This window comes from Oncorhynchus kisutch, linkage group LG26, assembly GCF_002021735.2.
Source record: "Oncorhynchus kisutch isolate 150728-3 linkage group LG26, Okis_V2, whole genome shotgun sequence".
Classification (NCBI taxonomy): Eukaryota; Metazoa; Chordata; class Actinopteri; order Salmoniformes; family Salmonidae; genus Oncorhynchus; species Oncorhynchus kisutch.
This window is the reverse complement of record NC_034199.2, coordinates 35,771,847-35,916,025: the sequence shown is the minus strand read 5'-3', so window position 1 is coordinate 35,916,025 and position 144,179 is coordinate 35,771,847. Positions and strand designations below refer to the sequence as shown.

Sequence of the window (144,179 nt, the reverse complement as noted above, 5' to 3'; positions counted from 1 at the left end):
GAATATAATAACTTTATTGTTCCAAGGATGCAAGTCCTATATACGTACTGTTGTTATTACCATGCATGAGATGCCCACATTGTAGCCTGTACATTAAATATATTCACTGTGCGGTTCAGGTATGAATCTCTTGACATTATTTTTCAGTCATATCAAACTCCATTATTTGAATGATGCCGTGTCTGCATGTATGTATTACAATTATACACTTCAACAGTGTTTACCACTCCTGCTCTTGGAACATCAATGATTACACATTGTAACTATGCAATATACTAGAAACATGATTGATTTGTAATTCATATTTACAGAAAAGAAACTATGCATATCTGACTCCCTTCATCTGCATTAATCTGAGGACACAGGATGGTATTTCAATGAGATACTTAATTTCAACCAGTGGAGAATGTGAAACGCTTTATTGAAAGAAGTTAATTATCCAGGTTTTATAAATGCAGTATAATTATGATAATTGTAATATTATAAATACAAGTTCAATATGTACTTCAATGCACGTATGGTGGGCATTATAAAACGAGGAAGAAAGACGAGGTGGGGAAGACAGAAAGGGAAAGAGGTAAGTACAGTGGCAGACAGCATATGATTCATGAAATACATTGCTACCCTAATTCTCTCAGTTCATCACAAGTGCTGTCTCCTTACTAGCCCTGGGCCCCAGTTGGTACTTTCAATGTATACAAATGCAGACAAAACATAGAAAAAATAACATTGATTTTAACTCATGCTGAAATCTCAGGACCATCATTGCAAACCATTGCTATACTCCTCACTCTCCCTTCAGGTTTTGAGATATTTGCCCCAAGAAAGTGCCATAATATTCCATATGACAGATTCTCCAGACAGCACTTCCACCTGCTAGTTTAACTCCCATATAAACCTGCACTGTATCTTCTATTTACCTCAGGTTTTGGTCACTGGTCACGATTACAACACCCACCCGTAGCACGCGCTCCAGCAGGTATATCTCACTGGTCATGATAACAACACCCACCCGTAGCACGCGCTCCAGCAGGTATATCTCACTGGTCACGATAACAACACCCACCCGTAGCACGCGCTCCAGCAGGTATATCTCACTGGTCACGATAACAACACCCACCCGTAGCACTCGCTCCAGCAGGTATATCTCACTGGTCATGATAACAACACCCACCCGTAGCACGCGTTCCAGCAGGTATATCTCACTGGTCACGATGACAACACCCACCCGTAGCACGCGTTCCAGCAGGTATATCTCACTGGTCACGATGACGACACCCACCCGTAGCACACGTTCCAGCAGGTATATCTCACTGGTCACGATGACGACACCCACCCGTAGCACGCGTTCCAGCAGGTATATCTCACTGGTCACCAAAACAACACCCACCCGTAGCACGCGTTCCAGCAGGTATATCTCACTGGTCACCATAACAACACCCACCCGTAGCACGCGTTCCAGCAGGTATATCTCACTGGTCATGATAACAACACCCACCCGTAGCACGCGTTCCAGCAGGTATATCTCACTGGTCACGATGACGACACCCACCCGTAGCACGCGTTCCAGCAGGTATATCTCACTGGTCACGATGACAACACCCACCCGTAGCACGCGTTCCAGCAGGTATATCTCACTGGTCACCAAAACAACACCCACCCGTAGCACGCGTTCCAGCAGGTATATCTCACTGGTCACCATAACAACACCCACCCGTAGCACGCGTTCCAGCAGGTATATCTCACTGGTCATCCCCAAAGCCAACACCCCTTTTGGCCACCTTTCCTTCCAGTTCTCTGCTGCCAATGACTGGAACGAATTGCAAAAATCACTGAAGCTGGAGACTTATATCTCCCTCACTAACTTTAAACATCAGCTATCTGAGCAGCTAACCGATCGCTGCAGCTGTACATAGTCCATCTGTAAATAGCCCACCCAATCTACCTACCTCATCCCCATATCGTTTTATTTACTTTTCTGCTCTTTTGCACAACAGTATTTCTACTTGCACATCATCATCTGCTCATCTATCACTCCAGTGTTAATTTGCTAAATTCTAATTACTTGCTACTGTGGCCTATTTATTGCCTTACCTCCTCACGCCATTTGCACACTGTATATAGATTTTATTTTTTCTATTGCGTTATTGATGCTTGTACGCTTGTTTATTCCATGTGTAACTCTGTGTTGTTGTTTGTGTCGCACTGCTTTGCTTTATCTTGGCCAGGTCACAGTTGTAAATGAGAATTTGTTCTCAACTAGCCTACCTGGTTAAATAAAGGTCATAAATGTGCAATGGCCTTTCTGCATTTTATAGTAAATATTTAGTATTTATACAAAACATACAAAATATGGCAGTGACTATAATCGAAGATCCAGTTTATCATGGTGATATGAACATTTATTTTATATTTCACAGTATCCAACATTGTACAACAAGTAACATATCACAAGTAACCAACTTCTTATCTACACAAATAAAAGATACTTGTCAGTGCACTCTGTCATTACTGAACCTCGATATGTCGAGAACAGAATTCTACTAAGAGCACATCTCCCAAATATGGACAAGATATAGTTGGAGACTGAGAGGATGGTAAGACTTTTGATGGGAGCCTGTGACTCAAAGGTGTGTTGACCTGATGATTAGCAGTGATTTATAGTCCGTCCATTACAGTGGCAGATGAAGGAGAGGTTCATGGGAGGTGGCATGTCCCTGTGCATGCTGGGACATTAGACTGGAGCAGACAGTTGAGGACCACAGGGTCACTGCACAGATTTACTAACCGTTTGCACCAATAGGGGATAAAACAAGGCTATCATTCACACCTACATTTTAATGTCTTATTCTTTCTCTTAACCTTTAGTTTATTATTCTGTCCTTAATGTTTAATTCCGTTTTGAAAAACAGGTGTACATTTTGCACGTGGTGCATACACCCTCCTTTCAGTCCCTGACAGACAGGCGTGTGGTTGGTCCTCCTGGGAACCCTCTCACATGAAGGTCTCCCTGGTCATGGAGGTCTGCAGACATGCATCTTACAATATCTGCCACTGATAAAGTACCTATCACAGCAACTCCAAAGCATTCCAAAGATTCTCCAGCTCCTCTTGCACCAACATAACTCACACAACATCTTAATCTGACACGGTTTAGGCTGAGCTATGCATCTTGCACCAACATAACTCACAGAACATCTTAATCTGACACGGTTTAGGCTGAGCTATGCATCTTGCACCAACATAACTCACAGAACATCTTCATCTGACACGGTTTAGACTGAGCTATGCATCTTGCACCAACATAACTCACAGAACATCTTCATCTGACACGGTTTAGGCTGAGCTATGCATCTGGTGAGGCCTGGTAAATCTCAGTACTTAGCATGAATGCCCTAGCACTTTAGTTACCCAGAGTTCATGTTCTAGGTTTCAGAGGACCAGGGTGAGACACCAAGCTGAATGGAATCCGCATCAGGTCATGGGCAGGGGGTCATGAGGTCAGAGGTGGGGGGGTCAGAGGTTAAAGGTGAATCTACTGGAGTTGGGTGGAGAATGGGATGTGAGGGATAGATGGCATGGTGCCGCTCAATGTTTGGGATGGAGCCATTGTTGGGTGCCAAGGTTGAAAAGAGACCCAATCAATGCTTTCTATGCTCCCATGTGATTAATTTAACAACATTTCGACCACTCAGGTCTTCATCAGGTCCAAGGGTCACATAACTCCATGTAGGGCCATAGAGTGGGACATTATGCCCCCTGTCCAGTACATCTTTCTGTCAGCTACTGTGGGCTTGGAGATGGGGGCCGGAGGAATGTGAGAATAGTATGTGCAGAGAGTAATTTCATATCTTATAGCTTCACATGCTTATCCTTTGTTTGATTGGATGTTCCGTATGGTATGTTTAGAGATACTTGTTGTCTATATCTGTTCTTTGGAACTCATGGGTTGTAAGCTGTAAGCTGCTTGAACAAAAACCCATTCTGCTTTGTCCTCCAGTTCCACTTAGAAAGGCACCATTCTACTCCTTCACCACTAGAGGGCATGCCAGAGCTTCTCTATGGTGAAGTACCCTGGCTGTCTAGTTGGCACACAAACGAGCGCTCAAATTGGCCTAAGTTGTTGTTGAGTGAAAGAAAACTATTTTCCCCTCTTCACTCTCTTTCTCAGCCTTTGTTTGTTTTTGTGCTAAAAGTTTGAAAAGGTGCGTGTGTTCTCTCAAGGGCCAAGCCATGAAAATGACCTAGAATGTTTTACACCATTTCCACCATAAACTGCAGTTGTCCGCTCAGTGTTAAGACATCTCTGAAAGGCTGCCTGGCTGAAGGACTGAATATTTATGTTGTAAAGTTCGTTTGTAATATGTAGGGGAGAGTGGAGAGTATTTTAAGGCATTTTTTTAAATTCAGAATCACTACGTCAAAGGAAATATAGTATTCTTTCTAACAAAGACCAATATATATTTTGGGATGTTGTTTATCCCTGGAAATAATCAGAATTCATGTGAGCATTACAGTTTTGAAAACAATGCTTGTACAAGAAAAGTGGTCTCTTGGCACAACTTACCCTGGGCAGTGGCAATTTTAGAATAAAATCTTAGTAGGGACAAAAAATTCAAAAGGGGAATGCATGCCAGTAAAGCAACTGCACAACACTAAACAATACATTAATTGCATAATATAACGGTGACAAACGGTGCCCACAAACTATTAGGGCCTACATAAAGCTGTCCCAACAGCAGTCCCAACATCTTACCACTGCTACACCTGGCTATCAGCGGAGCCCTGTCTGGCAGCGAAACAGTTAATTCAGCCTCATTTACTGCCTTTTAAAAAAACATAGCTGATATTGGCGCTGGACAAGCTGGCTGGGGGCGTAGAAGCCCGATGATCCCGCTGAGACGTGGGAGCCTGATGAACCGGCTGATGCGTGAGAGCCTGATGGCCCAGCTGAAGCATGACGTGGGGTAGGCTCCTGCCGAGCCCACCTGGGCAAGAAAAACCTCTCGAGCCAGCTAGGACGTGGAAGCCCGTCGAGCTAGGTTAGGCACCCCTGGGTTCCATCAACAATGGCACCCGGACCCGACGTCACCAACAAAAACCCAGGCCTCCCTGATGCTTCCAATTTTGGTGTCAGCATTCTGTAAGGATCAACGCTGGAGACAGGAAGCAGGTACAGGGAGAACATTTCATGAATAACGGACTTAAAACAAGACAGGACAGGGGACAAATAAATGTCATCAATGCTGACACGGGGATGAAACAGAGGAAACAGACAGATAAAGGGGAGGCAATCAAATAATAATGGAGTTCACGTGGGTCCAATGAGGCGCATCGATGACGTCATCCCCAGTGACCATACGTACATATCCCAAACAGAAGCCATGGATTACAAGCAACATCCTCAATGAGCTAAAGGCTAGAGCTGCCACTTTGAAGGTGCGGGACACTAATCCGGCCGCTTATATGAAATTTAGCTATGCCCTCAGACGAACCATCAAACAGGCAAAGCGTCAATACAGGAATAAGATTGAATTCTACTACTATGCTCGTCGGATGTGGCAGGGCTTGAAAACTATTACGGACTACAAAGGGAAACCCAGCCATGAACTGCCCAGTGACGCAAGCTTTCCAGACGAGCTAAATGTCTTTTATGCTCGCTTCGAAGCAAGCAACACTGAAGCCTGCATGAGAGCACAAGCTGTTCCGGACAACTGTGTGATCACGCTCTCCGTAGCCGATGTGAGCAAGACCTTTCAACAGGTCAACAGTCACAAAGCCGCAGGGCCAGATGGATTACCAGGACGTTTACTCAAAGCATGCGCGGACCAACTGGCAAGTGGCTTCACTGACATTTTCAACCTCTCCCTGACTGAGTCACCTACACGTTTCAAGCAGACCACCATAGTCCCTGTGCCCAAGGAAGCGAAGGTAACCTGCCTAAATGATTACCGCCCCTTACCACTCATGTTGGTAGCCATGAAGTGCTTTGAAAGTCCTGGTCATGACTCACATCAACAGCCTCCCGGACACCCTAGACCCACTCCAATTCACATACCGCCCCAACAGATCCACAGATGATACAATCTCAATCACACACCACATTTCCCTTTCCCACCTGTACAAAAGGAACACCTATGTGAGAATGGTGTTCATTGACTACTGCTCAGCGATCAACACCATAGTACCCACAAAGCTCATCACTAAGCTATGGACCCTGCGACTAAACATCTTCCTTACAGGTGTTAAGGGTAGGCAACAACACATTTTCCACTCTGATACTCAACGGGGCCCCTCGAGAGCATCCTAACTGGATGCATCACTGCCTGGTATGGCAACTGCTGGGCATCTGACCGTAAATCGCTACAGAGGGTAGTGTGTACAACTCAGGATATCACTGGGGCCAAGCTTCTTTACATCCAGGACCTATACACCAGGCGGTTTCAGAGCCCAACATTTTTTCAAAGACTCCCGTCACCCAAGTCATAGACTGTTCTCTCTGCTACCGCACAGCAAGCGGTACCGGAGTGCCAAGTCTAGGACCAAAAGGCTCCTTAACAGCTTCTACCCCCAAGTCACAAGACTTTTGAAAAATTAATCAAATGGCCACCCGGACTATTTACATTGACACCCCCCCTTCCTTCACAGACTCCATAAAATGATGACCTCTTCCTAAATATTTGGTAACTTTGTGTATGGTTACCTAGAAACAAGGGGTGGCTCAACTAACCATTTGGCACGAATTACCCGACTCCCCCATAGCATTTGTATAGTAATTACTCACATTGCATTTTCCAAATCATGCTGTTTCCACCATTACCAAGTCCAATGTTCTCTCAGTTGTAAATCCCAATAAAGTCCAAGCCAGTTTCCCACAACCCTTCAGTCAGCCAGCACCACAACGCTCCTAAAATACATTACCTCATTGACCCTTCCCTCTCACCCTCCAATCCACTGTCCCCTCTTTGAATTATAACCTCTGGGTTACACATGGTGCTAGGTTCCCTGACCCTGGCCGTAGCACAATGTGAGGCTTGTGATATAATTCTAATGGTAAACTAAAAGATGGCTTCTTCTGAGAGAGAGGGGAGCTGAGCTGGGTGGATTTATGGGCCTTGTCCTGGCCGCCGGCCTCACTCTGATCTGCTTTTACTCCAACAACCCTTGACCCCCAGGGTCATTAGAATGCTCTCTGAATGGTCCCATTGGCCCACAGCCCATCCCACACTCACTACTTGTTTGTCAAATTAAATTACTATATTTAACAGGGACACGAGCCGCCTGGCCGGGCCAAGTCCAACCAAACACACATCTGTTTGAAATTGTGACTTGCAATTAATTCATGTCATGAGCAAGTTGGTCCCCCGCTCTCTTTTGTTTGTTGTTGTTTATTTTTCAGTAAATGTCTCGCTGTCTCTGGATCGCTAATGGCTTAAACAAGTGGGGACTCTGGCTCCTGGAACTGTGCTTTCAAAAAGGCTTGTGGTGTGGCTAGACGGAGAAAAATGGAATACCACAGTGGGGTGTTTAATTCTGATACACAAAGCAGGCTTTTTTTATATTCTATTCAGACAGAGAGCAGTTTTTTCAGACAGTCAGTAAGTCAACAAAGCCTCTAAGAGCAGGAGTGCTGATCTAGGATCAGTTTGGCCTTTTATATCATAACGGATAAGTGTCTCGGCCGTCGTCGGAAGGAGACCAAGGTGCAGCGTGGTGAACCTTTATTAGAATGTCGCCAAGAAAACAAAGACACGACCGTGAAACTTAACAGAGCATTAGTGCCACTAACAAAGATAACTACCCACACTGAAATGAGGGAAAAAGGGCTACCTAAGTATGATTCCCAATCAGAGACAACGATAGACAGCTGTCCCTGATTGAGAACCATACCCGGCCAAAACATAGAAATAAAGAAACATAGAATGCCCAACATTACACCCTGACCTAACCAAATAGAGAAATAAAACGGCTCTCTAAGGTCAGGGCGTGACAATAAGTTTATATGGAAAGATTCTAGATCAGCATTCTTACTCTGAGACTGTGGATACGGGCTCTTGTATGTATCGCTGCCAGATCACATAATCACTTCATCTTGTATCTCATATTTGTTGGCTGATTCAAACTATAGCATTAAGCCATAAGTGTGCATGTTTGTGCTGTGTACAGTACATGCTCTCTCTCTCTCTAACAGAACATTCCTCACATTCTTTCTGCCACACAGTTGGATCACGTCTGTAGGACAATCCTCCCTGTTAAGAAGCTTGGCTTGATTCTGGGGAAGATTCAATAAATGTTTCCTAATCTATGGGTGTCAAGAATAGAATATAGACTCCCAGCAAGCTGAACCACATTTCTACATTAGTGCTTGTGTCTAACATACTTGGACGCTTCATCTACCAGTCATGTGCACATATCATATGTCTTAGTCTTATTACATGTCTCCACCCACCACACTCCTCTGCCCTATCCACCATTGGCTAAAGAGATCTGCGGAAGACATCTTTATCACTGGATATCCAGAGGATCTTGGGAGAGAGTTGGGCTGGCTTGATCTGTTTCCTAAGTACACTGTTTGAACAAGGTCTCAGAGGACGCAACGGTTTCTGTCCTAGAGCCAGCTGTCAGCAGAATAAATGGGGGTAGGACTTAACCCTTTAAACTGGGACTGGCCTACTCTCCGGCCCTTGGAATCACGTTCCCTCTGCAACAACTGGCCTGACCATCAAACTGGCCTATGATTAGCGGCTGAAATGCGTACTATTAACAATCATGGGGGATTTATAAAAAATAAAAAAGATTGGTTGGTTGAAAATGTTCAGTTCATGTGTTTGATAACAAACTTATTCATATGCACAACATGATAAACATGATTAACAAGAAACGTCCCTTTTTCAGGACCCTGTCTTTCAAAGAGAATTCGTAAAAATCCAAATAACTTCACAGATCTTCATTGTAAAGGGTTTAAACACTGTTTCCCATGCTTGTTCAATGAACCATAAACAATTTGAAAAGCACAACAAAAAGATGCCACTGGTCCCTGTTCATCTGCGTGAACGTACCTTAGGCATGCTGCAAGGAGGCATGAGGACTGCAGTTGTGGCCAGGGCAATAAATTGCAATGTCCGTACTGTGAGACACCTACGACAGCGCTACAGGGAGACAGGATGGACAGCTGATCACCCTCGCAGTGGCAGACCACGTGTAAGAACACCTGCACAGGATCGGCACATCCGAAACATCACACCTGCGGGACAGGTACATGATGGAAACAACAACTGCCCGAGTTACACCAGGAACGCACAATCCCTCCAGCAGTGCTCAGACTGTCCGCAATAGGCTGAGAGAGGCTGGACTGAGGGCTTGTAGGCCTCTTGTAAGGCAGGTACTCACCAGACAAAACCGGCAACAACGTCGCCTATGGGCACAAACCCACCGTCGCTGGACCAGACAGGACTGGCAAAAAGTGCTCTTCGCTGCCGAGTCGCGGTTTTGTCTCACCAGGGGTGATGGTCGGATTCACGTTTATCGTCGAAGGAATGAGCATTACACCGAGGCCTGTACTCTGGTGTGGGATCGATTTGGAGGTGGAGGGTCCGACATGGTCTGGTGCGGTGTGTCACAGCATCATCAGACTGAGGTGGTTGTCATTGCAGACAATCTCAATGCTGGGCGTTACAGTGAAGACATCCTCCTCCCTCATGTGATACCCTTCCTGTAGGCTCATCATGACATGACCCTCCAGCATGACAATGCCACCAGCCATACTGCTCGTTCTCTGCATGATTTCCTGCAAGACAGGAATGTCAGTGTTCTGCCATGGCCAGCGAAGAGTCCGTATCTCAATCCCATTGAGCACGGCTGGGACATGTTGGATCGGACAGGTCAAGGCCAGGGCCATTCCCCCAGAAATGTCCGGGAACTTGCAGGTGCCTGGGTGGAAGAGTGGGGTAACATCTCACAGCAAGAACTGACAAATCTGGTGCAGTCCACGAGGAGGAGATGCATTGCAGTACTTAAAGCAGCTCGTAGCCACACCAGATATTGACTGTTACTTTATATTTTGACCCCCCTCTCCTTTGTTCAGGGACACATTATTCCATTTCTGTTAGTCACATGTCTGTGGAACTTGTTCAGTTTATGTCTCAGTTGTTGAATCTTGTTATGTTCATACAAATATTTACACATGTTAAGTTTGCTGAGAATAAACGCAGTTGACAGTAAGAGGACATTTCTTTTTTTGCTGAGTTGATGTTTTTTAAGAGGAGAATCAGTGTGAATAGCTACACTGTTAGCCGCTTTGTAATTGTATTGGTAACTTACTGTATTAATGAACAGTATAATACTGTATACAGTTGATTACCGTAGAGTGCACAGTAAAATTCTGTACATTTGTTATACATCACACTGTAGAATGCAAAGTAAAACACCGTAACTGTGTTTTACAGTATTAATAATGGTGCATTGTGGGAAAATGTTGTGGGCAGTGAAAGAGTCTCTGGTTCATTTACATATTTTAAGGTGTGCCTTGTAAGAGGCTATATTTGTTGCACCCCTGAGTGAGAATGATGTACGCACACAGAATAGGGTAATATACTGTAATTTAAGGATTTTGCCAATTGCTGCCAGTAATCTATTGTAATTCAGAATACAGGACTATACTGAGTTTTTGGAGCGCCAAAAACAATTTGAGGACTACTGTAGTGTGTGTATGGTGGTGTTCTCACTCATTAACATATTTAGAGGCATGTTTTGCAAGAGGCCTAATTTGTAAGAACCTCTATTTGTTGCACAAGTTATATGTGGTAGTAATTCCCTAACCATTAAATGTATATAGGGAACAGATCACGGTGGTAGGGGGTCTTAAACCTTTTAATGGTTGAATATTTACCCATGTCCATTTGATCTGTTTTTCCCTGTAATCACGGCCAGTTGGGAAGCCTTTGTTTAGGCCTCTAGTAATGCAGATGACATAACATACCTAGTACTCATTAATATGCTGTAATATGGAAATGCCTACAGCCAACCAGCTTGCTCAAATCACTTGGAATTGCAGTAAAATACTGTAGAAATTATTTTCTTACAATTAACTTTTTTATTTTTAGGCCAGGATTCAACAAATCAAGTGTTACCCAGTGATATTCGACACTGCTGGTGTTTTGGTGGTGTCAGAGGTTAATAACTGTCAAATCGGTGAGCGGCTGCTCATGTGGTTGTCACGAAGCTACACCCCTCCCACTAATGTTAGAAGTTCAGAATGAGAAAGTGTGAGTAGGCTGAATAGTCTATTGAAATAATGACACTCAAGTTTAAAATCATTAAACTAAATCATTCGGATTTCTGTCAGCCTAATTGAGGTGTAGAAACTGTATGGGATTATTACTAATGTGACTCGGTCCATCCAATAGCCTACCGTACAGGGCTGCTTGTGCATTTGACAGTTCTAATGCAGTTCCACCTCCGACAGACATCGCCAAAACAACTGCTTTGCAGATGTGGGCTAAAGCTGATCTGATTGAATTGGGCGCTTACTCTATGTTACTGTGTTTCATTGTTCTGTCATCAATTTACATGATCTCAGTATTGTATTGGCACTAGTCAGAGAGTCAGAGATACACTACACCCCAAATTAGTGGATTCGGCTACTTAAGCCACACTGTTGCTGACAGGTGTATAATATCGAGCACACATCCATGCAATCTCAATAGACAAACATTGGCAGTATAATGTCCTTACTGAGGAGCTCAGTGACTTCAACGTGGCACTGTTATAAGATGCCACCTTTCAAACAAGTCAGTTCGTCAAATTTATGCCCTGCTAGAGCTTTTTTATTTTCATCACTCTTTGTTGCTGAGAATCTTCCTGCACAACAGGAAATTCAAACGTGTAGTGCGTACAAGGTGTAAGTTTTAATGTCACGAGCACAAGTACAGTGAAATGTGTTTCAAAAGGCTTACGGCTTCTAAAGTTTGTGATTTCCACTTTAAAATGTCAGACATGATTTGCCCTAATGAAAAATGAATCAACCCCCTACAAAGAAATGTCCCGTAATTCACATTTTCTGTTAGTGCAGGATTATTTTCATGCTGTAGCAAACTGGCTCAAATGAAGATCTTACATCTGTACAGCACTTTCAGTAACAGTTACAGAAACGTTTTACTTGCTTATGCAGTTTTTTTAACAACCTTGGTTGAAGGTGCTGAATGCTAAGGACAAGCTAAAATTCTAAATGACCAAAAATGTCAAAATGAAAACTTGCAAAGAACACTGGGTAATATGTCGCTGCATGGGCAATTCCAGTAATGCACTGTAAATTTGATTTCAGTAACATTTATGTTACCTTAAAATGGATAACTGTAAAATGTATTACCTTAGTTGTACTGTAAAATAAATTACAGTAACTTACTGGCCAACTGCTACCAATAAGTTACTGTACATTTTACAGGAAATATTTGACATTGTACTGTATAACAGCTCACCTATCCAGGGGAATGAGCAGCCCCAACCACAGTGACGGACAGAACTTCTACTAGTGATAATGCAAGTGTCAGTCCAGCTGTTTCTGCCTTGCACCCCCACCCAGGTTGATGTGATGTGTGAGAATGCTTTCCCACCTAAAATGGAGGGTTTTGACACACTGCTGGTGCTAAAAGCACAGATATTGGTAGGGGTTTAGCACTGTTCTTAAATTACTCTAAAAGGGTCTAGTAAATGTCTCCTCTTTCCATCCCTATGGGGAGAATGACTGAGGGGATTGTACATGTTTGTAATTTTGGGTTGGGGGGGGGGGTCATTGGTCAGACACACAGTCTTTTCTAACCTTCTCTACAGCTCACTGAGCTCAAACTGATGGGTCCTCTCTGCTTTCACATGGAGCCTGCATGAGCAGCAATAGACATAACCCATTAAGCAGCACAAGTCTCCATGTAGATGCAACACTTATACTGTAGAAGGAAAATACCTTGCTAATGCAGATTTAATTCATTACTGAATTAGTTATTACAGTGTTATTTCAGTGTATTGGACATATGCTATATAATATATTAAATAGTGATCAGTTTCAGTAATGTGTATTCATCAAAGCTTGCTTTATGGCATGTCTTAATAAACTCCAAGTGGAGTAGAGTCACTTAGACAGAGGGAGGGTTATTGAACAACAGATGCTGATTTGCATAGGAGCATATTGTGAATAATTACAGGTGGATTATACTGTGACACCTATGGTCCGGGTGCCATGGGGGCAGACCTCTTTAGCTTCAGTGAAAATGTGTGTGAGTAAAGAAATTGACTAATTTAAAAAAGATTTATTTACATCATACAGCTTTTGAATATGTTCCTCCTTGCTCCCGAGTGGCACAGCAGTCTAAGGCACTGCATCTCAGTGCAAGAGGCGTCACTACAGTCCCTGGTTCAAATCTAGGCTGTATCACATCCGGCCGTGATTGGGAGTCCCATATGGCGGTGCACAATTGGCCCAGCGTTGTCCGGGTTTGGCCGGTGTAGGCTGTCATTGTAAATAAAAATGTGTTCTTACTGACTTGTCTAGTTAAATAAAGGTTAAATAAAAATAATAAATCTCCAGTCACATCATTTAATAACCCTCTAGAGTCAATTGATGCACCGGTGCATCAATCTAAGTTACATAACTAACAAAAAATCCTCATCCAAATCCGTCAGTTTAAGACATATCAGATTATTTTTGCATTGGATGCCACCGCATCCGCCGGTGAGACATCCAGAACATCGGTCTTCTAACAAAAACGTCTTTAGTGTCCGAACGGATCGACCTACACAATGGTGTTCTGTGACAATTATTCTCTGCCTGGTATGGCAACTACTCAGCCTTGACCGCAAGGCACTACAGAGGGTAGTGCAAATGGCCCTGTATCTCACTGGGGCCAAGCTTCCTGCCATCCAGGACCTCTATACCAGGCATTGTCAGAGGAAGGCCCAAAATATTGTCAAAGACTCCAGCCACCCTAATCATAGACTGTTATCTCTGCTACCGCATGGCAAGTGGTACCGGAGCGCCAAGTCTAGGTCCAAGAGGCTTCTAAACAGCTTCTACCCCCAAGCCATAACACTCCTGAACATCTAATCAAATGGCTACCCACACTATTTGCATTGCCCCCCCCGCCCCCTCTTTACACCGCTGCTACTCTCTGTTGTTGTCATCTATGCATAGTCACTTCAATAACTCTACCTACATGTACATACTACCTTAACTAACTTGACGTGGACTCTGTACCGGTACCCCCTGTATATAGTCTCCACATTGACTCTGTACCGGTACCCCCTGTATATAGTCTCCACTTTGACTCTGTACCGGTACCCCCTGTATATAGTCTCCACATTGACTCTGTACCGGTACCCCCTGTATATAGTTTCCACATTGACTCTGTACCGGTACCCCCTGTATATAGTCTCCACATTGACTCTGTAACGGTACCCCCTGTATATAGTCTCCACATTGACTCTGTAACGGTACCCCCTGTATATAGTCTCCACATTGACTCTGTACCGGTACCCCCTGTATATAGCCTCCACATTGACTCTGTACCGGTACCCCCTGTATATAGCCTCCACATTGACTCTGTACCGGTACCCCCTGTATATAGTCTCCACATTGACTCTGTACCGGTACCCCCTGTATATAGTCTCCACATTGACTCTGTACCGGTACCCCCTGTATATAGTCTCCACATTGACTCTGTACCGGTACCCCCTGTATATAGTCTCCACATTGACTCTGTACCGGTACCCCCTGTATATAGCCTCCACATTGACTCTGTACCGGTACCCCCTGTATATAGTCTCCACATTGACTCTGTACCGGTACCCCCTGTATATAGTCTCCACATTGACTCTGTACCGGTACCCCCTGTATATAGTCTCCACATTGACTCTGTACCGGTACCCCCTGTATATAGTCTCCACATTGACTCTGTACTGGTACCCCCTGTATATAGCCTCCACATTGACTCTGTACTGGTACCCCCTGTATATAGTCTCCACATTGACTCTGTACTGGTACCCCCTGTATATAGCCTCCACATTGACTCTGTACTGGTACCCCCTGTATATAGTCTCCACATTGACTCTGTACTGGTACCCCCTGTATATAGTCTCCACATTGACTCTGTACCGGTACCCCTGTATATAGTCTCCACATTGACTCTGTACCGGTACCCCCCTGTATATAGCCTCCACATTGACTCTGTACCGGTAGCCCCTGTATATAGTCTCCACATTGACTCTGTACCGGTACCCCCTGTATATAGCCTCCACATTGACGCTGTACCGGTACCCCTCCTAATAGTCTCCACATTGACTCTGTACTGGTAACCCCTGTATATAGTCTCCACATTGACTCTGTACCGGTACCCCCTGTATATAGCCTCCACATTGACTCTGTACCGGTACCCCCTGTATATAGCCTCCACACTGACTCTGTACCGGTACCCCCTGTATATAGTCTCCACATTGACTCTGTACCGGTACCCCCTGTATATAGTCTCCACATTGACTCTGTACCAGTACCCCCTGTATATAGTCTCCACATTGACTCTGTACCGGTACCCCCTGTATATAGTCTCCACATTGACTCTGTACCGGTACCCCCTGTATATAGTCTCCACATTGACTCTGTACCGGTACCCCCTGTATATAGCCTCCACATTGACTCTGTACCGGTACCCCCTGTATATAGTCTCCACATTGACTCTGTACCGGTACCCCCCTGTATATAGTCTCCACATTGACTCTGTACCGGTACCCCCTGTATATAGTCTCCACATTGACTCTGTACCGGTACCCCCTGTATATAGTCTCCACATTGACTCTGTACCGGTACCCCCTGTATATAGCCTCCACATTGACTCTGTACCGGTACCCCCTGTATATAGTCTCCACATTGACTCTGTACCGGTACCCCCCTGTATATAGTCTCCACATTGACTCTGTACCGGTACCCCCTGTATATAGTCTCCACATTGACTCTGTACCGGTACCCCCTGTATATAGTCTCCACATTGACTCTGTACCAGTACCCCCTGTATATAGTCTCCACATTGACTCTGTACCGGTACCCCCTGTATATAGTCTCCACATTGACTCTGTACCGGTACCCCCTGTATATAGCCTCCACATTGACTCTGTACCGGTACCCCCTGTATATAGCCTCCACATTGACTCTGTACCGGTACCCCCTGTATATAGTCTCCACATTGACTCTGTACCGGTACCCCCTGTATATAGCCTCCACATTGACTCTGTACCGGTACCCCCTGTATATAGTCTCCACATTGACTCTGTACCGGTACCCCCTGTATATAGTCTCCACATTGACTCTGTACCGGTACCCCCTGTATATAGTCTCCACATTGACTCTGTACTGGTACCCCCCTGTATATAGCCTCCATATTGACTCTGTACCGGTACCCCCTGTATATAGTCTCCACATTGACTCTGTACCGGTACCCCCTGTATATAGTCTCCACATTGACTCTGTACCGGTACCCCCTGTATATAGTCTCCACATTGACTCTGTACCGGTACCCCCTGTATATAGTCTCCACATTGACTCTGTACCGGTACCCCCTGTATATAGTCTCCACATTGACTCTGTACCGGTACCCCCTGTATATAGTCTCCACATTGACTCTGTACAGGTACCCCCTGTATATAGTCTCCACATTGACTCTGTACCGGTACCCCCTGTATATAGTCTCCACATTGACTCTGTACCGGTACCCCCTGTATATAGTCTCCACATTGACTCTGTACCGGTACCCCCTGTATATAGTCTCCACATTGACTCTGTACCGGTACCCCTCTATATAGTCTCGCTATTGTTGTTTTACTCCTGCTCTTTAATTACTTGTTACTTTTATTTATTATTCTTGTCTGTAATTTTGAAACTGCATTATTGGTTGAGGGCTCGTAAGTAAGTGTTTCACTGTAAGGTGATGTATGATGTATGATGGATGTGAATAATAACATTTGATTTCATTTGTTCTCCGTTTTGCTCGACGATCCCCACAAGTGTCAAGGGACTCGTCTGAAGGTAACCGGTACCAGAATAAGATAGAATGGAAGTACGAAGGTAGTGGATTAAATATGTGTCCAAATCAAAAATATTTCCTGATTTTCTTTTTATATCTCCTAGATTGGGGCGGCAGGGTAGCCTAGTGGTTAGAGCGTTGGAATAGTAACCAGAAGGTTGTGAGTTCAAACCCCCGAGCTGACAAGGTACAAAATCTGTCGTTCTGCCCCTGAACAGGCAGTTAACCCACTGTTCCCAGGCCATCATTGAAAATAAGAATGTGTTCTTAACTGACTTGCCTGGTTAAATAAAGGTACAATTATTTTAGATTTTTTGACTGCACTTTTTGCAATGCGTTTCTATGGGCTTTAGTAGTAAAGGCCAAAATCAATATTTTACCAAATCATTTTTTAAATATATTTTTGCGATACCTAAATTCTAAATAAAATGGCTAAATGATCCATAGTGTGACCCCCCCCCCCCAATGTTTTGGACTAAAGAAATATAATGAAAAGAAAAACATGAAACAGCAGTGGAATCTTTTGCCTAAGCTACAGAAGGTACTAGGCATCTCATCAGACAAATAATGAAAACGTGCCTTCCTTGAGTTCCCTGTAAAATGATTGGTTGTGAGATGTTAGCATGGCTTACTCAGGAGGTGCTAAATGGTCCTGCTGGGGCTGGTTGTTGTTGGTACAGAGGCAGGTTTCCTGTGTGAGAAGGGGCAAGCAAAGCGAGCGGGCAGGCGGGTGCTTTGTTGGGCGGTTAAGCCTGTCAGCACTGCCAGGGTGCATCACACCAGTTCTGGGTTCACGTACTATTTCAAATCATTTCAAAGACATTAGCAGTGCTTGGTTGAGCTTGCCTGGTGCAATGGAACCCATAGATTAGTCACAAAGTTACAAAACTCTATGTAGGCTCAAGCAAATGCTCAAAGTACTATGAAAGATTTCAAATGGTATTTGAACCCAGGTCTGCACTGTATTACAGTTGGGAAACTATGATGCTCTACTCTGCTCTACAGTTTGAGTCCAATTCAGATAAATCTGAACCCCTGGCCACAGCACAGGCTTTGATTTAGCATTCCTTGTAAAGTCACGCTGGTGGAGAAGGGCACACGGATGCGGAGACGCACGCACACACAGTCACATGCACACAGTACACACAAGATTTAAAGGCACATTGTTTTATAACTTCACAATTACCTGTGTGTGTGTGTGTGTGTGTGTGTGTGTGTGTGTGTGTGTGTGTGTGTGTGTGTGTGTGTGTGTGACTCCTTGCTGTCCCCAGTCCACCTGGCCATGCTGCTGCTCCAGTTTCAACTTCCACCTGACTGTGCTGCTGCTCCAGTTTCAACTGTTCTGCCTTATTATTATTCGACCATGCTGGTCATTTATGAACATTTGAACATCTTGGCCATGTTCTGTTATAATCTCCACCCGGCACAGCCAGAAGAGGACTGGCCACCCCACATAGCCTGGTTCCTCTCTAGGTTTCTTCCTAGGTATTGGCCTTTCTAGGGAGTTTTTCCTAGCCACCGTGCTTCTACACCTGCATTGCTTGCTGTTTGGGGTTTTAGGCTGGGTTTCTGTACAGCACTTTGAGATATCAGCTGATGTACGAAGGGCTATATAAATAAATTTGATTTGATTTGATTTGTGCGTGTGCGTGTGGTTTGGTTTTAAAAAACAAGGTGGGGGCCATTTCGCTGGACCCCACAAGGAACAAGGCTATTTCAGGCTTAGGGGTTACGGTTACGGTTGCAATCAGGGTTAGGGTTAGAATTAGAATTAGGCTTAGGGGTTAGGTTTTAGGGTTAGGGTTAGGGTTAGGGTTACGGTTGCAATCAGGGTTTGGTTTAGAATTAAGGTTAGGAATTACGGTTAAATGTAGTCTTAGGGTTTGGGGTTAGGGTTAGGTTTGGGTTTAGGGGTTAAGGAAAATAGGACTTTAATGGGACATTTTTTGGAGGTCCCCACAAGGATAGTACAACAAACTTGTGTGTGTGTGTGTTAGAGCGAGTGCATGTGGTTTGAAAGAAGAACCCTCCAAGTGGTTTGAAAGAAGGACCCTCCTAACTTTCACAAAAATAATACTCATCTATAAATCTGAAGAAAAAAAACACAAGGCCATGTAAAAATGGGTTTATGTTTGAGCTGTTTTGGCTAGCAGTTCGCAAGATCCTCAGCTTTTCTTTTCTGTGGTGTCTTAGTTGTCAGCACATTTAGCTTGTTAAAGGGAATATCAATAGAAACATCTTCAAGGCACCTCCGGCTATCGCAATCTAAAATGCCCTCTGAACAAACCCCCAGGCATCAAAGCCTCAGCTAGCCCAGCTATCTCTCTGACACGAAGTACAATTTTAATTACATATAAGATTTCCACTCTGTTCTACTAGGGCCTCTCCTAGAGGGGGGGGGGGGGGTGTGTTCAGTTTACAGATGTAGGATCTTACTGTGATCACCCTATATTGCAGCAGAACTTTAAAAATATTATTTCCACTTATCCCTTAAGAAACATTTATTAACCCCTACAAAAATGTCCATGGATCATAATCATCATAATAATTCACATTTCTTGTTGTCTTGTTGTCTGTCATACTGTATATAACAAGTAACCACCTTTATTTCTCCAAGTACTTAAATGATATGATATACACTATGTGCAGACTTTTTTAAATGGTCTGAATAGTTAGACACCACAAAAGCAAACTGGTCACACCAGATCTTGAGGTAGAAATCTAAAAAGAAAAGGATTCACAATGAAAGACAAGAATATCTCCAAATATACCCTACAGCCTTCATGTAATGGAGCTGTTTCCAGGATATATACATTGGTTCATTCACAACAATGTCACTGTGGTTCCAGACCACTTCCCCCAGTCAGCCTCTGTGTTAAAGGAGACACATTAATGATTTGCCAGGTGGACTATTGTGCCATTGTATAGACTATAGAGGGCTGTGTTTTGTTTAGGCTGGTTTATGCTGCATCATGACCTCTTCCTGTTTCCTGTACCATGTGAGAGACAGGGAAATTCTGTGGCAATATATGATACCTGTGAGATGCTGGGGACCCTTACTCAAATCAAATCAAATTTGATTTATCACATGTGCCAAATACAACCTTACAGTGAAATGCTTACTTACAAGCCCTTAACCAATATTGCAGTTTTAAGAAAAAATAAGTGTTAAGAAAGTATTTACTAAATAAACTGAAGTAAATAAATACATTTTTTTTAAATGTATAAAAAAAGAACAATTGAAAAAAATTTTTTATTTAAAGAGCAAAAATAAAATGACAAATGAGGCTATATACAGGGGTACCGGTATAGAGTCAATGTGTGGGGGCACAGGTTAGTTGAGGTAACATGTACATGTAGGTAGAGGTAAAGTGACTATGCATTGATAATAAACAGAGAGTAGCAGCAGTGTAAAAATGGGGGAGGGGTGGGGCGTGAGGATCAGCGTGGCAGATGTGTTGTAACCTACCCTCACCACCTGGGGGCGGCCCGTCAGAAAGTCCAGGACCCAGTTGCAGAGGGAGGTGTTTAGTCCCAGGGTTCTTAGCTTATTGATGAGCTTTGAGGGCACTATGGTGTTGAACGCTGAGCTGTAGTCAATGAACAGCATTCTCACATAAGTGTTCTTTTTGTCCAGGTGGGAAAGGGCAGTGTGGAGTGCAATAGAGATTGCATCCTCTGTGGATCTGTTGGGGCTGTATGCAAATTGGAGTGTGTCTAGGGTTTCTGTGATATTGGGTTTGTGTTGAACCATGACATACCTTTCAAAGCACTCCATGGCTACAGACGTGAGTGCTACGGGTAGTTAGTCATTTAGGCAGGTTACCTTGGTGTTCTTAGGCACAGGGACTATGGTGGTCTGCTTGAAACATGTCTGTATTACAGACTCGGTCAGGGACAGGATTTTTGCCATTCGTTCCAGTCATTGGCAACAGAGAACTGTAAGGAAAGGTGGCCAAAGGAAGTATAGTAGGTTCACAATAAATGTGGCACAATCCAGCTGTTTCAGAGTTCCCGGCAATAAGAGCTACAATGCTAATGTTCTCTGGGTGTCACTGAGTAGTCTGATGTCATTGATCCACAATCCATAGGTAAGGCTGTACAGTGAAAGAAGTATGCCCCCAATGCAAATCTAAAGTCTAATACAGTGTGATTTCAACAGATTTTTGTAAAAATAATAAATTATTGTCTTTTGTTGATTTTATATAACAACATTCCAACCTCGTTTATTATGACCTATTCAATTATGGGATAATTCTACTATTTGTATTCATTTGCATCAATGTCAATTACATACTCTTATTTTGAAGGCTAACCGCAAAGTCCCTAATCTTCTACATTTGCACACACAGTACATAGATTTTTCTATTGTGTTATTGACTGTACGTTTGTTTATGTGTAACTCTGTGTCGTTGTTTTTGTCGTACTGCTTTGCTTTATCTTGGTCACGTCGCAGTTGTAAATGAGAACTTGTTCTCAACTGGCCTACCTGGTTAAACAAAGGTTAAAAAATATATAAAAAAACAATAATGTGTGGATATTGAAAAAACAATACTGTGTGGATGTTTTGGAGTCTGATAACCCTGAGGAGGGCATTGGGAAAAGAGATATTGGGTATTGAGTAGACTGATGCCCCATTTCATTGATCCCCAATCCTGAAGGCAAACCGCAAATTCCTCTATTGTGCCTGATCCTTATTGTGGCTAGCTTCACAACACATAATCTGATTGAGCCTCATTAGCCAGATGAAGCTAGCTGCCTGCTTATAACGTTAGCTTTGGGCAACAGGGTTAAGTAGTTGGCTAGCTATTTATTTTCATGAACTGAAGTTCAATTTCAATAGGTGAACAACTTGTGGCTACCTAGCTAATATTCACTCACAAGGATTCCTAAATCCTTGCTAAGAATAATGAAAATGACTGCAGTTTTTACTGGTCATTGTTTTCAGGCTGGTTGTATTGGTACTAGCTAGGTACCAAGCTAAAGCTAGGTAGCTACCCCAGAAGTAGAGGTTGAACAAATATCTTATTACCAACGCGGTATTGTAAACACATCGCTCGTGGCCGGTGTGTGCTTGTTTGCAGACTTTTTTGTACAGCTTTGACTGTGCTACTGATAGTGGTGGAGCTTGGCAAGCACGTGCAAATTCTACACACACAACATTCTATAATTTAATTGTGTTCCTTGGCGTGTAAAATCTAAAGCTTATTTAACATGTCAAATTGTGTTCTTTGATGTGTCAAATTGTGTTCTTTGACGTGTCAAATTTTGTTCTTTGACGTGTATCTTTTTTGACACACAAAGACCCAAACAGCGTTCCTTAGGATTCAATCTCAGTCCTGTATTGACGCTTTGCCTGTTTGATGGTTTGTCGGAGGGCATAGCGGGATTTCCTATAAGCGTCCGGGTTAGAGTCCCACTCATTGAAATCGGCAGCTCTACCCTTTAGCTCAGTGCGGATGTTGCCTGTAATCCATGGCTTCTGGTTGGGGTATGTATGTACGGTCACTATGGAGTCAACATCGATGCACTTATTGATAAAGCCAGTGACTGATGTGGTGTACTCCTCAATGCCATCGGAAGAATCCCGGAACATATTCCAGTCTGTGATCCTGTACCTTAGCATCTGTGTCATCTGACCACTTTCGTATAGAGCGAGTCACTGGTACTTCCTGCTTTAGTTTTTTAGCTTGTAAGCAGGAATCAGGAGGATAGAGTTATGGTCAGATTTACTAAATGGAGGACGAGGGAGAGCATTGTACGCGTCTCTGTGTGTGGAGTAAAGGTGGTCTCGAGTTGTTTTTCCTCTGGATGCACATGTAACATGCTGGTAGAAATGAGGTCAAACGGATTTAAGCTTCCCTGCATTAAAGTCCCCGGGCCGCTACAAGCACCGCCTCTGGATGAGCATTTTCTGGTTTGCGTATGGCCTTATACAGCTCGTTGAGTACAGTCTTAGTGCCAGCATCGGTTTGTGGTTAATAGACAGCTTCGAAAAATAAAGATATATAGTGTGGTCTATAGATTATCATGAGATACTTACTCTACCTCAGGCGAGCAAAATCTTGAGAATTCATTAATATCAAATTTCGTGCACCAGCTGTTATTGGCAAATAGACACAGACCGTCACCACTAGTCTTACCGGAGGCAGCTGCATCATGCCGATGCACGGAAAGCCCAGCCAGCTGTATGTTATCCATGTCATCTTTCAGCCACATAAGATATTACAGTTTCTAATATCCCGTTGGTAGGATAGTCTTGATCGGAGTTTATCCAGTTGATTATTTAATGATTGCACATCGGCTAATAGGACTGGTATCGTCACGACTTCCGCCGAGGTCGGTCCCTCTCCTTGTTCGGGCGGCGTTCGGTAGTCGACGTCATTGGTCTTCTAGCCATCGCCTATCCACCTTTCATTTTCCATTTGTTTTGTCTTGTCTTCCCAAACATACATACATGTTGTGTATTTAACCCTCTGTTCCCCCCATGTCCTTGTCCGGTATTGTTTATTTGTAGTGCTTGTGCACATTATGCTGGTGTGTACCGGGTTTTGTTTACCCATTGATTTATTGTTCTGTTTACGGTGGTTTTGTTTACCCATTGATTTATTGTTCTGTTTACGGTGGTTTTGTTTATTAAACTGCGCCGTTGTAAATCAGTTTTTGCTCTCCTGCGCCTGACTTCTCTGCAGCCAGTACGCACCCCCTACAGGTATAGGCGGGTTACCCACTTGACATCTGATTCTTACAAGGCACCCCAACCTACAACCCCTATATCTTCCTCTCCTATCACGCGAATGACAGGGATTTGGGCCTTGTCCGTTGTCTGAAGTAAATCCTTTGCGTCAGACTCGTTAAATAAATAACTTTTGTCCAGTACGAGGTGAGTAATCGCTGTTCTGATATCCAGAAGCTTTTTTAGGTCATAAGAGATGGTGGCAGAAACAATATGTACAAAATAGTTACAAATAATGTGAGAAAATACACACAACAGCACAATTGGTTAGGAGCCCATAAAACGGCAGCCATCTCCTCCGGCCCTATTTGTAAGCCTGTGTTCAGCTGTTCAAACTGTAGTTTCAGTCTGTATTTGTAGGGCATAATTACAATGGTGAAGTTGTGAATATAGGCGCACAGCACAGCAGGAGTTTCCATCCCCAAGAGAGGCCCAGTCCATAAATTGCTTTATTACGATGATCTGCCCACTTGGGTCAAATGTCAAGATGTGACACTGTTGTTTATTAAAATAGCATAATATTATTTCACCCATTCACTCTCTCTCACAATGATTGAACAGCATCTTTGATCTCCTGTCTTTTTCTGCGTACCATATAATTGTAATGTTAATGGCTGTGTGAAATTGCATGATTAGTGGTCTTGTGTAGATAGACAGATATATAGTCAACAGATCAGTAATTCATCATCTTTCTCTTTCAACAACATGCAGTTTTTCTTCTGGTGGATTTATTTATATTATGTGGAGGTTATTGTTTGATGCCTTCACACAAACAATGATTCATTGTTTACAGCCGACTGGGTTTAGTTTAGCTGCTTGATTCCCCAATACCATTAGATAGTGGAAGGATTTTGAGCGGATAAAAATGACTTACTACTAAATCAGTGGATGTTGTCATTGGATGAGGATAGGAAGAGGTGCTTATTTAGTGGCCTTTTGTCAGCAACATAAGTCACTATAAGGACACTTGGAAAGAAGAATCCTTTTGGATCAAATTTGTAAGGTCTCTGAGCCTAGTGTGAGTTGTGTCTGGTGGCATTGTTTTATCATGCTACCTTCCCTTCTCTAACAGCTGCCCTGCCCTGCCCACCCTCCTCTCTCTTGCTCCATCTCTCTCTCTCCAGCGGCCCAGTGTCAGCCATCTAGGCAGCAGCTAAGTGGAGAGGGGGATGGATAGAGAGAGAGCAGGAGGGAGGACGAGTGAAACAGAGAGAGAGAGGGACAGAGAGAGTGAATGCCCTGCTCTCTCCCCTGAGACCTATTTTTATAAAACTGCATCTCAGTCTGGAACGACTGGAACCATGGGACCAAGCAGCATGGAGAACACACTGTGTAGATTCTAGAACGTGATGTCTTGAACCTCGCTCTTTCTCCGTTCATTCTCTCTTTCTCTGAGCTTTGAGATGGGGCATGCAAAGCTAAGCCCAGCCCAGACTATCTCTGTGGACTCTCTCTATGGTAGAGTTTTGAGTCTTACATCTCACCTCGTTTGTGTTCTTGTCTAATTAGCTAGTGCCTTGCCCGTTAGTGTTCATCTTGCCTCCCGTCCTAACCTCTTGTTCTCTTAGCTCCCTTATTACCCCAGGCTATTTTTCTTCCATCCTCTCTCTGAGAGAATAAGGAATTCAAGTGGCAAATGAAATCAGTGGCAAACACATCAAAAGGATCCTCAGCAGAGTTCCGTTGCCTGTCAGAGTAAAATCATTTGTTCCCCCTCTTTATACACTTTCTCCACGCAGTCATCCTTTTTACAACCCCCATTCTTCCGCTCTCCTTATCTCTGTCTTCCTCTCTGCCCCTATCGCTCTCTTCCTTTCTTTCTGTTTCTCTTTGTCTTTCTCTCTCCACTGGTGTGTTTAATGTCTTTCCTGAAAACCATTTCCTCAGAGCCTGCCTGCCACTGTTAATTTTGGACAAAATGCCTAACTTTAGAAACTGCTATGTATGCATTTTGTTTTTCTGGAAGAATCCTTTTTAGCCTGGGTTTTCAGGTTGAATTTTATGCCTTTACTGACACTGTTTAAAAAAACTGAAAGAGCAACACAACTGAGAAGATTCACATTTAAAGATGTCTTCATTTGTTGAAGTAAATATGTATTGTGAAGTAATGGATGAAAGAGAAAAAGAAGGGATAAAAGAGAAAACAAAGTTTTCCCCATAGAGATCCTATAACACGTTCTAATTCCTAATTCTATAGTTTTCCCTAGATTATTTACTACAGATATAGGATCTTAATTTGAGCCAGTTTGCTGCAGCAGGAAAATAATCCTGCAGCAACAGGAAATGTGAATTATTATGTAGGTTATAATAAATGGACATCTTTGTAAGGGTTGAGACATTTTTCATAAGGGAAAATCAAGTATGAAATTTCAAAGTGGAAATTACAAACTTCAGAAGCCTTTTTGAACTTTAAGAAGTGGAAAGTTGTCCTGCAACAGGGTGATCAAATTAAGATCCTACATCAGTAGTAACCTGTTATGTTCTTTTCTTCTATTCCTATTTTCTAACCACCTCAACTTAATCTATGATAAAATCACCCCCCAAAACAAAAGGCATCCTTTGCAGCTAAACATCAAATATACTGTAGGTAGATGTTATTTTGCTAGCTGCAATTATGTATTTACAGTACCAGTCAAATGTTTGGACACATCTACTCATTCAAGGGTTTTTCTTTATTTGTACTATTTTCGACATTGTAGAATAATAGTGAGGACATCAAAACAATTAAATAACACATATGGAATCATGTAGTAACCAATGAAAGTGTTAAATAAATCAAGATATATTTTAGATCCTTCAAGGTAGCCACCCTTTGCCTTGATGACAACTTTGCACTCTTGGCATACTCTCAACCAGATTCACCTGGAATGTTTTTCCAACAGTTTTGAAGGAGTTCCCACATATGCTGAGCACTTGTTGGCTGCTTTTCCTTCACTCTGCGGTTGAACTCATCCCAAACCATCTCAATTGGGTTGAGGTCGGGTGATTGTGGAGGCCAGGTCATCTGATGCAGCACTCCATCATTCTCCTTGGTCAAATATCCCTTACACAGCCTGGAGGTGTGTTGGGTCATTGTCCTGTTGAAAAACAAACCGCAAACCAGATGGGATGGCGTATCGCTGCAGAATGCTGTGGTAGCCATGCTGGTTAAGTGTGCCTTGAATTCTGAATAAATCAGACAGTGTCACCAGCAAAGCATCCCCAAAACATCGTACCTCCTCCTCCATGGTTCACCACACATGCAGAGATCATCCTTTCACTTACCCTGCGTCTCACAAAGACACGCCAGTGTCATCAGACCAAAGAATGTATTTCCACTGGTCTAATGTCCATTGCTCGTGTTTCTTGGCTCAAGCAAATCTCTTCTTCTTATTGGTGTTCTTTAGTAGTGGTTTCTTTGCAGCAATTCGACCATGAAGGAGTGAGTCACGGAGTCTCCTCTGAACAGTTGATGTTGGGATGTGTCTGTTACTTAAACTCTGTGAAGCATTTATTTGGGCTAATGAACTTATCATCTGCAGCAGAGGTAACTCTGGGTCTTCCTTTCCTGTGGCCGTCCTCATGAGAGCCAGTTTCATCATAGCCCTTGATGGTTTTTGCAACTGCACTTGAAGAAACCTTCAAAGTTCTTGAAAAAATAAAGAAAAAACATTGAATGAGTAGGTGTATCCAAACTTTTGACTGGTACAGTATATCAATCTGTATTGCTGAAGTACCGCGTAAGATCTGCAATAAAATGTCACGCTAATTTCGAGTTGAGGCGGGAACATTGCCTCGCTCTATAGTTATTTGACATGAGGATGGTTTTCATGGTGTGTAGAATTCATTAGGGTGGGTGCTGAAGAGTTTAGATAACGACACTTTGCTTTCATGTGTCCCAGAGGGACGAGACCATGTGATTTCAAAGGAGACACAAAACAAGACTTTGGTTAAAAAAGAAAAAACGTGGATACTGTATTTGAAATGTACAAAAGCTATATAACACACACACACACACACACACACACACACACACACACACACACACACACACACACACACACACACACACACACACACACACACACACACACACACACACACACACACACACACACACACACACACACACACACTGAGCATAGCCAAATGAATGAGCAGTATACCTATACATACTATAAGGCTACTTTAACTCCAGGAAACAAACTAAATAAAAACTTAGGAGTTGCGGTATCTCATTGTCTTTGATATGATTCGTAATCAAAGTAATACATTCCTTATTTGAATCTCCATATAGTACATGTCTAGCTCAGAACTCAGGGAAGAGGGAGGGGTAATGAATCCACTAATTAGTGTGTGATCATGTCCACAGAGAACACATGGAGTACTTGCATATTCCTTTAGAGATCTGATTTCTCCAAGACGTTGCGAGGCATGGGGATCCGTGTGTATCTTCACAGACTGATTGACACTGAGGCAGATCTCTGTCCTTTTCAATCATACAGTCAGTCTGACAAGGAGGAGGGTCCATAGAGGGTTAGACATTTTATACAGTATGACTGAAAGGGGCCATCTCCTGCTGTACGCCAGGGTGTGGTTTCCCAGATACAGATTAAACCTAGTCCTGGACAAAAAATAATTTTCAATGGATAATCTCCACTAAGCATGGGTTGTAGTCCAGCACTAGGCTTAATCTTTGTTCGGGAAACCGGCCCTAAGAGCTTGACAAGGGAACCTGTTCCACTGCAAGCTCCTCTATACACGGATAGATGAAAGCATCGCAATGTTAAATAGTGGCATCATACTGTAAACGGCTTGCAATAATTACGTCTCTTCAACATAATTTAAACCACGTACCTTACAGTATATTTATAAACATGATGGAAGGTTGTAATAAGAAATGATATTCTAATATTTTCATACGCATTTTTTCTTGGCAACATTGTTACATGTATGTACGTTTTATGAGTTCACATATTACTCAAACTTGATCTTTTTATCAAGGCACTTGGTGAACTGCTTTCAGTGCACTGCTTTTTAAAAGGTAACAAACATCAACAAATACTGAGCTGGACACATTTGCCAATGTATTTTTATACCATTGTCTATTTTTATTCGTAGATACAAAGTATGGCTTTTTAAAACAGTGATACAAATACCCCTTATGTCTTTACTACACTTACTTTATCAACATAAACATTACTTAAAATGTACTTGAGCAAATATTACATATAACTGGATAAGCAAAGTCTCTTTTCAGGCCGGTGGAGATCGACATTCTCCTGATAAGTAACTATTTCCATAAGGTATTGTTACATATAATCAGAGCTTTTATAGTACAATTTTCCTGATGCTTTCTTGAAATGGTCTGAATATACAAGGGGGGCGTCCCAATAATCTCTCCTTCCTCCTGAAGTGTGCACTACTCCCCACAAATGTAAAAACATTGGATTGGTGTAGGCATGGGCCAGGGGAAGTTTCCATTCACCAATCATTTCCTTTGAAATTCATGAAGGGAAGTGAACACGTGAACACTTTGGGAGAAAAACTATTGCGATGCAGCCAAGGCGTTAGCTCATCATGTTGAGGAACTTACTCTCCTCAGCCAGGGCGGTCAACATGGAGTTCATATCGCCGATGGCCATGTTACCGATCCCTGCTGGCACAGAGGCCAGGGTCACAGAGCTACGGGGGGTGGTGAGCCTGGAGGAGTTCTGGGACAGACTTGTGAGGAGCCCGGGGCTGAGGGTCCCCGACATCAGGCTGGAGTGGTCACCATCATCCAACATGGCATCAAAGTCAATCTGGGCGTGCTCCACACCAGAGGAGTCCACGGTGCTGGTGACCTGGTTGATCCCTGGGGATGCCATGGTAATAGCAGTGCCTACCAGTGCCTGGGGTGTGCAGGGGGACATGGGGGAGTGGAAACTCAGGTTGTTGTTGGACTCGAACATGTGTATCTGGCCAGTGTATAACATTGGAGCGTTAGAGTTGCAGTTTCCCTTTTGTCCGCCGTTATGTACTGCGGTGCGGCCTGGCTTCTTTGGACTGGCCTCAGAGGTGTTGTGATTGAAGTCAGACTGAAGGAAACGGTTCTGCATCGTACTGCTGGATCTTACATGTTGTCTGGACATAGACTTGGTCTCCATGGGAAGCCTGGGCTGCATCCCATCTCTGGTCCCAGTATGGACGGCTTGCTGCTGAGGCGTACTACTGTAGTTCAGCTGCTCAACCTGATTCATGTGAGGGGGATAGCTTTCAACCTGAGTCCTTGATCTGTAGTTTTGAATATCTGGATTATGTGTTGCCATTACTCTGCCATTGGGCAGTGCCATGCCGTTGTAGTTGGGTCGTAGGCTGCCATTCCCAGATCCAGAGTTAGGGATGGGGACAATGTCTTGGCCGTATCCCTGCTGGGGACTCATCTGATCAGTATAATTCATGCTGCATGGCTGCCTCTGTTGCTGTTGGACAGAGTTGTTGCTTCTCTGAGTGTAGCCTTGTAGCTCCATGTTCTGGCTCATAGGCATCACCTGCTGGTTACTGTTACTACCCATACTACCCTGGAAAGGCCCACAGTTCTGTCTCTGCTGAACCACTGCCAGGTTGTTGTTTCTGAGGAGGTTCTGCTTGGTGAGTCTAGAGGTGCCTGTGGTGTCCACAGTCCCTGAGCTGACCTCATTCCACTGCACTGGCATGTTGTTTTTGTTGTTCATACGGGGTGAGGTTGGGTACGGCTGTTGCTGTGATCCAGAACCAGGGCTCATCTTGTAGAGCGTTAGGGGGGCCTGGCTTGACTCAGACAGGGGCATGTTGGTATCCACCATGGCCATCCTCCTTTGCCCATAGAACTGCTGCTGGGGCTGCTGGGAGGAGGTCATATTCCCTTGGACCTGGAAGCCGAGTGATTGGCTGTTGGTGTAGTCGACGGGGCCTGCTGATTGGCCGGCGCCAGTGTTCTGAGACCTGAGATACTGTACGACATCATCAGGCAGCACCATGTCCTCGTCCCCTGCATGGTCCAGCCCGTCCACAGCCATGGTCTCCATCACCACATTCTCTGAGATGCTGGGGGGCCGCGGGGCGAAAGGGTGGCGGTGCAGACTTCCGTCGGATCGTGTGTAGCCCTGCATGGCCAGGCCCCGGCGATCAGTAGAGGGAGGCGGCATCATGGAGTTGGGGTTCATACTGTTCATGCTGTTGTAGCGCTGGACCCTGGGAAGGGACAGTGGGTCCAAGGTAGGTCTGCGGACGGGATCGCTGGCTCGCCGTGGCAGGTTACCAGGGACCTCGTGGGGCATCATACTATGGTTACTGTAGCCAATGTCGCTGCAGCGTCTGGGCACTGCTCCAGCAGGGGGCTGGAACAGGTTGGAATTGGAGGAGCTCTCCCTCTCCTGGGAGTGGTCCCCGTACAGGGCCATCCTGGTCCTGAGGCTCATGCGCTCCATGTTGGGCAGAGGTGTGGGTGGAGCTCCCCCGGTTGCGGCAGCATACTTGGCCTTAAGATGGTAGTGCTGAGCCGGGGTGAGGCTGAGCAAACTAGGGCCGTTTCCACCACCCCCTCCACACTGGCTGGCCTCGCTGGATCTCCGGGACAGGTCTGTGGAGATGGGGTCGTAGGAGTCGGCTGAACTGATGTTGTTGTGGCGGTTGCTGAACTGCGAAGCTTCGGAAGAGCGGCGGCTGGAGTAGCAGGGGGAGATGCCCGAGGAGCGGCGGCTGGTGTAGGCTGAACTGGCAGTGCTGGTGTTGCTGTACCGGCGGCCCTGCTCATTCAGCTGGTTTAGCATGGTCACCTCGCATGATGACAGGTCACCAAGACGCTGACCAGGGTAGGGCCCGGGTGAAGCGATCATATTGGAGTTCTCCAGAAGGGAACCTGAGGAACCAACAAGAGGAACCACATTAGAACATATAGGGCAAAACACCTTTCCTGGTATCTAAGGCTGCTTCACAAATTCCTCCCAACTCCATCTCTCTGATTGTGGATGAACGCAAAAAAAAATAAAGTTTGTTATTTGGTCATTTGTACCCCTTTTTCTTCCCAATTTTGTGATATCCAATTGGTAGTTACGGTCTTGTCCCATTGCTGCAATTCCCACGCGGACTTGGGAGAGGCGAAAATCGAGAGCCATGCATCCTCTGAAACATACACTGCTTCTTGACACACTGTTCACTTAACCCGGAAGCCAGCCGCACCAATGTGTCGGAGGAAACGCCGTACAACTGGCGACCATGTCAGAGTGCATGCGCCCGGCCCGCAACAGGAGTCACTAGAGCGCGATGGGACAAGGACATCCCGGCCGGCCTAACCCCGACGGCCCTGTGCCAATTGTGTCGCCTCATGGCTCTCCCAGTCATGGCCGGCTGCGACACAGCCCAGGATTCTGGATCTGTAGTGATGCCTCAAGCACGGTGATGCAGTGCTTTAGACCGCTGTGCCACTCGGGAGGCCCTAGCGAGAATTTTTTTATAAGATAATATTTTTCTTCCTTCCTGTCATCGTTTATTAAACTTTCAGCATTATGACAGTTCTTAACAACAGTTATCAAAAACTCCATATAAAACTCTTACCAACAGCAGGAATAGGAGGCAGCTTGGTGTTGGTGTTCCGGATCTGTGGACCAGAGTTGGCCCAGGGACACGAATCCCTCACATTCTTCAGCCTCTCCTTCTTGATGTTCTCCAGCTTGATGGTGACTCCTCCCCCTTTACGGAGCCCAAGCCCCACCCCTGCTGAGTTGCCATGGGAGAGGGTGGAGGAGTCCACCATGGGAGCGTCATCCAGTGCACTCAGCTCCCCAAAGCTTCCCCCGCTGTGCAGGGCCATCTCTACTCCACTGTCATTGTTGTGGGCACTGCCAAGTGGCGATGGCTCACTGCTACATGACGAGTGACCGCCAGGGCTGGATTGATACGTCTGGAGAGGAGGACAGGATATATGGTTTATGTTAGACACGGGCTTCTCATATTACTAAGTTGAACTGAGCTGAGCCAAACCAAGCTCTACTGAGTGGTTTTGTTCAGGTTGGCTTGTTAGTGTGAAAAGGGTACCATAGTCAGACCAATTCAGGGCACGGTCATTGTAAAAATATGCTTAAAGTATGTACAAGCTGGATGTAGAAGCCTAAGTGTTGTTGTTTCTTAGTTTACTCCAATTAGGGGAGGGCTGGTAGGGTTTGCGGGAAATAATAAAGGAAAATATCATTTTAAAAGATATGTATGTATATATATACACACACACACATTTATGTATATATATATTTGGGTGTGTATGTATGTATATATATATTTACAAAACAAATATGGGGGATTGGAAATTATGTAGACAATTACATTGATGGAAGCTACAATCTATCTGCAATATCTAAATATAATATAAAATAATAATATATATGCTAATGGAATTGTTCTGTGTTTTCTATATATTTTCACACTATGAGGTTAGAATAATACTGTGAAATTGTGAAAAATATGTTAATGCCTTTTTAGTGTAAGGCCTGAAATTTCAGCCTGTTTTGGTGGGATGGAGTTTTGGCTTGCCTTGTGACATCACTAGGTAGTACATTTGTTATTAGACCAATAAGAAAGAGTTCCAAACCTCTCTGCCAATAACAGCTAGTGTTCAGTTTCCCCTCTCCACACAGACCACTCCCAGACAGTCCTAGCAAAATTCTTGCTTGAGAAATTGCTATTTGCTAAGAACCTATGTTTGTTTCTTTTTTTACCATTTTAATTGAAAAGGATCACAGTAAGGAACTTAATTGTTACCCAGAAATGATTTGATATTGAGAAAAAAACATCTGTATTGGTTAAAATATAAAATACTGGAATACAGTTGCACAATTCTGATTAATCAAGTATTTCAACTCTTTAAATAAACGATGTAGCCTAGCTATAGTTTCATAATCTTATTTATCATAGATGTGTTGGATTCATTTACAAAGGAAACAAGTATATTGTGGAGCGATGGAGGGATACTGTGAGTCTAATCACAGTCAAGTGTTGATAGTGATGAATTCTGACACAGACTGAACTAGAAAGAGTCTTGATCACAGCTTGATTGCTGACACTATTTGTTCCACACACATGCTGAACAGTCCCGTTCTTTGAATATTAATTTGACAATGACTTTTATCATGGCCCGACAGACATTACCGTCAGATCACGTAGGCCACAGAGGAATATAACTGAATAAACTCATGCAAAAACATCAAACTGTAGACAGTACAGTATAGGCTTTTAAAACCAGAAGCGCTTGGAAAGTGCTTGGTGTAATCCTCTATTCATACATAAAGGAACAGAGTAGTGCAATTTCAAATGTACAGATGCAAAATTGACATGCAGAGTTAGAAAGCATTGAAATGAAAGAGAAAAAGTGGTGGTGCTTACCTCAGAGATGCCTGTCCGTTAGGGAAAGTGTTAAAGAAAGAGAAGCACATTCAAGTAGTGACCAGAGAGGTGAGTTGGATTAGGAGAAGGGTAGACCATCAGCAGGTCAATTGTCCATCACAGTTAGTGTGAAAGGTGATGGGATAGATGGTGAAATGTCACAAGACTCAAATAACATAGAATATGTATGAATGGTACTGATAGGATTTGCATTGATAGTTTAAGTAGTTAGTAGTTGAGAGGATTTTGACAATAGTCAAAGTCAATGCTTTGTTAAATAATTAGTGGTGATGACACATTGGAATGTCACACCCAGTCTTACCACCGAGTTCTCGGTCTTGATTGACTTGACCTGCAGGCAGTCCTCCACTCCTCTAGTAATGCTGTTGGCCTCCATCTTTCCATCCATCCCTCTATCACTCTGTTTGGCATTTGCCTCGTTCTCTCCATTTCCCTTGGGAGGACCCCTGGGAGGCACATCGCCACGTTGTTTCTTGGTGACGTGGGCCTCTGGTCCGTGAACAGTCTTCACATGCTTCCTGAGAGAGCTGGGGTCTGTGTAGCGTTTAGTGCACCCAGGGATCTTACAGATGTAGGGTTTCTGGGAAAAATAATTTAAAATGATGTCTTATTACCTTATCATGCTTATGTTGATTACTGATTTCTTTCATTGTCTTCTGAAAATGCAATATATAAAAACAAAATGAATTTAAACGCACATGAGTTGATTTAAATAATGGCAGTGGGTATATACTGATGTAGCTCAAAGTATGTCTTTGAGGTGATTGTCTATAAGAGCCTTACCTCATTGGAGTGTGTGCGGTTCTGGTGCTTGGCTCTGTCTGAGGCGTTTGAGAAGGCTTTGTTGCAGCCCTCATGTTCACAGACGTACGGCTTCTCCCCTGTGTGCGACCTCAGGTGGGTCTTCAGGTTCTCCAGGCGAGAGTAGGCCTTACAGCAACCTTCAAACTAAAGAGAGGGAGGGAGGGAGACAAAGGTAAGTTAGACGTAGCCTCAGAGACTCTTACACTTATCACACAAAAGTATTTGCTCTTAGAGAAAAATGACTACTACACGTATTTAAGCTAAGTAAGAGACCATGGACAGCTTTGTTGAAACAAAGCATCAAAGCTGGTCTGTGTTTAGCTTTGGTATGCTACAATAGGCTATGCATTGATTTGGTATTCCTTCAGCGCGGCATACTGTGCTGGGCACTGTGGGTAATTGACAGTTTGTGTGAGATGGGATCAAACTATATTCGCTCAAAAGTGGACATAAAAGACCTAAGATCCTCCCTTCAAAAACACAAGACTTGCTAGAGAGGGAGATAACTGGGGGTGAATGAGATGCATGTGGGATTTAAAACTAAACTCTTTACACTTTAATAACTAATATCCTCCCCTCCTGTCAATCAGCCTTGTGAAGTCTCTAGTCAGAAGTATTTTAATGGACTGGACTCACAAGGCCTCATCAATGAGCTTTGAAGCTGAGGAAACTACACTCTGAATGTGATCATCATGAGTGGACTGCATGCTACAGATGAAGCCCTTAGGAATTCCCGGAAAACTCATCTAGATGAAGAGGAAGGATCACTACTGGTGAGAAATAGGCTTGGAGTGAAGAAATACAGTAAAGTTACGGTCAATAGTTATTATAGGGTGCAAAGCATAACCCTATCTAGAGGTAGGACTTGTGCAGAAATGTGTTTAATACAAGGAGAGAGAGTTATGTGAGTGGCTTATCCATGACCTATAATAGAAGGCTCTGGGCTTATTGAAATAATGTGTACATGCCCAGGTGCCAGTTGGGAGTTGGAGTTCTTACTGTGCATTTGTGTGGCTTCTCCCCAGTGTGTCTCCTCATGTGGACCACCAGCATGTACTGAGCTTTGAAGGGCTTCTGTTCTCTCGAGCACTCATCCCAACGGCACACAAACTCTTTCTTCTCCCCATGGATGTGGTCGTTGTTGATGTGCTGAAGAGAGAACAGGGGAACATGGGGTTACATGGGAGGAAAACACAGCCGACACATCCATGTATCTCAACTTGTTTCAGGATAGGATCTTCTCAATCAACTGTCAGACTGTCTTTAAAGCTGTCCCTTTCCTGCTCATTCGAGGTGTGTGTGTGTGTGGAGAAGTGAGACGTTTAGTCAGCAAAGAGCTTGTGAGAGCAGGCCTCCCAAACATCCCTCTCTGAGATCCCTTCCCTTCCCCAAGCCAGACCACGAGTGACAACGCCATCCATCATGGCTAACAGTTTGTCTACAACTCACATTGTAGACAAAGGGTTGTGACTGATTTGTCAGGTCCTGTGTCTCACACACACACAATGTTTTCTCAGGCCCTATATGTGTCAGAGGGAGGGGACTTCCTTAACTAACCGGAAGAGGAATTAGTTATGGGACAGTCACACCTGAGATTTACACACATCTCCTCCTCTCTCTCCCTCAGATGCACATGCTTCAACAGCTGATTATATTCTTCGAGGAACACGGTGCACCCTCCCAAAGAACACGTTGCACACCCCCACCCTCATTTTGCCCTCAGAATAACCTCAATACGTTGGGTCATGGACTCTACAAAGTGTTGAAAGTGTTCTACAGGGACACTGGCTCATATTGACTCCAATGCCTCCCACAGTTGTCAACTTCGTTGGATGTCCTTTAGGTGGTGGACCATTCTTGATTCACATGAAAACGGCTAAGTGTGAAAAACCCAGCAGTGTTGCAGTTCTCGACACAAACCGCTGCGCCTGGCACCTGGTACCCCCCGTTCAAAGGTACTTCAATCTTTTGTCTTGCCCATTCACCCTCTGAATGGCACACATACACAATCCATGTCTCAATTATCTCAAGGCTTAAAAATCCTTGTTTAACCTGTCTCCTCCCCTTCATCTACACCAGGCCTGGGCAAAGGCCGACCCGGGGGCCGGGAACCTGATTCAATATGGCCCGCGAACCTGATTCAATATGGCCCGCGAACCTGATTCAATATGGCCCGCGAACCTGATTCAATATGGCCCGCAAACCTGATTCAACATGGCCCGCGGACCTGATTTGACGAGGTAAAGGATTTCACCTATTTCTCCTTGTACCTGGATGAGAGCAGTGATGCACGTGACACGGAGCAGTTGTTGATGTTCTGACGAGGCAAAACCCCAGACTTTGAAATGACAGAGGAGCTTCAGTGCAGTTAATGAAGAGCACAACCACAGGGAAATATTTATTGGAGGAGGTTAATAAGTGTGTAGCAAAGTTTTGAAAAGTTATCCAGTGTGACTGCCCAAACTTGACAGGAAAAAACGTTGACCTTTTGAAAAGGACACAAGATCAAGTAGCTTAGCTGAACCCAGATCAGAAATTATTTTCCTGCATTGCATTATTCATCAGGAGGTCCTCTGTAAATGTTTTCTGAAAAGAGCCATGTTGTGGATACAGTCATTTATGTGGTAAACTTCATAAGAGCAAAATCTAAACCACAGGCAGTTTGTCTCACTGTTGGAAGAGACAGAGTTGGGTCATGCAGATCTCCCCTACCACACAAACGTGAGATGGCTGAGTTTGGGGAAGGTGCTTAAAAGGATCTGGGACCTGAAGTCGGAGATTGCTGAGTTTTTGCAAATGAAAGGAAAATGATGATTTCTCTCAACTGCAAGATAAAGAATGGTTGGATGATTTTGCCTTCACTGTGGACATCATGGCCCTCATGAATGAACTGAATTACAAACTACGAGGAAGGGCCTTTTTGCACATCAGATGTACAGCCTTGTCAAAGCCTTCAAGGGAAAATGACTCCTCCTGACCCGCCAAGTAGAAGCCAAAAATCTTCTCCACCTTTCGACACTACAAGTCTGTTCCCTATCAGATGACCAGCGGGAGAAGTATACATCACTACTAGTCTGTTCCCTATCAGATGACCAGTTGGAGAAGTATACATCACTACTAGTCTGTTCCCTATCAGATGACCAGTTGGAGAAGTATACATCACTACTAGTCTGTTCCCTATCAGATGACCAGCGGGAGAAGTATACATCACTACTAGTCTGTTCCCTATCAGATGACCAGCGGGAGAAGTATACATCACTATTAGTCTGTTCCCTATCAGATGACCAGCGGGAGAAGTATACATCACTACTAGTCTGTTCCCTATCAGATGACCAGATGGAGAAGTATACATCACTACTAGTCTGTTCCCTATCAGATGACCAGCGGGAGAAGTATACATCACTACTAGTCTGTTCCCTATCAGATGACCAGCGGGAGAAGTATACATCACTACTAGTCTGTTCCCTATCAGATGACCAGCGGGAGAAGTATACATCACTACTAGTCTGTTCCCTATCAGATGACCAGCGGGAGAAGTATACATCACTACTAGTCTGTTCCCTATCAGATGACCAGATGGAGAAGTATACATCACTACTAGTCTGTTCCCTATCAGATGACCAGATGGAGAAGTATACATCACTACTAGTCTGTTCCCTATCAGATGACCAGATGGAGAAGTATACATCACTACTAGTCTGTTCCCTATCAGATGACCAGATGGAGAAGTATACATCACTACTAGTCTGTTCCCTATCAGATGACCAGATGGAGAAGTATACATCACTACTAGTCTGTTCCCTATCAGATGACCAGCGGGAGAAGTATACATCACTACTAGTCTGTTCCCTATCAGATGACCAGCGGGAGAAGTATACATCACTACTAGTCTGTTCCCTATCAGATGACCAGCGGGAGAAGTATACATCACTACTAGTCTGTTCCCTATCAGATGACCAGCGGGAGAAGTATACATCACTACTAGTCTGTTCCCTATCAGATGACCAGCGGGAGAAGTATACATCACTACTAGTCTGTTCCCTATCAGATGACCAGATGGAGAAGTATACATCACTACTAGTCTGTTCCCTATCAGATGACCAGCGGGAGAAGTATACATCACTACTAGTCTGTTCCCTATCAGATGACCAGCGGGAGAAGTATACATCACTACTAGTCTGTTCCCTATCAGATGACCAGCGGGAGAAGTATACATCACTACTAGTCTGTTCCCTATCAGATGACCAGCGGGAGAAGTATACATCACTACTAGTCTGTTCCCTATCAGATGACCAGCGGGAGAAGTATACATCACTACTAGTCTGTTCCCTATCAGATGACCAGCGGGAGAAGTATACATCACTACTAGTCTGTTCCCTATCAGATGACCAGATGGAGAAGTATACATCACTACTAGTCTGTTCCCTATCAGATGACCAGCGGGAGAAGTATACATCACTACTAGTCTGTTCCCTATCAGATGACCAGATGGAGAAGTATACATCACTACTAGTCTGTTCCCTATCAGATGACCAGCGGGAGAAGTATACATCACTACTAGTCTGTTCCCTATCAGATGACCAGATGGAGAAGTATACATCACTACTAGTCTGTTCCCTATCAGATGACCAGATGGAGAAGTATACATCACTACTAGTCTGTTCCCTATCAGATGACCAGATGGAGAAGTATACATCACTACTAGTCTGTTCCCTATCAGATGACCAGCGGGAGAAGTATACATCACTACTAGTCTGTTCCCTATCAGATGACCAGCGGGAGAAGTATACATCACTACTAGTCTGTTCCCTATCAGATGACCAGCGGGAGAAGTATACATCACTACTAGTCTGTTCCCTATCAGATGACCAGCGGGAGAAGTATACATCACTACTAGTCTGTTCCCTATCAGATGACCAGCGGGAGAAGTATACATCACTACTAGTCTGTTCCCTATCAGATGACCAGCGGGAGAAGTATACATCACTACTAGTCTGTTCCCTATCAGATGACCAGATGGAGAAGTATACATCACTACTAGTCTGTTCCCTATCAGATGACCAGATGGAGAAGTATACATCACTACTAGTCTGTTCCCTATCAGATGACCAGCGGGAGAAGTATACATCACTACTAGTCTGTTCCCTATCAGATGACCAGATGGAGAAGTATACATCACTACTAGTCTGTTCCCTATCAGATGACCAGATGGAGAAGTATACATCACTACTAGTCTGTTCCCTATCAGATGACCAGAGGGAGAAGTATACATCACTACTAGTCTGTTCCCTATCAGATGACCAGATGGAGAAGTATACATCACTACTAGTCTGTTCCCTATCAGATGACCAGTTGGAGAAGTATACATCACTACTAGTCTGTTCCCTATCAGATGACCAGCGGGAGAAGTATACATCACTACTAGTCTGTTCCCTATCAGATGACCAGCGGGAGAAGTATACATCACTACTAGTCTGTTCCCTATCAGATGACCAGCGGGAGAAGTATACATCACTACTAGTCTGTTCCCTATCAGATGACCAGAGGGAGAAGTATACATCACTACTAGTCTGTTCCCTATCAGATGACCAGAGGGAGAAGTATACATCACTACTAGTCTGTTCCCTATCAGATGACCAGATGGAGAAGTATACATCACTACTAGTCTGTTCCCTATCAGATGACCAGATGGAGAAGTATACATCACTACTAGTCTGTTCCCTATCAGATGACCAGCGGGAGAAGTATACATCACTACTAGTCTGTTCCCTATCAGATGACCAGCGGGAGAAGTATACATCACTACTAGTCTGTTCCCTATCAGATGACCAGCGGGAGAAGTATACATCACTACTAGTCTGTTCCCTATCAGATGACCAGCGGGAGAAGTATACATCACTACTAGTCTGTTCCCTATCAGATGACCAGATGGAGAAGTATACATCACTACTAGTCTGTTCCCTATCAGATGACCAGTTGGAGAAGTATACATCACTACTAGTCTGTTCCCTATCAGATGACCAGATGGAGAAGTATACATCACTACTAGTCTGTTCCCTATCAGATGACCAGCGGGAGAAGTATACATCACTACTAGTCTGTTCCCTATCAGATGACCAGCGGGAGAAGTATACATCACTACTAGTCTGTTCCCTATCAGATGACCAGAGGGAGAAGTATACATCACTACTAGTCTGTTCCCTATCAGATGACCAGAGGGAGAAGTATACATCACTACTAGTCTGTTCCCTATCAGATGACCAGATGGAGAAGTATACATCACTACTAGTCTGTTCCCTATCAGATGACCAGCGGGAGAAGTATACATCACTACTAGTCTGTTCCCTATCAGATGACCAGCGGGAGAAGTATACATCACTACTAGTCTGTTCCCTATCAGATGACCAGCGGGAGAAGTATACATCACTACTAGTCTGTTCCCTATCAGATGACCAGCGGGAGAAGTATACATCACTACTAGTCTGTTCCCTATCAGATGACCAGCGGGAGAAGTATACATCACTACTAGTCTGTTCCCTATCAGATGACCAGAGGGAGAAGTATACATCACTACTAGTCTGTTCCCTATCAGATGACCAGCGGGAGAAGTATACATCACTACTAGTCTGTTCCCTATCAGATGACCAGTTGGAGAAGTATACATCACTACTAGTCTGTTCCCTATCAGATGACCAGCGGGAGAAGTATACATCACTACTAGTCTGTTCCCTATCAGATGACCAGCGGGAGAAGTATACATCACTACTAGTCTGTTCCCTATCAGATGACCAGATGGAGAAGTATACATCACTACTAGTCTGTTCCCTATCAGATGACCAGCGGGAGAAGTATACATCACTACTAGTCTGTTCCCTATCAGATGACCAGCGGGAGAAGTATACATCACTACTAGTCTGTTCCCTATCAGATGACCAGATGGAGAAGTATACATCACTACTAGTCTGTTCCCTATCAGATGACCAGCGGGAGAAGTATACATCACTATTAGTCTGTTCCCTATCAGATGACCAGCGGGAGAAGTATACATCACTACTAGTCTGTTCCCTATCAGATGACCAGCGGGAGAAGTATACATCACTACTAGTCTGTTCCCTATCAGATGACCAGCGGGAGAAGTATACATCACTACTAGTCTGTTCCCTATCAGATGACCAGCGGGAGAAGTATACATCACTACTAGTCTGTTCCCTATCAGATGACCAGCGGGAGAAGTATACATCACTACTAGTCTGTTCCCTATCAGATGACCAGATGGAGAAGTATACATCACTACTAGTCTGTTCCCTATCAGATGACCAGCGGGAGAAGTATACATCACTACTAGTCTGTTCCCTATCAGATGACCAGATGGAGAAGTATACATCACTACTAGTCTGTTCCCTATCAGATGACCAGATGGAGAAGTATACATCACTACTAGTCTGTTCCCTATCAGATGACCAGCGGGAGAAGTATACATCACTACTAGTCTGTTCCCTATCAGATGACCAGCGGGAGAAGTATACATCACTACTAGTCTGTTCCCTAACAGATGACCAGCAGGAGAAGTATACATCACTACTAGTCTGTTCCCTATCAGATGACCAGAGGGAGAAGTATACATCACTACTAGTCTGTTCCCTATCAGATGACCAGATGGAGAAGTATACATCACTACTAGTCTGTTCCCTATCAGATGACCAGCGGGAGAAGTATACATCACTACTAGTCTGTTCCCTATCAGATGACCAGCGGGAGAAGTATACATCACTACTAGTCTGTTCCCTATCAGATGACCAGCGGGAGAAGTATACATCACTACTAGTCTGTTCCCTATCAGATGACCAGCGGGAGAAGTATACATCACTACTAGTCTGTTCCCTATCAGATGACCAGAGGGAGAAGTATACATCACTACTAGTCTGTTCCCTATCAGATGACCAGAGGGAGAAGTATACATCACTACTAGTCTGTTCCCTATCAGATGACCAGCGGGAGAAGTATACATCGCTGCTGCGTGCTTTGAACTGTGAGTTTTCTTGTAGTTTTGAGGATTTCAAAGTGTTGGAAAATGACATGCTGTTGGTTTCCTCTCCTTTCACCTTCAATGTGGATAACACTCCCACTGACCTGCAACTTGAGCTTATCGATCTTCAGTCTGATGCAGTGATTGGATAACTATTCAAAACAATGTCACTGACAAGGTTCTATGCATCTCTCGACGACAAAACTTTCCAAAGATTAGACGTCATGCTCAGAAGATGTTTGTACTGTTTGGGTCAACCTATAAAGGTGAACATTTTCAGTGATGAAATATAACAAGTCAAGGCACAGATCATCTCTTACTGACTCACCTCTCAGCAATCCTGCGCATAGCGACATCAGAAACTATACCTGACTTCACTGCTCTAGTCAATGCCCATCAGAGACTTCACTCCTCACACTGATTGAATAGTTTAAATGTAATATTGAGTTCTCTCTCTTTCTTGTGTTTTTTGTGCATACCCGTTAACAAGAGTTCTGTCCATGGTGCTGAATGCAGTGTACTTTTCCCTCTGTCTAGTTCATTGCATGTTTAATAATGAAAATACCTATCCTGTGGTGCCTGTTTTCCCTAGCCTGACACTGCTCTTATCTCCGCTACAGTTCCGTCTGCTCTGACTCTGGTCCCTGTCTCCAGTCCCTCGTCTCGTAAGTCCTGCTTCCTATCCCTGGACCCCTGCTCTACTGCTCCCTTGGATTCCGCTGCCTAAGCCGTAGCCTCAGTTCCTGGTTCCCTGCTACCCGCCAGAGCTCCCCCTGACCTGCACCCCATTTCCCCCCGGTTTTCAATAAATACCTTGGTTACCTTATCCCTGTCTCCTCGTTTGAGTCTGCACTTGGGTTCACCTGCTCCACTCCACGTAACACTACCATAGTGAAACCATAATATGGGGCTACTCAGGAAGGATTAGTTTGGGTAAATAGAACCTAGAAGCGCTATGCCATAATTTAGTATTTTTTCAAGGTGTGTGATTTCACTGGTGAGAACCTTGTGTGAAACCTTGGATCTACAGTACAGGGGCATGTGTACAGAAATGTAGATGAAGGTATAAAGTCCTATCAAACTCTTAGCAGCAGACTCTCAGCTATTACATCTACATCTACCGAGATATATAATTAGAATTTACTGTAACAAGAGACTCATTCATAAATACATTATTTTATAACACTGTATTTACACTGTATTGATATATACTGTTAGTATTTTCCTTCCTGGCTGCCTAACCCTTGTTCCAGAGAGGTGTGGTATGTTCTTTGCTTCACCTTGTCCATCCACACCCCACGCCCTACAATCTACACCCTATAATCCACACCCCACGCCCCACGCCCTACAATCTACACCCTATAATCCACGCCCCACACCCTACAATCTACACCCTATAATCCACACCCCACGCCCTACAATCTACACCCTATAATCCACACCCCACGCCCTACAATCTACACCCTATAATCCACACCCCACGCCCTACAATCTACACCCTATAATCCACACCCCACGCCCTACAACACCCTATAATCCACACCCCACGCCCTACAATCTACACCCTATAATCCACACCCCACGCCCTTCAATCTACACCCTACAATCCACACCCCACGCCTTATAATCTACACCCTACAATCCACACCCCACGCCCTACAATCCACACCCTACAATCTACACCCTACAATCCACACCCCACGCCCTACAATCCACACCCTACAATCTACACCCTACAATCCACACCCCACGCCCTACAATCTACATCCTACAATCCACACCCCACGCCCTACAATCTACACCCTACAATCCACACCCCACGCCCTATAATCTACACCCTACAATCCACACCCTACAATCCACACCCTACAATCTACACCCTACAATCGACACCCCACGCCCTACAATCTACACCCTACAATCCACACCCCACGCCCTATAATCTACACCCTACAATCCACACCCCACGCCCTACAATCCACACCCTACAATCTACACCCTACAATCCACACCCCACGCCCTACAATCCACACCCTACAATCTACACCCTACAATCCACACCCCATGCCCTACAATCCACACCCTACAATCCACACCAGCAGGTCCTGTTTCTGTTTTCTGATCCCCTCAGCCCCTGACAGAGCAGCATAGTAGGGGGATGGATGCTGGAACTAACTTGGGTTGGTCTGGACTAGCCCTCTGTCAGGACAGAATGGGGCTGAGGGGCTGGGTGGCAGGAGGAGGGGGAGAAGTGAGAGGGTTGGGGAGGAGAGGTGAGTGAAAGGGGGAAAGATGGGGTAAAAGGGGTTCTTAGTTTGCTCTCCTCCTTGACTTGCCTTGTCAGGACAGTCTGGGACCGGGGTGCTGAGAGTGGAGGGAGAGGGTGGAAAGGGGGGAGAAAGGGGCTCCAAGGTGAATCCACTCCTGACCCGTAACACTGGGAGACTCCAGACCATTGCAGACTCAGCTCAGAGACTCCCAGTCTGGGTACTGGGCTGACACATGCCCCCTGCCACCTGTCTGTCAGGTTGGGGAAACCCAATTGTTAATCACAGCCTATGGGAGTGGAGCAGCAGAGTAGGCTGCGTCGGGAGTTTAGTGGACAAGAAAGGAATAGAACAAAGTTCAAAGGTCAGAGGTTAGAGCCAGGGGTTCGGGGTTACAGCTGCAGGGCCATTAGTGTACCTATGTCTCCTCAGTCACAATCAACAGGCTTCATTAACCCTGCGCGTGTCCAGTACAGGAAAGGATCAACAGCTGTGACCCCCAACCCCTGGCTCTGACCCGGCACTGACTGGTTAAATCTTAAACTTGACGCACTGACTCTAACCCTGCATACTTCAAGGATGAGCAGAGGAGGCCGTTTTGAACTTTATTTATTTTGATTTTTTAAATGTGAGGTCTTTTGGACTTTTTCCTGTATCTGTATGCCTCTCTCTGTGTGCCTCTCTCTGTGTGCCTCTCTCTGTGTGCCTCTCTCTGTGTGCCTCTCTCTGTGTGCCTCTCTCTGTGACTCTCTCTGTGTGCCTCTCTCTCTGTGACTCTCTCTGTGTGCCTCTCTCTGTGTGACTCTCTCTCTGTGACTCTCTCTGTGTGCCTCTCTCTGTGTGCCTCTCTCTGCGTGCCTCTCTCTGCGTGCCTCTCTCTGTGTGACTCTCTCTCTGTGTAACTCTCTCTCTGTGTGACTCTCTCTGTGTGCCTCTCTGTGTGCCTCTCTCTGTGTGTGACTCTCTCTGTGTGACTCTCTCTGTGTGCCTCTCTCTGTGACTCTCTCTGTGTGCCTCTCTCTCTGTGTGACTCTCTCTGTGTGGCTCTCTGTGCCTCTCTATGTGTGACTCTCTGTGCCTCTCTCTGTGTGACTCTCTCTGTGTGACTCTCTGTGCCTCTCTATGTGTGACTCTCTGTGCCTCTCTCTGTGTGACTCTCTGTGCCTCTCTATGTGTGACTCTCTCTGTGTGACTCTCTGTGCCTCTCTCTGTGTGACTCTCTGTGCCTGTCTCTGTGCCTCTCTCTGTGTGACTCTCTGTGCCTCTCTCTGTGCCTCTCTCTGTGTGACTCTCTGTGCCTCTCTCTGTGTGACTCTCTGTGCCTCTCTCTGTGTGACTCTCTGTGTGACTCTCTGTGCCTCTCTCTGTGTGACTCTCTGTGCCTCTCTCTGTGCCTCTCTCTGTGTGACTCTCTGTGCCTCTCTCTGTGCCTCTCTATGTGTGACTCTCTGTGCCTCTCTCTGTGTGACTCTCTGTGCCTCTCTCTGTGTGACTCTCTGTGCCTCTCTCTGTGTGACTCTCTGTGCCTCTCTCTGTGTGACTCTCTGTGCCTCTCTCTGTGCCTCTCTCTGTGTGACTCTCTCTGTGTGACTCTCTGTGCCTCTCTATGTGTGACTCTCTGTGCCTCTCTCTGTGTGACTCTCTGTGCCTCTCTCTGTGTGACTCTCTGTGCCTCTCTCTGTGTGACTCTCTGTGCCTCCCTCTGTGTGACTCTCTGTGCCTCTCTCTGTGTGACTCTCTGTGCTTCTCTCTGTGTGACTCTCTGTGCCTCTCTCTGTGTGACTCTCTGTGTCTCTCTCTGTGTGACTCTCTGTGCCTCTCTCTGTGTGACTCTCTGTGCCTCTCTCTGTGTGACTCCCTGTGTGACTCTCTGTGCCTCTCTCTGTGCCTCTCTCTGTGTGACTCTCTGTGCCTCTCTATGTGTGACTCTCTCTCTCTCTCTCTGTGCCTCTCTCTGTGTGACTCTCTGTGCCTCTCTCTGTGCCTCTCTATGTGTGACTCTCTCTCTCTCTGTGCCTCTCTCTGTGTGACTCTCTGTGCCTCTCTCTGTGTGACTCTCTGTGCCTCTCTCTATGTGACTTTCTGTGCCTCTCTCTGTGTGACTCTTTGTGCCTCTCTCTGTGTGACTCTCTGTGTGACTCTCTGTGCCTCTCTCTGTGTGACTCTCTGTGCCTCTCTCTGTGTGACTCTCTGTGCCTCTCTCTGTGTGACTCTCTCTGTGTGACTCTCTGTGCCTCTCTCTGTGCCTCTCTCTGTGCCTCTCTCTGTGTGACTCTCTGTGCCTCTCTCTGTGTGCCTCTCTCTGTGTGACTCTCTGTGCCTCTCTCTGTGTGACTCTCTGTGCCTCTCTCTGTGTGACTCTCTGTGTGACTCTCTGTGCCTCTCTCTGTGCCTCTCTCTGTGTGACTCTCTGTGCCTCTCTCTGTGTGACTCTCTCTGTGCTTCTCTATGTGTGACTCTCTCTGTGCCTCTCTATGTGTGCCTCTCTCTGTGTGACTCTCTGTGCCTCTCTATGTGTGCCTCTCTATGTTTGACTCTCTCTGTGCCTCTCTATGTGTGCCTCTCTATGTGTGCCTCTCTCTGTGTGACTCTCTGTGCCTCTCTATGTGTGACTCTCTCTCTCTCTCTCTCTGTGCCTCTCTCTGTGTGACTCTCTCTGTGTGACTCTCTGTGCCTCTCTATGTGTGACTCTCTCTGTGTGACTCTCTGTGCCTCTCTATGTGTGCCTCTCTCTGTGTGACTCTCTGTGCCTCTCTCTCTGTGCCTCTCTCTGTGTGACTCTCTGTGCCTCTCTCTCTGTGTGACTCTCTGTGCCTCTCTCTCTGTGCCTCTCTCTGTGTGACTCTCTGTGACTCTCTCTGTGTGCCTCTCTCTGTGTGACTCTCTGTGCCTCTCTCTGTGTGACTCTCTGTGACTCTCTCTGTGTGCCTCTCTCTGTGTGACTCTCTGTGCCTCTCTCTGTGTGACTCTCTGTGCCTCTCTCTCTGTGCCTCTCTCTGTGTGACTCTCTGTGACTCTCTCTGTGTGCCTCTCTCTGTGTGACTCTCTGTGCCTCTCTCTGTGTGACTCTCTGTGACTCTCTCTGTGTGTCTCTCTCTGTGTGACTCTCTGTGGTTTCCATGTTTGATACCATCCCCTTCACTCCATTCCAGCCATTATCCTCCTCTCACCAGCCTCATCTGACTGGCACCCCATGTCATTGTAATAGAGGAGAATAGTTAATTTGGTGAAGAGTGTTGTCATACTGTCCCTTAAGCTAGATGAAACAGTACTGAGAGTCAGAGGCATACCCCTGGCTGTAATGGCACCAGCAGCTCACTACTCACAGATGTCCTAACTCTCTGCGGTAACTAAAGATCACTTAAGTGATAATGCCCTCAAAACCAGTGCTTGGAGGATATACTGGCTCAGGTGTTGATAGGCCCGAGATGAAGTCGAGGGCTGGCAAACTGTGCCAATACATCCCCCAAACATCGGCTTCGAGGGCATTATCACTTTTATATTATCATTAAAAACATTATTTTGATGAATTTATTCATACTATTTCATCCTTGCACAAGATATAGTCCTTTCTTGCTAGCTAGCCGACTACGGCTAACTTACAGTCACTTTAAACAATGCTGCCAGAATAATAGCAAAGTAGCTGCATTTGCGTTTGTTTCTAGTGACATTTATTTGGATATATCCATAACGATGAGCTAATGATGTGCGATTTCACTTGGCATAGAAAATGTGCTCTCTCGTTAGGACACTGTTGTTCGGTGGAGCTAGCCAACAACACAGCTAACACAATCACTTCAAACTGAAGCTGGAAAGACTGCAAACTTGCTGCACTTTGTTTCGTTTTGCCTGTTCTCTACTGACATTTATTTTTATACACTGTATATCCATAAAAATGATGTTGATTCATGATTTCGACTGGCTGAGAAAAGCTGCCTGCCTGTCTGTCTCATCCCGACTCCTGACCCCTACATGTTCATTACTATGGTACAGCTGGAGATCGAATACTGAAACATTGTTTCAATACTGAAACAATGTTGCAAATGATAGGGAGACAGACAGCAAGGTTAATACAAATCTCCACTGTTGAAAACTAAACGTTAGTCTGAAAGAAATGGGAGTTAATGTCTAGATGCTCTTTACATTGGAGATCAAGTTTATAAATTGTCTGGCTGGGCTGATGGATTGCCAGGGAGAAGGAACAAAGTAAATAGGCATTTCAACTTCATAGCTTTAGCCGGTGGTAACTTGTGGAATAGACACCAGCTGCAATGTGGTTTTAACGAATCAGCATCCAGGATTAGACCCACCTGTTGTATAATTTATAATAACTCACGTGAACGAGCTGGTCCTGAGTGTCGTACTCCTTGGTGCAGCCGTCCCAGTGACAGTTGGTCTCGTAGACAGCCTCTGGCTCCTGCTTCCACTCATCTTTATCCCGCTCCTCACTCAGGTCCAGAACATGCTCCTGTGGACCAGAGGACTCAGTTAGAGAGGGGTTCATGACTGTCTGACGTGCATGCACGCACACAGTATGTGTGTGTGTGTTAAGTGTGTGTAGATGACAATAGCATATCACTACCAACTATACTGTACTATTCTGCAATTGCTTATCTGCTTCCTGATGATCTAAGATTGCTTTTGCACAACTCGCTGTAAAGATAAGAAAAAGCAACAACACAGTTCGTCTTATTGATCTAGTGTAAAAGGCCCCGGTATTTTATATTTCTGTATGCCATTTATAAAGATCAATTAAGTGAGGGGTCGTGGGGTCCCATACCTGAGAGCACGGTGATATGGACTGGGGTCCCTCTGCTTCTGTCTTGACCTTGTGCCTCTTGGTGATCATGGGGTTGACTGTGCTGCTCACCGCCGGGTCGCTACCAGCATTCTGCAGGAGAGAGAAGGAGTTAGAGAGACACAGGCTATACCAGCCTTCTGAAGGACATACTGTAGAGCGAGAGGTAGAGTTCAGATAGAGTGGTCCTTTGTGGCTCAGTTGGTAAGAGTGTCGAGTTCAATTCACACAGGGATTACATACAAAAATGTCTGCCAAATGGCCAAATAGAAGGAGTCAGAGAGTTATGGTGCTCTGGTGCGAAGAGATGGAGGCAGCGTGAAGATAACCCAGGGTGGTTCTGGCTGACTGGCTCTGTTCTATGGCAACATGATGATGTGAGGGTTGGTTGGTTCCAGAGACAACCTGAGCCAGCCAAGCACCAGGCTCAGGGCACATAACTCGTATAGCGACCCACCACAGAGAAACAGTTCAGACTGCTTTATGAGAGTCAGCCAGTGGAAATATGAAAATAAAGAAATTATTACCCACACTGCAACGCTCAGAGCTTTGATCCTCCGGCCAACTCTTAACACGACAGGCAGAAACAGCCTTTTAAAGCCTCAGTCACAGGCTCTGAGAAGGAGACACTCAGTGTGTGTGTGTGTGTGTGTGTGTGTGTGTGTGTGTGTGTGTGTGTGTGTGTGTGTGTGTGTGTGTGTGTGTGTGTGTGTGTGTGTGTGTGTGTGTGTGTGTGTGTGTTTAACCATCGTAAGAAAATATATGAAGGGAGGGTTTGGAGTCAGTGAGGAGGGGTCTCTCTAATCTCCAAATCTCACCCAGCCACTACACTACACTACAGTACAGTACCGCGCTGACTGTGCTTCTGGGATCTCACTAACACTGACTTCTTTGGCTGGAAACCAGGGGAAATGTGGTTCTGTTCACTGTCAAGCTGAGGGGGAATTCAGCTCTCTCTGCCTGTGTGTGAGTGTGTCTCTCTCTGTGTGTGTGTGTGTGTGTGTGCGTGTGTGTGCGCACATTGGTGTACTAAAATAGACATAGTGATGGAATGTATGGGTGTCTGTGTGTGTCTGAGGGGGAGATGGTAAATGAGGGGGAAGTTTACATTCATAGAGACCATATTGTATACAATATGTTGATAAAGGAGACAGAGGAAACACTAAGAACTGAGACAGATAAAAACAGCTGCTAGTGGGAGGGAGTCATCCTCCAGCTGAAACATCTCTCACCAAAAACACTTGACAGTTTATGACAATCTTGGGTTGGATTAATTTAGCATGACATAATTTTACCAATAACATAACTTGTACACAATATACATATCATTAATGTTAGAGAGTTCTGGGTGTTCATTAGGGCATCTTCACTTCATTTCAGTACATCTTGTGTTTTGTGTCATCTGAACATGACCCCAGATTCTGTGAGATGACAGATGTAGAATATTATTATATTACCCCTGTCTGTCTGTTTAGCAGGGATGCAAACATGTCTCCTTTCAGCGAAATTCGCCGTTTTGAGTGGTTGAGGTTGGATCACTACTGGCTGTAAGCGAACGAGCGATGCGCGTTTGGAGCAATACTGGCTGTATCCAAGGCTCAGCCAATCATTTACATAACAACAGAAATCAGCGCAACAAGCGGGGTTGGGCAGAGAGCATTGTAAGTTAAGACCAGGTTCAGACATTGTTCTCTCTCTTAGTTCTGGCCTTCACAAGAGAAGGTCACGGTTGGTTGCTAGGGTATCCTTCGTTTATTTGGCGTGGGCTACGGCCAAACAGTAGCCTGTGTAAAGTTGGGTTAATAAACCGTACATTCGTAAACTCAACCCTCTGTCTGGACAATTTTTCCTTTATGATCTAGTCAGGTCATTATTAACTGGTAATGTATACGACTCCTTGTTGTTCCTCAAGTTATAACGCGTTAGTTGCTTACTGGACCCTGACATTCCGTGTGAAATGTTAACTAAAGCTAACTAACTCTGAGGCATTGCTTGTTAAACAAGTGGATTCAGGGATCAAGTGTAGCTGGAGCTGGGCCTGGTTTAAGCTGGATGCCACTATAGAGGTGAAAGAAACACCACACACTTTCCTGCTTTCTCACTTTTGCTGGCACATTGTAGAACAGATGTCCACAGGCAGAAAGTGTACAATGTAATAATGTGCTGTGTAGCCCAAAGATATTGTTTTTGTTGTGTTGAATTTGACAGTAACATGTGTGAGTGAGGGGCAGATTAAAAGTTGTTTTACTCAGTGAATGTTATTTTTGCACACATGTAGCCTTGTGCACTTGGTGGATGTCTATAGTGGCCACTATAATAGAGCAAAAATAGAATGCCTGTTTCTTTCATTATTTTTCTTCTTTTAAGATGTGTTTTCCCCCCATGGCAATATATAGATGTGTGTGTGGTCACAAGCACTCTATTATAAAGGCCGTCATGGCTAACTGCAATATTAGTGTATTGTTCTTTCTCAAGAGTGTCATTTGCAGTGAAGTCTAGGCAACAAATAATACTTTATTTTACACAGAGAGACTGATCATGTAGATCAGTGGTTTAATTAGTTAAAACCTGCATTCCCCCTAGCAGGGATTTTTTGCCTGTTTCAGTGCAACAACAAAAAAAGTCACCTTTTTGGGCCCTCATCAGTTTGCATCCCTGGTTTAGGAGACTCACCTGGTTGGACTCAGAGCTGGAGGTGTTGTGGGTGGTGTTGAGGGCGGAGGCTGCAATGGCGTGGGCATGCTGGCGGGCAGCGAAGGAGGGCGAGGGCTGGATGAGGGGAGGGGTATGGCCGAACGCACTCAGGCCTCTCTGTTGGTTGAACAGCTGCTGGTATGCCATGGGGTTGATGGAGTGGGGGAAGGTGAACGACGGACTGGGAGAGGAAAGCGAAGGACAGTTATTAGCAGATCCACTCCATTTACAACAGCAAGAGAAAGTATTCGGCCCCCTTGAACTTTGCGACCTTTTGCCACATTTCAGGCTTCAAACATAAAGATATAAAACTGTATTTTTTTGTGAAGAATCAACAACAAGTGGGACACAATCATGAAGTGGAACGACATTTATTGGATATTTCAAACTTTTTTAACAAATAAAAAACTGAAGAATTGGGCGTGCAAAATTATTCAGCCCCTTTACTTTCAGTGCAGCAAACTCTCTCCAGAAGTTCAGTGAGGATCTCTGAATGATCCAATGTTGACCTAAATGACTAATGATGATAAATACAATCCACCTGTGTGTAATCAAGTCTCCGTATAAATGCACCTGCACTGTGATAGTCTCAGAGGTCCGTTAAAAGCGCGGAGAGCATCATGAAGAACAAGGAACACACCAGGCAGGTCCGAGATACTGTTGTGAAGAAGTTTAAAGCCGGATTTGGATACAAAAAAAAATCCCAAGCTTTAAACATCCCAAGGAGCACTGTGCAAGCGATAATATTGAAATGGAAGGAGTATCAGACCACTGCAAATCTACCAAGACCTGGCCGTCCCTCTAAACTTTCAGCTCATACAAGGAGAAGACTGATCAGAGATGCAGCCAAGAGGCCCATGATCACTCTGGATGAACTGCAGAGATCTACAGCTGAGGTGGGAGACTCTATCCATAGGACAACAATCAGTCGTATATTGCACAAATCTGGCCTTTATGGAAGAGTGGCAAGAAGAAAGCCATTTCTTAAAGATATCCATAAAAAGTGTTGTTTAAAGTTTGCCACAAGCCACCTGGGAGACACAACAAACATGTGGAAGAAGGTGCTCTGGTCAGATGAAACCAAAATGTAACTTTTTGGCAACAATGCAAAACGTTATGTTTGGCGTAAAAGCAACAAAGCTCATCACCCTGAACACACCATCCCCACTGTCAAACATGGTGGTGGCAGCATCATGGTTTGGGCCTGCTTTTCTTCAGCAGGGACAGGGAAGATGGTTAAAATTGATGGGAAGATGGATGGAGCCAAATACAGGACCATTCTGGAAGAAAACCTGATGGAGTCTGCAAAAGACCTGAGACTGGGACGGAGATTTGTCTTCCAACAAGACAATGATCCAAAACTTAAAGCAAAATCTACAATGGAATGGTTCAAAAATAAACATATCCAGGTGTTAGAATGGCCAAGTCAAAGTCCAGACCTGAATCCAATCGAGAACCTGTGGAAAGAACTGAAAACTGCTGTTCACAAATGCTCTCCATCCAACCTCACTGAGCTCGAGCTGTTTTGCAAGGAGGAATGGGAAAACATTTCAGTCTCTCGATGTGCAAAACTGATAGAGACATACCCCAAGCGACTTACAGCTGTAATCACAGCAAAAGGTGGCGCTACAAAGTATTAACTTAAGGGGGCTGAATAATTTTGCACGCCCAATATTTCAGTTTTTGATTTGTTAAAAAAGTTTGAAATATCCAATAACTGTCGTTCCACTTCATGATTGTGTCCCACTTGTTGTTGATTCTTCACAAAAAATACAGTTTTATATCTTTATGTTTGAAGCCTGAAATGTGGCAAAAGGTCGCAAAGTTCAAGGGGGCCGAATACTTTCGCAAGGCACTGTAACTCCGCTATAGGCCTGGACATAAGGTTGAATGCTGTGGCGATTGAGTGAGCGAGTGACTAGTGTACGTGGAGCCCTTCAATAGATGTATAGATATGTGAAAGTAATAAATACTTGAACACATAGAGATGAGGAAAGTTAGAATACCGTGTAAGTCTTTGAGTGAGTGACTGGTGTAATGCCTTGTGTTGAGCCCTGTGTGTATGTGTATGTGTGTGTGTGTGTGTGTGTATGTCCTGCACCTGATGCCGCTAACTGACAGGTGTCCGTAGGAGCTGCTGGCTGCAGAGCTGGAGCGTGAGTTGTTGATGTAAGCCACCAGAGAGTTGGGCGAGGTACGGATCATGGTCTGCAGGTCGATGCTGGCGTCTGAGAGAGGGGAGATGGACAGGGCTCGCTTCCTGTTCAGCCTGGGGGTCAGTCTGGGGCTGGAGAACCTGGACACTGCAGAGAATGAACACAATCAATCAATCAAATGTATTTGATAACTATTTAACTGTTGTCACTAGTCATCGTCTGTTTTTAGATGAAAGCAGCACAAATATTTTCTCCAGGGGCATTCTAGTAGAGGTCATTGTGCTGCTAGTCTGGTCTAGACTACAGTACAGTCCCCCCTCAGTCTGTTAATGGTTGTGCTCCAAATGGCACCCTATTCCCTATATAGTGCACTACTTTTTTCCCTTCTTTTTTCCTTTTTTGTTGTTGAATTTTACCCCCTTTTCTCCCCAATTTCGTGGTATCCAATTGTCAGTAGTTAGTAGCTGTGCCACCCAGAGTCTCTGGTGGCACAGCTAGCACTGCGAAGCAGTGCCCTAGACCACTGCGCCACCCTATAGTGCACTACTTTTGACTGGGCTCTGGCATAGGGCTCTGGTCAAAAGTGGTGCACTGTATAGGGAATAAGGTGCCATTTGGGACACTGCCTATCTCTCTCCAGCATCTCTCTCATACAACCCTCCTTCTCCCCTTAAAGTTCACATCCTCTTATGCATAATTAATCACTTGCAATCATTTCTGTAATTACCGTGATAAGAATCTCACCCAGTCAGTTGCATTTCAGCAAGTTAAATGGAGGCAATTTAAACACATTTATTTGAGAATAGCATTAAAAGAATGAGGCATAGCTACAAAGGGCAGAAGTCAACCTAGAGAGTTGTGGAGGGCTTTTCCTAAGCTGTTTTTGGAGCATGAACATTACAGTAAAATAAAAAAGGTTTTTGCCCATGAACTGTTGTTTTGGTACTTTGTGTTGACTTCAACCCTTTTAGCACTAATTCCCTCAGGTTGTGTTTGATACTAACCCTTATTATATAAGAATGCATGTAGACATACTAAAACCACCTAGTTTTGTGTACGTCAATCTGACCTGAATTGAGCACGTAGTTCACTTTAACCTTCCTCTTTGGGACATGCAATGGAAAGCCCCTTCTACCCTGCTACATTAAACCGTTCCAGGTAGTCAAATACATTGGAAAGATGTCTGTCAGGGGTATCCAAAAAGTTCCTTTCATTTTTCTTTGTTGGCTTTGGTTTTGACTCCTGTGTTCCAGTGGCGGAATACAGGGTAAGGGTAGAGGGGAGTGGCTAACGGAATACAGGGTAAGGGTAGAGGGGAGTGGCTAATGGAATACAGGGTAAGGGTACAGGGGAGTGGCTAACGGAATACAGGGTAAGGGTAGAGGGGAGTGGCTAACGGAATACAGGGTAAGGGTAGAGGGGAGTGGCTAACGGAATACAGGGTAAGGGTACGGGGGAGTGGCTAACGGAATACAGGGTAAGGGTAGAGTGGAGTGGCTAACCGAATGCAGGGTAAGGGTAGAGGGCAGTGGCTAACGGAATACAGGGTAAGGGTACGGGGGAGTGGCTAACGGAATACAGGGTAAGGGTAGAGTGGAGTGGCTAACAGAATACAGGGTAAGGATGCGGGGGAGTGGCTAACGGAATACAGGGTAAGGTACGGGGGAGTGGCTAACGGAATACAGGGTAAGGGTAGAGGGGAGTGGCTAAGGAATACAGGGTAAGGGTACGGAGGAGTGGTTAACGGAATAAAGGGTAAGGGTACGGGGGAGTGGCTAACAGAATACAGGGTAAGGGTAAGGGGGAGTGGCTAACGGAATACAGGGTAAGGGTAGAGGGGAGTGGCTAACGGAATAAAGGGTAAGGGTACGGGGGAGTGGCTAACGGAATACAGGGTAAGGGTAGAGGGCAGTGGCTAACGGAATACAGGGTAAGGGTACGGGGGAGTGGCTAACGGAATACAGGGTAAGGGTAGAGTGGAGTGGCTAACAGAATACAGGGTAAGGGTACGGGGGAGTGGCTAATGGAATACAGGGTAAGGGTAGAGGGGAGTGGCTAACGGAATAAAGGGTAAGGGTACGGGGGAGTGGCTAACAGAATACAGGGTAAGGGTAAGGGGGAGTGGCTAACGGAATACAGGGTAAGGGTAGAGGGGAGTGGCTAACGGAATACAGGGTAAGTGTACGGGGGAGTGGCTAACGGAATACAGGGTAAGGGTAGAGGGGAGTGGCTAACGGAATAAAGGGTAAGGGTAGAGTGGAGTGGCTAACAGAATACAGGGTAAGGGTAGAGGGCAGTGGCTAACGGAATACAGGGTAAGGGTACGGGGAGTGGCTAACGGAATACAGGGTAAGGGTAGAGTGGAGTGGCTAACAGAATACAGGGTAAGGGTGCGGGGGAGTGGCTAACGGAATACAGGGTAAGGGTACGGGGGAGTGGCTAACGGAATACAGGGTAAGGGTACGGGGGAGTGGCTAACGGAATACAGGGAAAGGATACGGGGGAGTGGCTAACGGAATACAGGGTAAGGGTAGAGGGGAGTGGCTAACGGAATAAAGGGTAAGGGTACGGGGGAGTGGCTAATGGAATACAGGGTAAGGGTAGAGGGCAGTGGCTAACGGAATACAGGGTAAGGGTACGGGGGAGTGGCTAACGGAATACAGGGTAAGGGTAGAGTGGAGTGGCTAACATAATACAGGGTAAGGGTGCGGGGGAGTGGCTAACGGAATACAGGGTAAGGGTAGAGGGGAGTGGCTAACGGAATACTGTGTAAGGGTAGAGGGTAGTGGCTAACGGAATACAGGGTAAGGGTACGGGGGAGTGGCTAACGGAATACAGGGTAAGGGTAGAGGGGAGTCGCTAAGGAATACAGGGTAAGGGTAGAGGGGAGTGGCTAAGGAATACAGGGTAAGGGTACGGGGGAGTGGCTAACAGAATACAGGGTAAGGGTAGAGGGGAGTGGCTAACAGAATACAGGGTAAGGGTAGAGGGGAGTGTTGCCCAGCTGCTGTGGGTGCTGAGCATTAGCTCTGGTGTGAGGGGACAGGACACAGACCAGGGCAGAGGACTGAGGGTAGTACTCGTCTGTAGGGTTATTAGGCCTAATAGGGAGCATCATCAGAGGTTCTGGCAACAGGAAGTTCTTAATAGCTCTCATCCCACCTCGCCAAAACACATGCCCCGTCACACACAGACACGCACACACACCAGCCGCCAACATGTCAAACACACCACTGTCAACCTGCTTTATTGGGTAAATTAGTGATCCTTCCTTCCAGGCCGTATGGATCCAGAGACCACTATACTATTCCAAACCTACGGCCATAAAAACTGTAGTCTTATACATGGTGTGTGTGTGTGTGTGTTAAAACTTAAGTCTTACGTTTTCAAACTATTACGTTGTAAAAGGCATATGTGAATAAAGAGCTGCAGGACTCAGGACTCTGGCTGCTCTATGAAAACGAGCTGTAGAGATGTAAGAGATATTTATGAAAGAGTTGGCAAAAACAACAAACGGTCCTTAGGAATGTTCCTCTATGAAGCTAATAAATAAATGTGTCATGTATCATTAGGCGTGTTGAGAAAGAGGGGGGTTTGTCTCAGGGGAGAGGGGGAAGAGAGGGAGTAGAGGGGGGGGGGGGGAGTGGGGAGAGGGTTGATACCCGAATACAGTGTTGGGTTTACAGTTCTCTAGAAAAGTTTGAGGTGGATTTACATTGAGTCTAATGGCTCTTTCTCTCTGCCTGGGACTGGGCTGGCCCATTGTGGAGCCGTGTGTGTGTGTGTGTGTGTGTGTGTGTGTGTGTGTGTGTGTGTGTGTGTGTGTGTGTGTGTGTGTGTGTGCGGTGCAGTGGTCCCATTAATCTCTGCTTGCTTCAGAACTGAACCTCAGGGGAGATGCTTATTAATGTGCCACTTAATAAATCAGGAAACAAAACAGGGTACCACTCGCAGCCTGGCAAGGCTGGCGCCTGCCTCACCCCCTTGGCACCTATCCCAAAAGATTGCCTCATACCTCTTACCCTCCAACCCCCATTACCCAGACATGGTCTCAACCCCTTTCCAAAAGACTGCTTCATACCTACAACCTCCCCCAAACCCCACCCCTATACCCCTGAACAAACTGTAGTCATAACCCCCCAAACCCAAACCCACCACCACACACTCCTACCCTCAGACAGGATCTCAAACCCTCTCATACCTTATACCTCCAACCCCCAAATCCCCCTCCGTATCCACCCCTAGACAAACTGTAGTCTCTCCCTATGCAATTCAATACAACTTCATTTTCCCATTAAGAGTCCCTAGCTAATGTGTTAGTCAACAGTGTGTGCATGGGAACAGTGTTCACTCCTCTAGCCTGGATCTGGCACACCAAGGATACACTCCTCCCGGGCCCCCGTGTTAGAGACACAGCGTACAAGGTCATTGCTGCGTCTGCTCTGCTAGAGGTCACTCAGGCACCACTCACACGGCGATGGAGTGTTTTATAGGTGGCGGGGCTCTAATTTAGGGATACGCCAGGTTCCGGCAGCGGAGAGTGAGAAACCAGATGTTCTATGAGGCGGGATACGCCGCGTTGGAGGAGAGATATGTCCTGTTCTTTAGGTATAGGACTCTCTCTGTGGGAGCAGAGGAGAGCAGAGCACGGGGAGGATTGGCTATAATTGGGGGATCTGGGCTCATAATTACAGGCACTTCAGTGCACATTCACCAAAAAACGAAAAGGGGGCAGTGATTATTTTAAGCATCTGCCTTGCTGTTTTAATTGAAATGGCTTTGTGGAAAATCGGAAAACTCTAATTGGTAGTTATCCTTTACCCCCCGTCCCTCCCCACCAACCCCAGTACAGCCCTAAACCAAAGCCCCCCGAATAAGAGTTGGCACAGGTTCCACACACAGCACAGCACACAAAGGTAGTCTCCCTTTGTTCAGTGTAACAGTTTGCATGGGACCAGGAGAGCCAGTGGAAACCTGTGGAGGGCCTGGCTTTGTTGGGTCATTAGTTAGGAGTGTTGATTCACTACATCCGCTGCTTTCTGGCTCTGACTCTCTCTCTGGTCTCTCTCTCTCTCTTTCTCTGGTCTCTCTCTCTCTGGTCTCTCTCTCTCTCTTTCTCTGGTCTCTCTCTCTCTGGTCTCTCTCTATGGTCTCTCACTGGTCTCTCTCTCTGGTCTCTCTCTATGGTCTCTCACTGGTCTCTCTCTCTCTCTGTCTCTCACTGGTCTCTCTCTCTCTGGTCTCTCTCTATGTTCTCACTGGTCTCTCTCTCTCTCTGGTCTCTCACTGGTCTCTCTCTCTCTCTGGTCTCTCACTGGTCTCTCTCTCTGGTCTCTCTCTCTCTGGTCTCTCTCTTTCTCTGGTCCCGCTTTCTCTGGTCTCTCTCTTTCTCTGGTCTCTCTTCCTCTGCTCTCTCTTTCTCTGGTCTATCTGGTCTCTCTCACTGATTATATTTTGTTTTGCATGATTTTGGTTTTAATGATTTTTTTAAACATTAAATGCACTATGCATTATGTGGGTTGAATGCTGTTACAACACAGAATAAAACATTTAAGTTCCATGATGGTGTGACGGACCATGTGTGAATAACCATCAGTTATTCACAGTACTTTACTTTAATCAAATATTTCAGTTGTTGTGTATATTACATTTCTGTTACTTGATTACTTGATTATTTCATTCCAAGTCATCATCTCATCGCTATAGAGCTGCTTCCTATGCTGTTGGACAAAAATCCCAATTTTAGTAGTTCTTAAAAGTAAATAAGGCATACTTTTATGTCTGCTGAATACCAATACCTTGCGAAGCAACTGCTCTGTATCCCCTCTTGATCGCGCATTCTTCGTTCTCTTACATAGCAGGCGTGAAATAAACACAGACTGGACAAGTAGCTGCTGCGCTATGGACATTGGCCTGTTGGAAACTACAACTCCCTACTACATTGCACAGTTCGGTCATGATCTGATTTATCTCTAGAGAAACAACAGCTCAAAAAACAGAACAAAATGGAATCCAATAAAATGTAACAGACATCAGTCAATTAGTTTTCTAAAAAACGAAAAATAACCAACATTTTGGTTAATCGCTCAGAACTACTCTCTGGACTCTCTTTCTCTAGTATAGTTGCTATACAGTGGTTCCACTACATCCACTACTCTCTCTCTCTCTCTCTCTCTCTCTCTCTCAGGTGACCCTAGACTGAGGTGAAGCATGCAGGCCCAGGCGTTGATCCTGCGAGGCGAGGGAGAGGCCCAGCGCGATGCCCAATCGCCTCCCTGAACTACACCCCAGCCTGGGTACCAGGCAGCCAAGAGCCCCAGCCCAGCCCAGCCACCCCAGCTCCGCTCTGCTCTCCTCCGAGTGGTGAGGAATGTTTATTTTCCCTGGTAAATCTCTCTAATACCATCACTGCACATTTTATTAGAGGAGGCTCGCTGCGATGATTCCCCTGTGAGCCCCTAGTGTCGTGCTAAAGCCAGACGTGTGTGTGAGCACATGTCTGCTGGGTGTTCATACAGTAAGTGTTTGTGTATGTAGTCAAACCAGGGGGACAAGAACCCCCCCTCCTTCTCTGTCCCTCCCTCATATCCCCTCCCTTATCCCCAGATGTATTTTTCCTCTGACTAGATGGAAGAGATGTACTTTGGCAGCAGCTATTGTCGTAGGATCTTCAGTTTATTTTCCCGCCAGCAGGTTCCTCTACAGTTAGTTCTCTATGACCCCCCCCCCCCCCCCATTATCAAGACTGTGCATCATGTACTGTAATCTGTAGGACTTTTAAACATGTTTAAAGAACCTAGTCAGTTCTTTCAGATCAGTGCAATAAAGGAGAAGTGAGGAGAAGTGAAGCTTATCCTCGTCCCCTCAGTTTGGTGATGTACATGTATGTTTTCTGCTGAGTGCCGCAAGTTTGGCCCACCATCCGGCTGTGTAACAGCGTAATATCCCCCCCTGGTTTGGCCCACCATCCGGCTGTGTAACAGCGTAATATCCCCCCCTGGTTTGGCCCACTATCATGCTGTGTAACAGCATAATATTCCCCCTTGGTTTGGCCCACCATCAGGCTGTGTAACAGCATAATATTCCCCCTTGGTTTGGCCCACCATCAGGCTGTGTAACAGCATAATATTCCCCCTTGGTTTGGCCCACTATCACACTGTGTAACAGAATATTGATACGTGATACGCTGTGTGCTGTGTTTGCATTAGGCTGTGTCGTCGAAGCCTGCGGTTAGTTACTGACAGATGTATTTATTTGCATGTTCATCCACCCAGGGGCCCATCTCTTCCCCTTTATCTATCAGAGATCACTCATAACATAACATGTCACGTGCAATAGATTTACTTTAGGTTTACAAGGGGCTTTAGGGAACAAGGCCCAACTGGCCTCTGCCTGGTCTGCTGGAAGTGTCTGCTACTAGAGGGGGTAATTGGTCTTTGTCAGCCCGCCCGTCACATGAACGTGTCAGAGCACACATTGGCATGGACACGCATTTGGCACGGCAGTGAAGAAGAGAGTTTCGGCACGGCCCACACTAACCGGGCTGACCGACGGCAGGCTGGATCTGCCGGTGTTTGTTTTGTAGGCCTGTCAAAGCAGACTGCATGTAGACTACATGGCACCCATGTCTCAGTCAGTCACACAGTAGGTGGAGGAGAGGAGCAGAAAGCTACTGTCTGCGTCCCAAATGGCTCCCCAATACTGTATAGTGCGCTACTTTTGACCAGGGCCCATAATGTGTTCTCAGAGAAAGCATTACTACTTACTTAGCTACTCACCTTCACCCTTAACAAAGGGACCCAAAAATGTTAAAGGATGCTCACACAAATTATTGTTCAGATTATTGACTGTTCTCATCAATTGTTTTACACAGTATACAATTGTCAACGTACAGTATACAGTACCATGCATGGAGTTGCATGGTCTTTCCTGAGCAGTTAGCTCTGGTAGACTGAACTGGACAGCATCAGGGTGACATGTTTAGTGTAATTTAACCATGTTCCTGAGAAAAAGAGAGTGTCTGGTTTATAGATCTGCTTAATGGCAAGCTGTACAATTGACAGTAAATCCATACATTTAGCCCTATGGAGATACGAGGATACCAGACTGTCTTAAACCTTTACTCTACTCACTGACACGGCAGAATTTTACATAAACACATTTCTCTCTTTTATTAACAACGATCACTATTTTATAGTTCAACCTTTAACCTCTAAGCCCACTCTCTCATGTCTGCAGTACTAATAGGAATAACTGGGAGGGAAAATAACCAGCCATAATTTAACTTTGGGTTCACTGAGGACTCTGCCCTTGTGGTAGGTCCAATGAGTTTATTAGAGCATAAACTGATTTTGAAATATGCATATAAATTTTATTTTATCAGAGCAAAGCTTCCAAAACAAACGTTGGGGTCTCGATGCATATGTATCGCCCTCTCTGCTGTTAAATGAGTCTCTTTATTCGCCAGGCTGTCTGCTGAGCCCCTGAGCCATTAGATGGCTGGCTGGGTCAATACAGAGGCTGTGTGTGTGGGGCTGCTAGCCTCGCTAACCGCACTAACAGAGAGCCACAGGTCCGAGAGTGCCCGGACGTTGACCACATCAAACCCAGCGGGGAGAAGGAGAAGGCCCAGTGCTGTGTTGTGTGAGTCGGTGTCTGTGGGTGTCTGAGCAAACAGCCTCCCCAAACAACTGTGGGCAGCCAGCAGCAGTGGCGGTCACACCGGGAGAGAGAAGTGGATGGAGGAATGGAGGGGGAAGGCAACAACATCTATGCCCCAAACTAGCCGCCCGTTCTCCACCCTCCCTCCCTCTTCATGTTTGATTATGTGATTTAGGGGTAATTTAATGTTCATTTCAACGGCGGTCCTGTTTTCCTAGCGCGTGCGTGTGAGGATTGATGCGTAAGCGTCACGCAGGGTGGACTGGGAGCGTGACAGATGAGGTGGAAACACTGTTAGATGGCTCGCTCTCGCTCATTTTCCTTGGGTGGGTTGAGACAGGATGAAAGTGATATGGATACTACACCGGGAGTCTGTGCCTGGCAGGCAGCGACTGCATTTCTTTGATTGTCGAAAGGCATCGAAAGGCTTACTTTCATGGACAGTTTAGTTTAGTTTTCCACTCAGGACTATATTGCCCTTTCATACAGCTTACTGGAAGGTTCCTGGGTTCATTTAACTTAAGTTGAATCCAAAAGTCTTGGTCCAGGTACTTGCAGCAATGTTAGGCCTTACTTACTATCACTCTGCTCATACAGATATAGGATATTCATTTGAGTCAGTTTGCTACAGCAGGAAAATAAACAGGAAATGTGAATTATTATGTGAATTGATAGACATTTTTGTAGGGGTTGATACATTTTTGTGTAAGGGAAAATCAAGTCTAAAATTTCAAAGTGAAAATTACAAACTTCCGAAGCCTTTTTAAACCTCAAATACACTATACGTTTTAAATTGAAGGAAGTTCTCCTGCAACAGGGTGATCAAATTAAGATCCTACATCTGTAGTTCTGGGTCCTATAACAATGCAATAACAGGCGAGTGAAACAGACTGGCAGCACGGCTTTGGTCCCTCACCATATGTCTGATGGTTGTTCGCCACTTCTCTTCTGTCACACTGTCACTGAATGACCCCTGCCTGCATCTAGCCTCTGTCTTTGCCATTAGCTGTAGAGAGCAGAGCAGGAACCACAGATTTACAATATACCTGCCATAACACTGACTGAGAAAGAGAAGAGACAGATATAGAAGCTCTGGCATCTGCTGCTGCCTGCAATATAGTACATCCACTGCCCCCCCCCCCCCCCCCCCTCTCTCCATGGTTGCCCTTTTAAGGTTACCGCTGTGAATTTACAGGATGTTACTGATAACAGTGTAACACACCTAAAACACCATATGACTGGCTGTGTGAATAAGAAGCCTGTGCTGGGAGAACAGTAGGGGTTTTACGAGTCCCCAGCCTCAGGCCTTTCTGTGTTTATATAAGACCCCACGACTCTCACTTTGATGTGGGGAAGTCTTACACACAGAAAACCACAAGAAGAAAAGGCATCTATGAAAAGCACAGCACCACATCCACATACCTGGAGATCAGCACAAAGGGCGACAAGGCTGTTAGTATTTAGTAGTGTGGTATATGGATAACTAAGCTGTTAGTATTTAGTAGTGTGGTATATGGATAACTAAGCAATAAGGTACGGGGGGTGTGGTATATGGCCAATATACCACAGCTAAGGGCTGTTTTTAAGCCTGACGCAATGTGGAGTGCCTGGACACAGCCCTTAGCCAAAAAAATCATAATTGAGCTCAGGTGCATCCTGTTTCCATTGATCATCCTTGAGATGTTTCTACAACTTAATTGGAGTCCACCTGTGGTACATTCAAGTGATTGGACATGATTTGGAAAGGCACACACCTGTCTATATAAGGTCCCACAGTTTGGAACCACCAAGACTGTTCCGGCCGTCCTGCCAAATTGAGCAATCGAGGGAGAAGGGCGTTGGTCAGGGAGGTGACCAAGAAAAGACAACGCATGAGAGGCTTTGGGACAAGTCTCTGAATGTCCGTGAGTTGCCCAGCCAGAGCCCGGACTTGAACCCGGTCTAACATCTTTGGAGAGACCTGAAAATAGCTGTGCAGCGACGCTCCCCATCCAATCTGACAGTTGAGTTTGAGAAGATCTGTAGAGAAGAATGGGAGAAACTCTCCAAATACAGGTGTGTCAAGCTTGTAGTGTCATATCCAAGAAGACGCAACGCTGTAATCACTGCCAAAGGTGCTTCAACAAAGTACTGAGTAAAGGGTCTGAATACTTCTGTAAATGTGTTATCATATTTTTAATACATTTGCAAAAATGTCTAAAACCTGTTTTGGTTTGTCATTATGGGGAATTGTGTGTAGATTTATGAAAATAAAGTTAGAAATGTAATCTGTTTTAGAATAAAGCTGTTACGTAACAAAATGTAGAAAAAGTCAAGGGGTCTGAATACATTCCCGAATGCACTGGAAACAGCATCACAAACCCCAGAGGAGCCTTATTGCTATTATAAACTGGTTACCAATGTAATTAGAGCAGTAAAAATAAATTTTGGTCATACCCGTAGAATACAGTCTGATATACCACGGCGTTCAGCCAATCAGCATTTAGGGCTCGAACCACCCAATTTATAAGATGCTCCTGAGTGGCACAGTGGTCTAAGGCACTGCATCTCAGTGCTAGAGTCATCACTACAGACCCTGGTTTGATTCCAGGCTGTTTCACAACAGGCCGTGATCGGGAGTCCCATAGGGCGGCGCACAATTGGCCCAGCGTCGTCCGGGTTTGACTGGGGTAGGCCGTCATTGTAAATAAGAATTTGTTCTTAACTGACTTGCCTAGTTAAATAAAGGTTTAAAAAAAAAGGAATATATGATACAACTAGCAGTGAGGTGAGTAGAAACTATAACGTGTAGGAAACACTGGTCGTTTAGTGTCGCTTTAGACATGTGAGACCAGGTGAAGAATTTAGCTCATTAAGGTTGGTGAGGTGATTGGCATAGTCAGGTTTGGTGTCTGGTTGGGAAAGAATCCTGCAGTGGTTGTTGCACTCCAGGACCAGGGTTTCCTACCCCTGTTCTAGAGAATTGGGTGTCATTTGCAATACAACCCTGGTGGGTGTGATTTCAGGGTGACTCACCGTCCACAGGGCTGATGTAGTCGGGCAGGTGTGCTGCTGCGGCTGCTGCTGCCGCGGCCGCCCCGGTCTGCAAGAGGAGGTCTCCGTAGGTGCTTCTGCCACTGGCCATGAGGTGGTAGTACTGTGTAGGGTTGGCCCCTGGAGGGGGAGGGGGCAGGCTGAACAGACCACGCTCCTTCAGGTGCTCATGGGTCACTGTAGGACAGAGAGAGGGAGAGAGGGGTGAGATGAGAGGCACCTGTTAACTAACCAACAATTGACACAGGGAAGATTGGCACAGGAACAGACTGACAGCGAGAGAGGTAAAGATAGACAAAGAGAGACAGAGACACACAGAGAGAGAGAGAGCGAGAGAGAGGAAATGAGTGGACGTAGAGGGACAGACAGACAGAGACAAAAAAAAGAGTGAGTAGGCAAAGAGACAGACAGACACAGAGTGTGTGCATTGCTTCACAGGTTTGAAGATCTTTGCTACAGCAGATGACTGGAGGCAAAAAGGCTTTTGGTAAGCGATGGGTGGAGGTTTGATGGGGTGTGTGAATGACCCTGGGGAGTAAAGGAAGAAGACAAAGAAGGAGAAAAAGAAAGAAGGGATAACACATTCCTGCTTTTCTCATGTCTCATACATAAATTAACCGTGACAGACTATCTGCACACACACACTCACACACTCACACACACACACACACACACACACACACACACACACACACACACACACACACACACACACACACACACACACACACACACACACACACACACACACACACACACACACACACACACACACACACACACACACACACACACACACACAAAGCGATAATAGTGAGTAGCAGGGAAACCCTTTTGCACCACAGTAATATTGATGTAAAAACATGTTAACACCTGCACACAGTAAACCCACATTTAAAAGTGTCACAAGCTATAAGAGTGAGAGATGGATTTGTTTTTTCTTCCTTTCCTTTCATTCACAGCGAGCCACTGTGGGCTAAAGCCATTACTGTGGCCTCCTCCCCCTGTTTCCTGCTCTCCGTTTGTCCCTGTGGATATGTCAGGGGCTAATGTCTCAAATCATCAAATCAAATTTTATTGGTCACATATAGGGTGGTGGCGGTCACGAAATTTCGTCAGCCGGTGATTGTCAAGCAAATAACTGTCAGTCTCACGGTAATTGACAGTTTATTAACCTAAACACATTTAGCATCTCCTGGCTTCCACACAGACCATTGGAACATTTACATTTTAAAAAGTCAAATAAATCCAGGTAATATAGCCTACACCTTCACAATACATCCATTATTTATTTTAGACAGGTCTAAAGAAGCATGATATGAACAAAATGTAGTCTATTTCAGAAGACAAGAAAAGCATGCTCTGAGTTGTCCTTATGTTAGGTCCTAATCTGGCTATGCCAGATGGCTGTGGGCTACACTAGTTCATTTAGCAGACAAGATTTGCTTAGAATTCCATGGCATTATTTTATAGTATAAAGAATTCAACTGAACAAAGCTGAAAAAAATACTAATATTTTCTCCAGACGATTTGAGGGAGTGTGTACATGTGGCTATTCTGTGTTGGGCGGTTAAAACTTCTTCGGGATCGGTGTCCCTTCCACGGGACAGTTGAGCTAATGTAGGCTAATGCGATTAGCATGAGGTTGTAAGTAACAAGAACATTTCCCAGGACATAGACATATCTGATTTTGGCAGAAAGCTTAAATTCTTGTTAATCTAACTGCACTGTCCAATTTACAATAGCTATTACAGTGAAAGAATACCATGCTATTGTTTGAGGAGAGTGCACAATTTTGAACATGAAAAGATATGAATAAACAAATTAGGCACATTTGGGCAGTCTTGACACAAAATCTTGAACAGAAATGCAATGGTTCATTGGATCAGTCTACAACTTTGGACATACATTGATGCCATCTGGTAGCCAAAATCTAAATTGCACCTGAGCTGGAATAATACATGATGGCCTTTCTCTTGCGTTTCAAAAATGATGGTACAAAACAAATACAAAAGGATGTTTTTTTCCTTTATATTATCTTTTACCAGATCGATTGTGTTATTCTACTACGTTCCTTTACCATCTCCATAAACTTCAAAGTGTTTCCTTTCAAATGGTACCAATAATATGCATATCCTTGCTTCAGCTACAGGCAGTTAGATTTGGAAATGTCATTTTAGGCTAAATTTTTTAAACAAGGGGCTAATCCTTTTAACAAAGAAATACAGTAGGTATTCCTATATGCTTAATTTAGAGTTATTAATGTAACTTTAGTTGTTCTACAAACGTTGGGCTATATGTTTGGATTTTTAATACATTGTAAGGCTGCATGATGAGACTAAAGAGGATTTGAAAAATAGTCGCTTGAAAGGCTCGAGCTCTGTTTTTTTTTGTGCAGGCTTTACACACTTCAATAGTCTCTCATTCACAATTTGACAAGCACTTGATAATGCCTCGAATTTCACCGCAGTATCACCTTTGTGGCCGGAATGCACCCTAAAAAAAACATGCCTTTTGCGGCCCAGAGATCGGCGTTGTGACCTTCTCCCTGAGTGCTATTCTATTCTGTGCAATAAATACTGTAAATATTCCAAACATAGTCTGGGAAAGTTGTGGGGTGCAATAGATCCCAAATGAATACAACCACTAGCATCCCCCATTTGTTTACGCAATATGGCTGACACAACAGGTCAGAACGTTCAGCTTAAAATGTTGGTAAACTATTAGGCTATTTCTTCCCATTATAGGCGCAGCAATGCACACATGGTACTAGGCTATAAGCGCTAATGTTCTATTAGCAGGAAAACACCATTATCAAAAGTGAACACAAATGTGATTATGCATGTAATGCTTTTATTATAAAGGTGCATTTTTATGGTGAAAATGTTCTTCCCCAAAGTTGAAACTCATGTGCTGTTTACGTATGCCAGTTAGGCTCTACACCCTTCATTTTAAGAAGATATTTAGTTATGATACAAACCTTATCAAAACATATAGGTCTATGGGCTAGGCTACATGAGGTGTGATACTAACCTTATAGGGCTATGGGCTAGGCTACATGAGGTGTGATACAAACCTTACAGGACTATGTGCTAGGCTACATGAGGTGTGATACTAACCTTATAGGGCTATGGGCTAGGCTACATGAGGTGTGATACTAACCTTACAGGACTATGGGCTAGGCTACATGAGGTGTGATACTAACCTTACAGGACTATGGGCTAGGCTCCATGAGGTGTGATACTAACCTTACAGGACTATGTGCTAGGCTACATGAGGTGTGATACTAACCTTATAGGGCTATGGGCTAGGCTACATGAGGTGTGATACTAACCTTACAGGACTATGGGCTAGGCTACATGAGGTGTGATACAAACCTTACAGGACTATGTGCTAGGCTACATGAGGTGTGATACTAACCTTATAGGGCTATGGGCTAGGCTACATGAGGTGTGATACAAACCTTACAGGACTATGTGCTAGGCTACATGAGGTGTGATACTAACCTTATAGGGCTATGGGCTAGGCTACATGAGGTGTGATACTAACCTTACAGGACTATGTGCTAGGCTACATGAGGTGTGATACTAACCTTATCAAAACATATAGGTCTATGGGCTAGGCTACATGAGGTGTGATACTAACCTTATAGGACTATGGGCTAGGCTACATGAGGTGTGATACTAACCTTATAGGACTATGGACTAGGCTACATGAGGTGTGATACTAACCTTATTAAAACATATAGGGCTATGGACTAGGCTACATGAGGTGTGATACTAACCTTATTAAAACATATAGGACTATGTGCTAGGCTACATGAGGTGTGCGACTAACCTTACAGGACTATGGGCTAGGCTACATGAGGTGTGATACTAACCTTACAGGACTATGGGCTAGGCTACATGAGGTGTGATACTAACCTTACAGGACTATGGGCTAGGCTACATGAGGTGTGATACTAACCTTACAGGACTATGGGCTAGGCTACATGAGGTGTGATACTAACCTTACAGGACTATGGGCTAGGCTACATGAGGTGTGATACTAACCTTACAGGACTATGGGCTAGGCTACATGAGGTGTGATACAAACCTTACAGGACTATGGGCTGGGCTACATGAGGTGTGATACTAACCTTACAGGACTATGGACTAGGCTACATGAGGTGTGATACTAACCTTATTAAAACATATAGGCCTATGGGCTAGGCTCCATGAGGTGTGATACTAACCTTATTAAAACATATAGTCCTATGGACTAGGCTACATGAGGTGTGATACTAACCTTATAGGACTATGGGCTAGGCTACATGAGGTGTGATACTAACCTTATTAAAACATATAGTCCTATGGACTAGGCTACATGAGGTGTGATACTAACCTTATTAAAACATATAGTCCTATGGACTAGGCTACATGAGGTGTGATACTAACCTTATTAAAACATATAGTCCTATGGACTAGGCTACATGAGGTGTGATACTAACCTTACAGGACTATGGACTAGGCTACATGAGGTGTGATACTAACCTTATTAAAACATATAGGCCTATGGGCTAGGCTCCATGAGGTGTGATACTAACCTTATTAAAACATATAGTCCTATGGACTAGGCTACATGAGGTGTGATACTAACCTTATAGGGCTATGGGCTAGGCTACATGAGGTGTGATACTAACCTTATTAAAACATATAGTCCTATGGACTAGGCTACATGAGGTGTGATACTAACCTTATTAAAACATATAGTCCTATGGACTAGGCTACATGAGGTGTGCGACTATGATTAGAAAAAGTCACAAAATAAAAGCAGTTTCTTAACACTCACAATTGATCATATACTGTATAATATTGTGATAGGCTAATCTTTCAAAAACAAGGACATTTCTAAGTGACCCCAAATTTTTTAACGGTAGTGTATTTATTTACTGTTTTACTGTTTATTTATTTAGTGTATTTATTTACAGTGAAATGCTTGTGTTCTTTGCTCCAACAGTGCAATAATATCTAACAATACACACAATACTCTACTTTTAGAAAAACGAGGAAGAAAGGAGAGGGAGTGGAGGGATAGTTTGAGCTCCCTCAAAGGGCTTAATGTCTCTACTGTTAGTCAGTGAAACTGTGGAGAAAAGAGAGGGAGTGGAGGGATAGTTTGAGCTCCCTCAAAGGGCTTAATGTCTCTACTGTTAGTTAGTGAAACTGTGGAGAAAAGAGAGAGGGGGAGGTTTGAGCTCCCTCAAAGGGCTTAATGTCCCTACTGTTAGTTAGTGAAACTGTGGAGAAAAGAGAAGGGGGGAGGTTTGAGCTCCCTCAAAGGGCTTAATGTCTCTACTGTTAGTTAGTGAAACTGTGGAGAAAAGAGAGGGAGTGGAGGGATAGTTTGAGCTCCCTCAAAGGGCTTAATGTCTCTACTGTTAGTTAGTGAAACTGTGCAGAAAAGAGAGGGAGTGGAGGGATAGTTTGAGCTCCCTCAAAGGGCTTAATGTCTCTACTGTTAGTCAGTGAAACTGTGGAGAAAAGAGAGGGGGAGGTTTGAGCTCCCTCAAAGGGCTTAATGTCTCTACTGTTAGTCAGTGAAACTGTGGAGAAAAGAGAGGGAGTGGAGGGATAGTTTGAGCTCCCTCAAAGGGCTTAATGTCTCTACTGTTAGTTAGTGAAACTGTGGAGAAAAGAGAGGGAGTGGAGGGATAGTTTGAGCTCCCTCAAAGGGCTTAATGTCTCTACTGTTAGTTAGTGAAACTGTGGAGAAAAGAGAGGGAGTGGAGGGATAGTTTGAGCTCCCTCAAAGGGCTTAATGTCTCTACTGTTAGTTAGTGAAACTGTGGAGAAAAGAGAGGGAGTGGAGGGATAGTTTGAGCTCCCTCAAAGGGCTTAATGTCTCTACTGTTAGTTAGTGAAACTGTGGAGAAAAGAGAGGGAGTGGAGGGATAGTTTGAGCTCCCTCAAAGGGCTTAATGTCTCTACTGTTAGTCAGTGAAACTGTGGAGAAAAGAGAGGGAGTGGAGGGATAGTTTGAGCTCCCTCAAAGGGCTTAATGTCTCTACTGTTAGTCAGTGAAACTGTGGAGAAAAGAGAGGGAGTGGAGGGATAGTTTGAGCTCCCTCAAAGGGCTTAATGTCTCTACTGTTAGTTAGTGAAACTGCGGAGAAAAGAGAAGGGGGGAGGTTTGAGCTCCCTCAAAGGGCTTAATGTCTCTACTGTTAGTTAGTGAAACTGTGGAGAAAAGAGAAGGGGGAAGGTTTGAGCCCCTTTCCTCTGCATTGCCAAAGCCACGGGCCACACTAAAACGGTCCTATCAGGACCAATAACATATTGATTTTTAATTTACATGATATTCAGTCGAGTAGAAAAAGGAAGGAGAATACTGAGATACTTTTAAAAACAAAGTCTGATATTATTTTTTGCATAATAATTTGGTCTGCAAGAGCTTATAGACATTGACCCATTTTAAAATGTAATCTTGCTATATCAGAATGTGAACAACTCGTAAAAAGACTATGGGCAAATCACCTGTACGAAAAAAAGCAACCCCCAAAAATATAAATAAATTAGAAATGATGCAAACAAATGATTGTATTTCATGAAAAACAAAAGAAACAGAGAAATATGTTTAATGATTTTTTTTAAAAGTAGGAGAGAACAGGAGGCGCACAGAGAAGCTTCAGTTTCTCCTCAACCTGCCAGATCATATAACCACTTCCAGCTTTGTGTGGACTGGACAGACACACTAAAGATGATGGAGGGTAGTGGATAGGACAGACACACTAAAGATGGTGGAGGGTAGTGGATAGGACAGACACACTAAAGATGGTGGAGGGTAGTGGATAGGACAGACACACTAAAGATGGTGGAGGGTAGTGGATAGGACAGACACTAAAGATGATGGAGGGTAGTGGATAGGACAGACACACTAAAGATGGTGGAGGGTAGTGGATACGACAGACACACTAAAGATGGTGGTGTAGTGGATACGACAGACACACTAAAGATGGTGGAGTGTAGTGGATAGGACAGACACTAAAGATGGTGGAGGGTAGTGGATAGGACAGACACTAAAGATGGTGGAGGGTAGTGGATAGGACAGACACACTAAAGATGGTGGAGGGTAGTGGATAGGACAGACACATTAAAGATGGTGGAGGGTAGTGGATAGGACAGACACATTAAAGATGGTGGAGGGTAGTGGATAGGACAGACACATTAAAGATGGTGGAGGGTAGTGGATAGGACAGACACTAAAGATGGTGGAGGGTAGTGGATAGGACAGACACTAAAGATGGTGGAGTGTAGTGGATAGGACAGACACACTAAAGATGATGGAGGGTAGTGGATAGGACAGACACACTAAAGATGGTGGAGGGTAGTGGATAGGACAGACACACTAAAGATGGTGGAGGGTAGTGGATAGGACAGACACACTAAAGATGGTGGAGGGTAGTGGATAGGACAGACACTAAAGATGATGGAGGGTAGTGGATAGGACAGACACACTAAAGATGGTGGAGGGTAGTGGATACGACAGACACACTAAAGATGGTGGTGTAGTGGATAGGACAGACACACTAAAGATGGTGGAGGGTAGTGGATACGACAGACACACTAAAGATGGTGGTGTAGTGGATACGACAGACACACTAAAGATGGTGGAGTGTAGTGGATAGGACAGACACTAAAGATGGTGGAGGGTAGTGGATAGGACAGACACTAAAGATGGTGGAGGGTAGTGGATAGGACAGACACATTAAAGATGGTGGAGGGTAGTGGATAGGACAGACACATTAAAGATGGTGGAGGGTAGTGGATAGGACAGACACATTAAAGATGGTGGAGGGTAGTGGATAGGACAGACACATTAAAGATGGTGGAGGGTAGTGGATAGGACAGACACATTAAAGATGGTGGAGGGTAGTGGATAGGACAGACACTAAAGATGGTGGAGGGTAGTGGATAGGACAGACACTAAAGATGGTGGAGTGTAGTGGATAGGACAGACACACTAAAGATGATGGAGGGTAGTGGATAGGACAGACACACTAAAGATGGTGGAGGGTAGTGGATAGGACAGACACACTAAAGATGGTGGAGGGTAGTGGATAGGACAGACACACTAAAGATGATGGAGGGTAGTGGATAGGACAGACACACTAAAGATGGTGGAGGGTAGTGGATAGGACAGACACACTAAAGATGATGGAGGGTAGTGGTTAGGACAGACACACTAAAGATGGTGGAGGGTAGTGGATAGGACAGACACACTAAAGATGGTGGAGGGTAGTGGATAGGACAGACACACTAAAGATGGTGGAGGGTAGTGGATAGGACAGACACACTAAAGATGGTGGAGGGTAGTGGATAGGACAGACACACTAAAGATGGTGGAGGGTAGTGGATAGGACAGACACACTAAAGATGGTGGAGGGTAGTGGATAGGACAGACACACTAAAGATGGTGGAGGGTAGTGGATAGGACAGACACACTAAAGATGGTGGAGGGTAGTGGATAGGACAGACACACTAAAGATGGTGGAGGGTAGTGGATAGGACAGACACACTAAAGATGGTGGAGGGTAGTGGATAGGACAGACACACTAAAGATGGTGGAGGGTAGTGGATAGGACAGACACACTAAAGATGGTGGAGGGTAGTGGATAGGACAGACACACTAAAGATGGTGGAGGGTAGTGGATAGGACAGACACACTAAAGATGGTGGAGTGTAGTGGATAGGACAGACACTAAAGATGGTGGAGGGTAGTGGATAGGACAGACACACTAAAGATGGTGGAGGGTAGTGGATAGGACAGACACACTAAAGATGGTGGAGGGTAGTGGATAGGACAGACACACTAAAGATGGTGGAGGGTAGTGGATAGGACAGACACACTAAAGATGATGGAGGGTAGTGGATAGGACAGACACACTAAAGATGGTGGAGGGTAGTGGATAGGACAGACACACTAAAGATGATGGAGGGTAGTGGATAGGACAGACACACTAAAGATGGTGGAGGGTAGTGGATAGGACAGACACACTAAAGATGGTGGAGGGTAGTGGATAGGACAGACACACTAAAGATGGTGGAGGGTAGTGGATAGGACAGACACACTAAAGATGGTGGAGGGTAGTGGATAGGACAGACACACTAAAGATGGTGGAGGGTAGTGGATAGGACAGACACACTAAAGATGGTGGAGGGTAGTGGATACGACAGACACACTAAAGATGGTGGTGTAGTGGATACGACAGACACACTAAAGATGGTGGAGTGTAGTGGATAGGACAGACACTAAAGATGGTGGAGGGTAGTGGATAGGACAGACACTAAAGATGGTGGAGGGTAGTGGATAGGACAGACACATTAAAGATGGTGGAGGGTAGTGGATAGGACAGACACATTAAAGATGGTGGAGGGTAGTGGATAGGACAGACACATTAAAGATGGTGGAGGGTAGTGGATAGGACAGACACATTAAAGATGGTGGAGGGTAGTGGATAGGACAGACACTAAAGATGGTGGAGGGTAGTGGATAGGACAGACACTAAAGATGGTGGAGTGTAGTGGATAGGACAGACACACTAAAGATGATGGAGGGTAGTGGATAGGACAGACACACTAAAGATGGTGGAGGGTAGTGGATAGGACAGACACACTAAAGATGGTGGAGGGTAGTGGATAGGACAGACACACTAAAGATGATGGAGGGTAGTGGATAGGACAGACACACTAAAGATGGTGGAGGGTAGTGGATAGGACAGACACACTAAAGATGATGGAGGGTAGTGGATAGGACAGACACACTAAAGATGGTGGAGGGTAGTGGATAGGACAGACACACTAAAGATGGTGGAGGGTAGTGGATAGGACAGACACACTAAAGATGGTGGAGGGTAGTGGATAGGACAGACACACTAAAGATGGTGGAGGGTAGTGGATAGGACAGACACACTAAAGATGGTGGAGGGTAGTGGATAGGACAGACACACTAAAGATGGTGGAGGGTAGTGGATAGGACAGACACACTAAAGATGGTGGAGGGTAGTGGATAGGACAGACACACTAAAGATGGTGGAGGGTAGTGGATTAGATGGTGGAGGTAGTGGATAGGACAGACACACTAAAGATGGTGGAGGGTAGTGGATAGGACAGACACACTAAAGATGGTGGAGGGTAGTGGATAGGACAGACACACTAAAGATGGTGGAGGGTAGTGGATAGGACAGACACACTAAAGATGGTGGAGGGTAGTGGATAGGACAGACACACTAAAGATGGTGGAGTGTAGTGGATAGGACAGACACTAAAGATGGTGGAGGGTAGTGGATAGGACAGACACACTAAAGATGGTGGAGGGTAGTGGATAGGACAGACACACTAAAGATGGTGGAGGGTAGTGGATACGACAGACACACTAAAGATGGTGGTGTAGTGGATACGACAGACACACTAAAGATGGTGGAGTGTAGTGGATAGGACAGACACTAAAGATGGTGGAGGGTAGTGGATAGGACAGACACTAAAGATGGTGGAGGGTAGTGGATAGGACAGACACATTAAAGATGGTGGAGGGTAGTGGATAGGACAGACACATTAAAGATGGTGGAGGGTAGTGGATAGGACAGACACATTAAAGATGGTGGAGGGTAGTGGATAGGACAGACACATTAAAGATGGTGGAGGGTAGTGGATAGGACAGACACTAAAGATGGTGGAGGGTAGTGGATAGGACAGACACTAAAGATGGTGGAGTGTAGTGGATAGGACAGACACACTAAAGATGATGGAGGGTAGTGGATAGGACAGACACACTAAAGATGGTGGAGGGTAGTGGATAGGACAGACACACTAAAGATGGTGGAGGGTAGTGGATAGGACAGACACACTAAAGATGATGGAGGGTAGTGGATAGGACAGACACACTAAAGATGGTGGAGGGTAGTGGATAGGACAGACACACTAAAGATGATGGAGGGTAGTGGATAGGACAGACACACTAAAGATGGTGGAGGGTAGTGGATAGGACAGACACACTAAAGATGGTGGAGGGTAGTGGATAGGACAGACACACTAAAGATGGTGGAGGGTAGTGGATAGGACAGACACACTAAAGATGGTGGAGGGTAGTGGATAGGACAGACACACTAAAGATGGTGGAGGGTAGTGGATAGGACAGACACACTAAAGATGGTGGAGGGTAGTGGATAGGACAGACACACTAAAGATGGTGGAGGGTAGTGGATAGGACAGACACACTAAAGATGGTGGAGGGTAGTGGATAGGACAGACACACTAAAGATGGTGGAGGGTAGTGGATAGGACAGACACACTAAAGATGGTGGAGGGTAGTGGATAGGACAGACACACTAAAGATGGTGGAGGGTAGTGGATAGGACAGACACACTAAAGATGGTGGAGGGTAGTGGATAGGACAGACACACTAAAGATGGTGGAGGGTAGTGGATAGGACAGACACACTAAAGATGGTGGAGTGTAGTGGATAGGACAGACACTAAAGATGGTGGAGTGTAGTGGATAGGACAGACACTAAAGATGGTGGAGGGTAGTGGATAGGACAGACACACTAAAGATGGTGGAGGGTAGTGGATAGGACAGACACACTAAAGATGGTGGAGGGTAGTGGATAACCTTTTATCCTCTCAGGCGGCTCTATTGCTCAGCTTTTTAGCCTCTCAGGCGGCTCTCTCTAGTCTCTTCAACCTGTTGTCATAAGAGGTTTGTGAGGACAGGCCTGTCATCATATGAACTCCGTACAGGGGAAGGAAATGGGCTTTGTTTGTCTTTGCTAATTTCCATGGTTTCCGATACCCAAACATTCGTTCACACACTTATACACACATTCTATTGTGTGCATGTGTACACATGCACTCTCACTCTCTCACACACACTCAAGGACGGACACACGTACACACATGCAAACACACACTATATACATCATACACATCCCATTACATGAGAGGATGAAAGGAGAATGTTTTAATGTATCAGAGTGTATTAGGTGTTAGACTAATTATCACAGTATGGTGGGTAATGTAGTGTGTAAACAACTTAACAACATATACCCAGGTGTGTTCTGGGAGATCTTTTGTGCAAGACGTTTGTCTTATATATTATTCTTATGTGCCTCAAATGCAGTCTGCTCCTCTCATCTCACCTTCATGCTGAAACAAATATGTTTGTAAATCAACCAACTATATTTCTGCCTTATCGTTAGCATTTGTATAAATATAATTTCTAATCTGACAGATATGGGCTGTGATTTGACATAGAAAATGTAGTTTTATCTGGACTTTTTACATTTTTCATTTGTTTTAATGCTCTCTTGTAGTAAGATCCCCTATAACTGCCAGGACATTGCATGCGTGTCTGTGTGTGTATCTCTCACCTTCTGCGGGGCTGAGTCCACGGGCAGCTGAGATCATGGATAGGGTAGGGCTGCTGTGCATGGAGCGGAGGTAGTGCTCCATGTGGGGGTTGATGTAGGGGTGAGGGGGGCTGAAGGGGGACTCCCCCGTCCCTGCTGCCTGAGGGGACAGACGGATCAGAGAGATGCAGTCTGAGATGACTGGGCTGCTGGCTAGGCCTTGAGGTCTGGCGAGAGAGAAAAGAGGTGGAGAATTAGTTAATGACAGAAATAGAGAGTGAAAGAGACCATCGACCATCGACAAGCACATTGTTGTTTAAAGTGAAGACCTTGAAAGAGTAATGCGAAACTGTGAAGTAAAACTCGATTTTTGTGGTTTATGTGTGGGTACCAGTCAGGTCTGTCCCTGAAACCAGTTCCTCTACTACTGTTCTTTCTCCCTATTCCCGATGTGTCACAGGGATCCCCTCTTTTACCGCTACTCAGAGTAAGGCTTCAGGCAGTGAAAAAGTTGAGACTGAGGGTCTTAGACTCCTATGAAAAAGCCTACTGTTTTGGTGGGCTCAGCCAAGGTGTCTCTCATATTGGTACTTAACGCTTTTACAAGACAACATATTCTCCGGATGTTACTGTAAAACGGAGGCATCTCACCAGCCACCTTCAAGCTAGCATATTAATAAAACAAGATACAACATTTTATATTCTCCGGATGTTACTGTAAAACGGAGGCATCTCACCAGCCACCTTCAAGCTAGCATATTAATAAAACAAGATACAATGATTGAAGTGGAGTCAGAGGTAATATAGCCCACAGGTCACCGTCAGTGGGATATATATTTGCCATTTGTTAACTAGCAAGTCTGCTTGTAGAAACACAGCCAGGTTGCTGTAACTCTTGATAGCTGCCCACTGAAGCCAGAACTGAACAATGAATACAGTACAGTCTGTCTGCTGACCGCTGGCACAGTTCTTTGAAATGTCTTTGGCAAAGCTAGTTCTTTGTAGTGGCATGCTACTCCTCCTATGAATCTGGTTGTTGTGCCATTACATTTTCAAATGGGTCGAATTGAAACCATAATGTGTGGTGGGCCAGACAGTAGAGCACCTGGAAACAGGGAGTGACTGCCACATCTCTGAGGAAGAAAGACTGCCGGACACCACTCAAGAGCTCTGTAGGCTACTGTACTTACATTCAGATGAAGAACTTGTTCAACTCTATCCTCTCGCAAAAACAACAGTGAAAGGTAGAAGCCTAGAGACTAGAATGTATTTTGCTAGAAGCCAAAAGACACAAATTTTTATGCTGCAATTCATCCACACCCCTCCACGGTCTGTCTGTTGTTATTGAGACATGCAGGCTGCTCCTCCTAACTGAGGAGTCGATGTGTCAGGAGTAGTTTTTAAACAAAGCAGTACCACGTCCTCACACTTCATTAGTCTGCAGTCACTTTCCAAGCAGGAGGAAATGACCACTAATGAGGTGGGGGAGAGTGGGAGAGGATGGGACAGTGAGGTGGGGGAAGATAGGGGAGAGGGTGGGACAGTGAGGTGGGGGAAGATAGGGGAGAGGGTGGGCGAGGATAAGGGAGAGTGGGGGAGGGTGGGACAGTGAGGTGGGGGAGGAGAGTGGGAGAGGGTGGGACAGTGAGTTGGGGGAGGAGAGTGGGAGAGGGTGGGACAGTGAGGTGGGGGAGGATAGGGGAGAGAGGGACAGTGAGGTGGGGGAGGAGAGTGGGGGAGTGGGAGAGGGTGGGACAGTGAGGTGGGGGAGGATAGGGGAGAGTGGGAGAGGGTGGGACAGTGAGGTGGGGGAGGATAGGAGAGAGTGGGAGAGGTTGGGACAGTGAGGTGGGGGAGGAGAGTGGGAGAGGGTGGGACAGTGAGGTGGGAGAGGAGAGTGGGAGAGGGTGGGACAGTGAGGTGGGGGAGAGTGGGACAGTGAGGTGGGGGAGGGTAGGGGAGAGGGTGGGACAGTGAGGTGGGGGAGGATAGGGGAGAGTGGGAGAGGGTGGGACAGTGAGGTGGGGGAGGATAGGGGAGAGTGGGAGAGGGTGGGACAGTGAGGTGGGGGAGGATAGGGGAAAGTGGGGATGGTGGGACAGTGAGGTGGGGGAGGATAGGAGAGAGTGGGGATGGTGGGGTTGTGGGCTCAGAGTACAAGACTTGAGTCTGCTCAACTGATGAGTTGCAGGGCAGGCAGGCAACATACAACAAACTACCAAAATGCTCTGGCTTTGAAAAATCATAAATAAGCTAGTATACACAAAGATGTTTTAACATCCATTAGTTATAATGATAATAATTCATATTAGATACAACTAGGACTTTGGATTTAAAACACATAGTTCTGTATCTCAAGGATAGTAAATTCTGATATGTGCCAAGAGCACAAGGTAAAAAACAGTTAAAATACTGATAAGGTTTCTTCCTGTAAAATCTGTGGATTTGGGTATACTCATCTCTAAATCACTGAAATCCACAGGGATGACAGGCTGTCTGAGGCTGGTTGCAGGTCTGAAAGGTTGGTCTGAGATGTTAGCGTTCTTGGAAAGGCCTGGATTCACCTCAGTCTCTCATTTACACCCCTCTGTATTGGAGCCAACCTGCCCCAACCCAACACAGGCCTTGTTGCTTCCTCTGTTTCCAGTAAACGCCTACAGACAACCAGCCTTGTCTGACGGCCAACTTTCTGCCATCAACCCCTTCCAATGGACGGCCCATAAAGAGGTTTCTGTTCTGTTCTGGGGGAACTGAGAAGAAACAGACGCCGATTCCCTCCCCTTGGTGCGTCCACACACAGCACAGAGTTAGAGAGAGCCCTGCGCGACTTCCAGAGATTAGCGTCCGGCTTTGCTGACGCTCCGGGTTTCGCAAAACTGGCACGAGACCGCTCTTATCTGTTTGGGCAATTTTTTACAGACCGTACTGGTTGGTCACCGTTCTTCATGTTTAGCCCCAGTGTTTCCTGTTACCACTGTGCTCTGGGGAGAATGTCATTTGGTGGAGCGGTGGGATCTGGGATCTGTGGTGTGATGACTCCAAAGAGCATTTAGAGCTGACAGACTCTCCTGTGGTCCTGACCTCAGCCACAGAAGATCAACACACAGAGTACACAAGTGGAGGCTGTGAATGCTAATTGAAACTGTGACATTGAAATTGTTAAGTTTGTGGAGGCTGTGAATGCTCTCCCTTATGGAAGTGCAAAAATGGTGAACCACAACTAACCTGACTGGTTCAAAATGAATTGGGGAGCCCTGGCTCCCAGACTAAAATTATTTATTTTATCAGAGCTCAAATGGAAACATGACATATAATGGACACGTATATATTTCTTAAAGTCCTTCAATTCCTTTGTTTCAATGGGAAACATTTCAGATAAAAAACATTTTGTATGGGTTTCTCTGAGCTTCAAAATACCCCAGTAACACAATGCACATCGTCTCTAATCAACAAAATATGATTTGTCTGTCACAGTATGATACTAGAACACGTTAACACATACAGGACATAAATAATGCAAACTCCCATGTGCGTGTTTGTGTCTGTGATAGTAAGGTGAAATGTACTACCTCGGCCTGTCAGGGGACAACAAAAAGGAGACCTCTCTGACAGCTACTATAGTCTTGTTAAAACACCCTCTTTCTGACAAGATGTTTCCACAGACATGTCTTAGTTACAGCAGATAAATTACATTTAAAAAAATGATTACCAACCAGTATAATTTTTTGTATTATGTCCCTTAATGATGTGAGGCCTGAGGCAAATGCCTCTTCTGCCTAATGATAAGTTCACCACAGATGAGTAGAAGGGGGAGAGAATGATTCAAGAAAGCGAGGGCACACAAACTACATTACATTTCCAATTCAGGTAATAGTTGTTTGCTTCACTAGATGATTACAAGCTTGCAGCTAGCTACACTGTCATCCCATTGTTGGATTCCTAGTGTGAGAAAAAGTGCATTTGGACAAGGGACTGCTTGTTTTTAGCTGCAAAAGCCTATGAGTAAGTGCATACCTTTGTGTATGCACGTCAACTACATGGGAAAGGGGAGGGGGCACATTTCTGTGCGGTCCTTTTGGTGTGGGGCAGAGCAGTAGACGGACAGAGGCTGGTGAGGGCCACCTGTACCTATTCAACACCTCTTCTTAAGTACTCTTAGTTATTTTCTTTAACTCCAGGGTTGGGGAACAGGTAGTAAAGGAAGCCTTTGTCTGGACTGACAGACAGACAGAAGCCTTTTACCTCTCTTTCTCAACACTTGAATTCAGGCATCCTGTTTCAGTGGATCTCTCTACTCTCTCTGCCTGGCTGTCTGGAATCGCCAATAAGTTAGTATTTGCCTCTCTGGCATGTTGTTCCCTACTGGCTCAGCGGACAAATTACGACGTGAGACACTCGTCTGTACATCTGGGAAGGTGCTCCCATTGAGATAAATCACCGTGTCTGGATCTCAAATGGCACCCTATTTCCTATATGCACTATTTTGACCAGGGTCCATAGGGCTTTGGTCAAAAGTATTGTACTATAAAGGGGATGGGGCGCCATTTGGGACGCAGGCCATGTTACTCCACAGGGGCTGGGGCTGCAGTGAGATCCTATTGTAGTTGTGTTTGGGACCCTTCATCAGGATACTGAGGATTTGGCCTCAAACTTTGAAAGATATATTATTCTTTCTGTATAGCAGACAACGGGATGAGGATGACCTAGAAACATAGGACAGTAGCTAGTATGCAAAGACACACATATTTTATTCTGATTCAACTTGGTGACTTCTGCAGTCCTTCAAACCAAGTGCAAATTATTTAAAGGGCATCAGATAAATCTTGACATTTTTAAGCCGTTCATTTGCAACAGCCTTTAATTTGACCGATGGCTGCCTCTGTCCTTTCATGAATTCATTCCTTACAATAATTCACAGGAACTGTTAAATCCTCCCATAACCAGAGTGAAGACTTCAACCAACAAAATGCACCCAATCAGCACGCTTGGGAACAACCCCATCTTTCCACAATCAGCATGCTCAGGATCGGCCTCCCTTCTAACGCTAACCAATCAGCACACTCGGGAACAGCACGCTAACCAATCAGCACACTCGGGAACAGCACGCTAACCAAACAAAGACAAAAACAAATGGCTGATCTGTAAAATCCATTTAATCAACACATTCCAAGCCCAGACTGATTGCCTGGTAAACTGGACCACATCTGTTTGTGTAAAAGGGTGGCGCAGGCTACAGCTCCACAGCTCCACCACACAAAACCTTGGGGCAGAATCCTCCTCAGCTCAATGCTGCAATTTACTGCCTCACTCTATCAAACATAATAAATAGCTGTCCTGCTGGTCTGGAATGAGTGGGGATCTGTTTTTCTTTGCCTCTTGTTGTGTTGCCGTTGAGGTTCTGGGAACAGAAGGCTGGATTTGAGATACTAATTAGTAACCCCTTCTAACAGACTTGTCTTCCCTCTTACCAGACTTGTGGGTTCACACAGAGGATGCCCATTTCCACATTGCCATAATCCGCTGTACACTGCACATTATAAGCACTGTCTCAAAACAAAATGCTGTACTTTAGCACCTTCTCAGAGCAAGCGAGTCATTAACCCGAATGGGAACAGTCATATAAACTTTTTCAGGACCCTGTCTTTCAAAAATAATTTGTAAAACTCCAAATAACTTCACATACCTTCATTGTAAAGGGTTTAAACACTGTTTTCCATGCTTGTTCAATGAACATGCATTTCCCATGCAATGAATGAACATGCACATGTGGAACGGTCGTTAAGACACTAAAGAGGCCTTTCTACTGACTCTGAAAAACACCAAAAGAAAGATGCCCAGGGTCCCTGCTCATCTGCGTGAATCTGCCTTAGGCATGCTGCAAGGAGGCATGAGGACTGCAGATGTGGCCAGGGCAATAAATTGTAATGTCCGTACTATGAGACGCCTAAGACAGCACTACAGGGAGACAGGATGGACAGCTGATCATTCTCGCAGTGGCAGACCACATGTAACAACACCTGCACAGGATTGGTACATCCGAACATCACACCTGCGGGACAGGTAAAGGATGGCAACAACAACTGCCCGAGATACACCAGGAGCGCACAATCCCTCCATCAGTGCTCACACTGTCCGCAATAGGCTGAGAAAAGCTGGACTGAGGGCTTGTAGGCCTGTTGTAAGGCAGGTCCTCATCAGACATCACCGGCAACAACGTCGCCTATGGGCACAAACCCACTGTCGCTGGACCAGACAGGACTGGCAAAAAGTGCTCTACACTGACGAGTTGCGGTTTTGTCTCACCAGGGGTGATGGTCGGATTTGTGTTCATCGTTAAAGGAATGAGCGTTACACCGAGGCCTGTACTCTAGAGCGGGATCGATTTGGAGTTGGAAGGTCTGTCATGATCTGGGGCGATGTGTCCCAGCATAATCTGACTGACCTTGTTGTCATTGCAGGCAATCTCAATGCTGTGCGTTACAGGGAAGACATCCTCCTCCCTCATGTGGTGCCCTTCCTGCAGGCTCATCCTGACATGACCCTGCAGCATGACAATGCCACCAGCCATACTGCTCATTCTGTGCATGATTTCCTGCAAGACAGGAATGTCAGTGTTCTGCCATGGCCAACGAAGAGCCCGTATCTCAATCCCATTGAGCATGTCTGGGACCTGTTGGATCAGCACCATCAGTACCTGCACCAAAACAGCAATAATTTTCCTTCATAGCTTGTTCTCCAACTTCTTTATAAACAGGGAGCCAATTTGTTTTTAGCACTTTTATTTCCATGACTGATCAAAACTTGTTTTCTCATGGCTCTCTCTTGTCCCTCTGCAGCAGACATTATGGTTTGGAACATCGAATCACAATAAATTCACAGTATCGAATCACAATACATGTAGAATCGTGAGAATCACAATACATATCCTATTGGCACCAAAGTATTGTGATAATATGTGACTCGTTTCAGGAAACTAGGCATTTGTTGCACGTCCATACTTCACAGGAGAGGCATTTGAACGTAAACTTATTTTTTTATAACAATGCATTTCTTGGCAGAAATCCCTTCTGGAACATGTGAACTTCCATGTACCTTAATAACAAACATGTATGCCATCTGAAAATAAAAATAAAATTATTTAATTACGAGCCTAGTTGTTTTAGCCATGGACAAAGGGTGTAACCTTCCCGCGAGCCATGATTGGCAGAGATAATGGATGGGCTGGACATGCCGAGAGATCAGTTTGGATTTGTCTGATATGTAGCACGCTTCTGTCTATAACATGAGCTGGTCAGTTTGTGTAGGTAAACCTTTCTAATGCGTCTTTTTTGAAAGATACTGCAAAGGTGTTGAAATCAGTTTTGAAATCAGTGGAATGCCCTTCGGAATTAAAGTATGATAGCTAAGGAGATGGAAAAAATTATTGCGTTTGATTGCAAATATGCAGACGGAGTTGGAAAGAGAACACACAGAAGGCTGTTGTATTACATATTCAAATGGGCAACCTTGACATCTGTGAAAGAGTGGGAGAAACGTCCATTCATGTATACGGGTAAGATAGTCTAGCTAGCTACATTTTCAGATATTATACAGTACCAGTCAAAGTTTGGACACACCTACTCATTCAAGGGTTTTTCTTTGTTTTTACTATTTTCTACATTGTAGAATAATAGTGAAGACATCAAAACTATGAAATAACACATATAGATATCATACTACATACTACATATCATGTAGTTAGCAAAAAAGTGTTAAACAAATCAAAATATATTTTATATTTGAGATTCTTCTAAGTAGCCACCCTTTGCCTTGATGACAGCTTTGCACACTCTTGGAATTCTCTCAACCAGCTTCACCTGGAATGTTTTTCCAACAGCCTTGAAGGAGTTCCCACATATGCTGAGCACTTGTTGGCTGCTTTTCCTTCACTCTGCGGTCCAACTCATCCCAAACCATCTCATTTGGGTTGAGGTCGGGTGATTGTGGAGGTCAGGTCAGCACTCCATCACTCTACTTTTTGACCAAAGTAGAGACGAACAAAGCCGGATGGGTGTAGACAAAAAATATCTCTCCTGTAGGTTTACAAAAACATTCAAGGGCCATTTTCTCAAAAGTGAGGTTACAAGTTTATCAACTTTCAAAGCAGAATTACTTTACCATTGTTCCTCAACTGTAGTGTATGATATACCATTTTCTATTGTTTTTGTTCCATGCAAACAGTGATGAAGGGTCTCAGTGTGGAGGCGTCATGCTCAGGCAGACAGGAAGCAGAACCCCTGACATACTGTAGCGCGAGTAACAAAGCGATACAACACCTACATATGAAACCGCCACTTAATTTACAGAGCAATGTTACGCAATTTGGGTGATTTTGGCACAGCCGGAGGAAGATTAGGGGCTTGATGAATTAGGGGAGCACTGTCAAGATCAAATCACGTTAATCATTGCAGTCGGAGTACAGACTCGGTTTTCATCCCCACTACTCCTTCCTGGTTTGTTTAGTGATGAATAGCTTTTCTGCTGCAGGAAAAAAATCTTGTATCACCATCAACATCAGATATGTGAATTTAAATGGAAGGACAAGTCCCACAAACCTATTGATTTGTTTTATCCATCTGTTCGTGTTTTTTTAAGATAAGCAGAGGAGGGAGAGGAAGGCTGGCAATGTTAAGCAGAGGAGGGAGAGGAAGGCTGGCAATGTTAAGCAGAGGAGGGAGAGGAAGGCTGGCAATGTTAAGCAGAGGAGGGAGAGGAAGGCTGGCAATGTTAAGCAGACTAAACCTTTTCTGGGACGGACAACAAATAAAAAGTTGTGGACTGGAAAGAAATGTCAGTGTGGTTGGAGACTGAAGGACAAAAATAAACACAATTGAGCCAAAGTTCTGTCTGTCTCTCTATCTTCCTTGCCTGCCTCCTTGCTTGCCTCTCTGCCTGTCTCCCTATTTGTCTGTCTGACAGATCCCTTTCTGTGAATCTCCTCTAATGTGAAGAGGATGTTTCCCTGGCAGTTTGCTCCCTAGTGTTGCAGCACACCATGCCAGGAGGACCACAGAGCTTTCCAAGTCCCACACCATGAAACGTAAGGAGGGGAGATGCTGTTGATGCTAAACTGGCTGGTTATTTCTTTTCTCTCTCAGTATCATCTGTCTCTGATATGGACCTGGCTTTCTCTCTCAGTATCATCTGTCTCTGATATGGACCTGGCTTTCTCTCTCAGTATCATCTGTCTCTGATATGGACCTGGCTTTCTCTCTCAGTATCATCTGTCTCTGATATGGACCTGGCTTTCTCTCTCAGTATCATCTGTCTCTGATATGGACCTGGCTTTCTCTCTCAGTATCATCTGTCTCTGATATGGACCTGGCTTTCTCTCTCAGTATCATCTGTCTCTGATATGGACCTGGCTTTCTCTCTCAGTATCATCTGTCTCTGATATGGACCTGGCTTTCTCTCTCAGTATCATCTGTCTCTGATATGGACCTGGCTTTCTCTCTCAGTATCATCTGTCTCTGATATGGACCTGGCTTTCTCTCTCAGTATCATCTGTCTCTGATATGGACCTGGCTTTCTCTCTCAGTATCATCTGTCTCTGATATGGACCTGGCTTTCTCTCTCAGTATCATCTGTCTCTGATATGGACCTGGCTTTCTCTCTCAGTATCATCTGTCTCTGATATGGACCTGGCTTTCTCTCTCAGTATCATCTGTCTCTGATATGGACCTGGCTTTCTCTCTCAGTATCATCTGTCTCTGATATGGACCTGGCTTTCTCTCTCAGTATCATCTGTCTCTGATATGGACCTGGCTTTCTCTCTCAGTATCATCTGTCTCTGATATGGACCTGGCTTTCTCTCTCACCATTTGGAAAGGCATCTCTCTCTCAGGCTCGGATGAAAGCAGGGAAGGATGGAGGGATCACCGAGGGTGAATCACAACAGGGTGATGACTGACCTGATCATTCACATTCTTGTAAAGACTTCCTCTCCTTGTTCGGGCGGCGTTCGGCGGTCGACGTCACCGACTTTCTAGCTGCCACTGATCCATGTTTCACTTTTCCTTTTGTTTTGTCTGTTTACACACCTGATTCCCATCTCATAATTATGTTCCTTATTTATCCCTCTGGTTTCCCTTTCTGTTTGTGTGTGATTGTCTTTCGTGTGTTGGAGTTCTATCCTGTTTTGTCCTTGTTTGATAACGGGATTTTTGTTCCGTTCTTGGATAAATAAATACAGTGGTTTATTTACTCTTACCTGTGTCCTGCACCTGACTCATTCGCTATCTTCTAGATAGACTCTGACACAAGGGCCCAACGTTCCAGCTAGATGCCATTGTCATGAACACTCCCATTCTGCCCTGCTCTGCAACACAAGTGGTGTGAATCTGAACTTAATAAGTTAGTCTTAATTACCCATGCATGGTGTGGAGGGGGTGTGGCTCGTAATGGTACCTCCCCTCATGGTGACGCATGTCGATCGGGATTGGTGTGTGAAACGTGGGGAAGAGATGGTGAGGACCTGTGAGAAGAAAGAGAGGGAGGAGAGATAAGAAAGATATGGGCACTTCAATAAAGACTTTCAAGTGAAATATTTAAAAGGGTAAAAACCTAAAGCTACAATGCAGCAAACATGAACCACCTCAAAGAGCTGGCTGAGCAGTTTCGTGTTAAATATTGGCCCTATCACACAGGAAGAAGACTAAATAAATAATCAAAGAGGTCCTGAGGAATCCTACTACATCTCAAACAAGCGAGATGAGAAAGATCACATTGGGCCTTTGACAAAGACCTGCTGCGATTCAGCCCTTTGAACTTAGTGTATGTGTGTGTGTTCATGTGTGCGTGTGTGGTTTGTGTGTGTGCGTGTGTGTGTGTGTGGAGGTGCCCATGTGAAGGAGAGATACAGTCTGGACATAAACAAGGAACAACAGTCGTGAGAGGAAAACCTCTGACTCACACTACACTTGAGATGCTCACCTCACTTCACGTTACTGGCAGCAAGCAGCGGCTATAAGCAGCAGCTAAACCATTATTATCCTACAAACTGGTAGTGGTTATTATCCTGCAAACTAGTTGTGGTTATTATCCTACGAGCTAGTAGTGTTTATTATCCTACAGACTAGTAGTGGTTATTATCCTGCAAACTAGTATTGGTTTTTATCCTACAAACTGGTATTGGTTATTATCCTGCAAACTAATTGTGGTTATTATCCTACAAACTAGTAGTGTTTATTATCCTACAGACTAGTATTGGTTATTATCCTACGAGCTAGTAGTGGTTATTCTCCTACAAACTAGCAGTGGTTATTATCCTACAAACTAGCAGTGGTTATTATCCTACAAGCTAGTAGTTGTTATTATCCTACAAACTAGCAGTAGTTATTATCCTACAAACTAGCAGTGGTTATTATCCTACAAACTAGCAGTGGTTATTATCCTACAAACTAGCAGTAGTTATTATCCTACAAACTAGCAGTGGTTATTACTCTACACACTAGCAGTAGTTATTATCCTACAAACTAGCAGTGGTTATTATCCTACAAACTAGCAGTGGTTATTACTCTACACACTAGCAGTGGTTATTATCCTACAAACTAGCAGTAGTTATTATCCTATAAACTAGCAGTGGTTATTATCCTACAAACTAGCAGTGGTTATTATCCTACAAAGTAGCAGTGGTTATTACTCTACAAAGTAGCAGTGGTTATTACTCTACAAACTAGCAGTGGTTATTATCCTTCAAGCTAGTAGTTGTTATTATCCTACAAACTAGCAGTGGTTATTATCCTACAAACTAGCAGTGATTATTATCCTACAAACTAGCAGTGGTTATTATCCTACAAACTAGCAGTGGTTATTACTCTACACGCATGGTTTTGGGGGGGGGTTGCCAAGGAAGGCATATATTGACTTTCTCTAGCCCTTTCAAACGTCAGAAAAGAAAGCATATTTCTAGTGATCAGGCTGAGCTAAGGATGCTGTGCTCCTGCTCCATCCTTACCTCCTTAGCATGGGGTGTAACTGTAATATTTACAATTCCCATAATACCCCAGTAATTGAAACCTTAAGTTACAGACAGTGTAGTCTGGGTACTTTGTGTCCATTAATAGCTCTCTATCTGTAATGGGGGCGAAACAGAGCTATTTCACCATGAGTGTGTTTTTTTATGTGAAATACTCAAAATGCACAAATCAACAATTTCCTGCCATAAAAAGGTTCATGGCTCGGGGAACGTCTTGTTAAAAACAACAGACCTTCATTAATTAGTGTGATGATTACAACCTCTCAGTCTAAGCCTCTCTAACCTCTCCCTCTAGCTCTCTGTATGAAGTTACAGTACAGCAGAAGTGCTCTGCTCCCATTAAACACTTTCTTATTATAACCAGTTCAGTTTTTCCTCCTTTAACATCATCCCTTTTAAATGTATGCAGAATAAAATCAAAGCGTGGATATTCAGCACAACATCCCACCCCAACAATGGCACTGGTTTACGTAAGTAAAAGCATCTGAGTCTTTTGTACTGAATACAAGCTAGTGTGTGTGTGCATTGCAGTGAGGAGAAGGAGAAAGAGAAGAAGGAGAAGGAGGAGGCCAGGTCAGCTCACTTGGGTTGGCTGGTTGATCTCTGGGATCTCTGTATTAAGATTCTTTGGGCAGCATCATGCGCTCCAGTGAGTCAGAGATGACCTGGGGGTCAGAGGTGGCACAGATCATTATCTCCTTCTGTGAGGGGGATAGGGGGAGGAAGGAAGTAGGGGAGTAGCCAATGTGTGTGTGTGTGATTTTAAGGAGAAGTTCTACCTGCATGAGTCCACATTCCTGGGTCATCGCTAAAGCCACTGAAGCCCAACAGAGTCCCCTGTCACTTTGATTGACAGCCGCCAAACTACAAAGCTCAGCCCACGATCAGAACACAAACTGAGGCAAAAGACAGCGATTGTTGTGGCCTTATAGCTCATCGGGTAGGAAAAGGACTGAGGCTAAGCCCACCACAGAGCTTGCCTCCGAGCGGTGGTGTCTAAAGACAGGTCGGGAAACTTTCCTCTGAGCCTGATGGCTCCTTCCTTGGCACCTCTCTGTTTGAGATGTACTTAGCGTCATTACTGCACAAAGACTCCTGAAGTCATGTCTAAGAAAACATGCCACTGTAACTCAACTCTGCCTGGAGGCCAAACAGGAACGTTTCAGTGTTTTTCTTTGCAAACACAAAGCAAGACATTACTGGAACTTAGACGTGATTGAACTCATTCTTGTCATGATTGTCTTTATTGTACAGTACCCTTATTGGTGGGTTATTGTGACATTAAAATGCATGGTTTGAGGTATGCACTGTCCCAACAACTGTGATTGTTGTTAGAAATGATTGACTTACATAGAATTGTTTACAAGTGTTTATCATGACATCAAGTCAATGTAACTGAACATCCCTCCCTCGTGCTCCGCTCCACCTCTCTAGAATCCTAGAGAACCTCAGTCTCTGTAATGTTCTACACCGTTCGATGTCTGCCAACGAGCCTCTCTTCCTTTTGTGTGTAAGAGAAGACACACATTCTCAAGTCAACTTGTATGTTAGAGGCAACAAAGACGGTACAAAAAGCCCCCCTTCAAAAACTTTAATGGGGGGATTAGCGTTGAGAGAAGTTCCAACTTTTATCCAAATGTGTCTCCTGGCTCACAATAATGCCTGTTGCAAGGCAGGGAGAGTGGGCTGCTAAAGAAGGTAGAGTGGGGTGGTCTGGGTCTGGGTCTGGGTCAAGGGGATGTCAGTGGTGCTCAGAGCCTGCTGGAGTAGGCTTACCCTAACTTGAAAACAAGAAAGCAGACAGGCACAACTTTTATCTCACTAAATAAAATAAGGACCCCCATAGAGAGACGGGCTGTCCAGATCTGAAGGGAAAGGCTGAGCAGGCCTGTTCCATCACCGAGACAGCAGCATAGTTTCCTGGGCCACAAGGACTACAAGAGGAAGGTACAGAGGGTAGATACAGTGGGGCAAAAAAGTATTTAGTCAACCACCAATTGTGCAAGTTCTCCCACTTAAAAAGATGAGAGAGGCCTGTAATTTTCATCATAGGTATACTTCAACTATGACAGACAAAATGAGGGAAAAAAATCCAGAAAATCACATTGTAGGATTTTTTATTTATTTATTTGCAAATTATGGTGGAAAATAAGTATTTGGTCAATAACAAAAGTTTATCTCAATACTTTGTTACATACCCTTTGTTGGCAATGACAGAGGTCAAACGTTTTCTGTAAGTCTTCACAAGGTTTTCACACACTGTTGCTGCTTTTATTGGCCCATTCCTCCATGCAGATCTCCTCTAGAGCAGTGATGTTTTGGGGCTGTTGCTGGGCAACACGGACTTTCAACTCCATCCAAAGATTTTCTATGGGGTTGAGATCTGGAGACTGGCTAGGCCACTCCAGGACCTTGAAATGCTTCTTACGAAGCCACTACTTCGTTGCCCGGGCGGTGTGTTTGGGATCATTGTCATGCTGAAAGACGCAGCCACGTTTCATCTTCAATGCCCTTGCTGATGGAAGGAGGTTTTCACTCAAAATCTCACGATACATGGCCCCATTCATTCTTTCCTTTACACGGATCAGTCGTCCTGGTCCCTTTGCAGAAAAACACCCCCAAAGCATGATGTTTCCACCCCCATGCTTCACAGTAGGTATGGTGTTCTTTGGATACAACTCAGCATTCTTTGTCCTCCAAACACAACGAGTTGAGTTTTTACCAAAAAGTTATATTTTGGTTTCATCTGACCATATGACATTCTCCCAATCTTCTTCTGGATCATCCACATGCTCTCTAGCAAACTTCTGACGGGCCTGGACATGTACTGGCTTAAGCAGGGGGACACGTCTGCCACTGCAGGATTTGAGTCCCTGGCGGCGTAGTGTGTTACTGATGGTAGGCTTTGTTACTTTGGTCCCAGCTCTCTGCAGGTCATTCACTATGTCCCCCCGTGTGGTTCTGGGATTTTTGCTCGCCGTTCTTGTGATCATTTTGACCCCACGGGGTGAGATCTTGCGTGGAGGCCCAGATCGAGGGAGATTATCAGTGGCCTTGTATGTCTTCCATTTCCTAATAATTGCTCCCACAGTTTATTTCTTCAAACCAAGCTGCTTACCTATTGCAGATTCAGTCTTCCCAGCCTGGTGCAGGTCTACAATTTTGTTTCTGGTGTCCTTTGACAGCTCTTTGGTCTTGGCCATAGTGGAGTCTGGAGTGTGACTGTTTGAGGTTGTGGACCGGTGTCTTTTATACTGATAACAAGTTCAAACAGGTGCCATTAATACAGGTAACGAGTAGAGGACAGAGGAGCCTCTTAAAGAAGAAATTACAGGTCTGTGAGAGCCAGAAATCTTGCTTGTTTGTAGGTGACCAAATACTTATTTTCCACCATAATTTGCTAATAAATTCATGAAAAATCCTACAATTTGATTTTCTGGATTTTTTTCCCTCATTTTGTCTGTCATAGTTGACAGAAGAAAAAAAAAGTGTACCTATGATGAAAATTACAGGCCTCTCTCATCTTTTTAAGTGGGAGAACTTGCACAATTGGTGGCTGAATAAATACTTTTTTGCCCCACTGTATATGTTACAGGGGAGGGTCCACAGGCACTGGACTGTCAGCTGTCCTCTGGGTGTGCAGCAATGTAGGGACACATTGCCCCAGCCTTTGGCACCCTGACACTCTCACTCTCATCTGGCAGGACACGGCTGAAAGTGTCACTTCAAAACCTCCTTGCTTTTATCTGTGTATGGATCTCGGATTGGAGTCGATCCACCCACCTCATGGGAACGTGCTTCTTGAGCTGCGTTAACTGTGTTTGTGTTCAGGTACATATATACATGTCTGTCTGCTCTCTATCCTTTTAGATGTTCCATCATCATAACATGTTTGCTTAAATGTCTTTAATAATATTGCTTCCCAACCCCCATAATAATGTTCTCAGAAGTGCCAAACATCCTGTCAGAGAGCGGGTGAGAAACAACCCCATTCTCGTTTCTTTTTGTTTTGGTCTTAAGCCGGGTTTGATCTCACCCTAAAGACAAAGACAGGTGTTCCACATTAACAAAGGGCACTGGTGTGTGTGTGTGTGTGTGTATTTGAGTGTACGAGGTTTCCGAGCGAAGGGAAAACATTCGCTTTTCATGTCCCAACGCAGCAGCCAAGATCAGATCAGAAGGGGTTGAGGGGTTCATCCTAAATAGCATCCAATTCCCTATATAGTGCACTGCTTTTGACCGGGACCCTTAGAGCTGTGGTCAAAAGTAGTGCACTGAATAGGGTGCAATTTGGGACAGACCCAGGGGCTCATCCTTTAAGGAAGTACTCAGTGATAATAACATCCTGAGAGAGAGAGAGAGAGAGAGAGAGAGAGAGAGAGAGAGAGAGAGAGAGAGAGAGAGAGGGGGGGATAGACAGAGAGAGAGAGAGAGAGAGAGAGAGAGGGGGATAGACAGAGAGAGAGAGAGAGAGAGAGAGAGAGAGAGAGAGGGGGATAGACAGAGAGAGAGAGAGAGAGGGGGATAGAGAGAGAGGGGGGATAGACAGAGAGAGAGAGAGAGGGGGATAGACAGAGAGAGAGAGAGAGAGGGGGATAGACAGAGGAGAGAGAGAGAGAGAGAGAGAGGGGGATAGACAGAGAGAGAGAGAGAGAGAGAAGAGAGAGGGGATAGACAGAGAGAGAGAGAGAGAGAGAGAGAGAGAGAGAGAGGGAGGGGATAGACTAGAGAGAGAGAGAGAGAGAGAGAGAGAGACGAGAGAGAGAGAGAAGAGAGGAGATGAGAGACGAGAGAGAGAGAGGGGGATAGACAGAGAGAGAGGAGGAGAGAGAGGAGAGGAGGGGATAGACAGGAGGAGAGAGAGAGAGAGAGAGAGACGAAGGAAGGAGAGAGAGGGGATTAGACCAGCGAGAGAGAGAGGGGGGTATAGACAGATGAGGAGAGAAGAGAGAGAGAGAGAGGGATAGACAGGAGAGAGAGAGAGACGAGAGAGAAGATGAGAGAGACGAGAGAGAGAGAGGAGGGGGATAGACAGAGAGAGAGACGAGAGAGATGAGAGAGAGAGGAGAGAAGAGAGAGAGGGGATAGACGAGAGAGAGGAGGAGAGAAAGAGAAGAGAGAGAGAGAGAGAGGGGGATAGACAGAGAGAGAGAGGGGGATAGACAGAGAGAGAGAGAGAGAGAGAGAGAGAGAGAGAGAGAGAGGGGATAGACAGAGAGAGAGAGAGGGCCCTGGACAGGGTAATTAAAACAGCTTTTCTTTCTGTCTCTCTCTCCGAAAGAGAATGAGGGAGTGAGCTAGGGGAGAGGGGGATGAGGGAGGGAGGGAGCAAGGGAAGAAGGAGAGATGGAGGAGGGGGCGCCATTCAGACAGGAAATTCCAGCAGGATATGTTGGCTGTGGTCCTAACGACACAGCACCATGCCAACGGCTACACACAACGAACGAATGGCCTTGTCCCTTCTCGCCCTGTACTATGGGTAGTAAAGCAACAGTCTGACCGGCCTGAGGCTTCAACTGGCTGGGGAAAAGCTTTGGGTAGCTAGCGTGCAATTTGTTACCGCCAAGCGAGGAGAAATACAGAGAGGGAGGCCTTTTCTTAGACTTCTATAGTATTGTACATCCATCCAACCACAACAGTTTAGCCCCTATTTGATTGGTCATTAAGAGTATTGTGTATGTAGAATGATCTAGGACCATTATGACACAGCATGAACCAGCCAGGCTAATAAGCCAGTGTGGTAAGTCGAATTCAACACACACACACACACACACACACACACACACACACACACACACACACACACACACACACACACACACACACACACACACACACACAGCAGGTTATTAGGCCAATGTATTAAAATCCATTTGAACCAGTTTAACTTTCACAGCCCCAGGTTTAGTCTGCGGTGCTGACTCCTACTGAGGCGTGGGCTCGCCATGGCGACAGAAGGATTAGGGGCTTACAGGAGAGCACGGAACAACCACACCCCCTCTGTGTGTGTGTGTGGGTGGTGTGTGTGTGTGTGTGTGTGTGTGTGTGTGTGTGTGTGTGTGTGTGTGTGTGTGTGTGTGTGTGTGTGTGTGTGTGTGTGTGTGTGTGTGTGTGTGTGTGAAAGAGAGAGTATGTGCTTCTCTTCATACCCCTCACTCTGGGACAAGTTAAAATGCTACATGTTTTATTGATAGGGAGATTTGGGACTGAAGGTAAGTAGATTAAGTCAGGGCCTGGCTCCATAGCAATACGTGACAGGTAGAATAGATGTTCATCATAGAGCCTGTTTTTACTTTCTTTGACTGGTTTGAAGTCTGACTAAGAAGTAGAGGAAGTTCACTTTCATATTCAAATAAACATACAGTATAGAAAAGGAACATTGTTGGCTCAGGGAAGTGATGGGTTATATTACATATTTGAAGTCCGGTTCCTTTTATAGTACATTAGGAAATAAGATGTTTACATCTCAAGCAGTACATTGTCCATTAGGTGACAGTTACAGCTTGGCTAGGACATCCGTATGCCATCTTAAACAGTAAGACTGAGGTGGCTGAAGAGGGACCATGCTGGGGAGAATGGGAGAAGGTTATTGGAAAATGTTTTTTTATAGAGAGGACTCCTCAGGTTTTTGGAAGGTGTTCATTAAATCATATCAGGCAGGGAAGCTGTGTTTGAGAAGCACTGTATATAAATGGAGTTGAATTATTTATATGTGTGTGTGTGTGTGTGTGTGTGTGTGTGTGTGTGTGTGTGTGTGTGTGTGTGTGTGTGTGTGTGTGTGTGTGTGTGTGTGTGTGTGTGTGTGTGAGAGAGAGAAACAGAGAGAGTTGTGTAAACATGAACAGGAAAGGCACTCAGGACACCGCTACACAACGCCTGATGAAGATCGGACACATCTGTGGGTGCCCATGGCAACCAGCCCTAAACACAGCCTGCATGACGGGTCTTAGCGGCCAACACGCTCACATCAATCCCCCCCTCCTCCCCCCTCTCTCTCTCCCTCCCTTCTCTCTCCCTCTCCCAAACAGTATTTTCTCTACCATCATCCATCTCCATCAAACAACAGGCCTAATCCACCCAATCACTCCCAACTAACTATACACTCCCAGTCTCACTGAACCCCAAATCTGCAAACCCCAACCTGCTCTTTGACTGCAGTCAGCATGACGCATTACCTATAGCTGAGGTAAGGTGGGGTACTGGTTCTCTTAATTGTCTTTAGGGTACTGTGGTACTAGGACCTCACCTCTCTAACATCACAGTAAGGGTCCTATTCTAGTGTGGGGGCCAGGGGACATGGTCGTAAGGAGAATACAGCTATCTGTGTTGAGTAGATGTGTCTTGGGGGCTAATGACCGCCATGCTTCACCCAGCTGGGAGCAGGCTGGGAGCAGGGTGGGAGCAGGCTGGGAGCAGGGTGGGAGCAGGGCTGCACTGTGGTGGGCCACGCATTCACATTACATTTAAAGAGAGGGAGCTGGAGGGGGGCAGCCACCCTTTGCCCTCACTGGCCTGTGATTAGCCTGTTAGCATTAGCATGCTGTCAGTGTAGCTTTGGGGACCAGCGAGCCGAGCGAAGATCTCTGTAAGACTGATGAGGTGTCTGGGTAATCAGCTACCTGACCAGACTCTGATGGATCACCAGATCAGCTGACCTAACCCTGGTTAACACACCCAGGTGTGGGCTTGGTTCACGAATTTCCTCAGAGCAGAAAAGGTATATTATCTCTATTAGAACAGATCAGGATAAAAAAGGGTTCTGTTGTCTGGTGAATGAAGATAATGTGAATTAAACTTGTCGTCAAGGTGATTCAATTTGCACACTTTTTGGTTCTAAACAACACAGATGGATTTTTTTTCTATTCTTGTGACTTGATCCCATGACCTTTATCTTGTTTTAACACTTTTTAGGCTGTTCCTAACACACTGATACTCACTTCATTCTCACTTCAAACCCAGAGCGGGAACTCAGGCCATAACAGCTAGTGTTGTGTTGTGCATCTGACCCGTAGCATCACAGCTAATAGAAAAGCTGCCAACTCACACACAGAGCGTCCTCACATCCTCACGACCCTAACAGCCCGATGACGGCATGGTTCTACACTGGCTTAGCACATCCCCCTCCCTCTCCGTAAAAGGGATTTTTTAACAGGAACAGGGAGCGAGAGGGGAAGAAGCAGGAAGTACACCTCATAACCAGACAATGCGTGGGAGCAGGAGGCAGGAACATCAATCTAGGGCAGGGATGGGCAGCTCTAGGACACTTTTGCCCCAGCCCCAGCTAACACACTTGACACCAATAATCCACTAATCATGATCTTCGGTTTAGACTCTCTGGCCCCCAAGGACTGGAGTTGCACATCCCTGATCTAGGGGGTGGGGGTGCCGTGGCTGGGGGTCACCCCGGGGTGAGGGCCTCCTGGGGTACCTGGGTTCTGGGCCTTTTCAGGTCGAAGGGAACTAGAGGGTCTGGGGAGTGTCTCAAAGAGAGAGACATATTCTGGACTCTTATCAAACTGCCACTGAGGGTCTATAAAAACAACACTGTGATGATGCACAACATGTTTATTTCATACAATGACTGCAGCGCCAATGTTTTGGCTTAACGGCAGCTCATTTGTTCTCAGAGTAGAAGACTCAGGAGACAGTTATTGAGGATTGATTTTCTATATTTTGTGTTCATATGAAAAGTATAGACACCTTAGGGGAAATCTGGTGGATATTTGGGATCATCATCAATTTTGGCTCACCAGCATCTCTAATTCTTTAAACGCCATCCTCTGAGAGATATGCTCTCTGGGCCTCAAACATCCAGTATGTCTGCCCTGGCTAAAACAGAGCTCAAATTACTGTCAGTGGAGTTCTGACACCGGGCAGAGCATCTTCAGTTTAAGTGCAGGCCCCAGGTCATCTAGTTGGATAAGATAAGAATACAGAACAACAACCTGACTCACCTCCTCACAGACACGGTCTGGTCTGGTGATCACTGGCCTGGGACTTCTGGTCTTGGGGAAACTATCTCACTCAGATAATTGGTTTTAAAAACACCAATGGCAAACAGCTGTGGAGGGTCTGAGATGGTCGTGTGATTGGTTTAAGGGTCAGAGATCCTAGTTCTCAGGTGCTTTGTTAGAGGTCTGATAATTCAGAGAGGCTGACCGGTCAGTGTAGCGTCTGTAGTGTAGTGTAGTGTAGTGTAGGGTCTGTAGTGTAGTGTAGTGTTGTGTAGTGTAGGGTCTGTAGTGTAGTGTAGTGTAGGGTCTGTAGTGTTGTGTAGTGTTGTGTAGTGTAGGGTCTGTAGTGTAGTGTAGTGTAGTGTAGTGTAGTGTAGGGTCTGTAGTGTAGTGTAGGGTCTGTAGTGTGGTGTAGTGTTGTGTAGTGTAGGGTCTGTAGTGTAGTGTAGTGTAGTGTTGTGTATTGTAGGGTCTGTAGTGTAGTGTAGGGTCTGTAGTGTTGTGTAGTGTAGGGTCTGTAGTGTAGTGTAGTGTAGTGTAGGGTCTGTAGTGTAGTGTAGTGTAGTGTAGTGTAGTGTAGGGTCTGTAGTGTAGTGCAGTGTTGTGTAGTGTAGGGTCTGTAGTGTAGTGTAGTGTAGTGTAGTGTAGGGTCTGTAGTGTAGTGTAGTGTAGTGTAGGGTCTGTAGTGTAGTGTTGTGTAGTGTAGGGTCTGTAGTGTAGTGTAGTGTAGTGTAGTGTAGTGTAGGGTCTGTAGTGTAGTGTAGTGTTGTGTAGTGTAGGGTCTGTAGTGTAATGTAGTGTTGTGTAGTGTAGGGTCTGTAGTGTAGTGTAGTGTTGTGTAGTGTAGGGTCTGTAGTGTAGTGTAGTGTTGTGTAGTGTAGGGTCTGTAGTGTAGTGTAGTGTTGTGTAGTGTAGGGTCTGTAGTGTAGTGTAGTGTTGTGTAGTGTAGGGTCTGTAGTGTAGTGTAGGGTCTGTAGTGTAGTGTAGTGTAGTGTACTGTAGGGTCTGTAGTGTAGTGTAGTGTTGTGTAGTGTAGGGTCTGTAGTGTAGTGTAGTGTAGTGTAGGGTCTGTAGTGTAGTGTAGTGTAGTGTACTGTAGGGTCTGTAGTGTAGTGTAGTGTTGTGTAGTGTAGGGTCTGTAGTGTAGTGTAGTGTAGGGTCTGTAGTGTGGTGTAGTGTTGTGTAGTGTAGGGTCTGTAGTGTAGTGTAGTGTTGTGTAGTGTAGGGTCTGTAGTGTAGTGTAGTGTTGTGTAGTGTAGGGTCTGTAGTGTAGTGTAGTGTAGGGTCTGTAGTGTAGTGTAGTGTTGTGTAGTATAGGGTCTGTAGTGTAGTGTAGTGTAGTGTAGTGTAGTGTAGTGTAGTGTAGTGTAGTGTTGTGTAGTGTAGGGTCTGTAGTGTAGTGTAGTGTAGTGTAGTGTAGGGTCTGTAGTGTAGGGTCTGTAGTGTAGTGTAGTGTAGTGTAGGGTCTGTAGTGTAGTGTAGTGTAGTGTAGGGGCTGTAGTGTAGTGTAGTGTAGTGTGGTGTAGTGTTGTGTAGTGTCTGTAGTGTAGTGTTGTGTAGTGTAGGGTCTGTAGTGTAGTGTAGTGTAGTGTAGTGTGGTGTAGTGTTGTGTAGTGTAGGGTCTGTAGTGTTGTGTAGTGTAGGGTCTGTAGTGTTGTGTAGTGTAGGGTCTGTAGTGTAGTGTAGTGTAGGGTCTGTAGTGTAGTGTAGTGTTGTGTAGTGTAGGGTCTGTAGTGTAGTGTAGTGTTGTGTAGTGTAGGGTCTGTAGTGTAGTGTAGTGTAGTGTAGTGTAGGGTCTGTAGTGTGGTGTAGTGTTGTGTAGTGTAGGGTCTGTAGTGTAGTGTAGTGTTGTGTAGTGTAGGGTCTGTAGTGTAGTGTAGTGTTGTGTAGTGTAGGGTCTGTAGTGTAGTGTAGTGTTGTGTAGTGTAGGGTCTGTAGTGTAGTGTAGTGTTGTGTAGTGTAGGGTCTGTAGTGTAGTGTAGTGTTGTGTAGTATAGGGTCTGTAGTGTAGTGTAGTGTAGTGTAGTGTAGTGTAGTGTAGTGTAGTATAGTGTAGTGTTGTGTAGTGTAGGGTCTGTAGTGTAGTGTAGTGTAGTGTAGTGTAGGGTCTGTAGTGTAGGGTCTGTAGTGTAGTGTAGTGTAGTGTTGTGTAGTGTAGGGTCTGTAGTGTTGGCTACAGTTCCATCCCACACGGAGAAAGTGAGATGATTTATCACCAGCCTTCATTTTATAGCATTATTATTACAGCACAGACCCAAGCAGCCAGTGTGAAAGCCCCTTAGCCATAAAGATAATGAACTGTGGGGAGACATTTCACTTCCTTCCACCCCCCCTCTCTCACTCTCTCTCTACCTTTACCCTCCACCTATCCCCCCCCCTCTCCTTCTCTCCCCCTCTATCCCCCTTCTCTCTCTCTCCGCCTTTCTCTGTCTGAGGACCCAGTTAGAGATTAAGAGTCTTAATTGGAGCATCCGGGTTGGTTTATAGTGAGGCAGTCAGGGGTGGGGGAGAAACCAAGGGAATGTCCAATAGCACAGCATGGAAGGGCCTGGTCTCAAAGGGGGACAGGGGGGTGGGGAGGAGGAGGGGAGCACCTTTCTCCCTGGACAATAGTAGTGTTTGTATGGCTGGGTTACGCTAGTTAGAGAGAGGAATAGTTAGGTACAGAAATGTTAGAGGTTTCGCGGGTTAGGGGGAGAGGGAGGGGCGATGCGGCCGGGCAATCACTGATTCAAATGGTAGCTCACTGTCTTCTCGCAATGTTCTTGGTCCAGTAAGATAATAATAAACAGATGGACTGGCTTCACGCTGGAGTAGAGGAGGAGTGGAGTGGGATGGAGAGATAGAGGGGGGCACAGTCAACAATGGCATGAATTAAAAGGCTAACCTTAGGATCGGCCATGTAAACATGGTCTTTTTCTTTTTGTCGTCTGTCATGGAGTGCTTGTGTAACTAGACCAACCCTTCAGGCAGAAGAGCTCTCCTTACTCAAACACTACAGAGAGAGAGCTAAGAGCTGACAGCTCAATGCATCAACACACTGTCTACACTTTTCAAAGCATATGGTATATGGCACCCATATCAATTGTGACTAAATGTTTTGGAAACTATAGTGTTTACCAGATGTGGAGAGGTATGTGTACAGCCCATAATACAACTTTTAGTGGATTTATGGTAAATGTCACCAAAATTGTTAGCATTTTACTCAGCTAGAATCAGATGACATTGTGTTGATTACATGAATGTTTTTAATCCCATCAAAGGTAATACATCGTGATTCCCTTGAGTAAACTTTAGCATAGAGAGGGTCATGAGGAATGCAATAAGCCATGTCGCCCTAGTTCAGAAGCATCTTTTTGGTGTCTTTGTGTACCGAGCGCAGTTGAAATGTTTACTTGGCTGTAATGCAAGTATGAAAGTAAAATAAACAGGGATCTATGAGTAACACATGTTGCTTTCTTCAGCCCCTTCCTGCATGGCTGGCAGAGAGGTCGACACGTTCAACTGTGGATTTACTTGGTAGAAGAGAGGGAGAGGTTGATCTGTGTTCATATTCATGTCCATCTTAATTACTCTTCGTATAGTTAGAGTGGGCAGGCAAATCAAACACTGGAGAGTTCATACAACATTGTGAGTGACTTGAGTAAAGCGTAATAACAATATGGTTGTTACAGACACTGTAGGCACACACACAGCCACTACTATTACTGGGGATATGGGCTGATGTGTAGGGTGGTAAAAGGTCCAGGGTGAGGCCATGTAGAACTGGGGGAGTCCATTTACAACTCAAGGAACGATTTTGTTTAGATGTTTGCTTACTTGATAAGCACCATCCATGTTTGTTGCAATGCAGCTTCTCACAAAAAGGCAGGTGAAAGAAAGAGCCAAACCTCATGAGACGAGAGACAAAGAAAGAAACGGAGAGAGAGAAACAGAGAGAGAGAAACAGAGAGAGAGAAACAGAGAGAGAGAGAGAAACGGAGAGAGAGTCTGGGACATTACTCAGCTACAACAACAACCCTCATGATAACTAATCATCCGTCACCATGAGTCGAGTGACAATAGCTAGATGCTACATTGTGTGCTAAAATTAGCTGCTACGTCCTTAGTGTGTGTGACCCAGATGGGAGACGAGTTTGTTCACCTCAGAACGTGTCTTGCGGTATCTTCTTTATGTTCCCAAAGTTTGTTTCAAGTTTTAATGTAACGTGCACAAGTACAGTGAAATGCCTTTCTTGCAATCTACAAACCCAACAATGCAGTAATCAATAAAATAGTGTACAAAGTCCCCTCATAAAGGCCATGTGTTGGAGTGCGTTTGGAGTCAAGCCCAGGAGTCAATTGTGAGTCCACTAAGTTCTGTTCACACACTCCTTTATGCTTCCTCAACACCATGGTAAATATTGTCAGACGAGGGCATGGCATGCGTGTCTCTCTTTCTCTCTCTCCTCGCAGTCCTTCTCAGAGTGCAGTCCTAGCTCTGCAAATAAGTGTCATATTGATCTTAGAGTGGACTGGGGCTGGGGAAGGAGGCTGTCGTGTGTGTGTGTGTGGTTTGATGAGGGGGGAGGAGAGACGGGCCTGGGTAAACACCCTAAATGTGTCCTAGACACATACACACGCACACACACACACACGTATGCATGCACACAGCTCAGAGTGGGCTATTGTCTGTTTACCCCCTTCCATTCAGAGACTAAGTGCGAACAGCGACAAAGACAACACCAGAAAAAGAAAAGGGAGGCTGCTGAGGGAGGACGGCTCATAATAATGGCTGGAATGGAGTGAATGGAATGGTTTGATAAAATGGTTTGTCTCAGCCTCCAGTACTTATGCTGCAGTAGTTTATGTGTAGGGGGGCTAGGGTCAGTTTGTTATATCTGGAATACTTCTCCTGTCTTATCCGGTGTCCTGTGTGAATTTAAGCATGCTCTCTCTAATTCTCTCTCTGTCTTTCTTTCTCTCTCTCGGAGGACCTGAGCCCTAGGACCATGCCTCAGGACTACCTGGCATGATGACTCCTTGCTGTCCCCAGTCCACCGGGACGTGCTGCTGCTCCAGTTTCAACTGTTCTGCCTGCGGCTTTGGAATCCTGACCTGTTCACCGGACGTGCTACCTGTCCCAGACCTATTATTTGACCATGCTGGTCATTTATGAACATTTGAACATCTTGGCCATGTTCTGTTATAATCTCCACCCGGTACAGCCAGAAGAGGACTGACCACCCCTCATAGCCTGGTTCCTCTCTAGGTTTCTTCCTTGGTTTTGGCCTTTCTAGGGAGTTTTTCCTAGCCAATGTGCTTCTACACCTGCATTGCTTACTGTTTGGGGTTTTAGGCTGGGTTTCTGTACAGCACTTTGAGATATCAGCTGATGTACGAAGGGCTTTATAAATACATTTGATTTTGATTTGAGTTTGATACACATCCATGTGTTTGATACCATTCCATTCACTCCATTCCAGCCATTATTATGAGCCCGTCCTCCCAATTAAGGGGCCACCGGCCTCCTGTGATATTTACTATATACTGTGAAGATATACCATTACACCTTATGATTAGAATATGTCTCTAAACATATGAATGTAAAAATAATAATAATACCCAAGAGTAATGTAAATGACAGGAATGGTACATGGTTTCTTTGAGAAAAAGTGATTAATGCGCTTTGTAATACCCCCCCCCCCCCCCCCCCCCCCCCCACCAATGATAGGGCAGCAGTGTGACTGAGGACTATGTCATTAAGGTTTTAGACCACATCTAAATCACTAGCAGATGGTGACTCTCTACTCTACCACTGTTGTAATGAGACGTTTAGGGAACATATCAAAGAGCACAAAGAGGTTTTATGTTTCCTATCAAGACTTAAAAGGACTGTCATTAGTGTTAATGTTGAGACGAGGAGGAAAGGAATACAGCAGTGGATCTTAGTCAAGACTGTTTGTGTGTATATGGTTTGACAACATTGATGACACGATGTTGGTATCAATGGTTCGACGTCCAGTCACTAAAGTAAAGGACACACAGGACTAACGATTGGTCAGAGGCCAACCATCACCTGACTGTCGCCCCATCTTTTTGGTGTGTCCTTACCTTAGAGCAATCCAATGTAGAAGTACTATACTGTACATTGACATACTGTACTTGAGATCTAAAATAATGCATAGATAAAGTAAGGCAAACCTCTGGCCTCCTGACATTGGCTGGTCGGTAAGTATGGTTCTGACGGGGTTAAAACAGCACAGTGCTTGTTTTTCCAAGACTCTGATTACAAAGCATTTTTCCTTCCCATCAAAGCAAAGAAAGCCCCCAATCTAAGAGCAGCACATTGAAGTTTAACAATCACCCCTTCCGCCTTGATGAGATGATCCACATGTGCCACAGATGTCCCCTAACTAATCCAAGTATCCATCCCAAATGTATTCCCTATGAAGTGCCCTACTTTGGACCAAAGTCCAATGGGCCCTGGTCCAAAGTAGTGCATGATATACAGTAGGTGGAATAGGGTGCAATTTGGGACGCAACCCAAGTCTTGTTCTTCTTGTGGGTCGTACTGTGGGTTGTACTGTGGGTCGTACTGGGTGCCACACGTTGCCCCCCTGTTATTTTTAATTCTCCTAATTTTAAATAGGCCGCCAATATTCTGCTCTCTTGACAGACAGAGAGGAGCTCTCTTGTGACCGTGAAGTCATCATAGCTGCTGGATGTGGGAAATGAATGACGACGACGCAGAAATCAACTGGTTGCTTTGATAGTTTCATATATCATATTTTCCTTCAAGGCGTAATCTATTGCCAGAGCTCCACACAGCTTAGCTCCACCACCACCTCACTCAAGAGCTGCTCTGTTTGTCTGACCTCTGCCTCTTTTCCCCTTACACTTAGGCCTGTTAGGCCTGGGCTTTTGCCATAGCTGGGGTGAAGTAGGGTGGGACGTACAGGGGAGCGAGTGGGGAGTGAGTAGGGAGCTAGTGGAGCCTTAACCTGTTGAAATAGTTTGTATGATCCAGATCGAAACTTTGTGCATTTACCAGCCCAATAAAATGTGTGTGGTGGAGCAGTGGTGTGTGTAGGACCTACTTCACTCCTTATCCAGTTGCAAAGAGTCTCTTTTAGAGTGTCAGTTGCTCTAAAACTGGGCCTGAACAGGACCATGTCTGAAACCATGTCTGCAGCCAGCAGAAATATGATCTGCCCTGTCAGACCTGCAGACCGCCACTTGTCAGCTCCTATTAGGACCACTACTTGGCACAACTTACATGTGGTATCTATCACCTAACCATGGGTTACTGAGCCACTACACCAGCCACACGTCTCTACCCCCGCCCTCCCATAACAGCCCCCCCCTACCTCAGGAGACTTTACATGAACTGAAGCCTGGGATTACCTGAGGTTGTATTATGACAAGCTAACTGATCTATTAACTGGGTGGAGGCAGAGAGAGCGAGACCAGCAGAAACAATAGTGTTTTTGCCAACAGAAAATAAATTCAGCACGTTTGAGTGGATGGGCATAAGTAAGACGTTACACATAATTACTGATCTATAAAATACATTACAATTATAGCATCCCCAAAAACTTGATGTGATTAAGATTCAGATTGTTTAATAGATGCTTCCCAACACTCCGCCTCACAACAGGGAAAATGCCTGTCAGGCTGCATGCTACTGTACATTTAAAATCCTGGTGCTAACAAACAAAGGGCCTTGTTTCAGTTCAAAGTGTGACCTGTCCACACCTGTGCTGCAAACCGTAACAAACAAGCACCTGGTAAATTGGGACTTGGCTCTTTCCATTGGTCCTGTAGGAGAGAAACTAGAACTGGCCCATTCAGATTCCATACCCTTTTACAGTGTTAATGAGGGAAAATATTCCATTAAACGGTTTATGTAGAACTTGAGAATACAGAACCACCCGTTATTGCCTAACAGTCTGTCCTATTTTCTTATATGAGCAGTATGGTAACTGGTGAAGGACAACAAGACGCCAGTTTCTGAAAGCGTAAGGTATTTTACTTTAATGGAACAGGTTGTGAGATTTCATAGCAAAAGGCTCGATTTGGAGCTGCACTGTTGTGGTTTTCAGGCCTCATTGGAGCTGAGTTGTGTCAATTGAAAACGTTTCGTATTGAGTCAAACGTGGTTTTCTTTACAGGTCTGACAAGCTGCCGTGTCGAGTTGCCCTGAACATGAGCTAACTAAACAGACAGACAGGCACACAAGGCCCTATTTAGAGAATCATACAAAGCCTTGTCTAGTGTTAGTCTGTGTATGCACACCTGCAAAAACACTATTCACAGTTTCTTTTAAAAGCTGAAAGTTATATTTTCTGACAAAACCATTAGAGGCTATATGAAATAAATCTGTGTAAGACCTTTAAAGTGAACAAAAATGATACTTTTTGCTTTCTGGCAGGCAGACAAGAACGAAAGTCTTTGATACTTCAGAGGGACCTTGCTAAATGTCAGATATCATGTGTAGTAAGTCATTTGCAGCTGCTGTAATGTATAAAGGAAGAATGACAAATTGGGATACTGCAAGTCACAACCCTGGGGCGGGGTCTGTTCCTACAATTTTCCACAGATGTTCTTCACACATTTATTCAATATCACTCATAAGAAATTGTCAAAATAAAATATATTTATTTATCAAGTGGATATTTAAATTCATACCCACTCCTCTGAAACACTATTCCCATAACAGTTTGAGCTTGAATTAGCTAACCCCAGAATGAAAGTTGTACCACTTTAAACCAATAGGAGAATGCAGAATGGGAGGATAAACTACTTTTGTAAGTTGTTAGGGTGACACTGGTCTTTATATGGACAGTGAACACACTAGATCAGAGTTAGGGTCAATTCAGTCAGAACGAATAAGACTGAAATTCCACCTCCAATTCGAATTGTCCTTGAGGCTTGAACTGAAATAGAACCCTGCACTGGACAGTCCAGTATGTGGTAACTGGCTCTATGTTCCTACAGGCTGCATGCATGTTGTTTGCTCGGCTGTTGGCAGCTGACTGGCTCCCTCACGGTCCTCCAGGCCCAGACGCCTCCCTGTCTCCACCAAAAGAGAGAGACTGGCCTGACTGGCCTAGAGGAAATATTACCTGGAGCATAGAGAGATGAGATACAGTGCCTTGCAAAAGTATTCATCCCTTTGGCGTTTTTCCTATTTTGTTGCTTTACAACCTTTAATTTAAATAGATGTTTATTTGGATTTCATGTAATGGACATACACAAAATAGTCCAAATTGGTGAAGTGAAATGCAAAAAAATTATGTTTCCCCCCAAAAATAAAAATAAAAATAAAAGCGGTGCGTACATATGTATTCAGCCCCTTTGATATGAAACCCCTAAATAAGATCTGGTGCAACCAATGACCTTCAGAAGTCACATAATTAGTTAAATAAAGTCCACCTGTGTGCAATCTAAGTGTCACCGGATCTGAAAGTCCCCAGAGTCTGGAACACCACAAAGCAAGGGGCACCATCAAGCAAGTGGCACCATGAAGACCAAGGAGCTCTCCAAACAGGTTAGGGACAAAGTTGTGGAGAAGTACAGATCAGGGTTGGGTTATAAAAAAATATCTGAAACTTTGAACATACCACGGAGCACCGTTAAATCCATTATTAAAAAGTGGAAAGAATATGTCACCACAACAAACCTGCCAAGAAGGAGGAGCTGCAAAGCTCCACAGCGGAGATTGGAGTATCTGTCCATAGGACCACTTTAAGCTGTACACTCCACAAGAGCTGGGCTTTACGGAAGAGTGGCCAGAAAAAAGCCATTGCTTAAAGAAAAAATAAGCAAACGCGTTTGGTGTTCGCCAAAAGATGAGACAAAAATTTTGCTTTTACGCCATCGAGGAAAATGCTATGTCTGGCGCAAACCCAGCACCTCTCATCACAACGAGAACACCATCACCACAGTGAAGCATGGTGGTGGTAGCATCATGCTGTGGGGATGTTTTATATCGGCAGAAACTGGGAAATTGGTCAGAATTTAAGGAATGATGGATGGCCCTAAATAGAGGGAAATTCTTGAGGGAAACCTGTTTCAGTCTTCCAGAGATTTGAGACAGGGACAGAGGTTCACTTTCCAGCAGGACAATGACCCAAAGCATACTGCTAAAGCAACACTCAAGTGGTTTAAGGGGAAACATTTAAATGTCTTGGAAAGGCCTAGTCAAAGCCCAGACCTCATTCCAATTGAGAATCTGTGGTATGACTTAAAGATTGCTGTACACTTGCAGAACCCATCCTATTTGAAATGGCTGGAGCAGTTTTGCCTTGAAGAATGGGCAGAAATCCCAGTGGCTAGATGTACTGAGCTTATAGAAACATACCCTAAGAGACTTGCAGCTGTAATTGCTGGAAAAGGTGGCTCTATGAAATATAGACTTTTGGGGGATGAATAGTTATGCATGCTCAGGTTTTCAGTTTTCTTGTCTTATTTCTTGTTTGTTTCACAATAAAAAATATTTTGCATCTCCAAAGTGGTAGCATGTTGTGTAAATCAAATGATACAACCCCCCCAAAGAAACTATTTTAATTCCAGGTTGTAAGGCAACAAAATAGAAAAACTGCCAAGGGAGGTGAATACTTTCGCATGCCACTGTAGATGAGAGAGAGAGATGTAAGAGAGAGAGCGATGAGAGAGAGAGAGAGAGAGAGAGAGAGAGAGAGAGAGAGAGAGAGAGAGAGAGAGAGAGAAAAGGGTAAACTAAACTGTGGCCTCAGGAAGTAAAGTCCCTGACACCTCTCAGCCTCTGAGCTCAGCTTCCTTCTGTCTGGATTAAGCAACTTCCTCAGTCACAATTGAAGGTTTATCCCCTCACAATGAAGAAATTAAACTGTAAAAACTCACCAGCTAAATTATTGTTATTCAGGGAAGTTTAAAGAAGCGGACGCTTGAATTGTAAACAGTCCCCCCTCTTCTGTTAAGTACACTGTGTGCCGAGTACAGCCATGGGAATTTCAGAGCGAGTAGGAACCTTCTTAGGAACTACAACTGTGTTGAATAATAAGGACTTACTGAGCTCTTCGACTCTTAAGTACACCAACCCTCTCAGAGTCAAAGCTAACACTTGGAGAATGTACACATGGAGAATTTACACTTGGAGAATGTCCACATCTATAGGACATATAATGTATATACAATACACACACACATACATTCCTGCAAATGTACTTTACATTTCTACTACTGTAGAGGGATTCTACTCTGTTATAGATTGAGTCAGTAGGCTCTCATTGTTTAGGATTCAACATGTGTTTGGTGTCTGTATTTAGGATATAACGAAATGAAATGCAACATGTTTACCATGGCAGTTTGATGGCCATCCTCACTATCATTGATAAGGAGGTAAGGAACTGTTCCGTGTCTTATGATCAAGCAGAGGGACCAGGTGGAGGTGTGTACGTGTGTGTGGGAGAGGTGAAGGTGAGGGGCATCTTGGGGTGAAAGACAGAGAGAGACAAGTCTGTATCAGCGGCAGCAGTGGGATGATCCTGATGATCCTCTGTAGCCTGGGCTAAGAATGCACACGCATACTTCCTATTGAGGGAATCTACCTAAAATCCTAGACTACACTGAGTATACCAAACATTAGGAATATCTTCCTAATGTTCAGTTGCACCCCTCCCCCCCATTTTGCCCTTAGCTCAGCCTCAATTCGTTGGGTCATGGACTCTACAAGGTGTCGAAAGCATTCCACAGGGATGCTGGCCCATATTGACTCCAATGCTTCCCACCGTTGTGTCAAGTTGGCTGGATGTCCTTTGGGTGGTGGACTATTCTTGATGCACACGGGAAACTGTTGTGTGAAAAACCCAGCGGAGTTGCAGTTCTTGACACAAACTGGTGACCTTGACACCTACTACCATACCCTGTTCAAAAGCACTTCAATATTTTGTCTTGCCCATTCATCCTCTGAATGGCAGACCTTCACAATCTATGTCTCAATAAAAATATTTAATCTGTCTCCTCCCTTTCATCTACACTGATTGAAGTGGACTTAACAAGTGACATCAATAAGGGAGCATAGCTTTCACCTGGATTCACCTGGTCAGAGTAAGTGTTCTTAATGTTTTGTATACTGAGTGTATACTGTTATTACAGATGTTTTACATGAGTCACAACACGCAGGAAGGAACTGGACATTTGGGTTAGGGTTACGTTTGGCTAAGGTTAAACTGGGTTAGGGTTAAGTTTGGCTGAGGTTAAACTGGGTTAGGGTTAAGTTTGGCTGAGGTTAAACTGGGTAAGGGTTAAGTTTGGCTGAGGTTAACTGGGTTCGGGTTAAGTTTGGCTGAGGCTAAACTGGGTTAGGGTTAAGTTTGGCTGAGGTTAAACTGGGTTAGGGTTAAGTTTGGCTGAGGTTAAACTGTGTTAGGGTTAAGTTCGGCTGTGATTAAACTGTGTTAGGGTTAAGTTTGGCTGTGATTAAACTGTGTTAGTGTTAAGTTTGGCTGTGGTTAAACTGGGTTAGGGTTTACGTTTGGCTGAGGTTAAACTGTGTTAGGGTTGAATTTGGCTGTGGTTAAACTGGGTTAGGGTTAAGTTTGGCTGTGGTTAAACTGGGTTAGGGTTAAGTTTGGCTGTGGTTAAACTGAGTTAGGGTTAAGTTTGGCTGAGGTTAAACTGGGTTAGGGTTACGTTTGGCTGTGGTTAAACTGTGTTAGGGTTACGTTTGGCTGTGGTTAAACTGTGTTAGGGTTAAGTTTGGCTGTGGTTAAACTGGGTTAGGGTTACGTTTGGCTGAGGTTAAACTGTGTTAGGGTTAAGTTTGGCTGTGGTTAAACTGTGTTAGGGTTAAGTTTGGCTGTGATTAAACTGTGTTAGGGTTAAGTTTGGCTGTGGTTAAACTGTGTTAGGGTTAAGTTTGGCTGTGGTTAAACTGGGTTAGGGTTAAGTTTGGCTGTGGTTAAACTCTGTTAGGGTTAAGTTTGGCTGTGGTTAAACTGGGTTAGGGTTACGTTTGGCTGTGGTTAAAATGGGTTAGGGTTAAGTTTGGCTGTGGTTAAACTGGGTTAGGGTTAAGTATGGCTGCTAACTATCCCCTTATTCAGCGGAACTGATCTCAGCAACATAGTGGGGGTGGGGACGGCCAAGCTTCCAGAAAATCACAAAGAGGACATGGAGCATGACTATGATTCAAGGTCACAGCCACCATGTCTTTCTCAGGACTATGAGTTAGAAACAAGGAAATTATTCATTTAAATCCTACACTTTTTTGGTCATTCAAAAAGAGGGAATCCTCTCTAAAGGAAAATCTACATACTTTCTACCCAAAGAGCTCACATGAAGGGGTTTCACTTACTCATCACTCACTCCATTTCTACCCAGTTGTTATGAAAATTACCCACATCTCTTCTTCTCCCAGAGCTGTCTGGCGTATGACATCACAAACTAGTTTTCCATGAGGCTGGTTGCGGGCCTGTTTACATGTTTCTGGGGACCATGACAACCATACATTGAAGTAACATCGGTCTCAGAGCCTGTACTGTAATCACAGGGTGTACTGTAGGCATATCTACTGAAATCCTTTAAAGTGATGATCCAGAACTTTTGTATAATTTCAGTCAGTAGTTTTGAAAGTGGTGCTCAAAACGAGTCCCCTTTTTTGGTGTACTACTTCATCCAATTGTGTACTACGTTATCCATTTCATATGATATGTTACATCCTGCAGATGTTGTTATTGTGCAATTTGTGTAAAATGTTCTGAAGATACCGGACTGCATCTTTAAGTAGTGCTAGAAAGGGCTTTCTCAGTGAGGAAAATACACTCCACCATTCTGAAGAGCCTGTATTTAACCATGGCCTAAAGTGAAACACCAAAATGACATGCCTGTCTAGCTATTGCATGGGACCGGTACAGAACAGAACTATTTATGGAAAAAGAAACATGCAAGGGACTTCAATGTTACAGTCCAGAAAACATAAAGGCTTGGTTGGATTGGTTTTGGATTGGTTGTTCCCAGCCCACAACCCACCGGCCAGGACAGAGTTGTGGTCTGGGTTGCCTCTGTTTGTTATCCCTGGGTCTGCTGCATTTACTCAGGCTAACCTGTCTGCTTATTTTGCTGGTCTCACAGTTTACTGTAGCCCTGCCGTCTGCCTGCCTGCATTTTATCCTGAGAGAGAGGCCAGTAGCCAGAACTGGTGTCAGGGTTGTGGGCTGCACTGGGTACATCCCAAATTGCATCCTATTCCCTGTTGGCCCTGGTGAAAAGTAGTGCACTATATAGGGAAAACAGTGCCATTTGGAACATACCTACTGTCTTGTTTCAGACAGGATTTTCCCTGCTGCACTGACCACACAAATACTGGAAAAATTGAATGTCACTAAATGTTTATGGAATTTATCCTCCTACTCTTCCTCCTTTTTAAGCTTAGCTGCTGACCTGACTCTTATTTTGGACGAAGCTGACCAAAAACGAACATAAAATAGGAAAAACTTTAAACCCTTTTTTGTTTGTTTTTTAACCAAACGAAAAATTATTTCTTATAAATGTTTATTTGACTAGGTTTACTTAGATTAAATGTCTGACTAACTTATAGGTGCGGGTGATTGAACATGTGGTATGTGACTCTCTGTCTCTATTATAAGCCCTCCATAATGAGAATAATTGCTAATGGCTAATGCTGTGGTATTACCAGCCTGTTTCAGCAGTGTAACCTTAGATCTGTAATTACTAGCAAACCAACTCCCTCAGCCTAAGGAGGAATTCTAGTGTCGCTACAAATCAATATCCTGTGAGCCTAACAGAGCTGCAACAGCAGTCACAAAGGCCTCTAATACCAGGGATGGGGAAGGCTATGGGCCAACAGTGCTTCTTTTCAGGTAGAGTGTCAAAGTAGCTAAGAGCAGTAAGGAACTGTGACTTTGTCAATTGAGGCATTAATGAAATAACTTTTCCCTACAACATTCTCTAGAAAAACTTTGAGTATGTGAATACAATATTGTAGATACAATATTGTCCTATTCTATTCTGGACAGACACCTAGATGACTGGTGGCTGACTCATTGGCTGACTGATTAACTGACTGGCTGATTTGCTGGCTGACTGTCTGGCTGACACTGTTTTCACCAGCTGTGTGTGCAGGCCCTGAGGGAGGGAGGAGACACATGGGCCGGATGGACTCCCCTGGCCTCAGCCAGGAATAGGCTGTAGCCTGTCTACCCCAGCTATAGGAACAGACCAGTGGAAGTGGAACTGGCTTCAAGTTGAGTTTGAGGGCCCCTAAAGGATCCATATATTGAGAGAGAGAGAGAGAGAGAGAGAGAGAGAGAGAGAGAGAGAGAGAGAGAGAGAGAGAGAGAGAGAGAGAATATCATCTGCCCTGTATATTTGAAGTCAGGCCAATATTGGATTGATACAGCTCGGAGGGCTGCAGACTCTATCCTCAACCATTTTGCGATAGATTCCATGCCCATGGATCAGATTCGGGGTCAGATCTAACAGGAGTCCATTGTGGCTATAACACAAACACCAGACCAGAGTTCCAACAAACCAGATTATTGTGGCAGCTAGGGTGTAATAGTGTAATGGAATGACTTAATATACGCTTATGAATATCTGATCTAGATGTAGAGTCAAGGGTATGTATAAGTATAAAGACATGTATTGAGCTGACTGCCCAGGACAGACTCTGTAGGAACCTATTTTCAAACATTAGATATTAAATATAACCTATTTACTGTAAAATAATGCAGAATTATAGGAGGATCTATATAGTTTAACAGAAGCTGATCATAACAATACAATGGAAGTCCCTTCTGCTCTATAATGATATCTGTCTCTGTCTTATTCAGTTATAAAAAACAACAGTCAGTTCCTGCTAGTGTGTGGAGGATCGGATCACCCTGAGAGGAAAGCAGAATTGGACCGAGCCAGTCAATAGCTTCACCTTCCTGCAAAACATGAGGTCTTCTCATGTATATGGTCAGTTAAGGCATTACTGATACGATGTTGTGATTGTGAAATACTGTACATGGCACTGGATACAGCTGGTAATTTCTGTCCCAACATAACAATCTACTGGGGATATGAAATAAATCAATACATTCAGGGCTTCTCAGCTGTGTGTGTCATGCTGTTTTCTAAGTAGTAGGTCCAGGCGAGGTGGTGTCTTGTGCAACGCAGATACCAGAACTATTTATCTCTTGAACTGCCTTGTCTACTCTTCTTTAAGACATGGGGAATGAATACTGAGGCACTCATCCACATGTTGTGGAGTTAGAGCAATGTTTTAAATATCTTCAAAAGTACCACTCATGAGGATATTTCTTCTTTAATCAGTTTAAAACACAGGTGGAGGGCCATGGAGTTAGTTAAACATATGAGGGAGTCACTCGGAGTCACAAATCCCCTATTCTCACCCTGCCATTCACGGGCCCACAGAACCACATCAGTGCAAGGGCCTTATTTAGAGGGAGAGAAAGAAAGAGCAGAAATCCCTGTCTTCCTTCTCAGGAAGATTAGTGGATGTCCCTTTGGCGTGTTCCTGCCTATGAACAACTTCTTTTTTATTTTTCTGGTCACATTTTTCTCTGCCAGCAGCATGAACTCCAAAGCACCTTCCCCAGAGCAGCCCAGGGACGAGGAGAGAGGCGTGGTGGAAAGAGACACTTCACACACCCTTCTAATCCCCTATCACCTCTCGGAACCCCTCTTACCTTGACCATTACTCACTTACCCTCGCTACGGAGACCACGGCTGCTGTGATTAACACGCTGCTCTGTCCATATCACCAACTCGCCACTCTCTTAAAACAATTAATTACACTGCACGCGCCTGCTCCATCCATCTAGTTTAGTCACCAGTCACACAGAGTTTAGGCTCAATAGCGGTATACTGGACTTAGATTTGTGAATGTCGCCCTTTGAACAAAACTACAATCTGAGGTGTTAGATAAAGACAGGGTGTGTAGGCTGTCTAAAACTGTTTCACAAACAGTTTTAGACCATGAATTTTACGTGATCACGTGATCTTATGTGAAGTTAATGTGATAACATGTGACAACATTTAAAGCAACCTGTGATAGCATGAAACTACACCTGTGAAAACATGTGATCACATGTGAAGTGTTCCAAAAACACACATTTTCACATCTTTCACATGTGAAACGTCATGAAATCATGCGATTTTCTGTAAGGGAAAGATCACAAACATTACGATTCAGCTTAGAGATCTGCTTTGAAATACTGAGATGTTTACTGTCCTATACTAGGAACCTGATCTGGCTATTTACAACCAGAGAGACAGACCAATAAACCCTACAGACTGAGGTTTGTGTTGCTGTGTGTTACAGCCTATACCAGAACACACACACACACACACACCAGCCTGCAAGAGTCTGCCCTGCCAGACAGATGCGGGCTGTCACTGAGACTGCGGGTGCCCATTTAAAATCATTAACAAGGCCCAGCTAGAGAAACTGCCTGATGCATATCAAGGAACAGGTGGAGTCATGCCAAGCCAACATCATCCTTCCCCGTCTAGCCACGGCCCCTTCCCCGTCTAGCCACGGCCCCGTCCCCGTCTGGCCCCGTCCCCGTCTAGCCACGGCCCCGTCCCCGTCTGGCCCCGTCCCCGTCTAGCCACGGCCCTGTCCCCGTCTAGCCACGGCCCTGTCCCCTTCTAGCCACGGCCCCGTCCCCGTCTAGCCACGACCCCGTCCCCGTCTAGCCACGTCCCCGTCTATCCACGGCCCCGTCCCCGTCTAGCCACGGCCCCGTGCCCGTCTAGCCACGGCCCCGTCCCCGTCTAGCCACGGCCTCTTGCACTAAGAGCTATAAAGGCCAGACAAACTTCCATTATGGATTAAGAATCATGGACTCAAATGTAACTGGTCAAGTCTCCATGTCTCCATGAAACCCAACTGAAATGGAGTTTTGTTAGTAAGACGCTGATGTTCTAACTGCCAATGAGTCTAGACCAGGCCAGGGAAGAGAAAAAACATAGCTGGTAGAACTTCATTCATTTGAAATGACTTGGATGTTTTACCAGTATATCTTATACAAACATTTTAGTGCTTTTCTTAGCACTTTCACTGAGAATGGTCTGACAATGCTTCAGTTAGTTAGCCTTTGACTTTACAGTAGTTTTCAATAGAGTTGAGGGAATGAGGCCATTCGTTTTGGCTACTTTGAGAAATGTACTAAGAATAATACACTGTCATATTGATTTATTCACGCATGCCCTATATTCATATTCCTGTTATGATCTGCATGTTAATTGCAGAATCAGTGAAAAGGTGTCGATAAGATAAAAACTAGGGCTATAACTATGTAACCAAATCAGTATGGCTGTAAATGTTCTACTTACACTGTTTCCAATGAGTGAATAGAGAATGTATGGTGATTATAGTTGGTTGAGGGCAGGCCACCAAGCCCTTCATTAAACAGTAAAAATATCCCACTGATAAGTTCTATTAAGGTTTCAGTGGTGGGCCCTTGCTAGATGTCTTTGTGCATCTCAGAAGGAAGGACCGCAGAACCGCTCCACTATGCAGTTCTAACTTATTGATAACGTTGAACCTCTGGAGCCAAGAACAAGGTCCTCAGACCTCGTTATGAGGAGTTGTCATCACACATATAATCACTGATGAAAACAGGAGGTCTCATTTTTTATATATGAGAGGGTCTGCCTCTCTCTCTTGCTCTCCCTCTCTCTCTCTCTCTCTTGCTCTCCCTCTCTCTCTCTCCCTTGCTCTCTCTCTCTCTCTCTCTCTTTTCAATTCAATTTCAATTTCAATTCTATTTAAATTTAAGGGGATTTATTGGCATGGGAAACATGCCAAAGCAAGTAAAATAGATAATAAACTAAAGTGAAATAAACAATAAAAAGTGTACAGCAAAAATGACACTCACAAAAGTTCCAAAAGAATAAAGACATTTAAATGTAATATTATGTCTATATACAGTGTTGTAATGATGTGCAACTAGTTAAAGTACAACAGAGGAAAGAAATCAACATAAATGTAAGTTGTGTATATATACACAATGCTGTTTGTTCTTCATTTCACCCATTCCTTCTGGCAACAGGTCACACATCTTGCTGCTGTGGAATTTCACCCAAAAGATATGTGAGTTTATCAAAATTGAAATTGTTTTTGAATTCTTTGTGGATCTGTGTAATCTGAGGGAAATATGTGTCTCTAATATGGTCATATATTTGGCAGGAGGTTAGGAAGAGCAGTTCAGTTTCCACCTCATTTTGTGGGCAGTGTGCACGTAGCCTGTCTTCTCTTGAGAGCCAGGTCTGCCTACGGCGGCCTTTCTCAATAGCAAGGCTATGCTCACTCTATACATAGTCAAAAATGTCATTAATTTAAAAATAAATAAAAAATTGCATTAAAATTAATGGGACAAATGCTAATTAATTACTTAAAAATCATACAATGTGATTTTCTGGATTTTTTGGGATTCCGTCTCTCACAGTTGAAGTGTACCTATGATAAGAATTACAGACCTCTACATGCTTTGTAAGTAGGAAAACCTGCAAAATCGGCAGTGTATCAAATACTTATTCTCCCCACTGTATATATGTTGAAGAGGGTGGAACTTATAAGCTCTCTGTTTCACCCCACGGCCCCGTGGAAAGAAATGTGTGTGTTTTTTGCCAATTTTAACCGCACACTTGTTGTTTGTGTACATAGATTTTATAATGTTGTATGTTTTTCCCCCAACACCACTTTCCATCAAGTTGTATAGCAGACCCTCATGCCAAATTGAGACAAAGGCCTTAAAAAAAATAATCAACAAAGCATGAAAGCCTTTGCCTTTGTTTTGTTTGTTTGTCATTTAGGGTGTGCAGGGTAAATACGTGGACTGTCGTTACAGTCATTTGGTAAAAAGTAGATTTGACAATTGCTCAGTACATTGTTTTCATTGAGGAAATGCATGAGTTAGCTGTTAATGATAATGCAGAGGATTTTCCTAAGGCTGCTGTTGACGCATATCCCCCGGTAGTTATTGGGGTGATCAGTCCTTGGTTCCAAATATTGGGGAAGATGCCAGAGCTGAGGATGATGTTAAAGAGTTTAAGTACAGCCCATTGTTATTTGTGGTCTGTATATTTGATCATTTCATTGAGGATACCATAAGCCCCACAGGCCTTTTTAGATTGGAGGGTTTCTATTTTGTCCTGTAGTTCATTCACTGTAATTGGAGAATCCAGTGCGTTCTGGTAGTCTTTAAATTGAATCAAATCAAAGTTTATTTTGTCACGTGCACCGAATACAACAGGTGTAGTAGATGTTACAGTGAAATTCTTACTTACAGGCTCTAACCAATAGTGCAAAAAAGGTGTTAGGTGAACAACAGGTAAGTAAAGAAATAAAACAACAGTAAAAAGACAGGCTACATACAGTAGCGAAGCTATAAAAGTAGTGAGGCTACATACAGACAACGATTAGTCAGGCTGATTGAGGTAGTATGTACATGTAGAAATGGTTAAAGTGACTATGCATATATGATGAACAGAGAGTAGCAGTAGCGTAAAAGAGGGGTTGATGGGTGGTGGGATACAATGCAGATTGCCCGGTTAGCCAATGTGCGGAAGCACTGGTTGGTCGCCCAATGGAGGTTGTATGTACATGAATGTATAGTATTTAGTAGTTTAGTAGTTGATTCTACAATTTATATTTGATCATGATGTGTTTGCTGTTTGTTCTTTGTTATAGAGCCAAAAAGATTGGAGAACTGGTTTATCCATATATCTCCGTTTTGGATAGAACTCTTTGTGTTGTTGTTTGTTTAGATTCTATCGATTCTTCAATTACATTGAGATGATTTCTGATGTGCTGTTCCTTCTTTTTCCGTAGTGTATTTCTGTATTGTTTTAGTGATTCACCATAGTGTAGGCGTAGGCTCAGGTTTTCTGGGTCTCCGTTTTTGGTTGGATACATTTCTCAATTTCCTTCTTAGTTTTTTCCATTCTTCATCAAAACATTTGTCATTGCTGTTAATTGTCTTAGGTTGTTTGCTTGAACTGTTTAGGTTTTATAGGGAAGCTGAGAGGTAAAATATACTGTTTAGGTTTTATAGGGAAGCTGAGAGGTAAAATATACTGTTTAGGTTTTATAGGGAAGCTGAGAGGTAAAATATACTGTTTAGGTTTTCTACTGCCAAGTTTACACATTCACTATTACAGTGACACCTTTTGTCCTGGAAATTGTCTAGAAGGGATTGAATTTGTTGTTGCCTAATTGTTTTCTTGTAGGATGACAATGTCTGTATTTCCAATTTCTTTGATGAAGTCTGGGTTCCTGCTCTTTAGGCCAAAGGCAGATGACCTCAGATCTTGTATATTCCAGGATGAGATAGTAAAAGTGTTGTGTTCCATATTGTCTAGTATTGTTTTGTGTGGTTTAGGCTTGGACCATCACAGTAGGTGTGAGCAGAGCATGTTGAGGTCGTAGGTCCTCTTGGCATGGGTTCTCTCTCTCTCTCTCTCTCTCTCTCTCTCTCTCTCTCTCTCTCTCTGACTCTTTCTCCCTCTCAGTTTCTTTCTTTCTCTCTCTCTCTTTTTTCTCCTCAGACCGTACTGACCCACTAAGGGTATCATCACATAAGAGTTGCCTGCGTGTTACTTTCCATTTCAGTCATATGCTATGCAATTTTACTTACAACATCATTTACAACCACCATACTTCGTTTGTCTATGTGGGTTTGAAGAATTGCAAGTGTCCGATATAGGCCACAGTAGATTCCAAGACAATAAATATAATTGATATTTTTGGAAACAATCTTTGACCATTTCTTTGTAGAGGCGCCAGTGAGGACAGAGAGAAACGTCCTATTTTTCATGTATTTCTCTAAACAATTAATACTCATATAGCTTTTCTTATGGCAGGCCACCAAGCTTATCAATAAACATAACTAACCAATGCCACACTATCAGATAAAAGCTCATTAGCATATCAAAGGTACTTCCCGGTCCTCGCCGGTGTCAGAGGACTCTGATGCACTGTCGTCCACTGTTACCACAGACAGCTTTAGTAATTCATAACATTTATACTCAGGAGGTAAGAACAAGGTCTTTCAACCTCATTATAGTGTTTTTTCATCTCCCAGTCTCTGACATCTTTGAATCATGCAGTCCCTCGCCATCTATCTCTTTCATGTGCCACTGAGCGGGGGAATAAGCCAATATGAAAGCATACACCAACACAGACCACCGAAACAAAAACACGACTTAAAGTCAATATCTGAATAATTTTTTAATTCTTGCATTTTACCTTCTGCACGATCAATTAAGTCAAGAAGTATTTTATATTGAAAATATTTTCAGTATGAGAGATACCGTATGACAGGGGGACTCCTATAATGTATTTGATGTGGGTATTAAAGACACTACTTTATGACTGGGAGCATTGCTATAAGGTACAGACAGAGAGTGGAGAGAGGGAAACATTGGGAGGTTTGGACTGGAGAGATGTAGTTGAAGGTGGCAGCTCTTAGACTGGTCATACCTCTGGTAACTGTAGTAGGAGACGGTTTCTTTGGCAGGTCTGAGAAGCTGCCTCCATCCAGACCTGATCCTGTGTGCTCCTTCTTCTCAGTGGCTGTAAGGGTAGAGGTCTCCATGGTGGACAGCAGGGAGTCCGAGTCAACCTAGCGACACAGAGAGGGAAAAGGAAAGATTAAAGCAAAACATTTGTGAAGGCAATACAAATGTTGTTGACAAAGGATATTTTGGAATGAGGAGGTAGATTTTGTCACAACACACACACATACTCACTGGCTGTAGCAGTGCCCGAGTTGCCAACAGTGGGAGTTCTACAGATCATACACTCTGTATTACATTCCAGCACTGTGTATAAAATATGAAATTAATAAGAAAGAACCTAAGAACTATTCAGTGTCCTGACATGGAGCAGACTTCTCTGAGATAATGCAGAGTGTTGCTGGTTGCCAGGCACCGTCTGGGGTACAGAGAAAGACACAAAAGGACACATTATTTTACCATATTATATCACGTAGCGTGTCTGGTCACAGCCTCCTCTCTTACACAGTCAAACTAAATTTAGATATTTAATTTTTTGTCAGAGAATTAAAACAGTATCCCTCAGAATATAGTCCACAAATAATACATGAATGTATGTAACTACCATGTATATAGGCTACATAATTTTAAGGCGTCACTCAATATGAAAACGTACACTTAAATAGATACAGGTTTTTCAGTTGTTCAGTGTAATATGTTCCTAATGCCCTTCATAGTAAAAATGTGACACACTCAGCAGTCTGTCTTTTAGCCACTATGACATCATCATTACACCACATTCACATGCTTGTTTGAATGGCAGTAGACTTGGCAGCAAATGACTTGTTTGAGTTTGTGGAACCTAGATGATTATCTTCGGCTAAGTGCAAACAAGTAGCAGTCTAAAGCTAAGAGGGGAGGTCACTCCACACTCTCAAATTTAAAATCACATTTTAAGAAGAGAAATTGTAGAAATAAGCAGGGTTTATGGCTGTGGAAACTAGTGATGACCCACTGTCACTAGGCACTAGCTTGTTGTCATGGTTATCCATACTGGTTTTACCCCTTTTAATGTGTCAATATGAGGGTTTCGTTGTTGACATTGTCTAATCTGATCTGTATGCACGGATTTGATTCATTGTGATTTATTGGTTGATTCATTGGTTGAATATATGTTTATTCATTATGATTTTATTAATCGTTATTTGCCACATAAGTACAAACTCGGACAGATAACTTGACTATTTTGCTGGTTAGGACGATTCTACTCTACACTCTTCAATGTAGTGAAACACTAAAAACAGCTCTATTGGAGTGTCAAAGTGAAGTGACATACAGTTTCCACACACTTGTTGACAGACGTGGGCACTTGGCAGTCAGAACTTTAAATGAATGCAACATAGACTATGTTTTACACTGTTTATATTGCTGAACTCATATACAAACATTTTCTCAATGACTTGACAAACAGCATTTGCAAATCATTTCTGAATTAGGGAGTTCTCTGTCACGATTAACATTTTAACACCACAGGCCTTTAGGTATGGCATACACAGTATTTGCAGCATGTTGGTGTTCTAGAGACCAAATAGGACATTATCTCAACTGATTATACAATGTCTTTCCAATAATTAGTTTATATGCTACTGTAATACATTGATTAAATATGTTCCGTTTCTCTAGCCTTTTACACTAGCCACTATGAACAGTACTCACAGATCACTATCAAGTCATTCAATGTGTGCTCATGTGTGAAGCATCCTTTTAGGTTTCCTGTGGTCCTCCAACATCTTGTGTTCTATTGGAGGTATGGCGGACCAGTGGCCATTAGTATGACCCTTCAGAGGTACTAGTCACCTGTCCCGCTGCCCGTCCCTGTGCCAAGGTAAGCCGATTAAGAGGTGGGCAGCTAACCGGTTTAAAAGGCATCTGTTTATTTATTGTCTTGCCAAAAGCAAATAAAAGTTGTTTTCCCTCCAGCCATCTTGTCACTCATTCATAAGACATTTCCTTTTACGATCACAATCCAAAGCAGTAAGAAGTGTTTTATTATCTGTTTCAGCTGATTCCAACGGTTGTATGACATTGGCAACAAATTATATATATATTTTTTACAATCAAAGGCTCTTGGATCAACGAAGGTATGCCCAACCCTAGAGCACATAGTAAACCCTAAACATCAGTCTATCTGTCTTCCTAGTGACTTGACCCCTGAAGAAGAGAGAATGTCTTCTTGATAACATCATGTTTAATATGAACATCTGGCTTGCAACACATTAATAGCTGTTGTTTCCTGCTATAATTCAAGCAAAGTATAGTTTTTTTTACTACTAAAAACAAAAAGCTATGTTTAAAGTGATGAGGAAGCATTGGTCTGATGCCGAAAAAGAAAATAAATTCACACGAGCACTACAATGTCTACTCTACCCATACTCTACCAAGGTTTTCCAGAACACAGCTTGACCTACCACAGTAGAGATATTTGTCTATTGTACTTCAAACAATGTGTATGCAGGTTGCTTAGGATTCAAACCTTCTCAAACAGCCTAATTCATACTTTTAGAGGTGCTCCCACAATAATGTGATTTGTACCACATAGAAGTTAAAGTATTGGATTCTTCACACACCACACTAATCCCATTCCACTACCATTTCAAGATTTTTTAAAATTATATGAAAGCAAGCTTCTTCTAGTAATATGGTGCCTGCTTGTATTTCCTTAGACCTTTATTTTAAAGATGGTGATGCTACAATAATACACATTTACAATAGGCCTATATCAAAAAATACATACAACCTAATGATATAAACAGTGTCTTCGGAAACTATTCAGAACGTTTTTTTTCCAATCAATCTACACACAATCTACATACCCCAGACCCACCCCTCTAGCTATGCTTTATGGAAGAATGTAACTTAGTTGGCTAGGATATATTGTCAACATTGAGTTGTGGTTCATATGGTACAGTCTTGTTGGCTTGTAGCTACTGGCTAGTTGGCTAGCTAACTGGCTGTAATAGCAGCCAGGGATGTTTGCTAGCTTATTTGTTTGTGCTCGGATTTAGTTTACACAGATGACTTCAGCCATATGCAAATCTTTCCATAGCTAAATATACCTAGCTAGCTTCCTTTCCTTGTAGCTTGCTTCTCATCCGACTGGTGTTAGCTGACTAGCTACAGCTGCTAGCCTGCTACAAGCCAGCTGCTGCTGTTGTTGTGCAGCAATTCAGTTTCTGCTCCTGGTTTTAGAACTCTTGAGATTCGGCTGGAAAGATGTTAGTGTTGTCAGAAATGCAACAAAAATATAGCACATTGTTGGTTCTTAATGGACAGAAATTAGCACGCGAGAGCAATAAATTGGAGATGTAATAAAAACTGTTTCACCTACAAATATAGTCAATAAATATATATAGTGTCCAATGGTCACTTTATGGTCTCATTTTAATCTGAATTTGAGCTAGGCAGGCACAGAAAATACTCTGAAAACGCAATTGCCAACACCCTGTTAAACAATCCGGTATGTGTACGTCCAATCAAGTTGATTTGCCAAATGTCCTTGAAATTGGTGTCATATAGGCTTAGATATGATGGTAGGGAGATTTACATTTTACACAAAATTTAACATCGCATTACACAATAATCACAAATATACATTAAGCCCTGAGTTGTATATTAAACAGACACAAGCATGTTCTGCTAAGTCCATTATTAAAAATCTGGGGCTTGGATCTCAGGGTACTGTAGCCTCAGGTAAAGGACTAAAGAGCTAGAAAGTGTGTTGCTTGGATAGAAGTGGCCCCAACTTCACCCCCATCCCCCCACAGCTCCACCATGCAGGTCTTTGGAGCCTCTCTCTGCCCCATTCCTCCCTCCCCTCCACTCACCGTCCCTGAAGACAGGGGTGTCAGGCTCTGACGGGACAGTACAGGTGTCAGGAACTGAACAGACAGATGGTGGATGAGGAGAACAAACAACAAGAGGCCATTTCTTCTTCTTCATTTCTCCTTCTTCCCTTCTTCTGGTTGGCTGGTCAGCCTAGTGCAGTGAGCGAACAGGATCGTGGCTCCCCCAGCCCCCTCCACTGACCCCCAGTCCACGTGACCACAGGCAGGGGACTCTATGGTGCTGGGTGTTGGTGGGATAATCCCCTATACAGGACTCTCAGACTCCTTTCTTGGATTTGTCCCTCTGCTGCCCCATACCCAATACCCCACCTCTCAGTGAGCGAGCCACAGTCTGGGTCCTGGGATAGTAAAAAAGCTTTTTGTGTTGTCATTCTCCGTCTCTTCTTAAGGTCTTCTAGTCCTGTTTTTATCATACTGTGTTACACAACTTTATTTTTTACACTGATTAAAGCCATAAACAAGTTGTATGTCTGAGTGAGACAATCAACAGGAAATAAAAGGCATGTGTAAGCCTGTGTACGAGCCCATTAGAGAGTAGAGAGAATCGTGAGGATAGAGGGATAGGAGGGTAGCAATGACTATACACAAGTGAGAGGAGACCCAGATGTTGTAGCAGTTCAGTTATACCCCATTATAAACCCTTCTTTCCCCTGGTTGGTGGTTATCTGACATTGTGTTCCAAATGGCACCCTATTCCCTATATAGTGCACTACTTTTGACCACAGCCTGGACTCGGTCAAAAGTGGTGCACTACATAGGAAATTCCATATTTCTGCATGGGAAACATATGTAAACATTGGGGCGGCAGGTAGCCTAGTGGTTACGAGTGTTGGGTAACCGCAAGGTCGCTTGTACGATTCCTTGAGCCGACAAGGATGAAAAATGTGTCGTTCTGCCCTTAAGCAAGGGAATTAACCCCCAACAACAACTGCTTCCTAGGTCTCTCAATAACAAGTCTATGCTCACTGAGTCTGTACATGGTCAAGGATTTTCTTACTTTCGGGTCAGTCACAGTGCTCAGGTAATCTGCCACTGTGTACTCTCTGTCTAGTGCAAGGTAGCATTCTAATTTGCTGTTTTTTGGTTGATTCTTTCCAATGTGTGCATGTAGTTCTCGCTCTCTGTCTCACTAACATTCAACATATCCCCTTTCACTAACACTGAAAGGAATGAAAACAGATATCAAAGACAGTCATCATCTATGAAGATTTGCAGACTCCTCTTCTGCACTCCTCTTCCGCCCCTTTCTTCCTATCTCAGGATGATGATACTGATGCTGGTAAGATCTATCTCTCTCTCATTCCCTCTCTCTCTCTCTCTTTCTCTCCTGCCTGCCCTCATGCAACCCAACCCTCTCTCTACCCTGGTGTAGTGTGATATATAGGGGTTTGACGCCCCTATTCCACCCTCAGATGTCTGGGCCGGTGTTGAACCCGCTTAGGTTTCAGATGTATGGTGGTCCTCAGGTGAGTTATCACCACCAGCAAAATGGGGTCTACTTCATAGGGTTTTTGTGTCTAGCAAGTCAATATAAACATGGAGCTATATTGTATGCTCCAAAAAATAGAGCATACATTTTATACTAATACAATTGTTTAGAGAAAGACAGACATTATTATCTAAAAATGATGGATAATCCTGAATGAATCATAAATAATGATGAGCGGTAAAAGCTACAGAGGGTCAAAGATCATACCCCCAAGACATGCTTACCTCCCCTGGTAACGGTGAGAGGTTAGCAGGTCTTGGGGGTATGATCTTTGATGCTCTGTAACTTTCTCACTCATCACCATTCACCATTCATTCAGGAGTATCCGTAATCATGGTAGCATCAACATTAACATAGAAGTGTTTAGAAACATATTATATTCTTGTAAATATTTGTATGAGCATAACAAGATTCAACAACTGAGACATAAACTGAACAAGTTCCACAGACATGTGACTAACAAATTGAATATTGTGTCCCTGAACAAAGGGGTCCAAATCAAAAGTAACAGTCCTCCTCATGGACTGCACCAGATTGGCCAGTTCTTGCTGTGAGATGTTACCACTCTCTTCCACAAAGGCACCTGCAAGTTCCCGGACATTTCTGGGGGGGAATGTTCCTAGCCCTCACCCTCCGATGCAACGGGTCCCAGACGTGCTCAATGGGATTGAGATCCGGGCTCTTCGCTAGCCATGGCAGAAGACTGACATTCCTGTATTGCAGGAAATCACGCACAAAACGAGCAGTATGGCTGGTGGCATTGTCATGCTGGAGGGTCATGTCAGGATGAGCCTGCAGGATGGGTACCACATGATGGAGGAAGATGTCTTCCCTGCAATGCACAATATTGAGATTGCCTGCAATGACAACAAGCTCAGTCCGATGATGCTGTGACACACCGCCCCAGACCATGACGGACCCTCCACCTCCATATCGAACCCGCTCCAGAGTACAGGCCTCCAGAGTACAGGCTCATTCCTTTGACGATAAATGCGAATCTGACCATCACCCCTGGTGAAACAAAACCGCGACTAGTCAAGGAAGAGTACTTTTTGCCAGTCCTGTCTGTTCCAGCGACGGTGGGTTTGTGTCCATAGGCGACGTTGTTGCCGGTGATGTCTGGTGAGGACCTGCCTTACTACAACAGGCCTATAAGTCCTCAGTCCAGCCTCTCTCAGCCTATTGTGGACAGTCTGAGCACTGATGAGGGATTGTGCGTACCTGGTGTATCTCGGGCAGTTGTTGTTGTCATCCATTACCTGTCCCACAGGTGTGATGTTCGGATGTATCGATCCTGTGCAGGTGTTGTTACACGTGGTATGCCACTGCGAGGATGATAAGCTGTCCATCCTGTCTCCCTGTAGTGCTGTCTTAGGCGTCTCACAGTACGGACATTGCAATTTATTGCCCTGACCACATTTGCAGTCCTTGCAGCATGCCTAAGGCACGCAGATGAGCAGGGACCCTGGGAATCTTTCGTTTGTGTTTTTCAGAGTCAGTAGAAAGGCCCCTTTAGTGTCCTAAGTTTTCAGAACTGCAAGCTGTTAGTGTCTTAACGACCATTCCACAGGTGCATGTTCATTATTTGTTTATAGTTCATTGAACAATCATGGGAAACAGTGTTTAAACCCTTTACAATGAAGATCTGTGAAGTTATTTAGATTTTTACGAATTGTCTTTGAAAGACAGGGTCCTGAAAAAGGCACTTTTTTTTTTTGCTGAGTTTATATATTTTTTATTTAACCTTTATTTAACTAGGCAAGTTATTTTTTTAAATGTTACCTTTATTTTACTAGGCAAGTCAGTTAAGAACAAATTCTTATTTTCAATGATGGCCAAGGAACAGTGGGTTAACTGCCTGTTCAGGGGCAGAACGACAGATTTGTACCTTGTCAGCTCGGGGATTCGAACTTGCAACCTTATTACCACAACATAATCTGAAACACAATCAAAACAAACTGCAAACGCATCCAACAAGTTTGTAGTCACAAGCTTGATGTTGTCATTGCGTGCTATGAATATAAGATCAAATGTATAATTTTTTAGATTTTAATCGATAAGAATCTTTAGGGATGCCAATAATTTCATACCCCACTGTATATCTGTAAGGAGTTTTTGTTATTTTTCCTGTGAATACTTTACTGTATATGGCCTAACTGCAGAGTGCAGACTACGGTCTCTCTGCATGTACAGAGATCCTCCATGCACTGTTCTGATGTACTTCTTATAATCAAGATGTTCACCTCCCCTCTACAGTCTGGCTTTCAGGAAATACAAGCCCGTTTCTGTTAACTTCCAGCATTGATGTCGGAGCACTGAAATCCCTTCACCAATCACTATCCTAACTGCTGTCTGTTGGTGGCTTACAGGATCTCAAATATACAGCCTGGGTTAGGGCTATCCCCGACCCCAAAAAGAGTATTGGTAGAAATGTTTAAACGTGTATTCTTCCATATATACATTAAAGAAAAACATAAAAGCAACATGCAACAAATTAAAATATTTTACAGAGTTACAGTTCATATAAGGAAATCAGTCAATTGAAGTAAATTCATTAGGCCCTAATCTATGGATTTCACATGACTGGGAACACAGATATGCATCTGTTGGTCACAGATACATTAAAGAAAGGTAGGAGCGTCGATCAGAAAACCAGTCAGTATCTGGAGTGACCACCATTTTCCTCATGCAGTGTGACACATCTCCTTCGCATAAAGTTGATCAGGCTGTTGATTGTGGCCTGTGGAATGTTGTCCCACTCCTCTTCAATGGCTGTGCGTAGTTGCTGGATATTGTCGGAAACTGGAACTAGAGCTCCGACAGCCATGCGTCATGACCGCAGAAATATTCTACATGACCGTTGAGTCACGGTAATCTCCTCTTATGCACTCTGGACATGTGTTAGTAGTATCCAACTCGCTAATGATCATCAGGTCACTAATGGCCTGGTACCCAGGGCTCTATTGTCCCTCCATCAGGTCCTAATGGCCTCATAGTCAAGGCTGTATGGTCCCTCTAACCACTCTGACATCAATGCAAACACAATCAAAAATCACATCAAACACTTATCATCAAAACAGTATGTGCTTTACAACTTACTGTGATTGAACAATTTGAAGAAAGAAGTTCAAAAACCAGTTTAAACTGAGTGGAAAACATGATGGTTGTGGGTGTTGTTTCAAAGCCTAACACAACAACATGGACAGTGCTTTCTACTGTGATGATTCATTCAAAACACCCATATACAGTGCCTTGCGAAAGTATTCGGCCCCTTTGAACTTTGCGACCTTTTGCCACATTTCAGGCTTCAAACATAAAGATATTTCAAACTTTTTTAACAAATCAAAAACTGAAAAATTGGGCGTGCAAAATTATTCAGCCCCTTTACTTTCAGTGCAGCAAACTCTCTCCAGAAGTTCAGTGAGGATCTCTGAATGATCCAATGTTGACCTAAATGACTAATGATGATAAATACAATCTACCTGTGTGTAATCAAGTCTCCGTATAAATGCACCTGCACTGTGATAGTCTCAGAGGTCCGTTAAAAGCGCAGAGAGCATCATGAAGAACAAGGAACACACCAGGCAGGTCCGAGATACTGTTGTGAAGAAGTTTAAAGCCGGATTTGGATACAAAAAGATTTCCCAAGCTTTAAACATCCCAAGGAGCACTGTGCAAGCGATAATACTGAAATGGAAGGAGTATCAGACCACTGCAAATCTACCAAGACCTGGCCGTCCCTCTAAACTTTCAGCTCATACAAGGAGAAGACTGATCAGAGATGCAGCCAAGAGGCCCATGATCACTCTGGATGAACTGCAGAGATCTACAGCTGAGGTGGGAGACTCTGTCCATAGGACAACAATCAGTCGTATATTGCACAAATCTGGCATTTATGGAAGAGTGGCAAGAAGAAAGCCATTTCTTAAAGATATCCATAAAAAGTGTCGTTTAAAGTTTGCCACAAGCCACCTGGGAGACACAACAAACATGTGGAAGAAGGTGCTCTGGTCAGATGAAACCAAAATTGAACTTTTTGGCAACAATGCAAAATGTTATGTTTGGCGTAAAAGCAACACAGCTCATCACCCTGAACACACCATCCCCACTGTCAAACATGGTGGTGGCAGCATCATGGTTTGCGCCTGCTTTTCTTCAGCAGGGACAGGGAAGATGGTTAAAATTGATGGGAAGATGGATGGAGCCAAATACAGGACCATTCTGGAAGAAAACCTGATGGAGTCTGCAAAAGACCTGAGACTGGGACGGAGATTTGTCTTCCAACAAGACAATGATCCAAAACATAAAGCAAAATCTACAATGGAATGGTTCAAAAATAAACATATCCAGGTGTTAGAATGGCCAAGTCAAAGTCCAGACCTGAATCCAATCGAGAATCTGTGGAAAGAACTGAAAACTGCTGTTCACAAATGCTCTCCATCCAACCTCACTGAGCTCGAGCTGTTTTGCAAGGAGGAATGGGAAAATATTTCAGTCTCTCGATGTGCAAAACTGATAGAGACATACCCCAAGCGACTTACAGCTGTAATCGCAGCAAAAGGTGGCACTACAAAGTATTAACTTAAGGGGGCTGAATCATTTTGCACGCCCAATTTGTCAGTTTTTGATTTGTTAAAAAAGTTTGAAATATCCAATAAATGTCGTTCCACTTCATGATTGTGTCCCACTTGTTGTTGATTCTTCACAAAAAAATACAGTTTTATATCTTTATGTTTGAAGCCTGAAATGTGGCAAAAGGTCGCAAAGTTCAAGGGGGCCGAATACTTTCGCAAGGCACTGTATACATGGATGGAAACTTCTCCCTCTCTGTCACAAATGCCATGGTTGCCTTAGTTTGAAGATGTAATCTGGAGACAGGTGTTTTATACAACAGCCTTCTGTTTGTTCTCTTTTTGACTCTGTCTGCATATTTGCAAGAATTTTCTCCATCTCTTTAGCTATCATATTCTAATTCCACTGTGCATTACACTGATTTCAAAACTCGGTCCTCCAGAAAGTGGAGAACAACATCTTTGCAGTATCTTTCAAAAAAGACGTGTTAGAAAGGATTACCTACACATACTGACCAGCTCATGTTATAGACAGAAGTGTGCTACATGGCAGACCAATCCAAAGTAATCTCTCGGCATGCAGTAGCCTACCCATTATCTCAGCCAATCATGGCTAGCGGGAAGGCTACTGGCTTTTTCTGTGGATAAATCAACTAGGCTCGTAATTGAACAATTTTATTCATATTTACAGATGGCATACAAGTTTGTTATTAAGGCACATGAAACTTTGATTAAATGGCTCTCCTGTGAAGTAGTCATGCGCGACATATGCCTAGTTTCCTGAAATTAGTCAAATATGGGCACTCGTTCTGGAATGGGAAATCATTTAATATAAAATAATGGCAAGGGACTTATAAGCATATCTTGTCTGCTAAATGAACAAGCCTACAGCCTCTAGAATGGCACTTAGCCAGATAACATACAGTAGGCCAACTCATATTCACTTATCTGAAATAAATGTTTCTTCATAACATATTGTTTCTTTAGACCTTATTAAAATAAATAATGGATTTATTGTGATGGTGTACATTCAATTGATTTATTAGACTTTTTTAAACGTAGATGTTCCAAAAGCAGCGCATCAGTGGCTTGTATGGCTTGTATGGCTTGTATGCGTGGAGGCCTGTAGATGCTAAATTTGCATGACAATAACAGGCTGGTAAAATGTCATGAACGCCACAGCCCTAACTGGAACACTCTGTCGTACACGTCGATCCAGAGCATCCCAAACATGCTCAATGGGTGACATGTCTGGTGAGTATGCAGGCCATGGAAGAACTGGAAAATGTTCAGCTTCCAGGAATTGTGTACAGATCCTTGCGACATTGAACCATGCATTATCATGCTGAAACATGAGGTTATGGTGGTGGATGAACAATGGGTCTCAGGATCTCGTCATGGTCTCTCCGTGCATTCAAATTGCGATTGATAAAATGCCAATGTATTTGTTGTCCGTAGCTTATGCTACGGACCATAAAATGTTGTGTGCCCGAACAAAATGTTGTCATAATGTATGCACAAACTATTTCCGAACTGTTTTGTCTGGGAAACATGTGGATGCTTTAAGACAAGGGCACATTCTAGATGGGGGAATCACTGTCTCAGAACAACATTCACCCCTGAAAACCTTTGACGCCCTGGTTTAAAAAGGGCACAGGTTAAAATATACGGTGGAACAGGAACTGGCAGCATTCATTAGTCATTTGCGTGACTCAGACGCAGGAAGGAATATCTGTTGTATGACTTGTCATATAGATAGGTGTCCTCCTTGTCAGTGAACCGAGAAAGGAAACTATTGCCCTAACATGTTCACAAAGGAAGCTTGAGTCAACTGACAGTAGACTATCTGAAATTTGAGCACTCATATTAGAGGAAGATCAGACTCTAACAGTGAAGAGAAATAGTGAAAGGTGCTATGGTATATACTGTATGCCCATTGCCCAGGCTAGGAGGGTACTACTATTACTGCCTTAACATGGATTCAAAAGCAAGGAAAGTACTACTATTACTGTCTTAACAAGTTCACAAAGGAAGCCTGAGAGAACTGGCACTTGACTATAAACCTTATTTGCAATAAGTGCACTACTTTTATCCAGAGCCAGGTCAAAAGTAGTGCACTAAATAAGGAATAGGATGCCATTTTCAGATTTTGACAATGAAAAAAATATTTGAGTACAAACTGTACATTCACTGAGTAAGGTACACTAGATCCCGTGTCCTGTTCTTAGTAGCTGGGAGGCAATCAGTCAGTCACTCAGAGGCCATGTTCTTCCAATGATCCCCAGAATGAACAGATGTACACAGACGAGTCCTGTGGATGAGCTGTTCCCTTTAACCCACCCTTCCCCACCACCACTCGCTGCATGCAATATCCTGTGGTCGATCTCTTTATATAAAACAGATGTAAAGACTCAAACACAATCGCCTGAGAAATGTCATAACTGTTTTTAGGGGGTAGATCAGCTTTAATATTGCAGATAGATTGTAGCTTCCATCAATGTAATTGTCTGCATCATTTTCATTTGATACGTTACAGCCTTATTCTAAAATGTATTAAATAAAAAGAATCCTCAGCAATCTACACACAATACCCCATAATGGCAAAGTGAGAGAAATAACAGAAATACCTCATTTACATAAGTATTCAGACCCTTTGCTATGAGACTCGAAATTGAGTCCACCTGTGGTAAATTCATTTGATTTGGAAAGGCACACACCTGTCTATAAGGTCCCACAGTTGACAGTGCATGTCAGAGCAAAAACCAAGCCATGAGGTCGAAGGAATTGTCCGTAGAGCTCAGAGACAGGATTGTGTCGAGGCACAGATCTGGTGAAGGGTACCAAAAAATGTTTGCAGCATTGAAGGTCACCAAGAACACAGTGGCCTCCATCATTCTTTAAATGGAAGACGTTTGGAACCACCAAGACTCTTCCTAGAGCTGGCTGCCCAGCCAAACTGAGCAATCAGGGGAGAAGGGCCTTGGTCAGGGAGGTGACCAAGAACCCAAGTTCCTAGAATTCCTCTGTGGTGATGGGAGAACCTTCAAGAAGGACAACCATCTCTGCAGCACTCCACCAATCGGGTCTTTATGGTAGAGTGGCCAGACAAAAGCCACTCCTCAGTAAAAGGCACATGACAGCCCGCTTGGAGTTTGCCAAAAGGCACATAAAGGACAGACCATGAGAAACAAGATTCTCTGGTCTGATGAAACAAAGATTGAACTCTTTGGCCTGAATACCAAGCGTCATGTCTGGAGGAAACATGGCACCATCCCTACGGTGAAGCATGGTGGTGGCAGCATCATGCTGTGGGGGTGTTTTTCAGCAGCAGGGACTGGGAGACTAGTCAGGATCGAGGGAAAGATGAACGGAGAAATGTACAGAGTAGTACCTTGATGAAAACCTGCCCCAGAGTGCTCAGGAACCGCAGACTGGACAACGACCCTAACAGGACAACGACCCTAAGCACACAGCAAGAAAACGCAGGAATGGCTCCGGGACAAGTCTCTGAATGTCCTTGAGTGGTCCGATTGAACATCTCTGGAGACCTGAAAATAGCTGTGCAGCAACGCTCCCCATACAACCTGACAGAGCTTGAGGGGCTCTGCAGAGAAGAATGGGAGAAACTCCCCAAATACAGGTGTGCCAAGCTTGTAGTGTCATACCCAAGAAGACTCAAGGCTGTAATTGCTGCCAAAGGTGCTTCAATAAAGTACTGAGTAAAAGGTCTGAATACTTATGTAAATGTAATATTTCTGTTTTTATTTGTAATAAATTAGCAAACAATTCTAAAAACCTGTTTCTGCTTTGTCATTATGGGGTATTATGTGCAGATTGATGAGGGAAAAAACGATTTAATCAATTTTAGAATAAGGCTGTAACCTAACAAAATGTGGAAAAAGTCATCCACATATATAAATGTTCTAACTGTGATCATTTCAATTTCTTACTATGTAATTACATAGGGGTTTGGGTGTTGGGGAGTTTTGTTATGTTATGGCCGTGCAGTAACAAGCAAATCATTGTGCTAAAAACGATAATCATACAAGCACTTGATCAAGTTATGTCAGTTGCCATCTGCTCAGGAGAGGAACCTACAGATGATCATATCATTCTATGGGAGAAACCCTCAGCTCAGATCAGCTGTCATTTGTGCCACATTGCAGAGTCGGCTTCGTTCTTTCAGTAGCATTTGGGGCCATTTATCCTAAATGTGTTGTTACAACTCATTCTCAACAGTAACAGCTGTCAATATCCTCACCAGGCCCCTTAGGCAACAGCGGGTGGTGTGGGTGGTATGTTGTGCACATATGTGTGCATCCCTTTGAATCAAAGGCAATAATCTACAGTTGTCATTTGTTCTTCCAAGTTTATCTATTTAATGATGACACATCCACATTGATATTACAAGAGATTATCATTCTAATATAAGTGCTTTTGAAAGCAGACTTTATCTCTGATGTGTGTGTGTGTGTGTGTGTGTGTGCAGGCAGTCTGTCAGCTGTTCCTCAGCTCGGACTCCTTGGTGACAAGGGGACAGCCCTAGCTGTTGTCTGAGGCCCTTGTGTGTGGGGGGTCAATGTCCTACCAGCTGCCACAAGCACACCAAGAGGTGCGATGACAACCTGGAAGCCACACTGAGCCAAATATACCTGGTTAAGCAATCAGCCTAGCCTGTACTTCAATTGTCACAACATGTCCGTCTTTTACAAGCGATGATTCAGAAGCATTGACACCTAGCGACTCTTTGAGCATGATAACAAAAGTTGTAAAGACCGGCCACCCACACATGAGATGTTAGTAATAGGTACGTTAAAACCACAAGAGTTCTTAATGGTCTTTTCCAATCTGTCTCTTTTAAGGAAGTTCCACACTTTTCTCAACACTGAGGATAAGGAGCTCGGGGATACTGTTACAGTTCTGCCATGACCGCATTCATGCCGATTCTACTCTGAACACACATTGCGCAACATATTTGTTGCATTATATTTGAAAAGTCTTACATGGTTCAAGTTACTCAGAGAAGACAAATGCAGCATGCATCCACATACGATCCTCATCCCATCAGGTTCTCCCATCTAATGAGAGGATTCCAAAACAAACCACCTCAAAATGGACTGAACCCAGAACCAGAGTTCTGTTCTGAGCCAGAGAGAGGCCGAAGCAATGGCGACAGGCAAGGGCTCTCCAACCCTGTTCCTGGAGAGCTACCATCCTGTAGGTTTTAGCTCCAACCCTAATCTAGCACACCTGATTCTAATAATTAGCTGGTTGATAAGCTGAATCAAGTTAGTTACAACTGGGGTTGAAAGAAAAACCTACAGGAGGGTAGCTCTCCAGGAACAGGGTTGGACAGCCCTGGTGTAGAAGAACCAAATGTTTTCTTTGCAAGCAGCTAAATGCTTTCAATGCGCTCCCCTCGTCTCCTAGTCTAACACAGAGGAGTCTGTGGCCTGGCACAAAGTAAGGCACTTAATATTTCTCATCATATGGAATGTAATACGATTACATTCAGCCCCTATGGGCAAGTCAGCAAGTCAGCTTTGCTTTGTAGCTACGGGAGGCCTTTGGATAAATCATAACTTACATCTGAGGCCTCTCCCCTTTCTCAAAACCCCAGTGTTGGAAGCACAAACAGAGCATGCACACACGCCACACACACTCACACACACACTGTTGAATATGCTGCGTGTTCTGCAAGCGGCCTCTCTATAGACCTGACGCTCTGCATCAGATTAAAGCCCACGGCAAACACTGGAGACAATACACCATTGTCTGAGAGTCCATGTCAGTCTTAGGAACAACCAACACAGTGGATCTGGTCATTCATTGACAATGGCGAGTAAGATAGGAGAAGACACAGTGGTGTTAATAATGATACTCTGTCTGGGCTGCTGCCAGCTGCTGTGAAAGGAAAGTTTCCGTGATGGAACCGCAGATCATCTTGTTACCCTGGCTAACCCACTATGGGAGGTGATTAGCAGTAGGATCAAGGCAACCCTCTCAGATTAACCACATGCTGAGCTCAGATCTCTCCAGTGTCCGCCAGGCTTGGTGTTGGTTCAGAGCATTAGGATGAACAAGAAGTAAATATATATATATATATATATATATATATATCTTGGTGCCAGTGGACTGGAAAAGCTTGACTGGTAGGTTACTGGAAACCAAACACAACCCATGTTTTTTTCTCAAGGCATTTAGCTGGTTGAGCAAAGTGGGCCGGTCCAGTTGTGGTTATCTCTGTGTTAGCGCAGAGCTCTGCAGCTTAAACCCAATGGTTTATTTTAGGGTGAAGTAATGAAATAAATGTTGTGTCCCCCACTCCAACTGGATAACTTGCTTTGACCTATAGAATCACTGCTAAAAGCCTGTGTTTGGAGAACTCTGGACGTGGGGCTGGGTATCGTTTCAAGATGTCATGGTGTTGACACATCATATATAACACAATGTAAATTGTATACATGATTTAATCTGTTGAAGTTTCATTCCTTCCTCCCTCAGAGAACAGTGTGAAGGCAGGCTGGGACTACAGAGTTATGAAGTCCAGAGGCCCCAAAGTCGTACCCTACTCCCTATGTAGTGCACTTATTTTGACTCTGACCATTGTTAAAATGCACTATAAAGAGAATAAGGTACACCCCTGGAGTCCAAAGGCCCCCAAAATATCCCCACTTTGGTGCCTGTGGTTGTGACTGGGAGAATTTTGTTAAATAAATGGGTAGGTCTAGAGGAAATAGATCATTAGGCGTTGTTGCGTGACTTGCAGAAACCTGGAAATAGTGTTTCCTCGAGAGAAACCATGTCCTCCGTAATTTTAGCCTAGCTTCTTGCTTTTTGATGAGGGCGACTCACTGTGCCTCCCGCCTCCAAAGATTGATGATATCAATCATGATGTAATGAGGTTGTCAGTGATTTTACCATACAGCGCTTAAATGACTAGTTAAAACCACATTGGACTCTCTCCTTTACTTTTACAATTACGTGTTTCTTTACAGAGGAGGCCATACATGGTTTCCCATTTTATTTCGATAACAACAGATGTAAATTCTCTCAACCTCACATTCCATGGCACTGTGTGTCTTAGTAAGGACTCGTTCTCGTGGCTGGCCCTGTGAGAGATGGAGAGGGGGGTGAGGTGGGGTCTAAGTACTCACTCCTAGGCCTAGCTGGCCCTGTGAGAGATGGAGTGGGGAATGAGAGGGGACAAGGCCAGGCAGGGCAAGTTGCTACTCTCCCTCTTCCAGACCGGATATGATGTGATCCTATTTAACCCCAGACACTTGAAAGAGAATGAGCCAGATGCCTCGAGGGTATGGTATAACAGACACTAAAAAGCCTTGATTGTGTCCACTTGCCATCCCAAGCCAATGCAGAGAGGAACTCAAAGAGGGACCCTGAAAACAAATGAATATAGCTTCTCTGCCGACTGCCGTCACTTCACTGGTCCCTGTGTTGTCCCCTTCCCTCCACCTTCCCCCTCATCTCAAGTACAGCCTCGCTGTAAGAAGAGTGCGCCGTGGCGGACTAGAATAGTTCAACACATAGATGTCTTTTTACAGCTCCCTAAATGGCCATTAAATGCCCATCAATTGAGCTCCAGACATGAGTGTACTTCAGCCACCCTCCACCCCCACACAGCTCCCCCCGGCCTGGGCTGAAGGAAGGCTGCAAGGTCCTGCTAGACACCCAGTATTGTCCAACACTCTCAAAGTGGTGTCTCCGACGGGTCTAGAATGATAATGCTCTTTTCACTCGATGGCAACCACTCGTTGTACACAACGTCAGAGGTATACGTCATCTAGTAGGGAAACAGTGTTGGGCTCAACAACGTGTTGCAAAACATACAGCAGGCTTAACAACGCTGGTGGGAAGGTGGCATGTTCATTTTCTTTTACAGCAATGGAAATATAAAAAATATAAATCATCATCATCATAAAATATAGTTTAAATGCACTGTAGGGCATTTTGGATATGATTCAACCATCAACCATCTGCCTATATTGAAACGGTGTGGTTTGTAATCATAATGGCCTAATATAACCACGTAATACGGCCATCAGAACAGAAACATCATTGTGGGAAAGCAGCCGTTCTGGGAAACATGTCAACTATAGAGATACAGCAGCTGTAGTTCTTTCTTTTACATCATGTAGATTTCTAAACACAACAACTTTCTCAACTGTATACCCGCAACATTGGCTTTTCTCCTGGTAGAATCTCTGAGCAGTTTAAGGGGACAGAGCTTAAAGGGACTGCAATCTAGGAATGCCATGCTGTAGTAAATGGCTTTATCAGAACAGTATATTATCTTAGCTCACTGAGGTGTGAGAGGAGAGAGAGAAAGAGAGAGAGACAAGAAAACCCTGTTCTTTTCAACAACAAAAAAATTGTCCTCTCTATAGGGGGAGGTCTGTCCTCTTCCTGTCCTTCTCGGAGTCATTCAAACTGACCCTCCTGCATACTAGACCTCATCAGAATGTGTGTTTTTAAGTCCCCCCACCTCTCCTCCTTTCCCTTTTCCAGTATTCGGTTCATTACATTTCTGCCGACTTCCAGAGAAGAAAAACGGCAGATCAATAAAGTAGGGAGAGCTGTGGAGGGGCGTGTGAAAGAGAGAAACAGAGGGTAAGGGGAACATAGAAAAGAGAGAGAGGCTGGCTCTGGCTTGGGAGATGAAAGTGTCATCGCCACCATGGGTTTCAGAGCCTAGAGAAAAGAACCCCAAGCAGAGCTTGAATAGGCTGAATAGCCCCATCATTTCTTTACATTCTTTCACTCTCCCCAGGCCTGACTGCTGGAACTCTTCATTGAGCACAATGGCAAATGCACTAAAACTTTTTTCTTATGCTAATGTTCCCGCAACTGCATGGGCATCAACGCATTAAATTAAAATCACACTCATGGTGGACACACAGACATGTATCCACCATGCGCAACACAGAAATGCATACCACCACGGATGCTTTTTTGCAAGAGTCAGAGCTTTTTCCTTGAGCATTTGTCTATTCTTACTTTTCATTTCTTTCTTTTCACTGTTTTCTTTTCACTTTATTCTCTAGAGAACATACTATTGTTCCTTTGTAAAAATCCTGCAGTTTTAACATTCTTCAGTAAGCCCATGACATCAAATAACTTGAACCATTCCTTTCATCAGTTTTACATTTGAGTTGATGAATATCACCGATTTAAGGAATTAATTTGGCATTTAAACTATATCCTTTGAATTGATATACAATCCTAAAACCATGTCTATTCTTTTTTATTTGTGGTTCTATAACTGATCTGAGACCAAAACGAGGATGAAAATGGTGTCGATATTATTAGTTCAGGCGTGAGCCTAGGGATTATTAACACACACTCTAGATGGGTAAAAGCCAACAGTAAATACAGCTGTTTTTACCTGCACGAAAGCGTCAAGTGTTTGTTGATTACTCAGGCTACAGTGCAAACAGGCGAACAACTGAGAATTTCTCAACAATAAGTACACAACTCTGACTGACATAGGAGATTCAAGGAGGTTCCCTTAATTCCACAGCATGTCAAGCACTTCAAACATTTATTGCAAGTATTTAAATGAGAGGGATCTTGAAATAATCAGTACATGGAGTGAAGTGAGTGCACACTTGAGCACCAATCACTTTCTTTTACGTCAACTTGTAGCCACTGTGTATAGGCCTACAGCCAGTCTGCCACAAACGTTAGTGTGAAAAACACAATTAAATTGGAATGTAGCCTATGAAATGTGTCAATCTGAAACCACTCAAAATGATGATAGACAAGACAACAACATTTGGGAACACATGTCCCTAAACCTTCTATAGAAGTTAAAACTTCCAGAAATATGCACAAAATGTATTGTTACTGTTTACATCGAACTTTGCACACATTTTTAGGATCATATTTAAAGATGCAGTGTATCACGATAGGTCTAGGCTACTACTCTGCTGGCCATTTGGAAGTCAGTAGAAGGGTTGACGCCGCGGCTTTCGGATCACATCTCTTCGCATATGGATCAAGTTGCAAGACAGAATGTTTTGGATTCCAATGTCAGTTAAGTTCAAAGTGCAAATGTGATGTGGAGTTACCCAAATCTGTCCTTGACACGCAAGATTATTCAATGTGACTGCAGGATAGTGGTTTACATTTAAACAGATATAGCTTGTCTATTGCATTCAGCATCAAGAGGTTTCAAATAAGAAATTAATTATTTGTTTTAAAATGTCTCCAAGCTTGTCATCTGGGCTAGTCTAAACCACAACAAAAACGTTCCTTACCTTGAATAGTTTCTCTTTAGACCCCGATGCTGTTTTCTTTTCTCTCACTTTGTCCGACGACTCTGCAAGTATTTCGAGAATTAGGCTTAAGTGTACTTTTTCAATGAAAACAGGCGAGGCCGGTTATGTACTTTAAGAAAAGTTTGAAAGTCTATTCAAAGTTCGGAACACGGCATCCCTCGGATAACTCATTTAACACGGAGGAGCGCAATTACTCGCATCTAACTTTTACAATCCATCATCTTCAAGCGGTAACGTTTTCTCACTCACCTTTGAGTTTTTACATAAGAAAGCGCATGACATGTTTTCGCCAGAATACGTGGCTGAAAATGTAAACTAAAACTAGATTTTAATCGACAGTTGTTCTAGACATGCGGTGGTGAGATCTTCAAACTGATCTGTTTTCAATCCGATCCCCTCTTTCTCTCCCCCTCTCTACCCTCCACCTCCTCCGTGCTCCCTGTTGAGTTGAGCCATTTGCTGCTCCAGATGGGCCGGACTAACTCAATCCAGCAGTTGGACTCAGGTACAAGTTAGATAAAGTTTAATTATTGTTCGATTTCACAGACTTCAGGCAGGAACGTTACTGGGAGATAATTTTGTCAGATACACATGGGCTATTCAATTGAGAATAGGAGCATCATTGCAACTGACTAGGAAATCACCCAACTGACCCCCCCTCTCATATAAACGTATTTTTTGGCCATCACATATTTTGGGGTAATTGATATCTTCTTCCCCGTCTCCATTTGTCTTTGCATATCCTTACAGCTGCAACGCTGATGAAATCAATTTGGAGACAAGCCTTCCACATAGCCTACACAAAGCACATCATCAGGCATACTTTCCGCCATTATCAACAGTGCCTGGTACTAGCAAGTTACAGGATGTGTCAGACTTTAACACTTGGAATGCACTTGGAATGCGGATGTGGGTATATGTATATATATATATATATATATATATATATCTCAGGCATTTCTGATTAATGTGTCTGAGCAACATGATGTCTGTGAGTTGAATAACGGTTTGTGTGGATAATAGGGTACTCCAAACAAAAGCTGTTTTCTGGACTATTTGAAGGTACCTCTGTTTTGTGACATTGTCAGTAAAAGTCTCATAATTCTCAAAAAGAAAAATAACAGAACAGTCATGACAGTCTTTACCTATTTATCAGACAACTCAAAAGCTTGTGTTCATGTGTTGTTTACCGGCTTTAAAAAAAAAATCTATATTATTACGTTTATTCTCCATTATTGGGAAAGAGCTCGCAAGTTAAGCATTTCACTGAACTGTTTTACTCCTGCTGTATCCTGTGCATGTGACTTTTAACCTTTGAAACATCTTGGAGTTTGGATTTGACCCATGATCACCAATTCAGTGGATATTGAGGGAAACAGTGACTTCTTGTGGACATCGAGAATACAACCGTTGCATTCATTCATAGGTTGTGTGT

General features: G+C 44.2%; 1 protein-coding gene across 3 annotated transcripts; it reads right to left on the bottom strand.

The window, feature by feature from the left end:
- Positions 1 to 28,863: 28,863 nt before the first annotated feature.
- LOC109871276 (zinc finger protein GLI2) lies at positions 28,864 to 143,212 on the bottom strand. 3 transcript variants are annotated; one of them, XM_031806090.1, is made up of 16 exons: positions 142,994 to 143,127; positions 142,724 to 142,785; positions 122,468 to 122,609; positions 91,614 to 91,695; positions 89,422 to 89,527; positions 79,036 to 79,241; positions 66,613 to 66,807; positions 54,882 to 55,083; positions 52,760 to 52,961; positions 50,069 to 50,179; positions 49,625 to 49,756; positions 35,995 to 36,144; positions 34,975 to 35,139; positions 34,493 to 34,771; positions 32,353 to 32,698; positions 28,867 to 31,657 (listed from the first exon to the last, which is right to left on the bottom strand). In XM_031806090.1, exons 5-16 carry the CDS (start codon positions 89,478 to 89,480, stop codon positions 29,346 to 29,348), a joined length of 4,359 nt encoding a protein of 1,452 aa, XP_031661950.1. In that variant the 5' UTR covers positions 89,481 to 89,527; positions 91,614 to 91,695; positions 122,468 to 122,609; positions 142,724 to 142,785; positions 142,994 to 143,127; the 3' UTR covers positions 28,867 to 29,345. The 3 variants fall into 3 exon arrangements, with proteins under 3 accessions (XP_020317686.1, XP_020317687.1, XP_031661950.1); XM_020462097.2 differs by lacking the exon at positions 91,614 to 91,695 and having other exon boundaries at positions 28,864 to 31,657; positions 142,994 to 143,212; XM_020462098.2 differs by lacking the exon at positions 91,614 to 91,695 and having other exon boundaries at positions 28,864 to 31,657; positions 142,724 to 143,149.
- Positions 143,213 to 144,179: the final 967 nt, after the last annotated feature.

Excerpts from the sequence above, each read along its gene's own strand:
- LOC109871276 (XM_020462097.2), bottom strand. The coding sequence starts at position 122,582 with ATGGAGACCTCTACCCTTACAGCCACTGAGAAGAAGGAGCACACAGGA. Across the intron at positions 79,242-89,421 it reads CCCCTCCACACCATGCATGG|ACCTCAAGGCCTAGCCAGCA; the intron begins GTAATTAAGACT and ends CTCTCTCGCCAG. Across the intron at positions 52,962-54,881 it reads CTGTCAGTTAGCGGCATCAG|TCCGTCGTTCACCTTCCCCC; the intron begins GTGCAGGACATA and ends TTCCTCTCCCAG.